The following is a 121,896-nucleotide window of genomic DNA, read 5'->3' on the forward strand; positions in this document are numbered from 1 at the left end:
GAGCTGACAATCTGAGGAAACAGCAATGCTGAATAACAGTCTACATTGCGTCACTAGATCCTTATACAGGGGTATAATGAGGCCTCACTGTACAGGAGAGACCGGAGCGAGGAGCAGGGGCCTGATCACAAGAGCTGACAATCTGAGGAAACAGCAATGCTGAATAACAGTCTACACTGCGTCACTAGATCCTTATACAGGGGTATAATGAGGCCTCACTGTACAGGAGAGACCGGAGCGAGGAGCAGGGGCCTGATCACAAGAGCTGACAATCTGAGGACACAGCAATGCTGAATAACAGTCTACACTGCGTCACTAGAGCCTTATACAGGGGTATAATGAGGCCTCACTGTACAGGAGAGACCGGAGCGAGGGGCAGGGGCCTGATCACAAGAGCTGACAATCTGAGGACACAGCAATGCTGAATAACAGTCTACACTGCGTCACTAGAGCCTTATACAGGGGTATAATGAGGCCTCACTGTACAGGAGAGACCGGAGCGAGGAGCAGGGGCCTGATCACAAGAGCTGACGATCTGAGGAAACAGCAATGCTGAATAACAGTCTACACTGCCTCACTAGATCCTTATACAGGGGTATAATGAGGCCTCACTGTACTGGAGAGACCAGAGCGAGGAGCAGGGGCCTGATCACAAGAGCTGACAATCTGAGGAGACAGCAATGCTGAATAACAGTCTACACTGCGTCACTAGATCCTTATACAGGGGTATAATGAGGCCTCACTGTACAGGAGAGACCAGAGCGAGGAGCAGGGGCCTGATCACAAGAGCTGACAATCTGAGTCTACACTGCGTCACTAGATCCTTATACAGGGGTATAATGAGGCCTCACTGTACAGGAGAGACCGGAGCGAGGAGCAGGGGCCTGATCACAAGAGCTGACAATCTGAGGAGACAGCAATGCTGAATAACAGTCTACACTGCGTCACTAGATCCTTATACAGGGGTATAATGAGGCCTCACTGTACAGGAGAGACCGGAGCGAGGAGCAGGGGCCTGATCACAAGAGCTGACAATCTGAGGAGACAGCAATGCTGAATAACAGTCTACACTGCGTCACTAGATCCTTATACAGGTGTAGAATGAGGCCTCACTGTACAGGAGAGACCGGAGCGAGGAGCCGGGGCCTGATCACAAGAGCTGACAATCTGAGGAAACAGCAATGCTGAATAACAGTCTACACTGCGTCACAAGATCCTTATACAGGGGTATAATGAGGCCTCACTGTACAGGAGAGACCGGAGCGAGGAGCAGGGGCCTGATCACAAGAGCTGACAATCTGAGGAGACAGCAATGCTGAATAACAGTCTACACTGCGTCACTAGATCCTCATACAGGTGGAGAATGAGGCCTCACTGTACAGGAGAGACCGGAGCGAAGAGTTCCGGCCTCCTCCACACCTGACTAGATTTAGGACACAAGGACGGGAGTCACGTGCTGACCCTACACATCGTGGTTACTATAGGTACCGTTCCAGCAGCTTGATTACAAAGGCAAACCTATACCACTTATACATACACCTCAAAACCAAGGATCTAGTCATATCCCTGATGAAAGCTCGAGAAGTAGAGCTGAAACGTTGGATTGTAACACCACCCATTTTTGGATTGTAACACCACCCTTTTTTTCACAATCAATAAAATCACAACAATTAAAGACTGTCGTTGAGAAGACTTTACTTTCATGTTATTAGTGTGCCGGGGTTACTCCTATACTTTGATCACAAGAGCTGACAATCTGAGGAGACAGCAATGCTGAATAACAGTCTACACTGTGTCACTAGATCCTTATACAGGTGTAGAATGAGGCCTCACTGTACAGGAGAGACCGGAGCGAGGAGCCGGGGCCTGATCACAAGAGCTGACAATCTGAGGAAACAGCAATGCTGAATAACAGTCTACACTGCGTCACTAGATCCTTATACAGGTGTAGAATGAGGCCTCACTGTACAGGAGAGACCGGAGCGAGGAGCCGGGGCCTGATCACAAGAGCTGACAATCTGAGGAGACAGCTATGCTGAATAACAGTCTACACTGCGTCACTAGATCCTTATACAGGGGTATAATGAGGCCTCACTGTACAGGAGAGACCGGAGCGAGGAGCAGGGGCCTGATCACAAGAGCTGACAATCTGAGGAGACAGCAATGCTGAATAACAGTCTACACTGCGTCACTAGATCCTTATACAGGGGTATAATGAGGCCTCACTGCACAGGAGAGACCGGAGCGAGGAGCAGAGGCCTGATCACAAGAGCTGACAATCTGAGGAGACAGCAATGCTGAATAACAGTTTACACTGCGTCACTAGATCCTTATACAGGGGTATAATGAGGCCTCACTGTACAGGAGAGACCGGAGCGAGGAGCGGGGGCCTGAGCACAAGAGCTGACAATCTGAGGACACAGCAATGCTGAATAACAGTTTACACTGCGTCACTAGATCCTTATACAGGGGTATAATGAGGCCTCAGTGTACAGGAGAGACCGGAGCGAGGAGCCGGGGCCTGATCACAAGAGCTGACAATCTGAGGAGACAGCAATGCTGAATAACAGTTTACACTGCGTCACTAGATCCTTATACAGGGGTATAATGAGGCCTCACTGTACAGGAGAGACCGGAGCGAGGAGCCGGGGCCTGATCACAAGAGCTGACAATCTGAGGAGACAGCAATGCTGAATAACAGTCTACACTGCGTCACTAGATCCTTATACAGGGGTATAATGAGGCCTCACTGTACAGGAGAGACCAGAGCGAGGAGCAGGGGCCTGATCACAAGAGCTGACAATCTGAGGAAACAGCAATGCTGAATAACAGTCTACACTGCGTCACTAGATCCTTATACAGGGGTATAATGAGGCCTCACTGCACAGGAGAGACCGGAGCGAGGAGCAGGGGCCTGATCACAAGAGCTGACAATCTGAGGAGACAGCAATGCTGAATAACAGTTTACACTGCGTCACTAGATCCTTATACAGGGGTATAATGAGGCCTCACTGTACAGGAGAGACCGGAGCGAGGAGCAGGGGCCTGATCACAAGAGCTGACAATCTGAGGAGACAGCAATGCTGAATAACAGTCTACACTGCGTCACTAGATCCTTATACAGGTGGAGAATGAGGCCTCACTGTACAGGAGAGACCGGAGCGAGGAGCCGGGGCCTGACCACAAGAGCTGACAATCTGAGGAAACAGCAATGCTGAATAACAGTCTACACTGCGTCACAAGATCCTTATACAGGGGTATAATGAGGCCTCACTGTACAGGAGAGACCGGAGCGAGGAGCAGGGGCCTGATCACAAGAGCTGACAATCTGAGGAGACAGCAATGCTGAATAACAGTCTACACTGCGTCACTAGATCCTCATACAGGTGGAGAATGAGGCCTCACTGTACAGGAGAGACCGGAGCGAGGAGCCGGGGCCTGACCACAAGAGCTGACAATCTGAGGAAACAGCAATGCTGAATAACAGTCTACACTGCGTCACAAGATCCTTATACAGGGGTATAATGAGGCCTCACTGTACAGGAGAGACCGGAGCGAGGAGCAGGGGCCTGATCACAAGAGCTGACAATCTGAGGAGACAGCAATGCTGAATAACAGTCTACACTGCGTCACTAGATCCTCATACAGGTGGAGAATGAGGCCTCACTGTACAGGAGAGACCGGAGCGAGGAGCAGGGGTCTGATCACAAGAGCTGACAATCTGAGGACACAGCAATGCTGAATAACAGTTTACACTGCGTCACTAGATCCTTATACAGGGGTATAATGAGGCCTCACTGTACAGGAGAGACCGGAGCGAGGAGCAGGGGCCTGATCACAAGAGCTGACAATCTGAGGAGACAGCAATGCTGAATAACAGTCTACACTGCGTCACTAGATCCTCATACAGGTGGAGAATGAGGCCTCACTGTACAGGAGAGACCGGAGCGAGGAGTTCCGGCCTCCTCCACACCTGACTAGATTTAGGACACAAGGACGGGAGTCACGTGCTGACCCTACACATCGTGGTTACTATAGGTACCGTTCCAGCAGCTGGATTACAAAGGCAAACCTATACCACTTATACATACACCTCAAAACCAAGGATCTAGTCATATCCCTGATGAAAGCTCGAGAAGTAGAGCTGAAACGTTGGATTGTAACACCACCCATTTTTGGATTGTAACACCACCCTTTTTTTCACAATCAATAAAATCACAACAATTAAAGACTGTCGTTGAGAAGACTTTACTTTCATGTTATTAGTGTGCCGGGGTTACTCCTATACTTTGATCACAAGAGCTGACAATCTGAGGAGACAGCAATGCTGAATAACAGTCTACACTGCGTCACTAGATCCTTATACAGGTGTAGAATGAGGCCTCACTGTACAGGAGAGACCGGAGCGAGGAGCCGGGGCCTGATCACAGGAGCTGACAATCTGAGGAAACAGCAATGCTGAATAACAGTCTACACTGCGTCACTAGATCCTTATACAGGTGTAGAATGAGGCCTCACTGTACAAGAGAGACCGGAGCGAGGAGCCGGGGCCTGATCACAAGAGCTGACAATCTGAGGAGACAGCTATGCTGAATAACAGTCTACACTGCGTCACTAGATCCTTATACAGGGGTATAATGAGGCCTCACTGTACAGGAGAGACCGGAGCGAGGAGCAGGGGCCTGATCACAAGAGCTGACAATCTGAGGAGACAGCAATGCTGAATAACAGTCTACACTGCGTCACTAGATCCTTATACAGGGGTATAATGAGGCCTCACTGCACAGGAGAGACCGGAGCGAGGAGCAGAGGCCTGATCACAAGAGCTGACAATCTGAGGAGACAGCAATGCTGAATAACAGTTTACACTGCGTCACTAGATCCTTATACAGGGGTATAATGAGGCCTCACTGTACAGGAGAGACCGGAGCGAGGAGCGGGGGCCTGAGCACAAGAGCTGACAATCTGAGGACACAGCAATGCTGAATAACAGTTTACACTGCGTCACTAGATCCTTATACAGGGGTATAATGAGTCCTCACTGTACAGGAGAGACCGGAGCGAGGAGCCGGGGCCTGATCACAAGAGCTGACAATCTGAGGAGACAGCAATGCTGAATAACAGTCTACACTGCGTCACTAGATCCTTATACAGGGGTATAATGAGACCTCACTGTACAGGAGAGACCTGAGCGAGGAGCAGGGGCCTGATCACAAGAGCTGACAATCTGAGGAGACAGCAATGCTGAATAACAGTCTACACTGCCTCACTAGATCCTTATACAGGGGTATAATGAGGCCTCACTGTACAGGAGAGACCGGAGCGAGGAGCAGGGGCCTGATCACAAGAGCTGACAATCTGAGGAAACAGCAATGCTGAATAACAGTTTACACTGCGTCACTAGATCCTTATACAGGGGTATAATGAGGCCTCACTGTACAGGAGAGACCGGAGCGAGGAGCAGGGGCCTGATCACAAGAGCTGACAATCTGAGGAGACAGCAATGCTGAATAACAGTTTACACTGCGTCACTAGATCCTTATACAGGGGTATAATGAGGCCTCACTGTACAGGAGAGACCGGAGCGAGGAGCAGGGGCCTGATCACAAGAGCTGACAATCTGAGGAAACAGCAATGCTGAATAACAGTTTACACTGCGTCACTAGATCCTTATACAGGTGGAGAATGAGGCCTCACTGTACAGGAGAGACCGGAGCGAGGAGCAGGGGCCTGATCACAAGAGCTGACAATCTGAGGAGACAGCAATGCTGAATAACAGTCTACACTGCGTCACTAGATCCTTATACAGGGGTATAATGAGGCCTCACTGTACAGGAGAGACCGGAGCGAGGAGCAGGGGCCTGATCACAAGAGCTGACAATCTGAGGACACAGCAATGCTGAATAACAGTCTACACTGCGTCACTAGATCCTTATACAGGGGTATAATGAGGCCTCACTGTACAGGAGAGACCGGAGCGAGGAGCAGGGGCCTGATCACAAGAGCTGACAATCTGAGGAAACAGCAATGCTGAATAACAGTCTACACTGCCTCACTAGATCCTTATACAGGGGTATAATGAGGCCTCACTGTACAGGAGAGACCGGAGCGAAGAGCAGAGGCCTGATCACAAGAGCTGACAATCTGAGGACACAGCAATGCTGAATAACAGTCTACACTGCGTCACTAGATCCTTATACAGGGGAATAATGAGGCCTCACTGTACAGGAGAGACCGGAGCGAGGAGCAGAGGCCTGATCACAAGAGCTGACAATCTGAGGACACAGCTATGCTGAATAACAGTCTACACTGCGTCACTAGATCCTTATACAGGGGTATAATGAGGCCTCACTGTACAGGAGAGACCGGAGCGAGGAGCAGGGGCCTGATCACAAGAGCTGACAATCTGAGGACACAGCAATGCTGAATAACAGTCTACACTGCGTCACTAGATCCTTATACAGGGGTATAATGAGGCCCTCACTGTACAGGAGAGACCGGAGCGAGGAGCAGAGGCCTGATCACAAGAGCTGACAATCTGAGGAGACAGCAATGCTATATAACAGTCTACACTGCGTCACTAGTTCCTTATACAGGGGTATAATGAGGCCTCACTGTACAGGAGAGACCGGAGCGAGGAGCAGGGGCCTGATCACAAGAGCTGACAATCTGAGGAAACAGCAATGCTGAATAACAGTCTACACTGCCTAACTAGATCCTTATACAGGGGTATAATGAGGCCTCACTGTACAGGAGAGACCGGAGCGAGGAGCAGAGGCCTGATCACAAGAGCTGACAATCTGAGGACACAGCAATGCTGAATAACAGTCTACACTGCGTCACTAGATCCTTATACAGGGGTATAATGAGGCCTCACTGTACAGGAGAGACCGGAGCGAGGAGCAGGGGCCTGATCACAAGAGCTGACAATCTGAGGACACAGCAATGCTGAATAACAGTCTACACTGCGTCACTAGATCCTTATACAGGGGTATAATGAGGCCTCACTGTACAGGAGAGACCGGAGCGAGGAGCAGGGGCCTGATCACAAGAGCTGACAATCTGAGGAAACAGCAATGCTGAATAACAGTCTACACTGCCTCACTAGATCCTTATACAGGGGTATAATGAGGCCTCACTGTACAGGAGAGACCGGAGCGAGGAGCAGAGGCCTGATCACAAGAGCTGACAATCTGAGGACACAGCAATGCTGAATAACAGTCTACACTGCGTCACTAGATCCTTATACAGGGGTATAATGAGGCCTCACTGTACAGGAGAGACCGGAGCGAGGAGCAGGGGCCTGATCACAAGAGCTGACAATCTGAGGAAACAGCAATGCTGAATAACAGTCTACACTGCCTCACTAGATCCTTATACAGGGGTATAATGAGGCCTCACTGTACAGGAGAGACCGGAGCGAGGAGCAGAGGCCTGATCACAAGAGCTGACAATCTGAGGACACAGCAATGCTGAATAACAGTCTACACTGCGTCACTAGATCCTTATACAGGGGTATAATGAGGCCTCACTGTACAGGAGAGACCGGAGCGAGGAGCAGGGGCCTGATCACAAGAGCTGACAATCTGAGGAAACAGCAATGCTGAATAACAGTCTACACTGCCTCACTAGATCCTTATACAGGGGTATAATGAGGCCTCACTGTACAGGAGAGACCGGAGCGAGGAGCAGGGGCCTGATCACAAGAGCTGACAATCTGAGGACACAGCAATGCTGAATAACAGTCTACACTGCGTCACTAGATCCTTATACAGGGGTATAATGAGGCCTCACTGTACAGGAGAGACCGGAGCGAGGAGCAGGGGCCTGATCACAAGAGCTGACAATCTGAGGAAGCAGCAATGCTGAATAACAGTCTACACTGCCTCACTAGATCCTTATACAGGGGTATAATGAGGCCTCACTGTACAGGAGAGACCGGAGCGAGGAGCAGAGGCCTGATCACAAGAGCTGACAATCTGAGGACACAGCAATGCTGAATAACAGTCTACACTGCGTCACTAGATCCTTATACAGGGGTATAATGAGGCCTCACTGTACAGGAGAGACCGGAGCGAGGAGCAGGGGCCTGATCACAAGAGCTGATAATCTGAGGAAACAGCAATGCTGAATAACAGTCTACACTGCCTCACTAGATCCTTATACAGGGGTATAATGAGGCCTCACTGTACAGGAGAGACCGGAGCGAGGAGCAGAGGCCTGATCACAAGAGCTGACAATCTGAGGACACAGCTATGCTGAATAACAGTCTACACTGCGTCACTAGATCCTTATACAGGGGTATAATGAGGCCTCACTGTACAGGAGAGACCGGAGCGAGGAGCAGGGGCCTGATCACAAGAGCTGACAATCTGAGGAGACAGCAATGCTGAATAACAGTCTACACTGCGTCACTAGATCCTTATACAGGGGTATAATGAGACCTCACTGTACAGGAGAGACCGGAGCGAGGAGCCGGGGCCTGATCACAAGAGCTGACAATCTGAGGAGACAGCAATGCTGAATAACAGTCTACACTGCGTCACTAGATCCTTATACAGGGGTATAATGAGGCCTCACTGTACAGGAGAGACCAGAGCGAGGAGCAGGGGCCTGATCACAAGAGCTGACAATCTGAGGAAACAGCAATGCTGAATAACAGTCTACACTGCGTCACTAGATCCTTATACAGGGGTATAATGAGGCCTCACTGCACAGGAGAGACCGGAGCGAGGAGCAGGGGCCTGATCACAAGAGCTGACAATCTGAGGAGACAGCAATGCTGAATAACAGTCTACACTGCGTCACTAGATCCTTATACAGGGGTATAATGAGGCCTCACTGTACAGGAGAGACCGGAGCGAGGAGCAGGGGCCTGATCACAAGAGCTGACAATCTGAGGAGACAGCAATGCTGAATAACAGTCTACACTGCGTCACTAGATCCTTATACAGGTGTAGAATGAGGCCTCACTGTACAGGAGAGACCGGAGCGAGGAGCCGGGGCCTGACCACAAGAGCTGACAATCTGAGGAGACAGCAATGCTGAATAACAGTCTACACTGCGTCACTAGATCCTTATACAGGGGTATAATGAGGCCTCACTGTACAGGAGAGACCGGAGCGAGGAGCCGGGGCCTGACCACAAGAGCTGACAATCTGAGGAAACAGCAATGCTGAATAACAGTCTACACTGCGTCACAAGATCCTTATACAGGGGTATAATGAGGCCTCACTGTACAGGAGAGACCGGAGCGAGGAGCAGGGGCCTGATCACAAGAGCTGACAATCTGAGGAGACAGCAATGCTGAATAACAGTCTACACTGCGTCACTAGATCCTCATACAGGTGGAGAATGAGGCCTCACTGTACAGGAGAGACCGGAGCGAGGAGCAGGGGTCTGATCACAAGAGCTGACAATCTGAGGACACAGCAATGCTGAATAACAGTTTACACTGCGTCACTAGATCCTTATACAGGGGTATAATGAGGCCTCACTGTACAGGAGAGACCGGAGCGAGGAGCAGGGGCCTGATCACAAGAGCTGACAATCTGAGGAGACAGCAATGCTGAATAACAGTCTACACTGCGTCACTAGATCCTCATACAGGTGGAGAATGAGGCCTCACTGTACAGGAGAGACCGGAGCGAGGAGTTCCGGCCTCCTCCACACCTGACTAGATTTAGGACACAAGGACGGGAGTCACGTGCTGACCCTACACATCGTGGTTACTATAGGTACCGTTCCAGCAGCTGGATTACAAAGGCAAACCTATACCACTAATACATACACCTCAAAACCAAGGATCTAGTCATATCCCTGATGAAAGCTCGAGAAGTAGAGCTGAAACGTTGGATTGTAACACCACCCTTCTTTTCACAATCAATAAAATCACAACAATTAAAGACTGTCGTTGAGAAGACTTTACTTTCATGTTATTAGTGTGCCGGGGTTACTCCTATACTTTGATCACAAGAGCTGACAATCTGAGGAGACAGCAATGCTGAATAACAGTCTACACTGCGTCACTAGATCCTTATACAGGTGTAGAATGAGGCCTCACTGTACAGGAGAGACCGGAGCGAGGAGCCGGGGCCTGATCACAGGAGCTGACAATCTGAGGAAACAGCAATGCTGAATAACAGTCTACACTGCGTCACTAGATCCTTATACAGGGGTATAATGAGGCCTCACTGTACAGGAGAGACCGGAGCAAGGAGCAGGGGCCTGATCACAAGAGCTGACAATCTGAGGAGACAGCAATGCTGAATAACAGTCTACACTGCGTCACTAGATCCTTATACAGGGGTATAATGAGGCCTCAAGCACAGGAGAGACCGGAGCGAGGAGCAGAGGCCTGATCACAAGAGCTGACAATCTGAGGAGACAGCAATGCTGAATAACAGTCTACACTGCCTCACTAGATCCTTATACAGGGGTATAATGAGGCCTCACTGTACAGGAGAGACCGGAGCGAGGAGCAGGGGCCTGATCACAAGAGCTGACAATCTGAGGAAACAGCAATGCTGAATAACAGTTTACACTGCGTCACTAGATCCTTATACAGGGGTATAATGAGGCCTCACTGTACAGGAGAGACCGGAGCGAGGAGCAGGGGCCTGATCACAAGAGCTGACAATCTGAGGAGACAGCAATGCTGAATAACAGTTTACACTGCGTCACTAGATCCTTATACAGGGGTATAATGAGGCCTCACTGTACAGGAGAGACCGGAGCGAGGAGCAGGGGCCTGATCACAAGAGCTGACAATCTGAGGAAACAGCAATGCTGAATAACAGTCTACACTGCGTCACTAGATCCTTATACAGGGGTATAATGAGGCCTCACTGTACAGGAGAGACCGGAGCGAGGAGCAGGGGCCTGATCACAAGAGCTGACAATCTGAGGAGACAGCAATGCTGAATAACAGTCTACACTGCGTCACTAGATCCTTATACAGGTGGAGAATGAGGCCTCACTGTACAGGAGAGACCGGAGCGAGGAGCAGGGGCCTGATCACAAGAGCTGACAATCTGAGGAGACAGCAATGCTGAATAACAGTCTACACTGCCTCAGTAGATCCTTATACAGGGGTATAATGAGGCCTCACTGTACAGGAGAGACCGGAGCGAGGAGCAGGGGCCTGATCACAAGAGCTGACAATCTGAGGAAACAGCAATGCTGAATAACAGTTTACACTGCGTCACTAGATCCTTATACAGGGGTATAATGAGGCCTCACTGTACAGGAGAGACCGGAGCGAGGAGCAGGGGCCTGATCACAAGAGCTGACAATCTGAGGAGACAGCAATGCTGAATAACAGTTTACACTGCGTCACTAGATCCTTATACAGGGGTATAATGAGGCCTCACTGTACAGGAGAGACCGGAGCGAGGAGCAGGGGCCTGATCACAAGAGCTGACAATCTGAGGAAACAGCAATGCTGAATAACAGTCTACACTGCGTCACTAGATCCTTATACAGGGGTATAATGAGGCCTCACTGTACAGAAGAGACCGGAGCGAGGAGCAGGGGCCTGATCACAAGAGCTGACAATCTGAGGAGACAGCAATGCTGAATAACAGTCTACACTGCGTCACTAGATCCTTATACAGGTGGAGAATGAGGCCTCACTGTACAGGAGAGACCGGAGCGAGGAGCAGGGGCCTGATCACAAGAGCTGACAATCTGAGGAGACAGCAATGCTGAATAACAGTTTACACTGCGTCACTAGATCCTTATACAGGGGTATAATGAGGCCTCACTGTACAGGAGAGACCGGAGCGAGGAGCAGGGGCCTGATCACAAGAGCTGACAATCTGAGGAAACAGCAATGCTGAATAACAGTCTACACTGCGTCACTAGATCCTTATACAGGGGTATAATGAGGCCTCACTGTACAGGAGAGACCGGAGCGAGGAGCAGGGGCCTGATCACAAGAGCTGACAATCTGAGGAGACAGCAATGCTGAATAACAGTCTACACTGCGTCACTAGATCCTTATACAGGTGGAGAATGAGGCCTCACTGTACAGGAGAGACCGGAGCGAGGAGCAGGGGCCTGATCACAAGAGCTGACAATCTGAGGAAACAGCAATGCTGAATAACAGTTTACACTGCGTCACTAGATCCTTATACAGGGGTATAATGAGGCCTCACTGTACAGGAGAGACCGGAGCGAGGAGCAGGGGCCTGATCACAAGAGCTGACAATCTGAGGAGACAGCAATGCTGAATAACAGTTTACACTGCGTCACTAGATCCTTATACAGGGGTATAATGAGGCCTCACTGTACAGGAGAGACCGGAGCGAGGAGCAGGGGCCTGATCACAAGAGCTGACAATCTGAGGAAACAGCAATGCTGAATAACAGTCTACACTGCGTCACTAGATCCTTATACAGGGGTATAATGAGGCCTCACTGTACAGGAGAGACCGGAGCGAGGAGCAGGGGCCTGATCACAAGAGCTGACAATCTGAGGAGACAGCAATGCTGAATAACAGTCTACACTGCGTCACTAGATCCTTATACAGGTGGAGAATGAGGCCTCACTGTACAGGAGAGACCGGAGCGAGGAGCAGGGGCCTGATCACAAGAGCTGACAATCTGAGGAGACAGCAATGCTGAATAACAGTTTACACTGCGTCACTAGATCCTTATACAGGGGTATAATGAGGCCTCACTGTACAGGAGAGACCGGAGCGAGGAGCAGGGGCCTGATCACAAGAGCTGACAATCTGAGGAAACAGCAATGCTGAATAACAGTCTACACTGCGTCACTAGATCCTTATACAGGGGTATAATGAGGCCTCACTGTACAGGAGAGACCGGAGTGAGGAGCCGGGGCCTGATCACAAGAGCTGACAATCTGAGGAGACAGCAATGCTGAATAACAGTCTACACTGCGTCACTAGATCCTTATACAGGTGGAGAATGAGGCCTCACTGTACAGGAGAGACCGGAGCGAGGAGCAGGGGCCTGATCACAAGAGCTGACAATCTGAGGAGACAGCAATGCTGAATAACAGTCTACACTGCGTCACTAGATCCTTATACAGGTGGAGAATGAGGCCTCACTGTACAGGAGAGACCGGAGCGAGGAGCAGGGGCCTGATCACAAGAGCTGACAATCTGAGGAGACAGCAATGCTGAATAACAGTTTACACTGCGTCACTAGATCCTTATACAGGGGTATAATGAGGCCTCACTGTACAGGAGAGACCGGAGCGAGGAGCAGGGGCCTGATCACAAGAGCTGACAATCTGAGGAGACAGCAATGCTGAATAACAGTTTACACTGCGTCACTAGATCCTTATACAGGGGTATAATGAGGCCTCACTGTACAGGAGAGACCGGAGCGAGGAGCAGGGGCCTGATCACAAGAGCTGACAATCTGAGGAAACAGCAATGCTGAATAACAGTCTACACTGCGTCACTAGATCCTTATACAGGGGTATAATGAGGCCTCACTGTACAGGAGAGACCGGAGTGAGGAGCCGGGGCCTGATCACAAGAGCTGACAATCTGAGGAGACAGCAATGCTGAATAACAGTCTACACTGCGTCACTAGATCCTTATACAGGTGGAGAATGAGGCCTCACTGTACAGGAGAGACCGGAGCGAGGAGCAGGGGCCTGATCACAAGAGCTGACAATCTGAGGAGACAGCAATGCTGAATAACAGTCTACACTGCGTCACTAGATCCTTATACAGGTGGAGAATGAGGCCTCACTGTACAGGAGAGACCGGAGCGAGGAGCAGGGGCCTGATCACAAGAGCTGACAATCTGAGGAGACAGCAATGCTGAATAACAGTCTACACTGCGTCACTAGATCCTTATACAGGGGTATAATGAGGCCTCACTGTACAGGAGAGACCGGAGCGAGGAGCAGGGGCCTGATCACAAGAGCTGACAATCTGAGGAGACAGCAATGCTGAATAACAGTCTACACTGCGTCACTAGATCCTTATACAGGTGGAGAATGAGGCCTCACTGTACAGGAGAGACCGGAGCGAGGAGCAGGGGCCTGATCACAAGAGCTGACAATCTGAGGAGACAGCAATGCTGAATAACAGTCTACACTGCGTCACTAGATCCTTATACAGGTGGAGAATGAGGCCTCACTGTACAGGAGAGACCGGAGCGAGGAGCAGGGGCCTGATCACAAGAGCTGACAATCTGAGGAGACAGCAATGCTGAATAACAGTCTACACTGCGTCACTAGATCCTTATACAGGGGTATAATGAGGCCTCACTGTATAGGAGAGACCGGAGCGAGGAGCGGGGGCCTGATCACAAGAGCTGACAATCTGAGGAAACAGCAATGCTGAATAACAGTCTACACTGCGTCACTAGATCCTTATACAGGGGTATAATGAGGCCTCACTGTACAGGAGAGACCGGAGAGAGGAGCAGGGGCCTGATCACAAGAGCTGACAATCTGAGGACACAGCAATGCTGAATAACAGTCTACACTGCGTCACTAGATCCTTATACAGGGGTATAATGAGGCCTCACTGTACAGGAGAGACCGGAGCGAGGAGCAGGGGCCTGATCACAAGAGCTGACAATCTGAGGAGACAGCAATGCTGAATAACAGTCTACACTGCGTCACTAGATCCTTATACAGGGGTATAATGAGGCCTCACTGTACAGGAGAGACCGGAGCGAGGAGCCGGGGCTTGATCACAAGAGCTGACAATCTGAGGAAACAGCAATGCTGAATAACAGTCTACACTGCGTCACTAGATCCTTATACAGGGGTATAATGAGGCCTCACTGTACAGGAGAGACCGGAGTGAGGAGCCGGGGCCTGATCACAAGAGCTGACAATCTGAGGAGACAGCAATGCTGAATAACAGTCTACACTGCGTCACTAGATCCTTATACAGGTGGAGAATGAGGCCTCACTGTACAGGAGAGACCGGAGCGAGGAGCAGGGGCCTGATCACAAGAGCTGACAATCTGAGGAGACAGCAATGCTGAATAACAGTCTACACTGCGTCACTAGATCCTTATACAGGTGGAGAATGAGGCCTCACTGTACAGGAGAGACCGGAGCGAGGAGCAGGGGCCTGATCACAAGAGCTGACAATCTGAGGAGACAGCAATGCTGAATAACAGTCTACACTGCGTCACTAGATCCTTATACAGGGGTATAATGAGGCCTCACTGTACAGGAGAGACCGGAGCGAGGAGCAGGGGCCTGATCACAAGAGCTGACAATCTGAGGAGACAGCAATGCTGAATAACAGTCTACACTGCGTCACTAGATCCTTATACAGGTGGAGAATGAGGCCTCACTGTACAGGAGAGACCGGAGCGAGGAGCAGGGGCCTGATCACAAGAGCTGACAATCTGAGGAGACAGCAATGCTGAATAACAGTCTACACTGCGTCACTAGATCCTTATACAGGTGGAGAATGAGGCCTCACTGTACAGGAGAGACCGGAGCGAGGAGCAGGGGCCTGATCACAAGAGCTGACAATCTGAGGAGACAGCAATGCTGAATAACAGTCTACACTGCGTCACTAGATCCTTATACAGGGGTATAATGAGGCCTCACTGTATAGGAGAGACCGGAGCGAGGAGCGGGGGCCTGATCACAAGAGCTGACAATCTGAGGAAACAGCAATGCTGAATAACAGTCTACACTGCGTCACTAGATCCTTATACAGGGGTATAATGAGGCCTCACTGTACAGGAGAGACCGGAGAGAGGAGCAGGGGCCTGATCACAAGAGCTGACAATCTGAGGACACAGCAATGCTTAATAACAGTCTACACTGCGTCACTAGATCCTTATACAGGGGTATAATGAGGCCTCACTGTACAGGAGAGACCGGAGCGAGGAGCAGGGGCCTGATCACAAGAGCTGACAATCTGAGGAGACAGCAATGCTGAATAACAGTCTACACTGCGTCACTAGATCCTTATACAGGGGTATAATGAGGCCTCACTGTACAGGAGAGACCGGAGCGAGGAGCCGGGGCTTGATCACAAGAGCTGACAATCTGAGGAGACAGCAATGCTGAATAACAGTCTACACTGCATCACTAGATCCTTATACAGGGGTATAATGAGGCCTCACTGTACAGGAGAGACCGGAGCGAGGAGCCGGGGCTTGATCACAAGAGCTGACAATCTGAGGAGACAGCAATGCTGAATAACAGTCTACACTGCGTCACTAGATCCTTATACAGGGGTATAATGAGGCCTCACTGTACAGGAGAGACCGGAGCGAGGAGCAGGGGCCTGATCACAAGAGCTGACAATCTGAGGAGACAGCAATGCTGAATAACAGTCTACACTGCGTCACTAGATCCTTATACAGGGGTATAATGAGGCCTCACTGTACAGGAGAGACCGGAGCGAGGAGCAGGGGCCTGATCACAAGAGCTGACAATCTGAGGACACAGCAATGCTGAATAACAGTCTACACTGCGTCACTAGATCCTTATACAGGGGTATAATGAGGCCTCACTGTACAGGCAAAGAACTGGAACAAGGACTGTGGAAAACGGATTAATATAAAAAAAAAGAGCCGTTAAAAGAGCTAAAAGAGCCGGCTCTTTATGGTGAGCGGAGCCGAATGAGCCGGATCGCCAAAAAGAGCCGAACTTCCCATCACTTGGCGCACACGGCCGATCAGCCGGCAACGCGCAGCTGCACGCTGATTGGTGGGACAGGCCGCTCAGGCGGCGAGACGCCAATGAGGTAATCGGTGGGAGGGGCTATTATGATGTGAGGCTGCTGCTGCTGGCGGAGGTCATTCAGTTCAATGGGGATGAGGCGACAGAGCGGTTGTGTAGTGAGGGGCCGCGCTCTGAGGGGACAGCACTGCAGTGTACACCTGTCCTGGACGTGTCATTTTTACCTCACGCCATGTGCTGGGCCCCCCTCACTGAGGCCCATAAGGGCAGCCCAGGAGTCAATTTTTGCATTTTTTTTTTTTTCACTTATTTTTTTGCCTAGTGTTATAAGAACAATATTTTTTTATTTTTTTGGTCAAGCTGGTCAAGCTTCTTTTGCCCCTTCTAAGATTACCATTTTTTCGTTTGTTGTTCACCATATGGGATAAATGTTGCCGTATTGTATTAATTTGGACACTTATACACGCAGTGATATCAAGTATGGGAAAGCCGGGCAATTTGAACATATATCCTTTTTAAAAAAATAAAAAAATTATTATTCCCTCTTGGTGATGTGAACCTAGTGGCGTAACTTGACCCCTTCACAACATCCACCATACATGTAAGGCCGGGGTCACACTCACATGAGTCTCTCGTCTCAATACCCGGCACTCGGGACCGGAACGTTCAGCTGCATAGAAATATATGGAGCCGCACACTCCGGTCCCGAGTGCCGGGTATTGAGACGAGAGACTCGTGAGTTTCTCGCAAGTGTGACCCCGGCCTTACATGTACGGTGGATGTTCTGAAGGGGTCAAGTTACGCCACTAGGTCGCAGGTTTACATCACCAAGGCACATGCCGGAAGCGGATGTATGGAGCAGTCACCTGCAGCGATCTCGCCCCATAGCCGGCAGATGCCCGTGGCCTTATTGCAGCTGGTTTGTGATGACAGCTATTATTACAGAGTTCCATTGTGACCCTTTGACTGGGCTTCAAAGAAGACTGTGATTTCTGCTCTATGTGGGTCGACCTCCCAGGGCTGTGGGGTACTCAGAGCCAGGCCCGGTGGAAGTTGTCACGGTAACTGTGACCCGATCCGTGGCCCTGGGCATCCATTGTAAAAGGGGAATGTTGAGTGTGTGGATGATGATTAAAGTTTATTAGTGAATGATTCGTGACGCCACCTGTGGTGTTCGGCAATGAAGATGTTAAGCCGACGCTGTAGACAGATCCTCTGGGACAGATGGTGTGGTGCAGCAATGATGTTGTGGCCCTCCACAGGTAGGGCTGTAGTCCCAGGGCAGTGTAGGTGCAGAGATAGGGAAGAGACATAGATGGTGCGGTGTCAGGCACAGCGATGTAGCAGTGCTGAGTGTGTTGGCGCAGGAATAAGTGGAGGACACCAGGGCATGTAGTTCCAAAGCTTTACTCACAGTCTGTGGTGCATACAGGTGCCCGCCTCAGTGCCGTGTCCTCCAGGTTAGGGGCCCAGCCAACCTCCAGGCAAGATGAATTACTCCGCCAACATAAGTGCCTTTTCTGAACGTCTCCCTTTTGTGCCTATAGTGAAGTACTCTCAGTACTGAGTTACACTGGAGGTTCCTCCTGTCAGATGTTCCTATGAACTCTACTTGTACGGCAGACAGCTGTAGCCTGCTTCGGGGACTCCTTGCTACTAAGTCCCGGCTCACTTTTGTTGCTGTTGTGCCCCCAAGTCTTGTGTGGGAATAAAGTGGTGACAACTTCTATTCCTCCGGTGTCTGTCGCAGGGCCATTAGTATCCATACAACCTCTGGGACCGGTCCCCGGCCATGCGCTGTGAACTTGGGAAGGGTTCTGCTCTAACCCTAATCCTTAGTCCTCCTCTCCTTACATTCCGTACTAATCCTTCTTTCTTATGGAGAGAGTCAGGCTTTCCTTCAATATCCCTTTCTTGTGCCAGCAGACCCAGGTCACTGAGGTCGGCTGCAGCACTTCCCTCATCCATCCCACTCGGGATCTTCACTCTCCCTCTGACTCTGTCAGACTGACTAAATCCTAAACTCTTCCCGCTCTTTTGTTGCCAACTAACTCCACCCACCTGCCAGCATGCTTCGTGTTCCAAGCAGGGAGCCACCAAAGGGTGCTTTGCTACACTACTATGTTGTGTGGGATGCAGGTGTTTGAGCATGGTCAGGAGTCTCCACCTTACCTGAATGGTGGGGTACCACACCTCAGGAGGAGGTGCAGTACCTCTGTGGCGACTGAACCCTCAGGGGTGCCACATACCCCCCCGTTAAACACAGCACGTCCGCGGGCTGCAAGTGAACAAAGTTAGACACACAAAGGAACATACAAAAATTTTTGAATGCTGATAAACAATTCTTATCCAAACTTCCCAATGTGGGAGGCACTCACTCTTGAACGTTGCAAAACAACTTAACAGACTATCTATAACTTAGCATATTACCTAATTTTAAAGTGCTATGAAAATAAACTCACTACCAGTTCAAGTACTATCATCAACACGTTTTTATTCTCTTTATCCTTCACATTTTCTTTTACTGTCTCTGTTAGACATGGGTGACAACCGCTGATGCCTGGTTCGTCACCTGCATTCAAATCTTTATTCAACATTATCAAATTCTGTAAAATATCCATTCCTAATCAAATACCTAAATACTACTATCAGTAAGCTCTCTATAAAATCTGTCAACATGACACATCACATTAAGACATCAATAAGTCTTGCACGTGCTGGACACCGCTCCCAACTGGGATTTCTTGTATTGTCCTTGGATTGGAGCTGTGCTCCATGATTGCTTGTCTTATTTCTAATAGGGGTTTATTTAATCCCTAAACTCATCGAAAAAACACAATACTGTTAGTTTTAATGTCTTGTCTTATTCCTTATGGGGTTAATTTAATCCCCAAACATATGGAAAAGACACAACACTGTTGTTAGTTTAGATATTATGTATCTCTACTTCTTAAAAATGTAACATTACTGTTATATTTCCCTTCCCTACCCTTTCCTTTTGTTTTGCCCTTTGTATGTCTTAATAAAGCAACTTAATCCTATTCCGAACCCTTTTATCCTCCCCTTCCCTTTGTCTTATATTTCAAAATTTCAAAAGAACGCCAAAATTATGTTTTTTTGGTTACCGCAGTTCCACAAAAGAGGCTGTGACAAGCGATCAAAAAGTCACATCTATCCCAAAATGGTACTAATAAAAACGTTGTCGCGCTCCGCAAAATATGTCATTATACAGCTCCATTGGTCAAAAAATAAAAATGTTTTGGGTCTAGGAAAATGGCGATACAACGCCAAATTTTTTTTTTTTTACTTTTTTTTTTGCTTTTAAAATAATAAAAGAAACTGCACCCGTTTGGTTATTGCCATAATCATATTGCTGAGGAGAATCATACCTCAAGGTCATTTTAACTGTGAAATGTACACGTAAAAACAGTTCCCAAAATGCAATGTAAAAGAAATGTGTTTTTTTTTTCACAATTTCACCTCACTTAGAATTTGTTTCCCATTTTCCAGTACACAATGTGATAAAATGAATGGTGTCATTCAAAAGTACAACTTGTCTTGCAAAAAAACATGCCATCGTATGTCTATGTGCACAGAAAAATATGAGTTATCGCTCTGGGAAGAAGGGGAGGAAAAATGGAATTGGCCTCGACATGAAGGGTTTAATTCATGGACCCTAATGCAAAAGGTCCAACAGGGTCCCCAATTATTGCAAGTCTTTAATAGCTTTGGACTTTTCATATAGGCCAAAGGCACTTTTTGGGCATTTGGCTCCAGGGCCCGGATGTAATTGCACCCATTGTAGTTATGTCCCTGCTGCCATCACTTGAAAAATACTCTGCAGTATTGTAATATTCCAGCTTAATTGTAAAGTTACCGTTCTCCTGTAGGTCCACCAACATGACAGAGGCGAGGGATAACTGTCTCCAACTTTTTAAATGCCGCTGTCAGAATTGTTGGCAGAATCTAAGGAGGTAAAACTGCTGTGATCGAAGTTAGGGCGGTTTCACACGTCCAGATAATTCCGGTACCGGAAAAACTGGTACCGGAGCTATCCGTGTCCGTGTGGATACGTAGGCCATCCGTGTGTGATCCGTGTGCTATCCGTCTGTCCATGTGTACCATTCATGTGTGATCCGTGTGCTGTCCGTGTGTCCGTGTATCGAAAAAACTGGTTTCAATGTTAACCCTATGACTTCTAAAAACGCACCCGGATGGCACACGGACGCCATCCGTGTGCGGTACATGTGCACGGTGGCTCAGTGGTTAGTGGTTCGAATCCCACCAAGGACAACATCTGCAAGGAGTTTGTATGTTCTCCCCGTGTTTGTGTGGGTTTCCTCCCACACTCCAAAGACATACAGATAGGGAATTTAGATTGTGAGCTCCATCGGGGACAGTGATGAAAATGTGTGCAAACTGTAAAGCGCTGCGGAATATGTAAGCGCTATATAAAAATAAAGATTATATTACACGGACCCATTGACTTGTATGGGTCCGTGTGATCCGCACAAAAACGGACATGTCAGCATATTTTGCACACAGACACACGGTGAAAAACTGTCACTACACGTACCGGAGACACTGACGTGTGAAACTGCCCTTAGATCCAGTCACAGCACTAGTTAGACTCGGGTGCTGGCCAGCAGCATCTGAGGGGTTAAATTGCAATCAGAGTAGTAGTTAAGACTGGGGAGCTAGCTAGCGGCATCTACACCGTACATTCAAAAATATGGGAGTGGGAGGGATTTATAAAGAGTTTTATGCTACTTTTATAGGTGAAAAAAGTAATTTATGGCAATTTGAAACCTAATGGATTATTAAAATTTTGGAGCGCAGATATTTTGAAAGATGCATGGAAGTCTATCACCTCCAAAATGGCAGTTATACTGCCTAAATATTTATATATTTATATTTATCCCATATTTAAATCATAGTTGGCTTATACAGTGTAACGTAATATTTTCTTAAAAATCAACTTTTATTTAATATGCAAATGAGGGCGCTTCAGCGCACCCTTGGAACAGGCTATTCCTTGGTGCACCGTTACGCCATCCTACATATATAATATAGCCAGTACCTTAAGCTATACTCGCATGGAGCGTTTTTGCAGCGTTTTTTCTTTTATGAAAATTGAAAGCTGCTTTTTACAGTACCAACAAAAGCTATGAGATTACAGAAATACCATAGACACTTTGATTTTTTTCTTAATTCCTGTCTAAATTTGATAACTGCAGCATTTATTAAATCTGCAGCATGTCAATTTTTTCAGCTTTTTTTTCACCCATAAAAAAACTATGCGAAAGGGAAAGAATGCTGCAAAAAAAATCCACAAACGTTTTCACTTTGTTTTCTTTGCAGCATTTTTGGTGAATGAAACTTACTTTATTAAACTTGTACTGTACACAACACATACACATAATCCATTGGTGTTTTGAACGTAGCGTTTTTACTGCCAAAAGAGCAGGTTTTATCTACACAACAAAGAAAAGCAAAACGCTGTGTGAAAATAGCCTTGTAGTGATTGTCTCTGAAGCTGAGCGCAAACCCCGTGTCATATCATTTCACATGGTATGCACTCACCGTGTCGATGTGGGCGCGCACAATGTGGTATCAGGTGCGCTCTGTTTCATGGCTCCTGCTTGTCTCTGGCCCCTGCTTGCTGTACTCGAAAGTATAGCGAGCGAGTAGCTTCAGTGAGGAGCAGCTTCTGACGTGCGGCTGCTGTCTGCTCACATCAACTGTCAGCTTGCATGCCCGCGTTGTTTTAGATAGAGTTAAAAGCCCCATCTTAGCTTTAAAGGGGTTATATATACATTTTTCATCCCTATCGGCCTGCAACAGCTTCATCAATATTGACAGAGCCACCGAACCCAGTGATTATGTAGTGTTGAGTTGTGGTGTTGTGCAACTGCCTCCAGTGCTACCCATGCAGTTATAATACAGACCCTGGCAAAAATTATGGAATCACCGGCCTTGGTGGATGTTCATTCAGTTGTTTAATTTTGTAGAAAAAAAGCAGATCACAGACATGGCACAAAACTAAAGTCATTTCAAATGGCAACTTTCTGGCTTTAAGAAACACTAAAAGAATCAAGAACAAAAAATGTGGTAGTCAGTAAAAGTTACTTTTTTAAACCAAGCATAGAGGAAAAATTATGCAGTCACTCAATTCTGAGGGAAAAAATTATGGAATCATGAAAAACAAACAAAAAATACTCCAACACATCACTAGTATTTTGTTGCACCACATCTGTCTTTTATAACAGCTTGAGGTCTCTGAGGCATGGACTTAATGAGTGTCATACAGTACTCTTCATCAATCTGGCTCCAACTTTCTCTGATTGCTGTTGCCAGATCAGCTTTGCAGGTTGGAGCCTTGTCATGGACCATTTTCTTCAGCTTCCACCAAAGATTTTCAATTGGACTATTTGCAGGCCATGACATTGACCTTATGTGTCTTTTTTCAAGGAATGTTTTCACAGTTTTTGCTCTAAGGCAGGAAGCATTATCATCTTGAAAAATGGTTTCATCATCCCCAAACATCCTTTCAATTGATGGGATAAGAAAAGTGTCCAAAATGTCAACATAAGCTTGTGCATTTATTGAAGATGTAATGACAGCCATCTCCCCAGTGCCTTTACTTGACATGCAGCCCCATATCATCAATGACTGTGGAAATTTGCATGTTCTCTTCAGGCAGTCATCTTTATAAATCTCATTGGAATGGCACCAAACAAAAGTTCCAGCATCATCACCTTGCCCAATGCAGATTCGCGATTCATCACTGAATATGACTTTCATCCAGTCATCCACAGTCCACAATTGCTTTTCCTTAGCCTATTGTAACCTTGTTTTTTCTGTTTAGGTGTTAATGATGGCTTTCCAGTCTTGACGCTTTGATGTCTTCCTTGGTCTACCAGTTTGCTTGCCTTTAACAACCTTCCCATGTTGTTTGTATTTGGCCCATATTTTAGACACCGCTGACTGTGAACAACCAACATCTTTTGCAGCATTCTCCAAAACAGGAAATCCACAACAAAACAAATGAGGAACGAATGGGAGGAAACTGGAGTCAACGTCTGTGACTGAACTTCAAGAAACCGCCTAAAGGAAATGGGATTTACATACAGAAAAGCTAAACGAAAGCCATCATTAACACCTAAACAGAAAAAACAAGGTTACAATGGGCTAAGGAAAAGCAATTGTGGACTGTGGATGACTGGATGAAGGTCATATTCAATGATGAATCGCGAATCTGCTTTTGTCAAGGTGATGATGCTGGAACTTTTGTTTGGTGCCATTCCAATGAGATTTATAAAGATGACTGCAAAAAGAGAACATGCAAATTTCCACAGTCATTGATGATATGGGGCTGCATGTCAGGTAAAGGCACTGGGGAGATGGCTGTCATTACATCTTCAATAAATACACACGTTTATGTTGACATTTTGGACACTTTTCTTATCCCATCAATTGAAAGGATGTTTGGGGATGATGAAACCATTTTTCAAGATGATAATGCTTCCTGCCTTAGAGCAAAAACTGTGAAAACATTCCTTGAAAAAAGACACATAAGGTCAATGTCATGGCCTGCAAGTAGTCCGGATCGCAATCCAATTGAAAATCTTTGGTGGAAGTTGAAGAAAATGGTCCATGACAAGGCTCCAACCTGCAAAGCTGATCTGGCAACAGCAAGCAGAGAAAGTTGGAGCCAGATTGATGAAGAGTACTCCTACACTCATTAAGTCCATGCCTCAGAGACTGCAAGTTGTTATAAAAGCCAGAGGTGGTGCAACAAAATACTAGTGATGTGTTGGAGTGTTTTTTTTGTTTGTTTTTCATGATTCCATAATTTTCTCCTCAGAATTGAGTGATTCCATAATTTTTCCCCTCTGCTTGGTTTTAAAAAGTAACCATTACTGACTATCATATTTTTTGATCTTGATTTCCTTTAGTGTTTCTTAAAGCCAGAAAGTTGCCATTTGAATTGACTTTAGTTTTGTGCCATGTCTGTGATCTGCTTTTTTTCTACAAAATTAAACAACTGAATGAACATCCTCCAAGGCCGGTGATTCCATAATTTTTGCCAGTGGTTTTAGCTCTACTACCTGCTTAGTTACTGCAGATTCTACCTTTCTGAATCAGATATTTTGTAGAATGGAAAAAATCATTTAAAATATAAGAATAGAAAGTGTTATTGTGCATAGAAAGTGTCAATCTCACCCATTTCATCCATGGAGGGTAACCATATTGGACAGATTCATCTGGATGTTTAGAAGTCGTTGTTTAAACCTTTCTTCCCTGTCGTACCCTCTGCAGGTGCTTCCGCCCTGACAAGGGCAGTACCCAACTATGGTTCTCAAATTAAAAACCCAAATGAAAATCCTCCCGACGTGGTTTTCACAGTCTTGAAATGTCATCAGGGGAGTGTACTTGCTGGGTGAGGGTGGTATCTGCACAATCAAGTCATGAGGTTATATAAGTATGACATGGAAGCGGCATAGGAACATGTCACTTTTTTTTGTCTCGTGGTATTCGCTCACATTACTTGTACTATATTTTTCAACATGGCATATGCGGCTCATGAAGTTCCCAAATTATAAAAAATGTTTTTGATTTTTGTCTAAATCCTTTTGTGACTTTTCAGAACAAAATGTTGCATGGTCCGCTAAAATTATTCAAAAGTTGCACTAATGTTTCTGGCATACATAAAATCACTTCAAAGGGTGGTGGTGGGGGCAACAGTACATTTGCTCCAAATTTTACAACTTTTCCAAAAGTGGCAAATTATGAATTGGGTGGAAAAATTGTGGATGCCCTAAACTGTGCCCACAGTGGAGAACTAAAAAGAAAACCATGAAGTCATGAAAGAGTGACTTTAAAAAGTAATGCAAAGATAGATATAGTGCAAGCAAAAAAAAGCGCAAAATACTGAAAACTTGGCAAAAACAGACACAAAATCAATAAAAAAAAACACACCCAATATTTCTGTGTAGAAAGCATAAGGCTATGTTCACACATTGTGCTTTCTTGCGGTTTTTTTAATGCAAATTAAAAGCTGATTTTTAACAGTACCAGCAAAAGCTATGAGATTTGAGGCTAAGTTCACACGTTGCATTCTTTTTTTGGCAGGCAAAATCTGCTAAAAGAAGCAGCTACAAAATGAAGGTTTTGCTGCGTTTTGTTGCTTTTTTTTTATAAAACAGCAGCATGTCACTTATTTCAGTTTTTTTGCAGTGTTTTTTCACTCATGGAAAGCAATGAGTAAGTGCAAAAAAGCAGCAAAAAATGTTTCCATCAGTTTTTCCTGCTTTTTTAGTGAAAGAACCATAGAATCATAGAATCGTAGAGTTGGAAGGGACCTCCTGGGCCATCTGGTCCAACCCCCTGCTCAAAGCAGGATTCGCTAAATCATCCCAGACAGATACAACAGGATGCGAAATCCATTTATTGCCTGAGCAATTCAGTGGCCGACCAATGTTTAAAAGTAAACCATGCCTGACCAATGTGAGATTGAACAATACTTACCAACTCATTAGCCCCGACCAATGTCTGACAGTAAACCGTGTCTGCCATAACAAACGCATTGCCAAAGGTAAACTATTCCAGACCAATTAAACTCCCCCGCTGTTGTTACATTTGTAATTATGCATTTTTTCACGAACCCATTCACTTTTTGGTTCAGAATAGTCACTATTATTGCAGATGTAAAAATACATCTCCAATAAATAATTTGATTAATTTGCCCTTTATTCAAAAAAAGTTTTATGGTTTCACATACTGTACGTCTTGCATCGGTGGCCTGACACCGTGCTTGAATGGTGGAAACAAAGCTGAACTTTTGGATCCTGAAACGCAACAAGAAAAGCAAAAAAGACAGCAAAACCTGCTTTTTGTCTACAGCTTTTTTTACTGCCAAGAGATCAAGATTTGGCTGCAGCAAAATAGCAACGTGTGAACGTAGCCTATGGCTTTCTACACTTGTAGAGGTGCTGTATTATTGACTTAAAACTCTCACCAGTAACAGAACTAGCCATCTGGCAACAAGCGCAGAATATATTTGGCTCATATATAATTGTTTGTCTCACAAGGAGCATTGCGATAATTATGCAGTATCTGACCCCGCATATCACAGAAGTGTGACATGGCTTCCCTCCCGCTGTTCTCTCTCTCTTGCTGGAATCGTTCCCAACCAGTGAATGTGATCCACTGTAAGTCTTCAATATTCAGATATACAAAAACTCAATAAAACCATTAATTTCAGGACTTCTGTAGGAAAAGATGTCGCTGGGACATGTAGTTCCTCAGCTGGAGCATCATTGCTCTGTTGCCTTCATTTCGACCTGCCTGAAGTGTACACATAGACAAGAGCAGACAAAGAAGACTAGTGGAAAATCACAGAGACTCCCCCTCCCTCCTAATATTTGTCTTTTGCTAACTTTGCAAACTGCAACTAAGTGGAGTGATTACATCAGAAAATGCCAGATCACAGTGACTCGCTGTATACGAGCGCCGCTCTGCTTCACATTGCAAAACACTTGTAGGTAGAACAGTTTTTTTTACTTACCGTGTAACTTGAAGTTGAATATTGTGTTAGATTGTGCCAGGCTTCAGACGGTTGTGTTGAAAAATGGGACAGTCGCAACTGGAAATTGCAGATGTTACTCACTCTGTCTACCCGTCTGCATTGCACACAAGTGCCAGCGCTGCCTTTCATTGCATGCATTATTCTGGTCCATGCTGGGGCTGTGATAGTTTCCCATACAGACCATTGGTCCATATGGAAATTCGGCTATGTACATTGGCACACTGGGAAAGGGAAGAAAACCCTATATATGTTTCCGGTATAGCCCGCAATTCACATCTATAAAAAATATTGTTCACAAGTTTCTACCCATTCTGCACCAGGATAATGAATTGGTTAAAATTTTATCATCAGGAATTAATGTGGTGTCAAGAAAAGCTCCGTCTTTAGGGAGTATATTATCCCCCAGCATGTTTTCACTAACACATCACAAGCCTAAAGAAAACTGGTTAACGGTGAAGGGCTTTTACAAATGTGGTGCTAACATTTGTAAAATATGCAAATATGCCCAAATCTCTCAGGAATTCACTAACAATGATCATACTTCATGTTTTAAAATAAAAAATTATATCAATTGCAATTCTAGCAACATAGTGTATAAAATTAATTGTGAACAATGTGATTTATCCTATGTTGGTTGCACCTCGAGGCAGCTAAAAATAAGAATAAGGGAACATTTAAATGATATTAGCAATACAAATAATTTTATACGGAATGTCTCAGCAGTTTCCAAACATTTTATTGATTGCCATGCCCGCAATACATCACACCTTAAAGTTCAGGGAATAGAAAAAGTAAACCTGTCATCCCGTGGGGGAGACATCAGGCGATGTCTCCTTACTCGGGAAGCATTTTGGATATACCATTTAAATACTAGACATCCAAACGGTCTCAATAAGAGACATGATCTATTGTTGCACTATTGTTGAATTTCCCCTTTTTTTTTTTTTTTTCAAAAGAGGAAAAAAAAACAAAAAAACTTTGGGTTTTTTTTTTTTTTCGCTATGTTGATTTTGTATTTAATTACATGTGTCCAATTGGATTGGCTCCTGTGATCATGTGATTTTTATATGATGTTTTATTCGTTAAGCTACACATATATGTCTAATCTAAGGCAAATTTCAAACATGGCTTTGACAAAGACCGTCTGGTCGAAACGCGTAGCCTGTCATCTCTGTTGTGGTGTGGTTACATGGAGAGTCTTCACCATTGTATGTTTTAATGGTTTTTCATTAAAGAAGATTTTAATAGCAGCTGGAGCAGAACTTTCCTTCTATGGTCTATGACGTTGGTCCGCACGGAGCTCCGAGTTTCTGCGCTTGATCTCTGGTGAGCTGGCTATTTCTTTCTATTTCTAATCTGGATATCGCAGTGAATACTGGGGCTGTGAATGCCGGATTTCTGAAACCGGTCTAACACTAAATTCACATCTGCACTGGTATTTCTGTTTTTTTATCCATCATAGAAACAAAAAGCCCGGAAATGGAAGCAATGGACCAGTTGAATAAGTCACACAGATTTCGTCATATTACTGAAAAAATAACCCTGCACGCTGCACTCTTATTCCATACCTCTTTTTTATGCAATTTAGATTTTGCCCACTTTACACAACTTAACCGTTTTAGTTCTTCTGTTCCTGGTCACGTTTCATGTGGTTCAGACCTATACCCCTGTTAGGTTAACACTCTCTCCACCTCATCACGTTACTGGGCAAAGTTCATAAGTTCCTGGAACTCATAACTGTAATCTGTTAATGGACTAATGAGTGTTCTCACAATGTCACCATAATCTGGTTGTCTAATCCTAAAGATTCCCTTATGTCTGACTTTGACATTTTTTCTCATATCTATTTTTCTGCTTCACAGCCACTATAGGGAAGCAAGTAAGAAAACGTGCTGTAACCTGTCTGTTATGTGCACAGGTTTATTTTAAGCAAAGCAGTGTTTGTAAGACCTTTCAATCTGGTCTCTACCAATCGTGAGAATGGGACAGTAGCAATGTGACCGCACACATCGATCAGAGTCCATTAAAATAATAGGGACTGATGGAAGCAATCAGTGGATAGGTGGGAAAGCATGCATGGCCTCTGTGCTGAAATGATTGGGAATTACAAAACTTTTCTTATACTCACCTCTTCATTCCCCTGCCACTACTTTTTGTATTTGTCTGCATAATTTCCAACCTATCATTGCAGCCTGTTGGCTCAGTATATGTTTGGCAATTACCCGTCTTATTTTTTCTCAAATTAAAACAAAACCCTAAAAAAATTAAAATCAAAGTAAGGATCATCCAGTAGATAATGGCTTAATGGTTTTTTACCAACTCCTTTATAACTATAAGTAGGCCCAATGTCTATCATATGTCCATACATTTCACTGATAGGAAAATAGGTCAAATAGTCAAGGCTTGTGGGAAATTTTGTGGGTATGGAGTATGTCCTGAGCTTTTCCACGTATTGACAGCATCCAGGGGAAGAGCGCCCTTCCCGAGGTAGCCAAGCTAAATGGTGAGCAGTGGGAGAGGTTGCCGTATAGCTGTGAAGTCAGGCCCCTGAAGGACACAACTCTGAGAAAAGACTACCAAGATTGCTCTGGCGACGACCCACCTGGAAGATAAAGGCCTTGAAGCTGCGGAGTCCAGGAATGCTGACAATACGTATTATTCCTTTAATTTCTGGATGAAAATCGGATAATTTTTTATTTGCCTGTCTGAACCAGGTCTTAGAATATGAAATATGTATAAGAGTTGATCCTGTTAAACCAGATTGTATGCAAACAGCAAGGTTCTTCACAGGGTAGTCACCACCACTAGCAGCTCACGTACCGAATATTGCGTTACCACACATACTGTATACACATTTGGATGTGTAACCAATATGCATGTTTATTTCTGCATTGTGTGCCATCTGTTATGGACTGTTTTTGTGATCTGTATTTACACTATACAGACAAGTATTAGGGCACACGTCTTAATAACTAAATTCAAGTATTTTATTCGGTTCCATTGCCCCCGGTGTATAACAACTGGCCCCTCGCCATGCTGCCTGCCTTTACTAACATTTATGATAGAATGACTCAACCTAAATTGCTCACTAAATTCCACCATTGTAAAAAGTCAGTTTAATGAAATTCCTTCCTATCTGCAAGTGATGTGATTGAAGCATTTAGGGAAAAACAAAAACACCACAAAGTGAAGATCACATAACGTTACAGAGTGGGGTCGCCAAGTGCTGAAGAGCAGAGGGTGAAAAAGTCACCAACGCTCTGCTGACTCCATAACTGCAGAGTCCTAAACTCCTCTGGTATTAATATTATCAAAAAAATAACTCTGCTCTGGAAGCTTTATAGATTGTGTTTCCAATGATGAGCAGTCTATGCAAGCACTGGAATTTCAGAACCTTCTTTGTAGAAGTTTGTAAACTTCACACCACCTTCAAGGGGCTTATCTCTAATAACGATGTAAAACACACCAAAGAAGCAATAGTTCGCACTGCGAGGAATCAAACTCTCAACACCGGTGTCATTCAATTGAGCCACATACGTGTGTTCAGCAGTTTATGCTCCATGAATCAGGTGCCTCTCCAAGAAAAAAGCCACAATAGATTCCAATATAGAGAAAAATACGGATGGCACTCACCGATAAAAAGTCACTTTTTATTCCAACAATTAAAACATAGGAGTCGGGAGAATGGAAGCTGGAGTGGAGGAAACAACAGCCGTTTCGTGCTGCGGTAGGGCTTCTACGGGTCACACGGTGTGCCATCTGTATTTTTCTCTATATTGGAATCTAATAACAATGTAGTAAACATCTTGCCCCCAACGGTTTTATTTTTACTTATTAGGTCCCCCATCTGTGTGTTTTGATTACTCCAGCAGTAAGCCATTGCTTGTACACATGGCTGGTTTTAGATAAAGTGGGCCACAAATGCTCACATATTGCACCCTCACACAAACATTTCGGTTGTATTTACAGCTGGGGTAGTGGGTGCCCTAGGCAGCTGCCTAGTCTGCCTGCCCCTAAAGCCTACCCTGCCTGTACCACGCTGTAATAGTAGTTGTGGTCACCAGCAATTTTCTGTATTCAGCACAGATGACTAGGCATGATACTGAACGCGAAATAGAAAGATGGTGTCCTGTCACTGCACAAACTGAGAGGGCAGATGGTGAAGATGGGAAAATCTTATACATTTTAATAAAAAGCTGCAAAAAATGGGTTGTCTCAGCTTTTTAAATGGTTAAAATTGCAATGTGCTTGTTAAGACAAGCAAATTTGCAATTTACCACTTATTAAAAATTCTCTTCTTTCTCAATAACAGAAGGATCTTTTCATTTTACAGTTTATTACTCAAGTTACTCAGCAATGCTGCAGTCTATCAGAAGTATCCAATTTATAGGCATGGAGCATGCACTTGCAGGCTATTTGTTATAGAGCTTGTAAGTGCTGCTCTGAAGCTGGCCGGATCAAGCTTGATTCGGCCAGCTTCAGTTACCTTGCGCGTATCCGAAGCTACAGATGCGGAGCTGGCTTTGCTTGCAACATGGGAGAAATCACAGGTCAGACCAGCAATGACTGTCAATCTGCAGGAGCACAGTGCCACCCTGGCAAGCAGGAAGCTGGGAGGCAGAGGAAGCGGTGTGCTCCAGAAGAAAGAAGATTAGAACAACTCTTTAGTGACGCCGCACAAACTGTCCATAAACCCGACTACCACTGCACAGGAAAAAAATAATTTCACATTCTTAAAAGTGTCTATTTATTGTTATATCAAAGAGCAAAAACTTACATAAAATATATTACCGTAATTCATCTATACAAAGGTTTAATAGGCTTCCTGTTCTGTAACATCTAATATATAATTACCAATAAACTCTGTCACACACTTCCGGCGCTTGTGTCGCTTCCACAATACACTGCGACCGGAAGTACGCCGACTGCCATATCGGAACACAGAAGATATGGGTATTCCGATATGGCGGCCGGGATTCATATCCCCCGCCAAGCAGCGCGTGCACCGCTCATTGGCTGAGCCGCCCGCCGGATGAGCCGATGAGCGGTGCCGTGCGGGATTCAAAGCCCCCACCATAGCTGCCGCATGCTTTTTGGCTGAGCCGCCCTCCGGCAGATGTTCATTTCACCGCACTCCCGATGCAATAGCATCGGGCTTATTTCTAGTTTATCTATTGTTGGGAACTGTAGCAATTTTAGGGTACATTCAGACATCACTGGAATAATGCATTTGCAAAAAAAGTAGCTACCCTGCGACTTTATTGTCATTTTTGCTAGATTTTTAAGACATTTTTCTAGAACTTCTTATATGGCCAAACAGCAATAATGTACATCATATAAACATTGCAAATGGATTCAATGGTAACACTGGGAAATCCTTTCGCCAGTAAAAATTTTCAGTTTTGTGGATAAATACTGACTTTACATGGCCACTGCACATAACTTTATTACACCTTTCGCCATTTATTTAGTGACAAGAAAGGGATCAGAGTCTGTCAATGTTTACTGAGACTATTCTTTCAAGGGCAACCTTAATACATGGACTCACCAAGTCCAACAGAGTGGATAATAACTCTTTACAGCAAAAATAATAACTCTTTAGCTAATAAAAATAATTCTATGTGTCATGCCCCACGTGACCGGGCAGAGAGCTGCAGCAGCATGATAGGTGATGGGCAAACATAGGAAAAGGAATTATGATCTTTTATTATTTTTTCATCCCTTTCTCTGTCATCTAAGAATATGCTTTATGTTGTGGAGAGACCAAAAATACACAAAAAAATATATTTTTCGGGGAAGATTCATTCTAACCTAGTAGAATCAAGTAGCGGATTAGATTAAATGTGCCAGAAACAAATTTAGGTAGATTCACTCATCTCTAAAAAATCAGAGACCCTTTTCTTAGAGATTCATAAGTCCTAAAAGGATGTATTAGTAAAGGTCCAAGTTCATGGGGGAACCTGTTATGTCGAACATGCAGTCTGACCTACATGCTATAGAGAAGGGGAAGATGCACAGATACAGTGGAGGGAATAAGTATTTGATCCCTTGCTGATTTTGTAAGTTTTCCCACTGACAGAGACATGAACAGTTTATAATTTTAACATTGAGAGATAGAATATCAAAAATAAAATCCAGAAAATCACATTATATAAATTATAACTAGTTGATCCCTCTGGTAAACAAGACTTAATACTTGGTGGCAAAACCCTTGTTGGCAGGCACAGCAGTCAGACATGTTTTGTAGTTGATGATGAGGTTTGTGCACATGTCAGGAGGAATTTTGCTCCACTCCTCTTTGCAGATCATCTCTAAATCATTAAGATTTTCAGGCTGTCGTTTGGCAACTTGGAGCTTCAACTCCCTCCATAAGTTTTCTATGGGATTGAGGTCTGGAGACTGGATAGGCCACGCCACGACATTAATGTGCTTCTTATTGAGCCACTCCTTGGTTGCATTAGCTGTAAGTTTTGGGTCATTGTCTTGCTGGAAGACCCAGCGACGATCCATTTTTAATGTCCTGGCGGAGAGAAGGATGTTATCACTCAGGATTTTACGGTACATGGCTCCATCCATTCTTCCATTGTTGCGGTGAAGTAGTCCTGTGCCCTAAGCAGAGAAATACCCCCAAAACATAATGTTTCCACCTCCATTTTTGACAGTGGGGACAGTGTTCTTTGGGTCATAGGAAGCATTTCTCTTCCTCCAAACATGGCAGCTGAGTTAATGCCAAAGACCTCAATTTTTGTCTCATCTGACCACAGCGCCTTCTCCCAATCACTTACAGAATCATCCAGGTGTTCATTGGCAAACTTTAGACGGGCCTGCACATGTGCCTTCTTGAGCAGGGGGACCTTTACGGAGTAATGTGTTACCAATGGCTTTCTTGGTGACTGTGGTCCCAGCTGCCTTGAGATCATTAGCAAGTTCCCCCTGTGTAGTTTTAGGCTGATCTCTCACCTTCCCCATGATCAGGGATACCCCACAGGTGAGATTTTGCATGGAGCCCCAGATCGATGTCGATTGACAGCCATTTTGTATTTCTTCCATTTTTTTTTACTATTGCACCAACAGTGATCTCCTTCTCACCTAGCATCTTACTTATGGTTTTGCAGCCCATTTCGGCTTTGTGTAGGTCTATGATCTTGTCCCTGACATCCCTATGTAGCTCTTTGGTCTTGCCCATGTTGTAGAGGTTGGAGTCTGACTGATTAATTGAGTCTGTGGACAGGAGTCTTTTATAAAGGTGACTATGTAAGACAGCTGTCTTTAATGCAGGTAGCGAGTTGATTAGGAGCGTCTAACTGGTCTGTAGGAGCCAGAACTCTTAATGGTAGGTAGGGGATCAAATACTTTTTTCTCACTGCAAAATGCAAATAACGTTATATGATTTATACAATGTGATTTTCTAGATTTTATTTTTGATATTCTATCTCTCAATGTTAATATTAACCTACCCTTAACATTATAGACTGTTCATGTCTTTGTCAGTGGGCAAACTTACAAAATCAGCAAGGGATCAAATACTTATTTTCCCCACTGTAAGGCGACTTTTTAATAAGAAATGTAAGAAAATTACTATGCCTAATTATCATGCTGTTTTTCAGTGAATGCTACTAGTGCTTAGCAATTGCAAATTAATAGCAATAACTGCGGATCAATAATACTGAATGTCAACCATAAAAGGAATGTGTCATCTGAATCACTATATTAAAAAAGCAGAAATTTTGCAATTTTGACACTGTGACACTGATCACTAAGCCTTATATTGGTCTCACACTTCATATTCTGAACAGAAGATTTTTCCGTAATATCATTATCACCACAGACAGGATTACAATGAACAGTAATTCCTCTACAGTACACAACACAGGATCCTTCATATCACAGCTCACCTCATCCTCTTCCTGTACAATGACTGATAACACCACTATGTAAAGGGTGTTATTCACAATAGGTGGTGTCACAGCTCACCTCCTTCTGTACAATAACTGATAACACCTCTATATACAGGAGATAACACAGGATCCACCATCCACAATAGGTGATATCACAGCTCACCTCCTCCTCCTGTACAGTAACTGATAACACCTCTATATACAGTAGATAACGCAGGATTGATAACACCTCTATACAGTATATAGGAGGTAACACAGGATCCACCATCCACAATAGGTGATGTCACAGCTCACCTCCTCCCTTTACAATGGCCCTTGCCCAGAAAAGAGCTTGCTCAGATCAGAAGCTCAGAAAGGGTCTATATAACGGACAGGACCTGAGTCAGTCTACTGCTGCTAATGTCCGTGTGCCAAACAGGCAGTAGGAATTTTAAATTAGTCACTGTGAAAATTGCAAGATTTTTTTTTATGTGAATTGTGATGTAAAACTGTAAATCAAAGCATTTAACATCATTTCTGATTACACATTTCCTTTAATTATACTTTAGGAAACGTATCTTTGACGAGTGGTCATATGTAAAGTCAAATATGTGCAAAACTGCATGTATTCCATAAGTCCAAAGTGCTGATCATGTGAGATAGCATCCTGCAGAGATAATGTTATTTTTTCTTTACCGGCGCCAGGTTATAAAATGAAATGAGTAACAGTCAGTGAAAAGAAGGCCTAGATTATAGAGACGTCGATTGGGGTGACGGTTCTTATTTTCATATATCCGGTAAGAATCTGTGTGACGTAAACAGTGATGATATCACCGTAATATGCGATAAAATTGGATATAACCACCAATGGAAACATTCATTGTTATCGTTCCAATCTTGGGCTTTCTCACGACATTGTAACCCAAAGGCACATGGTAAATGACCACATCTCTAAGGCACCATCTTCCCCAGTAAATGTTACTTAGGAGTCTTTGATAAATCGGTAGCACAGCAAGGATCTCCCAACAAATCTCCTGTTAGAGAGTTCTTTGCACCGTCCCTTTCGTCCAGCCGCTGATAACAGAAGAAGAAATTGGAGGCCGATTCCTTAAGCTTTGCTTTGATCTCTTGAGGCAATGCGTCCGGTGGAAGCGCTTTTTCCTCCTCACTACCGCAATGCAGGAAGATGGAGAACTCTTCTGGGTTAGAAGGCTTAAACTTGAGGGCACAGAGACGTGTGAGGTCAGCCACAGTCTGTGATGGCTTCAATAAGATAGTCTTTGTAGTGCAGCCATTAACTGGATCTTGATGAGCAACTCGTAAAAAGTTCTGGAAATATGAAATGAAGTTGAAAAGAAGATGACATAATTTTTTGGACTTTTTTTGTTTCAATTTGTAAAAAAAAAATCTTAAATTTACACTTTCTTAGATGTCACATAATATTAAACATGTAAGTAATATACCATACAAGACAAGAATATGTAGCAAGAAAGGATAGGAGCAGAAGCAAAGTAACACCCCAGAATATATCAAGAACACTTCTTACTTACAGACAAAGCTTCTACTAATGACAAGTTACTCCACATTTGTTTCTTAAATAATGTGAAAATTGTGCTGCTTTTTCTGTAGTGTTAACACAAAAGCATTAGAAATATGGTCATGCATAGTGGCCTACTGCTTCCATGAAAAACACCTGCCTGATAAACTAATTTTATTGGAATACCCTTTTAATATTTATCATATAGATTGTACCTGATGCTATAAATATACATATGGTGACAAAGTCACTGGTAAAGTGCTGGAGGGGAGATTTGATCACTACGCCTAATGGCGTCAGTGATATAAAACCCAGAGTTTTTCCTCCAGCACAGTAAGTATTGTGAGGGGTTAATCTAATTTGCATAATGAGCTGGCTTTTAGGTGGACATTCATTGAGTGACAATTCTACCTGCTTCCAACACATCTGCATCAAGAAATGATCAATGCACTGTATATATATATATATCTATCGAGAGACTATAGTATACTCCCTGTAGCATTAGTGAAATACCTGCAGGTCATTGAGAGATGGAAGACCTTGCCTTCTTCGATGCCACTCACTTAACGATAGTCCAGAATCCTGGGGGTGAGTGTGTAGTGAGGACAGGACAGAGAGAGCGGCAGAAACACTGGTAAGGTAGTATCCTCCTATTAAACACAGAAAGATAGTAGCGATTTATGAACAATTAAATGGTGAAGTTAGGCTTTTTGAAGGCAAGACTGGGCCCTGTCTATATGTTCCCCCCAAAATTTTGAGGTCCCAAAGTCATTACTTTAGCTCTTAGTTTAGAAAATGTAAAGATATTCCTCTGTCTTCACTGATTGTGGACGATGCTTTCCAGACTGATAGGAGGTCTCCTAACCTGCATATATGAAGCTCTGGAGTTCAGGTCAGTAGATCCACAGTCAGTTCTGAAATCGTGGTCAGTACTTGGATGTTGATTTATTGACGTGTCTGAATTTGGCCTGGTTGTGACGTAGTGACAAGGGTTCCTACCTTCTCCTATGAGAGCTTCATGAGGCAGAAGTTCTGTGGTGTAGTGTATGTCTACCAGAAGGTAAGGCACGTCACATAGAGCCAAGACATAGCACAGGGCAGGGAGGAACTCATCGGCACCGCATGCATCATCTGCAGAAGACAAAAATACATTCCACCATTTTTTCAAGGATTTTCAGCGGTCAATGAAGAATAAACTCATGACGGGTTAACATTTTTTTGTCACGTATCTCTCACTTTCAGATCTGACATTGGGTGTGAAAAGATCCTTACAATGCTAGCCACAAGAAGTTTTTTTTTCACCCTGACCATATACAGTATATATGTATATATATATATATATATATATATATATATATATATATATATATATATCTCTTACCTTGCTGTGTGTCCAGGCTTCTATAAACGCCCCGACATGCCTGTAGCAACAGACAAACTTTATCAACTGGTGAATATTTTTCCTGCATTCTACGCAATTTTTGACGAATTTTCTCCAGATCTTGAACCACAGGAGCTTTCAGCTTCACTCCGAGCAGAGTTGGTCCATCCCTCTTGATTGCTTGCATATTCTTCCCAAGTTTTTCCAGCTCTTCACTCTCCTCCATTCCTCTCTGAATTTCAGACACTAGAGAAGTCCTCAGAGGCTTTAAGATAAGACGATGCAGTGATTTTTCTAAGACACGTTCTGAAATATAACGTAGAATTGAGATTGTTTTGTAACATTGTGTGACTTACTGTAGATACTCGAAATAAAACATTTTAAATGTCTCCTCTGCATCCTCTACATGTATCGGCATTGTTCCATTTCTAGGTTGATCATAATCCAAAATGCATACAAGCCAACCTTCCTGATTATGCCTGGAACAGTCTCTGCAAACTTTTGTGGTGTTCTTGGCCGGGAAGGGGCAGAGAATAAACTCAACTCATAAATTGGATGGTTCCAGGCATGATTGGGGCAGTCCCTACATTGGCATCTTTCTATAAGAAAGGAAGAAGTTCAGTAAAGGGCAGTTGCATCTCAGTGGGAGTTCTAATACAGCAAAATTTAAAATGGAGCCATAATCCTGTTGTGTGCACAAGCCCTTAATCGCCATAATGAAACCCCGTCTCTGCTAAGCAATGTCATATCTAACCCTTTGTCACCGGCAGTCCATTTTTGGTGCTTTGCAATAAGGCGCTACAGGTTGTGCTGAAAATGTATCTGTCAGGGCGGGAAGAGGCTAAAGACCCGTAACCATTTCATGGGACAACTATACTGTAATGCAGAACATTTGATAAGGGGACATTTGGTTTACAGCACTTAACATGAGCACAGTTGTACGGATGTGGACTGTCTTACCCTGTTCCAGCCCCTGAAGACAACAATCGCGCTGTGTGTATAGAGTCATGCAGTTTTACATGTAATAGTGATGTGTGTTTTATATAATGTGTTACGGTAATGTACAGTCATATAAAGTGTTAATGCAGTAGTGTATAATGCAAGGTAAGCATATGACTAGCTTTTGGATATCATAAGTACGGTTTTTATAGTAAGTGGTTTAGCAATATTATAGGACATAGGATAAGAACAATAGGTTTAGTCTATACAATAGGAAATGGTTAATGATAGAACTAGCCCAGTATGTGGGAACTAGTGTATGGTTAGAGAAGTGCAATGTCAAATTTAGGCTCAGGAGCAGTGGGCTGCTAGGGGCAGCATGGGCCCATCTTTAGAGGAAGTGGGAGACTGTACTGAGATCCCTGATGTACATTCCTGTAACGTCTGGAGTCTAGGGATGGGGCAAGGTACCATGGAGTGGGCCTGGTCTTCTGACATATCATAGTCGATAGATGTGGAATTAGGTGGGGGCAGGTGGCCAGTCCCGGATGCTTAAGAGGACAGGAAATCCCTGTGGCTGATGGAGTCAGTGGGCCTAGGGGTAGTCCAGGACAAACAAGTGGCGGGGCTGAAGAGGTACTGTACTAAGGAAGGAAGAAACATGTAACATGTGCCCTATCTGTTACACCCGGTCCCCATCCTGGCGCTGCGCCCAGGTCTGCCACAGTTACACCTGGCCCCCGTCCTGGCGCTGCATCCAGGCCTGCCGCTGCTCTCCGTTCTGGGCACTCACCTCGAGCCTCTCATGCTTCTGCTCAACGTTCTCTCCTCCCTCCTGGCGTCCTGTGAGGAAATCTGTAGCTAAGGCAAATAGGGCCCGCCCGCCCTCTTGCCTTTTTAAAGGGGCGGCGTGCATTATTCAAAAAGTGCAATTAACCAATGGCAGTGCACTGGCTGCTATTTCTGGCCTCTCCTCCATAGGGAGAGCGCCGGAGCAATGAATATCTATCATTGCTACATCCGGTTCTCATGCTAACCTGTCTGCGCTGCATCTGCAGTCTCTGTGCATTGTCTAATGCTCTCTGTTTCCACAGCATATCAGTATCCTGTGTTACCTGGTTATATCAGCAACTATCTGGGCCTAAGCCATTCCGTTCTGCCTACAGCCATCCGAGTCCAAGGACTGTGTGAAGGTCACTGGAACCGACTCCTTACCAACTACCCATATCCAGGACCCAGCGCATTACGGACTCTGCTGTAACTTTTGTTATCCCTTTTGGTCCCGCTGGGACAGTTGCCACGTGTTCGGGGTCTAACTGGAGGTAGCACCTGTGTCCTCCGGGTATTCCATTCTGGCCCTGCCTGAGGGGCTTTACTACAGGTGCCCGGGGCTTACTAGTCATGCCCCCTTCGGAGCCCCCAGACCATGGTCCCGAGGTTCCACTAAAAAAATAAAAACGAATGCGAACTTCACCATCTCTGCCTCCGCTTCCATTCGTTACACTATACATGTCACCATCTGATGAACTTGAACTGACTAGTAAACTTTGCCTGATGTAAAGAACTTGGTGTCCCCTGAATTGTGTGTGGCGGCTCCTGAGGACGAAAGCTTGGAGGCAGCGGAGGCCTGTGGCGTACAAGTGAGTGTGATGCACCCCACACTTGACAGCATATTGGGACTGGGACATCGTTTGTCTGGAAAGTGACAGAGTGTAACCGGATAGCAACTCAGTCATAACTACTGCTCTCTCGCACTTTACAAAATCATTACAGCAGTTAGACGTTTACATCGATATGTCAATGACATTCTTTCTGTTGTCTTAGAATCAACTAAACTAAAAAGAATCTATGGCCAAGCAGTGGTGGCTTTACATCAGTCTTGGCCAGTTCCACCAACTTTTCGACCAGGAGAAGGTATGGCCGAGCGCAGTCAACAGTCATCATAATTTGCAGCAAAAAAAGTTGTGTAAAGTAAAAAATTTTACAGGAGAGTGAAACTCTGGAATGAGATGTGAAAAGAGCTTAAAGGTGGAAGTACATTTGCAGATGCGTAAACAGTGGTAACCAAACATGGATTAGCGTAACTAGAAACCACAGCGAGTACAATCGTAGTATATACAGAAAATGGTTAGCACTCGACTAGGAAGTTGAATGTACGGTGCTAGTGAAAAGGAGCCTGTGGTCCCGTAAATATGAGGTCAATATAGAATCACTGCACACGTGAATTATGCTTTAGTGATACGCTTTTATGATATGATTTCACTAAAGCATAATTCACGTGTGCAGTGATTCTATATTGACCTCATACAATCGTAGTATGACAATTAATAAGTAATCCATATATGGTCACTGAGGCTTGGTCACAAAAGTGTAATAGCATCGTATTAGATAGGTCCACCTCCATAGCTGTTTTTGACTGTTCTCACCTTGTTCATCAGATGTAAATGTTTCCAGGTGGGTTTCTGCACTTTCCCTCAGCATATTCTTCATTTTATCCATGAAAGCTCTGACTTCCCTTAATATGCTCTGGTAATGTTTTCCTTCCTGTTGTTTTTTATCTTTACAGGGATTGATATCCACTTTTTGAAGAAAACCCTGCAGTTCCTTCCCAAATTCAGTGGTAACATCTTTGCCCATTTCTTCGATGAATATAATCATCTTGCGTTCTGGAGATAAAAGGGACAGGAAGGCTCCACTGACTGCTCGAAAGGAGGAACGTCCACTTTTCTTTTTTTTCCTTCTTGTAAGTTGAGGAGAAAACTTTCCTCCATCCTCCGATGTCCCATCTTCTGCGCTGCTAATGGAACCACTATCCTGATCTTCTACACAATTCCCTCCATTTATGTGGTTCTCTTTTTCATCCTTGATTTCTTGTATCTTTACAGATGAAGTAGGAACGTTGTAGTCTCCTATGTTTTTGGAACGCATCGGTGACAGTTTAAGTCCAAGGTCACGGCTGCCTTTGCTCAGACTCTTCCTCAGGCGGTGTCTAAGAGATGAGCGAGGTTTTCTATATTCTTGGTCTTCTGATACCTCGTGACCTTGCACTTCCCCGTTGACCTCTGAGGCTTTGACTGATGTCTCTTCCTCTTCCTCTTTCACAGACTCTTCATACGGTACAGGTGGTGGTGGATTTAGAGGAGGAGAGAGAGAACCAGAATTTTCAGTAGATACTCTGACTTTAATGCTTTTCTGGAAGTGAGAACGCTTGAGTGCCCCGGAGTCTTTGGATTTGAATAGGGGGTTTACAAAGAAGAGTGCCCCCTCTTTTCCTTCTAAGGAAACTTCTTTGGGGCTACGAGTTTTCAGTGATGGGATAATAGTTGGACTAATTGTGTCTGGTAGGTCTGGTGATAGAAGATTCAGAGACAGTGCAGCAGAGTAAGTAGCTGTTGGGGCCGAAGAATAATCTCGAGCATTAAGGGAGGAATTCCAAAATTCTAAGCAACAGAAAAAAAAGTTAAAATATACAGAAATATTAATAATAATACAATATATTAATAACAATTATGCATTTTTCTCTATAACAAAATAACATATTTACCATGTCCTAAATGGGAAATGGCCTCTAACTGTTTTCGTGAAGTTACTTTTTCTATAGCTGCGGGAAGTCTAAGCATATAAGGTAGGACATCCCTGAAAAAAAGACAAGCAATACATATTTTTAAATATAAAAAACAGTAAAGATGTTAGGTGGTTGTTTTTCCACAGTTTTAAGACTATCCTAAAACCATGTGTTTTTAGACAGATCTATCACATCACCTCATTATTCTAACCTTTCTCACTTATACTTTCCTACATGTTTTTTTTATCAGAATCTAGCCCTTTCTATCATCTGTTCCTACACCCTCCATGCACTCAGTAGCACTTAGAGTATATCTGTCATTTTAGGAGAACTTGCAGTAGAATGTTCTTTGTCTGCCTTTAGCTCCTCCCCTCTCCATGAAATTTCATGAACACCAACTGTCATCTCCTAGCTCAGCAATTTGAAAACTGTCTTTCACTGAATACAGATTTTACCCACAAATTGAGAATGATCCTCACTCCCCAAGTGTTACTCTGTAATGTCTGATATTGTTTATACGTCTAAGGGGAAGATACGCTAAGTATATAATGGTTAGAAAGAAGGACAACAAAAATCACCTTTCAGTGCTGTAATACGACACAAGCTTTACAAGATCCGGAAAGGTAAGTGGAGAATTTTCCAGACAAAGACCTGTATAGAGACAAAAAGCAAAGGAATTTTTAGGTTCTAGAAAAAAGAATGTTTTAGGTTCTGTTCTCAGTTTTTTGGTAGATGCGTTTGTGTGCTATAATATGTAACTTGGTTGGTGTCTAACAGTTTTACATCTTTTATTCTCTACTGAAAATCATATTCTGCTATTTTAAATAGCTTTTTGGGGGGATTGAGTATTTTTATTTCAAATAATTTCATTTTTTTTTTACACCCTATAGAAGAGTTTTCTACCTAGATCATGCTATGTTTTGAAAATAAAAAAAGACCCAAAAAATACACCAAAGGTAAAAGCACTACAAAAAAACAGCTTGTACAGCATTTTATATATCTCCTGTGACTGAGGCCCTATCTGTTTTTAAAAATATGTAAAAAAAAAATTCTTACTTGGTGTAAATTCCGCTTTTCTCCGGAATTCAGACAAAATAATTACCTTATATATTTGTGCCCAATGTGATGTCCTCTCTAAAGAAAGCGCCATCAGGAAAAATGTAACAAAAAATGCAGCGTTTTCTAAAATTTTTGGAGGGGCTACCTTACAGGCTTTTTGTGCCCATTTTTTGCTTCCGATTTTGAAAAATTTGACATCTGAAAAACTAACGCCAGTTTATCAGAATGTAAGGAAAATTGAAAGCCTATGTTCTCCACGGCATTCGTACTCCGATCTGTGTGGCGCTCAGGCAGGAGCTGTGTGTTCCTCTCTTCTGAGCTGCGCACTTCTCGGGATATTTTACGAGTCATATGGGGATTTCAGTACCCGGACCCCCACTAATTCTGCTTTCAGATAAACTTTCAAACTTTTAGTTCCTTATTTTTTAAATGCATCTGGCTACATATGTGGCAGGACGGAAGAGGTAGTAGAGATGCGGCAGGACGGAAGAGGTAGTAGAGATGCGGCAGGACGGAAGAGGTAGTAGAGATGCGGCAGGATGGAAGAGGAAGTAGAGATGCGGCAGGACGGAAGAGGTAGTAGAGATGCGGCAGGACGGAAGAGGTAGTAGAGATGCGGCAGGACGGAAGAGGTAGTAGAGATGCGGCAGGACGGAAGAGGTAGTAGAGATGCGGCAGGACGGAAGAGGTAGTAGAGATGCGGCAGGACGGAAGAGGTAGTAGAGATGCGGCAGGACGGAAGAGGTAGTAGAGATGCGGCAGGACGGAAGAGGTAGTAGAGATGCGGCAGGACGGAAGAGGAAGTAGAGATGCGGCAGGACGGAAGAGGTAGTAGAGATGCGGCAGGACGGAAGAGGTAGTAGAGATGCGGCAGGACGGAAGAGGTAGCAGAGATGCGGCAGGACGGAAGAGGTAGCAGAGATGTGTCAGGACGGAAGAGGTAGTAGAGATGCGGCAGGACGGAAGAGGTAGTAGAGATGCGGCAGGACGGAAGAGGTAGTAGAGATGCGGCAGGACGGAAGAGGTAGTAGAGATGCGGCAGGACGGAAGAGGTAGTAGAGATGTGCCAGGACGGAAGAGGTAGTAGAGATGCGGCAGGACGGAAGAGGTAGTAGAGATGCGGCAGGACGGAAGAGGTAGTAGAGGTAGAGAGGAGACGTATAGCCCTACTATATTGAAAAAACATGGAGTGAACAGTCTCAGGTACATTATTATGTTCCTACCTGATTATTCAAGGATCTAAAAATGTCAAGAGTTGAAGACGACATTGAACTTTAACCACCAGTGTCAGCACAAGCCGCAGATGTATATAGGATATAGTTCCTTTCTTAGATAAGTAGTAGGGTTAGTACAGTCACGGTGTGCAGTCACTGATAGGGAGGGATATAATAGCACTAAACTCAAATGACCTATTGAATTTTTCCTGTATATTACTCTTTAATTCCCCTACTTTGGGTAATAAATGGGGGGCCAAGGCAGAGGATCCTGTCTATGAGACCCATATGTTTTTAAGGGGTTTGTCCGGGACTTACATATTGATCACCTGCCTGTTCAATAGGTCACCAATATCAGATTGTTGGTGTTCCAATACTTGGCTCCCCCACCAATCAGCTGTTATCTGCTGTGGCAGGTGGCTGATATAAGCAATGCATGGGGCAGAACACAGCAGATCCCGACTTTATTTAGTGCAGGGGTGGGGAACCTCAGGCCCCAGGGCCATTTACGGCCCTCGATGACCTTTTATACGACCCCCGGGCAGATTCTCAGGGACCATAGTGCTTTGGCAGGGAGCTGTATTTTGATTGCAACCAGCTCATTAATTTCTACTTGCTCTGTGAGCACACACATGAAGTATTCACTACTGAACACTGAAGGTCATGCAATGAAAGATTACGTCCTGAAACCAGTGACAGAGTCAGGATCTACATTGTGGGCGGAGTTTGTACGGCCCCCAAAGGATGGTATAAATATCTAAATGGCCCTTGGCAGAAAAAAGATTCCCCACCCCTGATTTAGTGGATGCTGCCCATTATTTCCTACTCCGGTGAATAGCACATACTGTACGGCATGCACAGTTCACTGCATAAGTAAAGTTGTATGAGGAGCCAGCGCCATGTTTCTGGAGCCAAACATGTCTCCACACATGAAGGTGGTCCTTGGTTCAAGTGCGGCGCACTCCCCAAAGGACCGCACAGGTAACCATCCATCCACCTATCATAGGTTTATATGGATGTTGTCCTCATGTTTCATGTATATGCACCTATTCCACTGCACAATATTGGAAGTGCCTAGCTCTACTTCAGAGCTGCCTTCCTAACAGGCGCCTATACCTTCCTGGCATTATACTGGTGTGCATCTTGAACCCCTTTAGTCTAACAGACACCTCTATTTGCCTATTGACATCTACTTCTATTTCATGTATTTGTTTCTGCGAGACAAAATAACTCTTTACGTACTGCACTAATTATATATCTCAATGGCATCTTTCTATCTACAGTTGTGGCCAAAAGTATTGCCACCCCTGCAATTCTGTCAGATAATACTCAGTTTCTTCCTGAAAATGATTGCAAACACAAATTCTTTGGTATTATTATCTTCATTTAATTTGTCTTAAATGAAAAAACACAAAAAAGAATGAAGCAAAAACATGGATTTTTGTGAGTACTCACCGTAAAATCCTTTTCTCCGAGACGCTCATTGGGGGACACAGAGACTGTGGGTGTGTGCTTCTGCCGTCTGGAGGCTGACACTAAGTATACAAAAAAAGAGTTAGCTCCTCCTCCGCCGCATACACCCTCGCCCCCAGACCGGGCGTAACTCAGTTTAGTGCATAAGCAGTAGGAGAACGCGCCTTAAAGTCAGGCAAGAAATTATACGTCTGAAAAAGGGACCACCCTGATCCTTACATAAGGATTTGTATAATTCAAAATAAACAGATGCCAACTGGCTAATAGGGTGGGTGCTGTGTCCCCCAATGAGCGTCTCGGAGAAAAGGATTTTACGGTGAGTACTCACAAAAATCCATGTTTCTCCTTTGTCTCATTGGGGGACACAGAGACTGTGGGACGTTCTAAAGCAGTCCCTGGGCGGGATCTTAGCTCACCCAATCCATGCTATTTTGCGCCCCTGATTAGAGGTGCGCAACTGCTGCCTGGAGAATCTTTCTTCCCAGGCTTGCATCCGAGGATGCCTGGGTATGTACGTTATAATGTTTGACAAACGTATGCAAACTGGACCAGGTAGCTGCTTTGCACACCTGTTCCGCTGAAGCCTGGTGTCGCAGTGCCCATGAGGCACCCACTGCTCGAGCTGAGTGTGCCTTGATCCCTGCCGGAACCGGCGTGCCACTGATTTGATATGATTCTTGGACTGTCAGACGAACCCATCTGGCCAAAGTCGCTCTGGACGCAGCGAGTCCCTTCCGCTGCCCTTCTGGAATCACGAATAGAGAGTCTGTCTGGCGGAATGGCGCTGTCCTTGTCACATACCTCCTAAGGGCTCTTACCAGATCCAGGGTGTGCAATGCCTTTTCTACCCTATGCACCGGTGCCGGGCAAAACGAGGGTAAGACAATGTCTTCGTTGATATGGAATGCAGAGACAACCTTCGGCAAGAAGGGGGGAGCTGGCCTTAAAACTACTTTATCCTTATAAAAAGTCAGGAACGGCGGTTTACAAGATAAAGCCGCCAGTTCCGAAACCCGCCTAATAGATGTTATCGCTACCAGAAAAACGATCTTCCTGGACAGGTAAGGTAAGGAGACTTCTTGTAACGGTTCGAAGGGAGGCTCCTGAAGGGCCCTGAGCACTAAGTTCAGGTCCCATGATTCCATCGGTGCCTTATAGGGGGGTACTAAATGTGCGACCCCTTGCATAAACGTCCTAACCTGCCAGACCGAAGCGACCTTTCGTTGGAAAAGCACCGACAGGGCCGAGACTTGCGTTCTGAGCGAACTCGGAGCCAATCCCGCGTCCAGCCCTGCCTGCAGAAAAGCCAGTACGTTGGGGATCGAAAAAACCAGAGGAGCCACTCCGCGATCCCTACACCAACGGAAAAACACTTCCCAAGTCCGATGATATACCTTCGCCGAGGAAGGCTTTCGGGCACTCACCATCGTGGCCACCACATCGCGCCTGAATCCTGCCTGTGTTAACAGCCAAGATTCAATGGCCACGCCGTCAAACACAGGGCCCCTAAGTTCGGATGGCAGATCGGCCCCTGGGACAGTAAGTCCGGCCGATCTGGGAGACGCCAGGGTACGTCCACCACTAGTTGAACCAGATCTGCATACCAGGCCCGCCGAGGCCAGTCTGGGGCCAGCAGAATTGCTGGAACCTTCTCTCTCCTTATCTTTCTGATGACTCTTGGAAGCAGAGGTAGCGGGGGGAACAAGTACGGGAGCCGAAACTGGCTCCACGGAAGCACCAGAGCGTCTGCTGCGATTGCCTGCGGGTCGAGGGATCGAGCGACGAACCTTTGAATCTTGGCGTTCTCTCTGGATGCCATAAGGTCCACGTCTGGTGTCCCCCACCGTTGGCCGATCTGTTGAAAAACCTCGGGGTGCAGGGACCACTCCCCTGCCGCGACCCCCTGTCGGCTGAGAAAATCCGCCGCCCAGTTTTCGATTCCCGGAATGTGCACCGCTGAAATTACCACGTGGTTTTTCTCGGCCCAACGCAGTACCAGCCCGACCTCGCGCATGGCTGCCTGGCTGCGCGTGCCCCCCTGATGGTTCACATACGCTACCGCTGTAGCATTGTCCGACTGAACGCGCACCGGCCGGTTTGTCAGCCAACGCTGAAAATGTTGCAGGGCCAATCGTATTGCCCGTATCTCCAGAATGTTGATCGGGAGAATTACCTCCCGAAAGGACCACCGCCCCTGGGCTGTGTGACTCTGGAAAACTGCTCCCCAACCCTGCAGGCTTGCATCGGTCGTCACCACCAACCACTGTTCCGGGGGAAAGGGTTTCCCCTGAACCAGAGACGAGTCGCGAGTCCACCACTGGAGTGACCGTCGGACCGGTGGAGACAAACTGCACCGATGATTGAGGGAAAGCAGCCTTCGGTCCCATGCTGACAAGAGCGCATGTTGAAGCGGACGGAGATGGAACTGGGCAAACGGGATTGCCTCCATCGCCGCCACCATTCTGCCCAACACACTCATGCCGTACCGGATGGATCTGGAGCCCGGCTGAAGAAGGTTCCGTACCCCCTGTTTGATCCTTTGCGCCTTGTCCTGAGGGAGGATCACCAGCCCCTGGGAGGTGTCGAAAACCATGCCTAGAAATACGATTCTCTGAGCCGGAACCAAGGACGACTTGTTCCGATTGATCAGCCAACCTAGGCGGGCCAGGGTATCCAGAGTGATACCGACATTCTCCTGGCACGCCTGAAACGACGGCCCCTTTACCAAAAGGTCGTCCAGGTAGGGTAGTACCGTTATGCCCCGAGCATGCAGGATGGCCATAACCACCGCCATTATCTTTGTAAAGACTCTGGGGGCAGTGGCCAGACCGAAGGGCAGAGCAACAAATTGGAAATGTCGCCCTCCGATCGCAAAACGTAGGAACCTCTGGTGTGGAGGAAAAATCGGGATGTGTAGATATGCATCCTGCACATCGATCGAGGCCAGGAATTCCCCTGGATCCATGGCTGAAATGACCGAACGGAGGGATTCCATCCGGAATCGCCTGACCCTGATAAACTTGTTCAGGATCTTTAAATCCAGTACTGGCCTTACTGTCCCGTCCTTTTTGGGGACTGAAAACAGGTTGGAGTAAAAACCTTGCGTCTCTTCGCTTTTCGGCACTGGGACAATGACCCCGTTGCGCTGTAGCGTCATTATAGCCTGCAACAGACCTTCCGCCTGCGATTCTGTTCCGGAGAGCCGGGAACGGAAGAAACGCCGTGGCGGGAGTCCGACAAACTCTATCTTGTACCCGGACGATATCAGTTCTGCCACCAAAGCGTCGCGTGCCACTGCGACCCAAACGTGGCTGAACCTTAGTAGGCGTCCGCCCACTCTGTCGTCCGTAGGTACGAAGTGCCTCGAGTCATTTTGCTGGAGGCTTTTGTGATCTGGCCCCCCTCGCTCTGGGCAAACGGCCTCGGCCTCTACCCAGCGGATTGGCCCTGTAAGAAACTTGCCTTTCTCTAATCTGACCATCATTTGCGGAGGTGGATGCCCTGGCCGAAGTCCACCTCCAGGAGCTACGAAAGGGCCGAAAACGCCTCTGCGTCTGCCTGAATGCCGGCCAACTTTTCTGCTGCGGTAGAAAACTACTCTTCCCCCCTGTGGCTTCTGAGATAAGCTTATCAAGCTTTTCACCGAACAACCGATTGCCTTGAAAAGGCAATGAGGTCAAGGATTTTTTAGAGATAGAATCCGCTTTCCATAATCTCAGCCATAATGCTCGCCTTACGGCGATCGCATTTGCTGCTGCCACAGCAGAACACTCGGCCGCATCCAGAGCGGCGCCGACGAGATAATCACTCGCTCCTGATATCTGATTTGTCACCTCCAAGATTTCCGCGGGCAGATCCCTGTCTTGGAGGGCCCTATGCAGAGTGTCTGCCCATGAAACCATGGCCTTAGCCACCCAGGTAGCCGCAAAGGAGGGGGCCAGAGCCGACCCTGCTGCCTCATACACTGAGCGGGCAAGCCCCTCTATGAGGCGATCAGTTGGGTCCTTAATAGAAGAACCGCTGGGTATCGACAATAGCGATCTTGATGCTAAACGTGACACCGGTGGGTCCACTACTGGCGACTCCACCCACCCTTTATGGAGTTCAGGAGGAAACGGATACTTTGCTTGCAGCGCCTTTTGCATTGCAAAGCGCTTATCCGGGTGTTCCCTATGTTTCTGGACTAGCTCCTCAAACTCCGGATGTGTGGCAAACCTTCTATGCGGACGCCTGGTTTTCTTGAAGGAGACCTTGTGACCTGAGGCCGTGGACACATCATCCTCGATCTCTAAAGTCTGGTTGACCGCCTCAATGAGGCTGTCCACCGAGTCCTGGTATCCCAGGCTTTCTGGATTCCAGGCTTCCTCCTCCTCCTCCTCGCCCTCGTCCTGATCGCTTCCTGAGCTTGGCGACAGGGAACGAGATGCCCTAAAAATCGCCGCCGACTCCCCAGAGGGCCCGGCCGACGGAGAACGAGCTCTCTTACCATGAGCCTGTCTGGTGCTGGAGCGGCCCCTAACGGACGAAGGGTCCTGAGACGTGGACGAGCTGTCTTCCGCTGGCAGACCACCATCCTTGACCCTGCCCGGGCCTCGAAGGGACTCAATTGCCTTCGTAAGGGACATCATAGAATGCGATAAAGACACTGCCCATTCTGGGGGGTCCTGACCCCTGGGCTCTGCAACAATGGGGGGCTCCTGGGCTCGCTCCGACTCACAGGCTTCGCAAAATTTACCCGGCTGCGCCTTAGGCAGCCTGACCCCACAGGAAACGCAAACAGCGTATAGGAAAGAGTGAGCTTTCCCTTTGCCAGACATATTGCAGGGTAGGGTAGGAGGAGGAGGGTAACCCCTTCCTTGACAACCAGTGCGGCACTCGAAACGGGGTTGCACTCACCCACCGGTAACGTCCCACCTCTTCCACGGGGTGCTCTGGCCGCAGCGAAAACCCTGAGACGTGGACGAGCTGCTTCACGTGCCGTTACTCGCCGGGGGCACTGCGGTGCACTTTGGAGAGAGGCGGCGGGGCTTCCGACCGCACTCCGGCGAGGAAATGAGAGGAGGGGGAGGGGGGCGGGAGCCTCCGGTAACTGTGCGCGCCCGCCGCGCTCCCCGGGCCGCCGGAAGTCAGTGGGCGGGGCTTCCGGCCCCCACCGGAAGCGGCGGGCGGGCCTCGCGCGGAACTCGCGGCCCTCCCCATACAGCGGGGACCGCGGCCGCCGGCGGAGCTTCAGCCGTACTCCGGCGGGGACCTGCGAGGAGGGGGAGGAGGGCGCGCGCTCCCCGGTCACTGCGCGCCCGCCGTGCCCCCCGGGCTGCCGGAAGTCAGTGGGCGGGGCTTCCGGCTACCACCGGAAGGGGCGGGCAGGCCTCATGCGGCCTTGCGGATCTCCCCATACCGCGGGGACCGCGGCCGCCGGCGGGACTTCTGCCGCACTCCGCATGTGGCACTACTCGCACCGGGTTCCACCGGGGAGAGAGTCGGGCCCCGTGAGAAAAAGTAACCCCGTCGGGCGGGGGAACAGACAGCCCCGCGGCGCATTCTGGAGGGTCCCGTTCCGGGGGGTGACCCTACAAACAAAGGTGAGCCTGGCCGCCGGGGGGGCTCTCTTGGGGTGCTCTCAACCCCATCCCTGGGCGGGGAGGGGGAGGCTACTGGGGGTGGATGCTTCGATCCCCTGGCTCACCTGCGCCTCCAACTGCACCCCTGGTGTCACTACCTAGGGGTGGAAGGGGCCAACCTGAAATCCCGCGTTGCAGGAGAGGAACAAAACGTGGAGTCCGTTGGGGATCGCCCATCGCTCACACGTGCTCGCCCGTTGTAGTTCATGGGGAAATCGAATCCTCTCATCAGGATGCGTTGCCCCTCTTTACAAAATAAAAAAGAAAAATGGTTGTCTGGGGAAAAGTCCCAGATGTGTCCCTCGGTGCGGGAGAGAAAACACGTGGAGGACTACTCACACGTGGTCGCCCGTTGATGATTTGGGGAGATCGGACCCTCTCTATAGGATCCGTCGCCCCTGTCTTATCTTCAAAGAAAGGAAAAAAAAAAAAAAAAAACCTAGTCTGGAGCTCCAGACTGCGTGTGCCTCCATCAGACACTAAGCAAAAACTGAGTTACGCCCGGTCTGGGGGCGAGGGTGTATGCGGCGGAGGAGGAGCTAACTCTTTTTTTGTATACTTAGTGTCAGCCTCCAGACGGCAGAAGTACACACCCACAGTCTCTGTGTCCCCCAATGAGACGAAGGAGAAAGCAAAACATTGATCATTTCACACAAAACTCCAAAAATGGGCCAGACAAAAGTATTGGCACCCTCAGCCTAATACTTGGTTGCACATGCTTTAGCCAAAATAACTGCGACCAACCGCTTCCGGTAACCATCAATGAGTTTCTTACAATGCTCTGCTGGAATTTTAGACCATTCTTCTTTGGCAAACTGCTCAAGGTCCCTGATATTTGAAGGGTGCCTTCTCCAAACTGCCATTTTTAGATCTCTCCACAGGTGTTCTATGGGATTCAGGTCTGGACTCATTGCTGGCCACCTTAGAAGTCTCCAGTGCTTTCTCTCAAACCATTTTCTAGTGCTTTTTGAAGTGTGTTTTGGGTTATTGTACTGAAGACCCATGACCTCAGAGGGAGACCCAACTTTCTCACACTGGGCCCTACATTATGCTGCAAAATTTGTTGGTAGTCTTCAGACTTCATAATGCCATGCACACGGTCAAGCAGTCCAGTGCCAGAGGCAGCAAAGCAACCCCAAAACATCAGGGAACCTCCGCCATGTTTGACTGCAGGGACGGTGTTTTTTTCTTTGAATGCCTCTTTTTTTCTCCTGTAAACTCTATGTTGATGCCTTTGCCCAAAAAGCTCTACTTTTGTCTCATCTGACCAGAGAACATTCTTCCAAATCGTTTTAGGCTTTTTCAGGTACCGTATTTTCCGCTTTGTAAGACGCACTTTTTTTCCCCCAAAATTGAGGGGAAAAAGGGGGTGTGTCTTACAAAGAGGATATACATTTGCGCTGCCACTGAGGGTACTTGCCGCGGCACTCTGTGCCCTGATGCTGCCGCTGCGCTGTCCGCCACCGCCGCGCTCCTGTCCCCCGGTGGTTTCTTCCGCCCCACCGCCGCCGCCGCGCTCTGTCCCGTTCAGCGTGGGGGGGTCTCTGTCGCTCCATGCCTGCTTTCTTCCTGGAAAATGGCCGCCGCGCATGCGCAGACGGACATCTCGGCACTGAAATCTCGGGAGATTCAGACGCCGACGGATAGTACGGGTTGATACTGTCTTACCCTCGGACTGCAGGGCAGCTTGAACTTGTTTGGATGTTAGTCGAGGTTCTTTATCCAACATCCGCACAATCTTGCGTTGAAATCTCTTGTCAATTTTTCTTTTCCGTCCACATCTAGGGAGGTTAGCCACAGTGCCATGGGCTTTAAACTTCTTGATGACACTGCGCACGGTAGACACAGGAACATTCAGGTCTTTGGAGATGGACTTGTAGCCTTGAGATTGCTCATGCTTCCTCACAATTTGGTTTCTCAAGTCCTCAGACAGTTCTTTGGTCTTCTTTCTTTTCTCCATGCTCAATGTGGTACACACAAGGACACAGGACAGAGGTTGAGTCAACTTTAATCCATGTCAACTGGCTGCAAGTGTGATTTAGTTATTGCCAACACCTGTTAGGTGCCACAGGTAAGTTACAGGTGCTGGACAGTCTGGCACTGGACTGCTTGACCGTGTGCATGGCAATATGAAGTCTGAAGACTACCAACAAATTTTGCAGCATAATGTAGGGCCCAGTGTGAGAAAGCTGGGTCTCCCTCAGAGGTCATGGGTCTTCAGGACAATGACCCAAAACACACTTCAAAAAGCACTAGAAAATGGTTTGAGAGAAAGCACTGGAGACTTCTAAGGTGGCCAGCAATGAGTCCAGACCTGAATCCCATAGAACACCTGTGCAGAGATCTAAAAATGGCATTTTGGAGAAGGCACCCTTCAAATATCAGGGACCTGGAGCAGTTTGCCAAAGAAGAATGGTCTAAAATTCCAGCAGAGCATTGTAAGAAACTCATTGATGGTTACCGGAAGCGGTTGGTCGCAGTTATTTTGGCTAAAGGTTGTGCAACCAAGTATTAGGCTGAGGGTGCCAATACTTTTGTGTGAAATGATCAATGTTTTGCTTTTTGCTTCATTCTCTTTTGTGTTTTTTCATTTAAGACAAATTAAATGAAGATAATAATACCAAAGAATTTGTGTTTGCAATCATTTTCAGGAAGAAACTGAGTATTATCTGACAGAATTGCAGGGGTGTCAATACTTTTGGCCACAACTGTATCTATCTATCTATCCTGACGGCTCACGCTGTGAATTTACTGTACTCGGTTGATGAAATGTTGGGTTTCCTATGAGATGAATGCATAAAAATCGCATGGTCCGTGCGTCGTACGATTTTTTCTCTCGCACCCATTGACTTGCATTGGCGAGTTCTTGTCCGATATATACAGCCACCCACAGCATGCTGCGATTTTATTGCATGTCCGATCCGAGCTGAGAAAAAAAATCGCAGATAAACACAGAATCATTGACTAACATTGAGTGCAATCCGATTTTTATTATTGGATTGCACTCACCCGTTTTAAACGCAGATGAGTACGAACCCTTAAAGGGGTTCTCTGGAGAAAACAAGGATAGGTGTTATTACATTGATTGGTAGGGGTCCGACCTCTGGAACCTGCACCGATCAGCAGAACAGGGCTCTTTTATCCTCTATTATTATTTTTATTATTATTATTATTATAGCTATTATTACTTTTTCACTTTACTATATTTTGCAAAATGCTATTTTTTCAAGCTGTCATTATTGCCGTGACATAAAATAATTGTTTCATGAAAGAAGGAAAAATAACAGTGTTTGAGTATATACTGGAAAAATACTCTCGAATTTGAGTATATACTGTACATATATATACACACACATATATATATATATATATCTTTTTTCTTATATTGTGAAAAATGCTGTTTTCTCTGGCTGTGATTACTGCTATGACACGTGATAGCTGTGCAACAAAAGAAAGGACTAGGACTGGGAATGTCTAAGAGCTCCACCTTGTGGCCTGCCAATGTATATGCGTAAATAATAGCACCACCTTGTGGCCTGCCAATGTACAGATGTGTAAATAATAGCACCACCTTGTGGCCTGCCAATGTATAGATGCATAAATAATAGCACCACCTTGTGGCCTGCCAATGTATGGACGCATAAATAATAGCACCACCTTGTGGCCTGCCAATGTATGGACGCATAAATAATAGCACCACCTTGTGGCCTGCCAATGTATATGCGTAAATAATAGCACCACCTTGTGGCCTGCCAATGTATATGCGTAAATAATAGCACCACCTTGTGGCCTACCAATGTACAGGTGTGTAAATAATAGCACCACCTTGTGGCCTGCCAATGTATAGATGCATAAATAATAGCACCACCTTGTGGCCTGCCAATGTATAGACGCATAAATAATAGCACCACCTTGTGGCCTGCCAATGTATATGCGTAAATAATAGCACCACCTTGTGGCCTGCCAATGTACAGATGTGTAAATAATAGCACCACCTTGTGGCCTGCCAATGTATAGATGCATAAATAAAAGCACCACCTTGTGGCCTGCCAATGTATGGACGCATAAATAATAGCACCACCTTGTGGCCTGCCAATGTATGGACGCATAAATAATAGCACCACCTTGTGGCCTGCCAATGTATATGCGTAAATAATAGCACCACCTTGTGGCCTGCCAATGTATATGCGTAAATAATAGCACCACCTTGTGGCCTGCCAATGTATAGATGCATAAATAATAGCACCACCTTGTGGCCTGCCAATGTATAGACGCATAAATAATAGCACCACCTTGTGGCCTGCCAATGTATATGCGTAAATAATAGCACCACCTTGTGGCCTGCCAATGTATATGCGTAAATAATAGCACCACCTTGTGGCCTGCCAATGTATATGCATAAATAATAGCACCACCTTGTGGCCTGCCAATGTATAGATGCATAAATAATAGCACCACCTTGTTGCCTGCCAAGGTCGGAGTGCTTTTTTTTTTTCATACTACGATTTTTAGTGCTCAGTGTCATTGATTAAGATACAGGGGTTGGACAAAATAATGCAAACACCTAACATTTTGGCATAATAATCTTCGAACGTTATAAACATGCAAACCGTGACATATGGTAATGTTTTGTAGTTGATTATTTGTGTTGTGATATGTGTATGTAAATTAACTGTTTGTTTTCCAGAACTGTAAGAACATTGATGTGAACCTGATACCAATGGCAGAACTCTCGGATTTTCAAAGAGGCCAAATTGTTGGTGCTCGTATGGCAGGCGCTAGTGTAACAGAAAGTGCCCGAATGCTTAGCGTGTCAAGAGGTACTGTCTCCTAAGTAATGACTGCGCTTGAAAGAGAAGGAAAAACGTCCGCAGCAAAGCACAGGTCCGGCCGAAAGTCGAAGTTGACAGAGAGAACGTCGGACTCTAAAGCGTATTGTGAGAGAGGATCGCAAGACCACGGCTCCGAAAATCACTGCTGAGCTCAATGAACACCTACAGAACCCAGTTTCCATGAAAACTGTTCGTCGGGAGCTGCAGAAATCTGGATTCCACGGAAGAGCTGCAATTCGAAAACCGCTGCTCTCAATGACAAATGTTTCCAGGCGTTTAGAGTGGTGTAGAGACCTCCAGAATTGGTCCCTCGAGCAGTGGAAACCTGTGATATTCTCAGACGAATCATCGTTTACCCTATTTCCGACCTCCGGCCGAGTGTACGTTTGGAGACAGCCGAAAGAAGCATTCCATCCAGACTGCCTTCTCCCAACCGTAAAACATGGAGGTTCTGTGATGATCTGGGGTGCTATTTCGTGGAGATCCGCCGGGCCAATGATATCCCTTCATGGAAGAATTAACAGCCGCGATTATTTAGGCATTTTGGGCGACCAAGTGCATCCTATGGTTCAAGCACTGTTCCCGGAGGGGAACGCCATCTTTCAGGATGATAATGCACCAATTCATACAGCTAGAATCGTTCATGGCACGAGGAACATTGTAATGAAGTTGAGTATCTCATCTGGCCCCCACAATCCCCAGACCTCAACATTATTGAGCATTTATGGCCGATTTTAGAGATTCAAGTTAGACGTCGATTTCCGCTGCCATCGTCGCTCAAAGAACTGGAGGGTGTTTTACCTGAAGAATGGGCTACAATTCCTTTGGAAACAATTCACACCTTGTATGAATCCATACCTTAGAGAACTGAGGCTGTAATCGCCGCAAAAGGTGGACCTACACCATATTAAACTAACTTTTGTTGATGTTTCCAGGTGTTTCCATTATTTTGTCCAACCCCTGTATGTGTTGTATGTAAAGCTTGCTGTGGGCCCGTACTGTACTCTTATTTTTTATACCTCTCCATAGATTACCTTATTATGTAAGAATTGTTGAGAAAGAAAAATCATATTATGAAATATGGAGTGGGTTGTGTTTCTTTTTTTTGCACGCACAGGGAGATATATAATAGATGCTTTTGCACCAAAATTTTTGAGTAAATTGCAACATTTCATTGTCATAAATGACAAAGTCAAATTTATAACTGTTTTACTCTATGTATGACACCAGTCTTTAAGAAGTAAAACTTAATAATGGTGAGAAAAGGGAGTATGGTTTACGTTTTGGCGTGAAGTACGACATATGATTACATTTCTACAAAACAGTTGCATATTCTACGAGGCGTGGAACAAATACCTTCATCTGCTCATTCATCGAGTAATGGGATTATTTATGGTGGAGCAAAAATTATTGTTCTCAGCAGCACATCCCCCGGTGTAGGCATGAGATGTGCCGCTGACAACATGATACTGTAAGGGGACAGAGTGATTGTTCTGTCCTCATCATTGTTCCTCAGCCAGTGGAAAGAGGCCAGGAAACAAGCGTGAAATGTCCATCAGAAATGTCCAGCTAAGATTTTAGGGCGCACCCCGATATTTTTTAAATCTGTTTGTTAGCTTACCCGAGGGTCCTTCATGTATATACGACTGATGAATAAAACTTGGCCCACGATCGTCTGATAACCGCACACACAGGACCAGCTGCTGACGAGTGTTTGATCTTCTTACAAGAAACGTCTGTAAGTTTAAAATTTTTGGTCAGTTCCTTTATACATGAATACTGCAAACAAAGAAACACTGATAATCAGAAATTATGTAAAAAGAAAATCACTTAGGTTCTAGTCTGTTACTTAAAGGGAATCGGTAACTTTGGAAAACGCTATTTACCTGCAGGTATTGGTTTAATCTGCAGAGCAATGGTGTTACAATACTGCCTAGCGCCTAAGAGTGCTGCTACCGGGAGAAAATAAACTTATTACCTCCCAGATGCTGCTTGCTTTCAGTCAAGGGGGCGCACACGGAGCGCTTACAGTCACTGCATACAGCACCGCTCATTTTATTGTAAGCAACAGCTGTAAGCACGCCCCTGCACTTTGATTGGTGCAGCGCATCTGTGCAGAACCGGCTGTCAATCAAAGTGGTGGGGCGTACTTGGATCACCCCCAAGGCAAGTGGGGTACTAACTCGGTACTCGGTGGCAGTGACCCGGTCCGTGGCCCTGGGTGTCCATGTAAAATAGGTGGAATGAATAAAGTTTATGTATGGATAAGTTTGTGACGCCACCTGTGGTGTCTGGTCATAAGGGGATCAGCGCTGCAGTGCAGATCCTCTGGGACAGATGGTGTAATGCAGCAGAGGTGTACTAGCTCTCCACAGGCAGAGCTGTAGTCCCAGGGCTGCTGAGAATAGATGTTGAGGTAGATGGTGTAGTGTTAGGAACAGAGATGTAGCAGTGTTGAGTAGGTGACGCAGGAAGAAGGCAGAGACACCGCTGAATGCAGTTCCAATGCTTTACTCACGTTTCTGGCATAGACAGGTGCCCTCTTCAGTGCTGTGTCCTCCTTGTCAGAGGCTCAGCCAACTCCCAGGCAGATAGAATACACCCTTCCAGGACTCCCTTCCGTATGTGCCTTTTCTGAACTTCTCCTTTCTAGCGTTAATCTGAAGTACTTGTAGTTATGAATTACACTCAAGTTCCTCTTTCTTGCTGTTACTTAGAACTCCACTCGCATGACAGGCATCTCACACACGTTACTGCTGTGACGTCGAGTCTTCGGTGGGAATAAAGTGGTCACAACTTCTATTCCTCCGGTTTCTGCTGTAGGATCATTAGTATCACACACACAGCCTCGGATACCGGCCTTTGGCGCATTAAACTTAGGGAAGGGCTCTGCTCTAGCCATAGTTCCCAGCTCTCTCCTCCTCATGTTCCGTCCTTTTCTATCTTTCTTCTGAAGAGCTGATCTTTCTCTTTCTTTCTTTGCCAGCAACTCCAGCTCACAGGAGGCTGCTGCATAAATGTCCTCCCTCTGCTTCCCCTGTGAGGAACTACCCTAACTTCCTGTCAGCTTTCCCCTCTCTAATGCAATCTAAGCTCCACCCACCTCCCAGCACCCTTCATGAACCAAGCAGGGGCCATAGAGGGTGCTCTGCTGTTCTAAGGTTTCCGTGCTGGGTGCAAGTGCTGGAGTCTGGTCAGGTGTCCCCATCTTACCTGGGAAGAGGGATACTACCCCTCAGGAGGAGATGCAGTGCCTCTGTGGCGACTGAACCCTCAGGGGCGCCACATACTTACAGCAGCCATTCACAGTATAGTGAGCATGGTTCTGTATGCAGTGACTATGCATGCCCCCATGACTGGAAGCTGACGGCTTCCGGGAAGAAATAAGTTCATTTTCTTCCAGTAGCCGAACTATTACTATATAACACTATTGACATCCAAATGAGCATCTGCAGGCAAATGGTGCCTAACATACTGTATTAACTATATTTGGGTCCATTAGGCTTCTGAATCTACGAGTCATATAACTTTAGGCTGGTGGTAATTATTCCACAACAGACACCATAATTCCCCCTCTACATGTACGTTGGGGGGTCATACACATGGGCTTGAACATGACTTCTAAAGTACAGAACAGTACAGTATAGCCTTCGTGCACCAACATAAAACTTCCCTCGGACTCCATATCTACAAAAATATTCTCAGTTTTTTATTCTGTCGGAGTCATATGAATCTTTTTGCTTCCATATGAATTAAGGGAGTGCAGAGGGCACAGTATTGGGCTCCAGTACATCTATGACAGCCCTCTTGTGGCTCCATACAAAACAAAGCTGTAATATATTATGTGCATGAGCGCTTAGGCTTACAAGTGATGGATGCTAAGGCCTGTGGAAGTAAGAGTGGTTCCTGCTTGCTCGACACATCTACCATCATCGATGGAGTGAAATGGTTAAGTTATCACAGATGTTGGATTCTTCAGAAATTTTGAAAAATTCTAACAGTTTTAGTAAATTTTAGCATTTTTGAGGGGGACATCTATGGAGATAAGTGCCCCATTCCAGGTTGGTTGGACCTTAGGAGAGGGATGGTATCAAGCAGTACCTGAACTTTTCTTTGTCATGGACATTATGTTTAGCAATCACAAGAGGCGCCCCAGATGCTGGCTATCGAGTACTGGCCGAGGACATTTGCACTGCCCTGGTTCAGATACAAGTGCCAATGTGGATGCCAGAGCAGGGTCTATCCAAAACGTTTTGCTCAACTATAGTTCCTGACTTAGATATTACCCCTTGTCATGTTTGAAAGCTCATTAAAGGGTCAAACATTGATTTATAGTAGGGTGGCTACCTCCGCTAGGTGACACTTACGAGACAGAATTTAGGATAGAGGTTGCACACTTTTTTCCATGGATATTTGCCAATAACACTTCATACTGAGCACCTAAGAATTCCTATAGCCAAGCCATCAGATACAGTCGTATATGCTCCAACCCCATGGATAGAGACAAACACCTTGGTCGCTTCAAAAAGACCTTTTTGAATCAGGGCTACCATCCAAGAACAATTGAAAACCAAATTACAAGAGCTACCAGAATGTCAAGGAATCACCTGCTACATTACAAAGCTAAAGAAGAAAATAACCGAGTGCCTCTAGTCACCTACAACCCAAATCTGGAGGTGCTAAGGGGAGCTGCACGGAAATTACAACCTTTACTACAAAAATATGCCCGATTACAATCCATTTTTCCAGACCCCCCACTACTGTGCTTTAGGCAGCCCCCAAATCTAAGAAGCATCATTGTCAGAAGCCCCCTGTCCTCTCTAACAGCTGCAGGAACCTTTCCTTGCAACCAGAAAAAATGTAAAACCTGTCCATTTATAATGACCACGGACAAGATAAAGATCCCCAACTCACATCAGGACTACAAGATCCCAGATACTTTCAGCTGCATTACATCTAATGTGGTGTACTTAATTATTTGTACTAAATGTCCAACTGGGGGTCTGTATGTGGGGGAGACAGGGCAAAAGCTTAGAACAAAGATGAATGCTCATCGTCACACAATAAGAGAAAAAAGAATGGATCTACCTGTGGCAAAAAAACATTTTTGTATGCCTGGTCACAGCAACACCATGGATATGAAATTACTGGTATTGAAAAGTAACTTCACATCTCAGAGAGACAGGAGGGTCTGGGAGTATAAACTTATGACGACCTTTGACACTCTCAGTGCTGGAATGAATGTGTCACATGGATTTATGTCTTTTTACATCGATTAAGGAATTTGCTCCTAAGACCTTGTGGGGGCATCACAACACATTAGGAGACCCCAATCAGAGGACAATAAAACATCCAGACTCCTTATCTATGAACTAGTTCAATATTTATGTTTCTCCCTATCCCATAATGATAATTCTGCTTCACGTCACTTGTCATATCTATTGCATTATTTCTTTCTGTGTTCTGTATAAATATATGATTCTTCAGATGTTGTATTAGTCAACGCCTGATGAAGAGACCTGAGTAGTCTCGAAAGCTTGCAATGTGTTACCATCTTTTCAGTTAGCCATTAAAAGGTATCAACCACTGAGGACTCTCAATTCTGAATATTTTTCTATCTACTGGCTAACACGGTACAATGATATCTTTCCTGTATGAAGAAGAGCCATTCGTCCTTCCCTCCTTGTGCATTATTGTGATTTGAATCTTTTATAAGCAGTAAATCCAAGAGGCAGGTACTGTACTTACCCCAGGGGGCTCCCTCTGCAGAATGTGCAATGCGGTGGCCGAATTTACACTGAGATGAAGCCAGACGCTCTGTGTGAGAAGAAGCCTCTCGGAGACACTCAGAGATGTCGGGGAGCCTCGGGGAGATGGGGAACGGGAGGTTTTTTGGTGTGGATAATCATATACAGGTTCACATATACTGCAAAGAGAGATGAGTTGCAAGTCAGCAAATATTACTAAGTATGGTGACAGAAGGTCCCGCATTTTACCTTGCAGCTTGAGGTTCCTACCATAAATTCTACTGATCTACAATATGTGCATGGACTTTATTTCTTTCTTGTACACTGCTCAAAAGAATAAAGGGAACACTTAAACAACAGAATATAACTCCAAGTAAATCAAACTTCTGTGAAATCAAACTGTCCACTTAGGAAGCAACACTGATTGACAATCAATTTCACATGCTGTTGTGCAAATGGAATAGACAACAGATGGAAATTATTGGCAATTATTAAGGCACCTTCAATAAAGGAGTGGTTCTGCAGGTGGGGACCACAGACCACATCTCAGTACCAATGCTTTCTGGCTGATGTTTTGGTCACTTTTGAATGTTGGTTGTGCTTTCACACTCGTGGTAGCATGAGACGGACTCTACAACCCACACAAGTGGCTCAGATAGTGCAGCTCATCCAGGATGGCACATCAATGCGAGCTGTGGTAAGGTTTGCTGTGTCTGTCAGCGTAGTGTCCAGAGGTTGGAGGTGCTACCAGGAGAAAGGCCATTACACCAGCAGACATGGAGGGGGCCGTAGGAGGGCAACAACCCTTCAGCAGGACCGCTACCTCAACGTTTGTGCAAGGAGGAACAGGAGGAGCACTGCCAGAGCCCTTCAAAATGACATCCAGCAGGCCACAAATGTACATGTGTCTGCACATACGGCTAGAAACCAACTCCATGAGGATGGTCTGAGGGCCTGACGTCCACAGATGAGGGTTGTGCTCACAGCCTAACACCGTGCGGCCCTCCAAAGAAATGCCACCTCACACCATTACTGACCCACTGCCAAACCGGTCATGCTGAAGGATGTTGCAGGCAGCAGATCGCTCTCCATGGCGTCTCCAGACTCTGTCACGTCTGTCACCTGTGCTCAGAGTGAGCCTGCTTTCATCTGTGAAGAGCTCAGGGCGCCAGTGGTGAATTTACCAATCCTGGTGTTCTGTGGCAAATGCCTTGCATCCGCACGGTGTTGGACTGTAAGCACAACCCCCATCTGTGGATGTCGGGCACGCAGGTCATCCTCATGGAGTATATTAAGCCGCTTTCATATGGGGCTGAGAACTGGATATCTAGATATTTTGAGCCAGGAATGAGAAACCTTTTTCCCAGAACATTTTCCCATAAATAAAAATACCAGTAAATACGTCCATAATTCTTCTGTCAAGTTAGTAAAAATGTTATTTAACAGTTTCCTCATTGGACCTCGTTTGGGAAGTTATAAATATAAAGTCATGGCCGAAAGTGTCGGAAGCGATTGATTACAACAACCAAATATTAAGCTGAGGGTGCCAACAATTTTGTCCGGCCCATTTTGGGGGTTTTGTGTGAAATGATGTCCAATTTGCCTTTTTTTCTGCTTTTTTTGTGTTGTTCCAATACACAAAGGAAATAAACCTGTGTATAACAAAACGTGTGTAATGGTAATAATATTCTGGGAGAAATACATCATTTTCTGGAACAATTTCAAGGGTGCCAACTATATTGGCCATGACTGTATGTAATAAAGAGGAAAATTATGAACAAAAAGGTATTCATATCTGGTGGGCAGATCCACGTTTGTGATTTTCAATCCTTGTAGCATCCTGCCCTGAAGAGGAAGAAGAGACTAAACAATCTTTCAAGTATGCAATTTTTAAAAAGTTGTAATTGTTGTTTTTTTCTATTAATACATTTTTTTAATTTATTTATTTTTTGTATTTTTGAAGGTTTAAGCTTTTATAAGTTGAAGATGGTAACCCTATAAAGGAGGTGTTTAATGAGACCAACACCTGTCCTCACACCTTAGCGTGAGATTTTGACTTCATTCGCAACTTTAGTGGAAGACTTTTATTTTGAGAAAGCAAAAAATATAATACTTTCATAGGTTGTACTTAAATTATGTGTACGTGATACAATTTATACAGCCCATTTGGGAAAACAGTGGTTTCTCAGAAAACACAGACTTCACCAAACTGATTTTTTATGTACAGATGACATCAAATCAGTCTGATCATTCCTTAAGAGGTTTAACCCCTTTACCCCCATGGGTGGTTTGCACGTTCATGACCGGGCCAATTTTTACAATTTTGACCACTGTCCCTTTATGAGGTCATAACTCTGGAACGCTTCCATGGATCCCGGTGATTCTGACATCGTTTTCTCGTGACATATTGTACTTCATGTTAGTGGTAAAATTTCTTTGATATAACTTGCGTTTATTTGTGAAAAAGCGGAAATTTGGCGAAAATTTTGAAAATTTCACAATTTTCCAAATTTGAATTTTTATGCCCTTAAATCACAGAGATACGGCACACAAAAAAACTTAATAAATAACATTTCACATATGTTTACTGTACATCAGCACAATTTTGGAACCAAAATTTTTTTTTGTTAGGAAGTTATAAGGGTTAAAATCTGAGCAGTGATTTCTCATTTTTACAACACCATTTTATTTTTACGGACCACATCACATTTGAAGTCACTTTTAGGGGTCTATATGATAGAAAATACCTAAAAGTGACACCATTCTAAAAACTGCACCCCTCAAGGTGCTCAAAATCACATTCAAGAAGTTTATTAACCCTTCAGGTGCTTCACAGGAATTTTTTGAATGTTTAAAAAAAAAATGAACATTTAACTTTTTTTCACAAAAAAAATAATTCAGGTCCAATTTTTTTATTTTACCAAGGGTAACAGGAGAAATTGGACTTCAAAAGTTATTGTGCAATTTGTCCTGAGTACGCTGATACCTGATATGTGGGGGGAACCACTGTTACGGCGCATGGCAGAGCTCAGAAGGGAAGGAGCGCCGTTTGACTTTTTCAATGCAAAATGGAAAGGCTGTAATTCAGATCGGACGCCATGTCGCGTTTGGAGAGTCCCTGATGTACCTAAACAGTGGAAACCCCCTACAAGTGACCCCATTTTGGAATCTAGACCACCCAAGGAACTTATCTAGAGAGGTGATGAGAACTTTAAACCCACAAGGGCTTCACAGAAGTTTATAACGTACAGCCGTACAATTAAAAAATCATATTTTTTCCACATAAATGTACTTCTCACCCACAATTTTTACTTTCCCAAGGGTAACAGGACCCCAAAAGTTCTTGTGCAATTTGTCCTGAGTACGCTGATACCCCACATGTGGGGTTAAACGACTATTTGGGCGCATGGCAGAGCTCGGAAGGGAAGCAGCGCCATTTGACTTTTTTGGCTGGAATTGAGATCGGACGCCATGTTGCGTTTGGAGACCCCGCGATGTGCAAAAACAGTGGAACCCCCCAATTCTAACTCCAACCCTAACCCCAACACACCCCTAACACTAATCTCAGCCCTAACCCTAAGCCCTAGCCCTAGCCCTAACGGGAAAATGGAAATAAATACATTTTTTTTATTTTATTATTTTTCCCTAACTAAGGGGGTGATAACGGGGGGTTTGATTTACTATTTATGGCGGTTTTTATATTTGGCAGCTGTCGCACGCTAAAAGACGCTTTTTATTGTAAAAATAATTTTTGCATCACCACATTTTGAGAGCTATAATTTTTCCATATTTTGACCCACAGAGTCAAGTGAGGTCTTTTTGCGCGACGAGTTGATGTTTTTATTGGTACCATTTTTGGGCACGTGACATTTTTTTTAATCGCTTTTTATTCCGATTTTTGGGACGCAGAATGAACAAAAACCAGCATTTCATGAATTTCTTTAGGGTACTGCATTTACACCGTTCCGCGTGCGATAAAATTGATAAGGCGGTTTTATTCTTCTGGTCAGTAGGATTACAGCGATACCTCATTTATGTCTTTTTTTTATGTTTTGGCACTTTTATGCAATGAAAACAATTTTACATAAAAAATAATTAATTTTGCATCGCTTTATTCTGCGAGCTATAACTTCTTTATTTTTTCTCTGATGACGCTGTATGGTGGCTCGTTTTTTGCGGGACAAGATGACGTTTTCGGCGGTACCATGGATATTTATATCTGTCTTTTTGATCGCGCGTTATTGCACTTTTTGTTCGGTGGTATGATAATAAAGCATTATTTTTGCTTTGTTTTTTATTTTTATTTTTTAAGGGGTTTGCTAAAGGGGTTAACTAATGGGACAGTTTTATAGGACAGTTTTATAGGACGGGTCGTTACGGACGCGGCGATACCAAATAGGTGTACTATTATTGTTTTGTTTTTTTTTCCAAAAATGAATGTATTAGGTATATTATTTTTTTTTTTTTAAATTTATTTAGCAATTTTTTATCAATTATTTTTACACTTTTTTTTTTTAACTTTATTACACTGTCCCAGGGGGGACATCACTGTCATGTGTCATGTGTGAGAACGCTGGTCTGACACATCACAGATCAGCGATCTGACACAGGCACTGCACAGGCTTCCTCATGCCTGCGCTCTGCGAGTGAGGAAGCCGGCTCCCTGCAGGCCCCCGCCGCCATATTGGATCCGGGGACCTGCAGGGAAGGAGGCCCCCGCAGCAGAGCTGCACATTGCGCTGCTGCGGGGGTCACAGGGAAGCACAGATGGAGCCCCCTCCCTGCCGATGCTTCCCTAAACCCCGGTACACTGCGATCGTGTTTGATCTCAGTGTGCCAGGGGTTAACGTGCCGGGGGCGGTCCATGACCGCCCCTGACACATAGTGCCGGGTGTCAGCTGTGATAATCAGCTGACACCCGGCTGCGATCAGCGGCGCTCCCCCCGTGAGCGCCACTGATCGCTATGACGTACTATTCCGTCCTTGGGAATTAAGTCCCAGGGCACATGGATGGGATAGTACGCCATATGTCAGAAAGGGGTTAAAGATTAGTTTATTTTAGGCCTTTTTTGTGTTTTCATTAATGCATTACAAGACATAGTGTGGACATCGTTAATAAGGACCTGTATTTTGTGGGACCAGTTGTTGCTTTATGAGAGCCATTTTGGGGTACATATAATTTCTTGATTGACTTTTGTTACATTTTGTGAGTGGATTGAATTAATGCAATGCTGTCACTGTTTAATTGTTTTGTTTTTAATTATTATGTCAGGCGTCATATTGCATAAATAGTATTTTGCCTTTATTGTATGTGTGGATATTATAACAATACCATTTATGAACTTTCTTTTCCATTTTAGCACTTTTGCTGCATGTTACAAAAAGTTGCATGTACATACGTGGTCAAAATTGTCGGTACCCCTCGTTTAATGGCAGAAAAACCCACAATGGTCACAGAAATAACTTGAATCTGACAAAAGTAATAATAAATAAAAAATCTATGAAAATGAACAAATGAGAGTCAGACATTGCTTTTCAGCCATGCTTCAACAGAATTTAAAAAAAAAATAAAACTCATGAGATAGGCCTGGACAGAAATGATGGTTCCTTAACTTAATATTTTGTTGCACAACCTTATGAGACAATCACTGCAATCAAACGATTCCTGTAATTGTCAATGACACTTCTGCGCCTCTCGACAGGTATTTTGTCCCACTCCTCAAGAGACTGCTCCAGTTGTCTCGTGTTTGAAGGTTCCCTTTTCCAGACGTCATGTTTCAACTCTTTCCAAAGATGCTCACTAGGATTTAGGTCAGGGCTCATAGAAGGCCACTTCAGAATTTTCCAATGTTTTCCTCTTAGCCATTCTTAGGTGTTTTTAGCTGTGTGTTTTGGGTCATTATCCTGTTGCAAAACCCATGACCTGCGACTGAGACCAAGCTTTCTGACACAGGGCAGCACATTTCTCTCTAGAATGCCTTGATAGTCTTGAGATTTCATTGTACCCTGCACAGATTTTTGCCACCCTGTGCCAGATGCAGCAAAGCAGCCCCAGAATATAACAGAGCCTCCTCCATGTTTCACAGTAGGGACAGTGTTCTTTTCTTGATGTGCTTAATTTTTACGTCTATGAACATAGAGCTGATGTGCCTTGCCAAAAAGTTCCATTTTTATCTCATCTGTCCATAGGACATTCTCCAAGAAGCTTTGTGGCTTGTCAACATGTAGTTTGGCAAATTCCAGTCTGGCTTTTTTATGATTTTTTTTTCAACAACGGTGTCCTCCTTGGCCATCTCCCATGAAGTCCACTTTGGCTCATACAAAGACTGATGATGCAATCTGACACTGATGATCCTTGAGCTTGAAGTTCACCTTTAATCTGTTTAGAAGTTTTTCTGGGCTCTTTTGTTACCATTCGTATTATCCGTCTCTTGATTTTTCATCAATTTTCCTCCTGCGGCCACGTCCAGGGAGGTTGGCTACAGTCCCATGGAGCTTAAATTTCTGCATAATATGTGCAACTGTAGTCACAGGATCATCAAGCTGCTTGGAGATGGTCTTATAACATTTACCTTTAACATGTTTGTCTATAATTTTCTTTCTAATCTCCGGAGACACCTCTTTCCTTCGCTTCCTCTGGTTCCCCACATCTCCCAGAATGAAAAGCCGAACCAATGAAAGGTGGCGCCCTATCATGGCCCAAACAGCACATAAACCAGAGGTCAAATACTCTGCATAATACTGGATAATATTGTCAAATTACTGCTTACTCAGACCAAGCTAACTTTGACAAAATTATGTACCCACCACATTACTCCTACTCCCGTTTTTCTGGAAAGAATTTCTATGAGATTTTGGAGTGAGTATGTAGGGATTTTTATACATTTATCCAGAAGACCATTTGTGACGTCAGACTCTGATGTTGGAGAGAGGCCGGCATCACAATCTTCACTCTAGTTCATACCAAAGGTTTGGGGTTAAGGTCCGGGCTTTGTGCTGCCGGTCATGTACTTCACTGAACTCCACCAACCATGGCATTTATGGACCTGTTACACTGGGCACAGCTATGGGGAACAGAAAAGGGCCTTCCCCAAACTGTTCTCATAATAGTGGAAGATTAATTTTCCACATTGTCTTGTGCTGGGGTATTAAGATTTCCCTTCAAAGGAACTAAGGGGCCGAGGCCAACCCTTGAAAATCAAGCCCATAGCATTATTCTCCACCAAACTGTACAGCGGGCACAATGCAGTAAGGAGAGAAACGTTCTCCTGCAATCACCAAACCCAGACTCGTTCATTAGTTGTTAGATAGAGAAGGGTGATCCGTCACTGCACAGAACACATTTCCTCCAGAGTCCAGTTTTGGCTTTACAACTTAACACCACTCCATCTGACTATTGGTAATGTGCTTGGTGATGTAAGGCTGCATGCAGCTTCTTGGCCGTGTACCACAAACTTTGAGCATGCACAAGAGATCACCAATATACTGCAATTCAGAGAATCACCTTTGCTGACAGTATAAGAGAAAGGAAACTCTACCGAGTGATTGAGTATTTTATATGGTTCTACATTCTGCATCTCATTTATAAATTATAGATTGGCTCTACCGGTTCCCGACAGAAACTCAGGGCAGCTATTTAATGAACGGAAATATAGTAAAGAATTGCTGTGTATAGAATTAGCCTGAAAATAGGCAGCGATCTCCAAAACAAAGTAGATTAATATCTTTATAATGAAAATTGCGATGGAATTCTAGTTGTCACCCCCACTATGCCGCAGCTGTGACTTGAGCGTGGATGATCGTACAACCCAACTAAGAGCACATTAATATGATACCATACCTTGTAGCACTGGGTTCGGATGTGCGGTCCATGCCGGTAATTCCAGTCTGACCCTCCTATGTACACGATGCTTGTTCTGAATTTAGAGACAGGATTAGAGAGTCACGTTACAATGAAAGCAGAAAGATTAATTCTTCCAAGTTGAACTTTGGTAAAACCTTAGGAATAATGTGCGGTGACTAAACTCCTTATTACTCAGCAGTGGATTATAGGAATTGCGAGATAATCATTACGTGTGTACATTGTTAGGAGGTAACGACTCTTACGTTACCGTCTGGTCACTATAGAGGACAGCACATTATAGAAGTAACAAACAACAACGGAATATGTCCCACTTACCGTCTGCCTTCCTTCGGGACACAGAGTCTTGAATCTTTCTCGCCCCTTTTTTCCCACCCCTATGGGAGTTCCCAGAGTGACTAACCCTCAGGGTGTTGCAAGGTGTATGCGCAGCTCCTCCACTCAATCTTTCCACTTCTCCTCCCCTCCTTTCGCAGTATCTCAGGCTGCCACTTCTCTCCACATGCCTGCTCTGCAGAGACTTGTGAAACAAGTCAAGCTTTTGGGATTCCTGGAACAAACGTTTCGGTAGTTATGACAGATCCCTTCACATTGGGCTCTGCATCACAAACCACTAGCGGACCATAGGTTGTGCATTATTTACCCACAATAAGGTTTTCCCTATAGAAAGCAAAGTAAAGGGCACAGATACATTTCAGCCCATTATATACAGATTAGATTCCCCCATCTGTCACGCTAAATACTCCACATTGAGAAAGTGGGCAGAAAAACACAAGGAAATAGGGAATAAATAAAAAAATTGACAGTTTTATTAATTCAAAAATAAACATTCAATAATAACAAGATTAAAATGAATTCCTCAAATGTGAGGAACATTATTGGCTGGGAACACTAAACACTTTAAAGATCGTACATAAACCAATTAGCTATGTTTAATAAATCAGTGCAGCTCAAATAACAACAATTGCCATATAGTGCCTCAATTGTTAGAGAAATTATTTCAAGTTCAGTGCTTATATACGGGGTCTATGATGGTGATGGAGTATCATGAGCGTGCAGATATACGCAGGCTCCCAACACTAGATGTCTGGGGACTCATCTATATGCTATCATGTCACGTCACCACTGCAGACTCGTTTAGGCAAAGTGTCAACGTGCTATATCATTCAAACAAAGGGACAATTGCTAATGGCCATTACCTTCTGAAAGTGTGTGGTGTCCGCACCAGCGTTGATCGACCCCGACGCGCGTTTTGTCCTCAATTCATCAGGCAGAAATGATACTGTGTTGAATAAGGGTATCATACTGTGTTGGGGCACTGTGGGACATCAACACAATATAATTTCACCCTGTATGTCTCCAACACAGTATGAAGGGCACTATAGGGGCATTATACAGTTATGGGAGTACTGTGGGACATCATACCGTACTGGGGATGTGGAGTGGGCATTATACTATGCTGGGGACACAGTAAGAGCTTCATACTATGTTGGAGGGCGGCCCTTTATGGGCATCATATTGTGTTGGGGGCATCATACTGTATTGGGAACATACAGGAAGAAATAATACTGTGTTGATTAAGGGCATCATACTGTACTGGGGACATGGAGGGGGCATTATACTGTTTTGGGGCATTACACTATGCTGGGGACTTAGTAAGGGCTTCATACTATGTTGGAGGGTGGCACTTCATGGGCATCATACTGTATTGGGAACATACAGAAAGAAATGATACTGTGCTGGGGACATGGAGGAGGCATTATACTGTGTTGGGGCATTACACTATGCTGGGGACATAGGGATTTATACTGTGTTGAAGTGCACTTTAAAGGCATCGTACTGTGTTGTGGGCATTAGAGTTTATTATGCTGTATTGAGGACACTGATGCATTATAAAGTACTGGGGATATAGTGGGGGCTTTCTACTGTGTTGGAGTCATTGTAGAGGCAAATCATTTTTGGGGGTATCCTACTGTATGGAGGCCATTAAAGGGTTATCATATGAGTGAAAACACCGAGGAGCTTCAGTGAGTCACTATTTCTATGTGCATGTCCCTCTCACAGTGTTTGTACCTATGTCTTGAGACCCTCACCACATTATTTATATATTTTTATAGGGGGTCAAGTTGGACTTTAGATATATGCCAATTAAAGAGCCCCGAGTGTTCAGTCAGGTTGCAGTAAAGTTTATAAATCAGCCTTCTGTTCCTTAAATTCACGAAGCCTCAGGTTGAGATCTAGTTTGGATCTTCGGTGGAATGGCGTACCTGCTGAACGTCAAACTCTGTGGGAAATCCTGGCGGCGTCTGAGCTTCATTTTGGTGTATAAAATATCAGTTCTGTAAAATCTGTAGATTACTCTCCCTGCCTGTACTCCTCAGCCTTATAGTGTGTCACATTCCTTTCTTATAGTGACTGAATAAACAACCCCATTGACGTTCACATGTGAGTCACGCACCATCACACGCCCAGACATCAAATTTAGCCTGAAGGGTAACAAAAAGGATTTTATTGTGGTCAGCATTTTATTTAAGATTTACAGTACAGATTTGTAATACACAGTATAGCGGTGCTCCGAGTGCTGCAATTTACCACTTTCCATTTGTATAAAAGCTACGTTCCCATGAGGAGTATTATTTTACTTGCATTTTTTATTGCGTTTTTTTTACGCTGTGTTTTTTGTCTCTTTGTTATATCATGTTTTAAATAAAGCTTTTTTTTTTTTTTTTATACTTCCTGAGTTTTGGTTGCGACAAAACATTGACAGTCATATTCGGATTACATGCATTTTTTACCTGCTGATTTTCCACATCTAAAGCAAGTCTATGGGATAATCCTGCACTTAAAATGCAGACTGACAAAGAGGATGGTACATTATATAAAATTATCTAATCATTTCTGAGGTTTCCAACACATTACATAGCAGGTTTTTAAAGGAGTAATTATTTTAAAAGGGTTATTCAGCCATGAAAACAAAAAAAAACACAACATAAAAGACTGCGCTTATTTTGGTTTGGACAAGCATGGCAGTGCTGCAGCCAATCACTGCTTGAGGGATCACCTTTGATCACAGCTACAGTTAATGATTGGCTGCAGTGGTCATATCCGCTGAGATGCTGCAGAAAGGACGAAGACCTGCCAGGATCCTACAGCATTGGAGCAGGATCAGTGGAGCTCAATAAGGTGACTAATTTCTAGATTTTTTTTTATTCAACAGCATTATGGATGTTTTTTTTGTTTTTTTAAAAAGGTAGATCTCATTAGATTTCACAATAGAAACTGCATACATTGGTAAATAGGTCTATTAGACCCAATGAGGCTGGTGTACTTACTTTAAAATATATGTAAATATGATAAATATCTGTATACTCCTTTGTGACAGTTTCCCTGCCTAATATTATAATAAGCATATTATGAGTCCAGCCCTGTCTGCTTATTTTAGGATTGCATGACTATATCTGACATGGGGTTTCTAAGTAACTACACCAGCCTCATCACGTTCAACAATGCATGTAGTAGGTATTGTGAAATTTGGTGGCAGATCCACTTTACAGATATTTCAGAGCAAGACAAACCCTTTATATGTAAACCACCTTGGAAGCGTCAAGTATGAGTGATTGCGTACACAGTTGTCTGAGTATATATAGATTAAAAAAAAAAAAAAAAATTGTTTTTTTTTCAAGGGGTTAGCATTAGTAGTGGTTAAAATTCTAAAAACAATTAACTTTCTTGATAAAAATAAATCCTCTCCATTCTCAAGGACAGCGGGCATTTTTTGTATGCTCTTTATCTAGGGTATTGGCCACTTCTGCAGTCTAGCAGCGGTAGCCGAGCACATGCAGTGCTTACAAGCACTGTTCTAAAGCTGGCCAGTCTATGGAGCACACAATTCGGCCATCTTCAGTCCCTCTGCACTCCTCCAATGCTGCAGAGCCAAAGCTACCATTGTTTGGAGCATGGAAAAGTGCAGCGTCAGAGCCAGCGGTCTGAACTGTCAATCTTCAGTAAGATTTAATAGAAGCCTTGAAGCAAAACAAAAAGAGAAAAACACTTACTTCATGCCTAGAGCAGACCATAACTCGTTTTTCTTAAATGCTCTTCGATTCTCTCCGCCATCCGCTGGCCCCTCAGGCTCTACAGCAGGTATTCTTATCAGAAAGTTCTATACAGCCGATACCCAAAGTGTATATAATGTTCAGCATTTCAAAGAGGAAAAGAGCACAAACGTGTGCAATCCTGCTGTAATTGCAGTTCATCAGTTGTGAAAAAATGTGATGTTTATTAATGCTGTATAATGGATTGGGGGGGCAGCACGGTGGTCTTGCAGCACTTTAATTCAAATCCCACGAAGGACAACATCTGCAAGGAGTTTGTGTGAGTTTCCGCCGGGTTCTAATTTCCTACCACTCCAAAGACAAACTGATAGGGAATATAGATTGTGAGCCCCAATGGGGACAGCAATATTAAATTTGTATATTACTTGGGTCTGTGACTGATCAAACTGATTGCAGCTTAATTGAACCACTTCTCAAGGAGAAAGGCAACAGTATCTTCAGGTCAGGGAATCTCAGGAGCGGTAACAGTACTTTACCACCCCCTGAGCTTCCCATACCGTTACCTCCCCTGAGATTCCCTGGCCTGCAGATACCGTTACCTCCCCTGAACTTCCTTGGCCTGCAGATACCGTTACTTCCCCTGAGCTTCCATGGCCTGCAGACACCGTTACCTCCCCTGAGCTTCCCTAGCCTGCAGATACCGTTACCTCCCCTGAGCTTCCCTGGCCTGCAGATACCGTTACTTCCCCTGAGCTTCCATGGCCTGCAGATACCGTTACCTCCCCTGAGCTTCCCTAGCCTGCAGATACCGTTACCTCCCCTGAGATTCCCTGGCCTGCAGATACCGTTACCTCCCCTGAACTTCCTTGGCCTGCAGATACCGTTACTTCCCCTGAGCTTCCATGGCCTGCAGACACCGTTACCTCCCCTGAGCTTCCCTAGCCTGCAGATACCGTTACCTCCCCTGAGCTTCCCTGGCCTGCAGATACCGTTACTTCCCCTGAGCTTCCCTGGCCTGCAGATACCGTTACCTCCCCTGAGCTTCCCTAGCCTGCAGATACCGTTACCTCCCCTGAGATTCCCTGGCCTGCAGATACCGTTACCTCCCCTGAGCTTCCCTGGCCTGCAGATACCGTTACTTCCCCTGAGCTTCCATGGCCTGCAGACACCGTTACCTCCCCTGAGCTTCCCTAGCCTGCAGATACCGTTACCTCCCCTGAGCTTCCCTAGCCTGCAGATACCGTTACCTCCCCTGAGCTTCCATGGCCTGCAGACACCGTTACCTCCCCTGAGCTTCCCTGGCTTGCAGATACCGTTACCTCCCCTGAGCTTCCCTGGCCTGCAGATACCGTTACCTCCCCTGAGCTTCCCTGGCTTGCAGATACCGTTACCTCCCCTGAGCTTCCTTGGCCTGCAGATACCGATACCTCCCCTGAGCTTCCCTGGCCTGTAGATACCATTACCTCCCCTGAGCATCCCTGGCCACCAAACGTAGGGAACAACGCAGTGTGAAAGGACCCCCAACAGGCATGTCAATATTTGTATTAAAAGGAAGGTGGGATAACCGTGTGATCAGAGTAGAGAACGTCATGCAAGTTTGAGATAGATACCATGGGGAGATCGTACACGAGCCACTGAATGCAACATGAAAGCACCCTTAGGCTACGTTCCCACAATGAGCATTTTTTGTTGCAAATTTACTGCACCCATTAAGATGGGTTACTTGAAAGTAAAGGACTTCCGTATATAAGCTCCCTTCCTACCCTCCATATTGAGACTACCAGAGGGCTTACAGCACTCATTTTCTATCACTAGACAAAAAAAAACAAAAAAAAAACTTTCGATCCAACATGTCTCAGTGATTTTTTTGTGCTGACCACTTGTTTCCGCAAACCTACAAGGAGATGTGAATAGCTACATAGACTCCAATAGGCAGGAAATCCATACACTGGATTCATGAAAAACTCTGAACAACTTTTGGGATATAGTGTCATCAATATTCCTTTTTCAACCCCCTTTCCTACATCACCAAGGTAAGAAAAAAGGTGCTCACCTAAATGTGTAAAGCACAGATATCGACAAACAGCTGTGGAATCATTTCACATGAAAAAAAAAAGAAAAAAAAAAAGTGTCCAAAACGGGTCATCTCTCAAAACAACTTTATTGTCTACTAAATTAATGGATATAAAAAAATACATTTATTCTGTGCAAAAAAAAAAGTAAATATAGGAAAATATTTATATACACCATATCTTAAAAACTGATCTCATTCACCACTGTCCAGCCGCACCGAGTATCCTGGTTAAAGCTCTATAAGTTCCATTAGCAGACAATTCACACACCATTCACTCCACACATGCACTGCAAGAACAATGCTAAATCAATTCCCAACGTGAACACAGCGCTCTAACGCTGCACATTACACTCTATGGTGATCGCCATGTTGTAGAGGATTGCCTGTCAACCGTGCCGCAGTCCGGGTGAGGCCACGCTCACTTCCCTGCCCTTCTCACCGAGTATTTGCCTTTCTGCAGTTGTGAAACGTAGATCTTGGTTTTGCTGCTGTCTCCTCGCCTCAGCCAGACTTCTCCTGTGCTTACTGCTGTGATCACCGCCCTGCAGACAAGAGACATTGGCATCAAAAAGAGAAATGCAACACATTCTATATCACAGTATAAAAAGTTTTTTGGCTTGTTTTTTACTTTAGGGTGTTACCTTTCAATTTAATACATACTGATAATGAGACTGCTGAAAAATCTTCTGTACAAAACAGAAGTGTTTGTTATATATATATAAAAAAAAAAAAAAAAAAACACCACAACAACTACAACATATATATATTTTTTTTTAAAACAGAAAAATATTTGTTTAAAAAAAAAAGAATATTTAACAAAAGTGTTGAAGTCAATATTCGAGGCATTTACAACAAGATATTACATGCAAGGAAATTTATACATGTCCTTAATAGATATTGGACCCATCACTGGGTTCAAATAGCATTAAATAAATCCGAGAAAAAACACATACAGTCATATGTAAAAGTTTGGGCACCCCTATTAATGTTAACCTTTTTTCTTTATAACAATTTTGGTTTTTGCAACAGCTATTTCAGTTTCATATATCTAATAACTGATGGACTCAGTTATATTTCTGGATTCAAATGAGGTTTATTGTACTAACAGAAAATGTGCAATCTGCATTTTAATAAAATTTGACCGGTGCAAAAGTATGGGCACCTCAACATAAAAGTGACAATATTTCGTAGATCCTCCTTTTGCAAAAATAACAGCCTCTAGTCACTTCCTGTAGCTATTAAAGAGTTCCTGGATGAAGGTATTAGTGACCATTCCTGTTTACAAAACAATTCCAGTTCAGTTAAGTTTGATGGTCACCGAGCATGGACAGCCCGCTTCAAATCATCCCACAGATGTTCAATGATATTCAGGTCTGGGGACTGGGATGGCCATTCCAGAACATTGTAATTGTTCCTCTGCATGAATGCCTGAGTAGATTTGGAGCGGTGTTTTGGATCATTGTCTTGCTGAAATATCCATCCCCTGCGTAACTTCAACTTCGTCACTGATTCTTGCACATTATTGTCAAGAATCTGCTGATACTGAGTTGAATCCATGCGACCCTAAACTTTAACAAGATTCCCGGCGCCGGCATTGGCCACACAGCCCCAAAGCATGATGGAACCTCCACCAAATTTTACTGTGGGTAGCAAGTGTTTTTCTTGGAATGCTGTGTTTTTTAGCTTCCATGCATAACGCCTTTTTGTATGACCAAACAACTCAATCTTTGTTTCATCAGTCCACAGGACCTTCTTCCAAAATGTAACTGGCTTGTCCAAATGTGCTTTTGCACACCTCAGGCGACTCTGGTTGTGGCGTGCTTGCAGAAACGGCTTCTTTCGCATCACTCTCCCATACAGCTTCTCCTTGTGCAAAGTGCGCTGTATTGTTGACCGATGCACAGTGATACCATCTGCAGCAAGATGATGCTGCAGGTCTTTGGAGGTGGTCTGTGGATTGTCCTTGACTGTTCTCACCATTCTTCTTCTCTGCCTTTCTGATTTTTTTCTTGGCCTGCCACTTCTGGGCTTAATAAGAACTGTACCTGCGTTCTTCCATTTCCTTACTATGTTCCTCACAGTGGAAACTGACAGGTTAAATCTCTGAGACAACTTTTTGTATCCTTCCCCTGAAAAGTTATGTTGAATAATCTTTGTTTTCAGATCATTTGAGAGTTGTTTTGAGGAGCCCATGATGCCACTCTTCATAGGAGAACTACTTGCAAGTGGCCACCTTAAATACCTTTTCTCATGATTTGATACACCTGGCTATGAAGTTCAAAGCTCAATGAGGTTACAAAACCAATTTAGTGCTTCAGGAAGTCAGTAAAAAGTAGTTAGGAGTGTTCAAATCAAGAAAATGATAAGGGTGCCCATTCTTTTGCATCGGTCAAAATTTTGTTTAAATGCAGATTGCACATTTTCTGTTAGTACAATAAACCTCATTTGATTCCAGAAATATAACTGAGTCCATCAGTTATTAGATATATGAAACTGAAATAGCTGTTGCAAAAACCAAAATTGTTATAAAGAATAAAGGTTAACATTAATAGGGGTGCCCAAACTTTTACATATGACTGTATGAACCCAAAATTACAAAAATATAAATCTTTATTAAATGACAAAAAACAATGCACAACATACAAGGTTAAAAAGAGTGGGAAATCCAAAACAAGGCACCACAATCCACATTTACAACAGTAAGAGGCCGCACAAAAAAAAAAAAAAAAAAAAAAAAAAAAAAATATAGAACTACACTTACTGGTAGTTGGGTTTCTAAGACCCTCCACGACAGCACACAGGAGGTTGCCTCCCCATCCTAATTAGGGACAGGAAACGAGACGTTAAATAGCCCTCCCCTTCCTCTAATCCCCAGTGTTTTCCAAGGACCACTGAGTGAAATGCTTGAAATTTTATTTATTCATATAAGTCACATGAACAAAATTTGTTAGGGGGGAAATTACCTGTGCTGTCGTGGAGGGTCTTAGAAACCAAACTACCGGTAAGTGTAGTTCTATTTTCTCTAATCCACTCCACGACAGCACACAGGAGGTATACCAAAGAATAATGGTTTAGGGAGGAACCACGGCTTGCAGGACATTCCTGCCAAAGGCTAGATCTCGTACTGACGTAAGATCTAATCTATAATGCCTAGTGAAGGTATGGACTGAAGACCAGGTCGCAGCCTTGCAGATCTGCTCGATGGATGCATTAGCCTTTTCTGCCCAGGAGACAGACAGCTCTAGTGGAGTGGGCTTTCAGGAATATCAGAGGAGGTAGATCCTGATTTTTATAAGCAGCCGTGATTGCTTTCTTGATCCAGTTAGCCAGGGAGCTTTTGGATGCTTTGTTCCCTTTGTTCGGTCCGCCATACTGAACAAAAAGATTCTGATCTTTCCTCCAGAGTTTTGTCTCTTCCAAATAGACCAGGACTGCTCGTCGGACGTCCAGAGAATAGAATCCCACTTCCCTCTCATCCTTTGGGTTATCACAGAAAGAGGGCAGTTTTATTTCCTGGGACCTGTGGAAATCCAAAGACACTTTTGGCACAAAGGAAGGGTTTAGCCGGAAAATTAGTCTATCGTATCTTAGATAAGGCTCTCTGATGGATAGAGCCTGAATTTCGTCCACTCTCCTTGCCGTTGTAAGGGCTACGAGTAGTGCTGTTTTCCAGGATAGTTTATCCATCTGGGTCTGGTCGATAGGTTCAAATAGAGGGCTCGTTAGACCCTTTAGTACTACATTCAAGTCCCAAGCTGGGACCACGCTGGACTTATTTGGACGGATTCTGGAAGCTGCTGACATACAGATAGGTCCATATATATTTGGACAGAGACAACATTTTTCTAGTTTTGGTTCTAGACATTACCACAATAAATTTTAAACAAAACAATTCAGATGCAGTTGAAGTTCAGACTCAGTTTTCATTTGAGGGTATCCACATTAAAATTGGATGAAGGGTTTAGGAGTTTCAGCTCCTTAACATGTGCCACCCTGTTTTTAAAGGGACCAAAAGTAAATTGGACAATTGACTCCAAGGCTATATCATGGACAGGTGTGGGCAATCCCTTGGTTATGTCATTCTCAATTAAGCAGATAAAAGGCCTGAAGTTGATTTGAGGTGTGGTGCTTGCATTTGGAAGGTTTTGCGGTGAAGAAAACATGCGGTCAAAGGAGCTCTCCATGCAGGTGAAACAAGCCATCCTTAAGCTGCAAAAACAGAAAAAAACCATCCGAGAAATTGCTACAACATTAGGAGTGGCAAAATCTACAGTTTGTTACATCCCGAGAAAGAAAGCACTGGTGAACTCATCAATGCAAAAAGACCTGGGCGCCCACGGAAGACAACAGTGGTGGAGGATCGCAGAATAGTCTCCATGGTGAAGAGAAACACCTTCACAACAGCCAACCAAGTGAACAACACTCTCCAGGAGGTAAGCGTATCAATATCCAAATCTACCATAAAGAGAAGACTGCATGAAAGTAAATACAGAGGGTTCACTGCACGGTGCAAGCCACTCATAAGCATCAAGAATAAAGGCTAGACTGGACTTTGCTAAAAAACATCTAAAGCACAGTTCTGGAAGAACATTCTTTGAACAGATGAAACCAAGATCAACCTCTACCAGAATGATGGAAAGAGAAAAGTATGGCGAAGGCGTGGTACAGCTCATGATCCAAAGCATACCACATCATCTGTAAAACACGGCAGAGGCAGTGTGATGGCTTGGGCATGCATGGCTGCCAATGGCACTGGGTCACTAGTGTTTATTGATGATGTGACACAGGACAGAAGCAGCCAAATGAATTCTGAGGTATTCAGAGCCATACTGTGTGCTCAGATCCAGCCAAATGCAGCCAAACTGATTGGTTGTCGTTTCATACTACAGATGGACAATGACCCAAAACAAAGCCAATGCAACCCATGAGTTTATTAAAGCAAAGAAGTGGAATATTCTTGAATGGCCAAGTCAGTCACCTGATCTCAACCCAATTGAGCATGCATTTCACTTGTGAAAGACTAAACTTCAGACAGAAAGGCCCACAAACAAACAGCAACTGAAAACCACCGCAGTGAAGGCCTGGCAGAGCATCAAAAAGGAGGAAGCACAGCATCTGGTGATGTCCATGAGTTCAAGACTTCAGGCAGTCATTGCCAACAAAGGGTTTTCAACCAAGTACTAGAAATGAACATTTTATTTACAATTATTTAATCTGTCAAATTACTTTTGGTCCCTTTAAAAAACAGGGTGGCACATGTTAAGGAGCTGAAACTCCTAAACCCTTCATCCAAATCTAATGTGGATACCCTCAAATGAAAGCTGAAAGTCTGAACTTCAACTGCATCTGAATTGTTTTGTTTAAAATTCATTGTGGTAATGTCTAGAACCAAAATTAGAAAAATGTTGCCTGTCCAAATATATATGGACCTAACTGTAAATCTCTTGATCCATCGATGCTCTGCTAGGTTTTGGTCGAAGAACTCCGGGCTTATATTTGGACCCTCATGGTACTTGGTCTTAGACCCTTGGATAAGCTGTTTTGTAGGAAATCTAGGACCTTTGTTAAGTCTGGGTGGAAGGGATTTATGGGAGAGGATCCGTACCATGCTGAGAAAGTCTACCATATTTTGGCATATATGGCATTTGTGATTGGTTTCCTACTCTTTTGTAAGGTGGATATCACCTCATCTGAGGCCTCTGGGGTTCAGGATTGTGGTTTCAGAAGCCAGGCTACCAAGCTTAAGCTGTGGGGAGCCGGGTGAAGGATGGGACCTTGATGTAGAAGGTCGCAGTCTAATAGGTAGGATCAGGGGACCCTCTGAGTTCATTAGTTTTAGGGCTCCAAACCAGCTCCTTTTTGGCCAGAGAGGGGCAATCAGGATAGTTTTGACTCCGTCTGTCCTAACCTTTTGCAGAGTTCTTGGTATGAGGGGAATTGGTGGAAAGGCGTATGCCAGTCCAAAGTTCCACGGGTGAGCGAAGGCATCCACCCCTGAATGTTTCTCGTTTGGACCTATGGAGAAGTACTGCTTTGTTTTGGCGTTCTCCCAGTTGGCAAATAGGTCTACCTCTGGGAGACCCCATTTTTTGGTTATGGCATGGAATACTCTCATATTGAGGCTCCATCCTCCTGGATCTAAGTCTGTCCTGCATAGGAAGTCTGCCTCGATGTTATCAGCTCTCCACCTGAAAGGATCTGACAGGGACTGGAGATGGCGTTCTGCCCAGCCAAATATTCGTGCTCACACGTTTTGCAGGCTTTTGTATTTTGTGCTGCCCTGATGACATAGATGGGCCACGGTAGTCATATTGTCGGAGTAAATCCGGACATGGGTTCCCTGGACTGATGTTTCTGCTGCCTTTAGGGCTTCTTCTATCGCTCTCAGTTCTCTGTAATTGGAAGACTGTTTTTCCATGTCTTTGGGCCAGAGTCCCTGGAAGACTCCCTGAGGCGATATTGCTCCCCAAACCCTGACAGATGCACTGGCAGGATGCAGCAGAACCCCATTGATAAAGGTTGGGGCAGCACAGGTGCATTCCACTGATAAGGACAGCCATTAACCAATGGGGTTCTGCTGCATCCTGCCAGTGCATCAGTCAGGGTTTGGTGAGTTACCTTTCAAATGATTTTTTTTGGATTTTTCTTATTAGTGTTTGTTTATATTTAGTGTTAGGGACTCACAATATCTGGGGACCCTTGACGTTGGGTTGTGAGCTTATCTGCTTTGGCCAAAATAGTAACCGATACCCCATATCTATTTATCTTTTTGCACTTTTTAGCAGGATGCAGCTAGAACCCTTTATGTTGGCTTGGTTCTTTGTGTGATGCATGTATATATAGTGCAGAGCAGCCCGCCTGCTAATACTATGGGCGTGATCAATAGGCTGCTCAGACACTTTTGCATCACATTTATCAGTGTGACTTATGCAAGCCTCATCTGTGTGCATTTTTTCCACTGGGCAGCCAGACCACAATTGGTTACTGGCTGTCCTTATCAGTGGAATGCACCTGTGCTGCCCCAACCTTTATCAATGGGGTTCTGCTGCATCCTGCCAGTGCATCAGTCAGGGTTTGGAGAGTTACCTTTCAAATGATTTTTTTGGATTTTTTCCTTAGTGTTTGTTGATATTGCTCCCCAACCGCGTTTACTGACGTCTGTTGTGATTGACGTCATGGGATATTGTATCCAGGGTGTCCTTTTTGCTAGGTTTTCCTGGTTGAGCCACAAGTTGAGAGACAGTTTTACATGCTGGGGTAGGGAGATTCTCGTATTGAGGGTCTCCAGGTCTTTGTTCCAGCGGGATAGGATATATCTCTGGAGTATCCTTGAGTGGGCCTGGGCCCAGGGGACCGCTTGGATGCAAGTAGTCATTGACCCTAATGTTAACATGGCAAACCTTATGGTCACTGTTTCCTGACTTTTTAGAGTCCACACTTTTGATCTCGCGCCTACCTGCTTGGTGGACGGAAGAAAGGCTATTTGGTTTTGGGAATCTAGGAGGATCCCTAGAAAAGACCTTCCTGGTTGAGGGATTCAGGTCTGATTTTTCCCAATTTACTATCCAGCCCAGGGATGCCAGGGTCTGCAGGTGTTGTCTTAGAGTGGTGTTGGAGGGAGCATGACCAGAAGGTCGTCCAGGTAAGGGATGACATGTCCTTTCCTCTGAAGAATGCCACCACTTCTGCCATTATTTTTGTAAATGTTCGGGGTGCCGAAGATATGCCGAAGGGCAGAACTCTGAACTGGAAGTGGTGCACTTTTTTGTCTCGAGTGACTGCGAACCTTAGATATCGCCAATGAGATGGATGGATGGGTATGTGGTAATAGGCCTCTTGGAGATCTATGGTGGCCATGGCAAAGTCTTCTCCGATCAATGGTATCATGGTCTTTATCAATTCCATCTGAAGCGTTGGCACCGGACAAGTTGGTTCAGCTTCTTTAAGTTGATGATGACCCGGTATTTCCCACTTAGCTTTTTTACTATGAACAGCCGGGAGTAGCGGCCTTGACCCTGCTCCGGTTCTGGAACTGGTGAGATTACCGCCAATGATAGCATCTTTTGGAGTTCCCAATGCAGAACTTTTTGATGTCCTGGCGAAAGAAGATGTGTAACTTCCAGGTTTTGAGGGGGCTGGAGGAGAATTCTATTTTTAGTCTCCCATCTGACCGAGTCTAGGATTCTTTGATCCGTGGTTATCTTCTGCCAGCTCGGGAAGTAGGTTGCGATTCTGACACCTGCTTGGCATCATTTCTTATCTCTGTCTGAGCGGGAGTCGTGAAAAATATTCCTGCCTCTTCCGCCTTTTGGGTAGCTCCATCACCCTGTTTTTCCTTTACCCCTGTATTGAGGGGTTTGAGCCTGGGGTGGGTGATAGGGCTTTTTCTTCGGCGGTTTCGGCTCGGGGAGATTTTTCTTCTTGTCGGTCACCTTCTCTAATAGTTCGTCCAGTGCTGGACCAAATACATATTCGCCCTTGTATGGAATAGAGCATAATTTTGACTTCGACAGGATATCTCCGCTCCACATTTTCAGCCATAAGACCCTTCGGGTGGTGTTGGAAAGTACGGATGTTCTTGCTGCAAGACGGACCGATTCTGTCGAGGAGTCCGCTAAAAAGGCCGCTGCCTTCTGTAGAAGCGGTAGAGAGGTTAGGAGATCTTCCCTCGGAGTTCCTCTTTTTATATGGTCCTCTAGCTGCTGAAGCCAGAGGTATAGGGTTCTAGTTATACAGGCCGATGCAACATTTGTTTTTAAGGAAGTTGCTGAGGCTTCCCAGGACTTCCTCAGTAGACTATCCATCTTTCGGTCAAGCGGGTCCTTGAGCTGCGAGGAGTCCTCGAAGGGTAGCGTAGGGTTTTTTTGTTTTTTTTTTTTAGCTACTCTGGCTACCTGGATATCTACTTTAGGAATCTCAGTCTAAGGTTTTACGGCCTCTTCATCCAGAGGAAACCGATCCTTCATTTCGCCTGGGATACTTATCTTCTTTTCCAGGAATTCCCATTCTTCCAAGATTAGATTCTGGATATTATCATGGATAGGGAAAAACCATTTTCTTTTATAGGACTGGTAGTCACTATGCTACAGATGTATTATGCCTTAGTGGCACTCTCTCATAGCTATTTAGCGTTTGAAGAGCAATTATTTATTTATTTTTTTTATATGTGCGACCTCTTACTGTTGTAAATGTGGGTTGTGGTGCCTTGTTTTGGGTTTCCCCACTTTTTAACCTTGTATGTTGTGCATTGTTTTTTTGTCATTTAATAAAGATTTATATTTTTGTAATTTTGGGTTCATATGCGTTTTAAAAAAAAGAATATGTAATTCTCTGATGAGAGATTCCCTTTAACTGCCCTTTGCTGTTTCGACAGGCTGTTTCGAGCTTTGAAAAGGCATTGTGGCTATGGAGCCTTTAGTTTCTCACCAACTGTTTAGAACGTCTAGATTTCAACATAAAAAACAAACAGGCAAAAAAAAACAAAAACAAAAGAAAGACTACTGCATCAAGAAAACAAAACAGCTTCCTTACTGTGAAGGTGGTTCATCTTTCATGTCAAGAATAATGGCTTCTCCCTTGGTAAAGCTCTCTCCTTCATAATAAAGGCAGCCGTCTTCACAACGAGCACTAAAATGTTGTTTTTCAACTTTTCCTCCTAAAATGACCACGTTAAAAAAAAAAAAAAATCTTTTAATAGAAGCAACACATAAAAAGTAACAATTGTTTAAAAGCAGTAAAGAGATATCACCTTATATTCTAAAATGTTGGAATTCTCTGGCCCCATCACAACAGTGAAGGCGGAATTTATATATTGTCCCCGCTGTGTGTCATTGTACTGCAGCTTCAGATTGTCAAGTTCTAACAGTAAAACATTGGCTTTCTGTGCCACAAGCACAGGGCATTTGCTAAGGCTTCCTCTAGCACAGGTCCTGCCCATATCCGCCCCCCACAGAGACAATCAGTTTTTTCCCCAAACTCTTGGTACTCTCAGGATTAATTCACACTGTGCACATTTGTTGCAGAAAGTTCTTGCAATTGTCCTTTCATCAAAAACCTCCCCATTTAGATAAAAGGAAGCAGACGTAGAAATTTCTGCAACCCAAAAACTTCGGAGATCATCTTTAGATTTGCACCTTGTTTGTCCTTAAATTTTATATTGTTTACACTTTTGTAACTCCTTTGTCAAGCGAGATTTAGGCTGCTTTCCTACAAAGTTTTTGACACCACATATTTTAAAAAAAAAAATGCAAGTAACCCATCTGACTTAATGGGCAAGTTATGACTTATCCCAAAGATACCAATTTGTTAATTGGTGTGGCTTCAACCACTGGGACCAGCAGCAAAACTAAGTGGTGTGGTGCCAGAGCAGAGTGTCGGTTCTCTAGAACAGGGGTCCCCAACCGCCGGTCCGCGGCCCAGCACCGGGCCGCTGCAGTGCCCTTGCCGGTCCGCGGACACAAGGGGAGCCAGGGGCGGTCAGTGGCGTAGCGGGGGCTGGGGCGGCGTGTGTAGCGGCGGCAGGGAGCGATCCAAGCAGCTCCGCTGCCTGCAAGAGGGAATAGCAGGAGCGGAGCTGCAAAGACCCGTCCAGCTTCCTGCCCGCCGCCCGCGCTTCCTGTCTCTGACACAGAGAGGAGCGCGGCCGCTGCTGTGTCAGAGCGAGGAAGCGCGGGCGGCGGGCAGGTGAGAGGAGAGGTGGTGTCTGTACGTATAGTATGTATGTATGTATGTGTGTGTGTTGGTCTGTGTTTGTGTAGCCTGGCCCTGGAGGAGATGGGGACATGAGGAGAAGGCCATGAGGGAAGTGATGGAGAGACAGCAGTGATGGGGTGAAGGCAATGATGGGGAGAGGGGAGTGATGGGGTGAAGGCAATGAAGGGGAGAGGGGAGTGATGGGGTAAAGGCAATGATGGGGAGAAGGGAGTGATGGGGTGAAGGCAATGATGGGGTGAAGGCAATGATGGGGAGAGGGGAGTGATGGGGTGAAGGCAATGATGGGGAGAAGGGGGTGATGGAGCACTTATTCAAAACCTATGGTGAGTTGAGTCACATTATAAATGTTATTTAATTCTAAGTATGCACTGCTACACTACAACCGTGTCCATAGCCCCGCCCCCTTATGACCAAAGCCCCACCCCTGCCACACCTCCATCCCCGCCCTGCCGGGCCATGGAAGAATGGTCTTGCTTGAAACCGGTCCCTGGTGCAAAAAAGGTTGGGGACCACTGCTCTAGAAGGTCCCCCTGTTGCTGCCATTTTTGCAGACTCTCGTTGCTGGCCTTCATAAGAGTGATATTTTTTTGCCATATATTGCAATACGTTAGTGTATGTGTATAATATACACAGCGGACACAGTGGTTACTATATATATATATATATATATATATATATATATACACCGGGTGAGTCATAAAGGACGGACGTTTTTAAACTAATCATAAAATCGTTAAATATTTATTAAATATAAATGTATTCACAGATTTGGTTACGTATACTAATAGCATTTGACAAATTCAAGTGTGGAAAACAACATCTGCCATGTGGTGGCCATTATCAGTGATGCATTTCCAAAGGCGTTCTTGGAAGTTGGCATCAACACGTTCCAACACAACTCTGTCGATTTGGGCAACTTCCACTCGAATAGCTTCCTTCAGTTCTTGTAATGATCGAGGCTTAAGCTTGTATACACGTGATTTGAGGTGACCCCATAAGTAATAATCGCACATGGACAGGTCTGGGGACCTAGGAGGCCAATTAATATCGCCAAACCTGGAAATGATGCGACCAGGGAAGAGAGGGCGAAGAACGTTCATTGTTGCTCCGGCTGTGTGGGCCGTTGCCCCATCTTGTTGAAACCACACACTAGAGATGGGGATATGTTGCCGTCGTAACTCAGGAACAAAGAAGTTATTTATCATGGCGATATAACGTTGTGAGTTCACGGTAACAGTATTGCCATTATCGCCTTCGAAAAAGTACGGACCGATCACGCCATATTTGCCCATAGCGCACCACACCGTTACCTTAGGGCTGTGCAGCGGTCGTTCATGTAATTCTTTCGGATTTTCATAGGCCCAATAACGGCAGTTCTGCTGATTAACCATGCCATTGACATGGAAATGAGCTTCATCACTCATGAATAAAATAAGGTTGTCGTTTTGCTCAATAATTGCTTCCATCTCATGTGCGAACTTCAGTCGCGCTGCGTAATCCCCGCGCTCCAACTGTTGCACAATGGCCAATTTATAGGGGTGGAAATGCAGGTCTAAATGCAAAATACGCCTTACTGTACGATTACTGAGGGCAAGTTCTAAAGAATGTTTCCGAGCAGATCGACTCGGACTACGCAGCATGGCTTGCCTGACGCGTTCCACATTTTCAGGGGTACGTGCCGTTCGTGGAGCCCCCGGTGGTCGTTTGTTCATTAGTGTACCTCGTGTACGGAGTGCTTCAACCCAACGTAGGATAGTGTTACGAGCGGGAACAGCTTGATTTCTGTGAATATTGAAATGACGCCGAAACTCACGCTGAATGGCTGTGATACACTCATTATTCTTGACAAAACTGTCGTACGCAAAAACGCGATGTTCTATCGTCCACGGCACCATAGCTTAAACTGAAACTAAAATAAAAACAATGCTTTCACCTCACAAACATAACCCCGCCTCCCGCACATCTCTACCTCCACCTGGTGGTGAGTTATAGCCACTTCAAATACATCCGTCCTTTATGACTCACCCGGTATATATATATATATATATATATATATATATATATATATATATATATATATATATATATATATTTATTAGTAACCACTGTGTCCGCTGGAGGGCGCTGTGTGGATGTCCCAGGACGAGAGTATAAGCATTTCCAGTGTCCTGATAGGTGTAGGATACTGAATGACCGTTATGTATCCCAAGGTGGGTGGCCTTGAGATGGAGATATATGTGTGTGGATCAGCAGTGATACCGCTGAGGTGCTGTTTCAATGTGTCAGGGATCAGTTACCTACAAATCCACCCAGGTGTGTGGTTGAGAACGCTATTGTAAAATGTGTATGAGTGGTTCAAGGACCTGTGATGAGGGCTGGGCTGCAGTTTTGGTAAAAAACAAAAAAAAAAAAAAAAAAATCAAACATTTTTCCATTTTTCTCTGCTGCGGCTCTAGCAGAACTCTTGAATGCTTAACTCTGTATAACCCAGCCTACACCACCGATTGGCAGCCTATGCACAGTGTACACAGAAAGCTGCCAGCTCACATCCAGTCCTCTAGTGATAAATTCACTGTTTTAATCAGCAGATTATCTAGACTGCAGCAAGCAGCCCAGTAAATGACAAATTGCTGGAAATAGGGTCTCTCTCTTCTCCTGCATCAGATGGGGGAGCAAAAGCCTGCTGACAGATTCCCCTTAACAGATTTGTGACATTTCATCTATCAGTAGGACACTGCTTGATGTTTAGAAACAAAGACTGGTTGTGTCATGTCACAAGTTTCCTTACCATCAGATTTTCGCTTTTGGGGAGAAACGGATGCTTTGGCCTAAGAAGAAAGCAAAAAACAGACAGAAGTTGAATCTAAACGAACCTGTACATACATAGTAAGTGAAGAAACATGGAGGCGTTAATGAAGTCTATGACCCCTCAGCCTGTCATAGCCACAGTGATCAACTTACATGTACAAAGAATACGGGGGTCTTATTTATACATTGTCGAACTAAGTGACAGACTGTGTTCAGGTACTGTATATAGGTTTAGTGTGCGACATAACGATTTTCCTACAAATCATATGGAGCTCCAACACCACAAGTATCAGGACCACCTGTCAGTCACGTCCATAGCAGCCAATAAGCATTTAGCCTTTTCACATGGGCTATAAGGATTTTTTTCTTAAATTTACACCACTTCCCATTCTTTCAGGAAGCATTTTAAGCAGATGCCTTATCATCAGAGACAGGGTTACAATGACAGGTAACACCTTTATACACAGTATTCACCAATCACAATAGGCGATGTCACAGCTGACCTCTTCCCCCTCCCTTCACAATGACCTTTGCACATGCTCATTAAAAAAAAAGGATAGGGTTGGGGCTCACTGTGGCTATGTGCATGTGTTATTTCCTGAAACATCAGGAATTTATCTATTTCTACATATTCAACACAAAAACCCACATTTAAAACAATAGATCATTCTCTGATGGCCACCCATTTAAAGGATAGGAGGTAAGAAGTGAAAGCTGCTCTGTGAATGGTTGCTATAACAAAAACTGGTTCTTTTGGATAGTTTAATAAATCTTCCTCATTAATAGGGCAGAGATTTCTCCAACTTTCTAAGCCAAGTAGATCCTATTAGACAGGATCTTGGCACAGGGTCTCCTGACTCCACAGCTTCTCTCCTGTCCATGTCAGACTTGATGTTAAAAATGTAAAATCGCTGAAGGGTACGACATTCTGTCATAAGAAACATGCCGGGCCATTAGAAGTCCTAAATCTCTCGATAACCCCTTCCCGTGGCAGTTTTTTTTCCCCCCCATTGTTCACCTTTTTAGGGGGGGGCATCAATTGAATAACACCCCTTTTGTAATTTCCCTCCTTTAACAGCATTTCCAATATAGGTTAAATGGCCTCCAGAGGACACCATGGCCTCCCCAAGGCTACGCACAGGGTCACTCTGGAGAGGGGTGAGGGCATGGTAGCCTATGCGTCGCCTCAGTCCAACTTAGACCTGCCTCTGCCACTGGGGTTTCTTGAGCCACCAGCAAACAAGCAAGGGGATAGATTGGTAAAGGGGAGATGGCCGTCAGGGTCCACCATGCCTCCGGCACAAACTGAGTAAATGTAGTGGCTGCTGAGGCGGAAAGTGTTTTGGTGCATGTCCTACCACAACTGACATGTGTGCCGTATTGCGCTGCCTTGAGTACTCCACGAACACGTCAGGCGCTGATGATGCCATCAGCGTTAATATCCCACTTCTATTCTTCCTTGAAAAGAAGCTTCAAGTAATTATGGATGAGGTGGTGGCACACGAGGAAGAATCAGATGAAAAGAGACCACTCACACCATTATCAACATCCTGCACCACCATCTGATACGATCCGTATTAGCAGGAGGCTGCATTTCAACATCATGGTGTTAGGGGTGTGATCACAGCCTGGCACATCCACCTGTTCACAGCCAACGTGGACAAGCACACATTCATTAAAATTAACCAGGATCACACAGGACTTGTCGTACCTTTGGCCGAATAAAGAGTATACCAGCCAGTGTTAGAACAAAAACTGCAGTGGAGTTTATTTGCCATTCCCAATAAGGGACTCCTCAAATTAAACAAAAAAAAAAAAGCCTCTCCCACCCACCTACACTGCCATGTCCACCTCAATGTCCTCCTCCACTTGGACCTCCTCCCAGGGCTGTGGAGTCGGTTAGACAAACCTCTTAATCCTCAATTTCCATGACACAGACTCCACTAAAATGCGTCCAACTTCACAACTGACTCCTCCGCTCTGCTTCCTCGTTTTAGTACAAGGTTTTTTTTGCTTTTTGTTTTTTTTTTTTATATAATTCCATGTGGGTACCATGGGGTTTTCCCATGAAAAAAGATCACTTTAATAAATACATCTTGGAATAATAATATTCACAACTGGAGATGTTTAAAAATAAAAAAATAATAAAATAAAACAGGGATTTGTGTGTGTACTCACCGTAAAATCCTTTTCTCCGAGCCAATCATTGCGGGACACAGGACCGTGGGTGTTATGCTGCTTGCCACTAGAAGGATACTAAGTGAACACAGAAAAAGTTAACTCCTCCTCTGCAGTATACACCCTCTCGCTGGCTGAGATTTCCCCAGTTCGGTGAAAAAGCAGTAGGAGCATTAAACAAAGAACAATAACTGTCAACCTAAGAACAATGCAATAAGCCAATAGGCTAAACAGGGTGGGGGTGCTGTGTCCCCCCAATGACTGGCTCGGAGAAAAGGATTTTACGGTGAGAACACAAAAAAACCCTATTTCTCCTCCTACGCCTCATTGGGGGGGGGGGGGGGGGGGGCACAGGACCATGGGACGTCCTAAAGCAGTCCCTGAATGGGGAGCATACAACTGCTAATACCCCACGTACCATTGGCTCAGCGCCGTGGTACTGCCGATATCAGAATGCATCTGCCAAGAGCTGCATCCGCAGAGGCGCGAGAGTGAATTTGGTAATGTTTTGTAAAGGTATGCAGACTGGACCAAGTCGCAGCCTTGCAGACCTGTTGTGCCAACACCTGGTGCCGAATGGCCCAAGAGGCGCCCACTGATCGGGTAGAATGCACCTTGATCCCTGCTGGGATAGTTGTGCCCCTGACACGGTAGGATTCCTGAATAGCCAAGCGAATCCACTTGGCTAGCGTGCCTGTTGAGGCGGCTAGACCCTTCCTATGTCCCTCTGGGAGCACGAACAGGGCATCGGACTTGCGGAAGGGAACCGTCTAAGAGCCCTAACCACATCCAGGGTGTGGATGGCCTTCTCAATACGATGAACTGGTGCCGGACAGAATGAGGGCAAGAAAATTTCCTCATTGAGATGAAAGGAAGACACGACTTTGGGCAGAAAGGATGGGGACGTCCTCACAACTGCCTTGTCCTCATGAAAATTCAGGAACGGAGGACAGCAGGACAGGGCCGCCAGCTCCGAAACTCATCTGACTGATAATTGCCACTAGAAAGACCACCTTCCAAGAGAGAAAAATTAGTGGCACATCCTGCAGTGGTTCGAAAGGGGCTTCTTGTAAAGCCTCGAGAGCCAAGTTAAGGTCCCATGATTCCAATGGCCTTTTATAGGGAGGCGCCACATGGGAAACTCCCTGAAAGAACGTCCTCACCTGCAATTTGGTGGCAATTTTGTGTTGGAATAGAACTGACAAAGCTGAAATCTGACTCTTGAGCGAGCTAAGTGCGAGACCCGACTTTAATCCGGATTGTAAGAATTCCAATACGGAAGGGATGGCGAACAGAGGGGGAACGACCATGCGAAAAGATCTTCCAAGTGCGGTGATAAATGCACATGGACACGGGCTTCCTAGCACTAATCATGGTGGAGATCACCTCGTGAGAAAAACCAGCGTGTTCTTGAATCCAGGATTCAACGGCCACGCCGTGAAAGACAGGGCCCCAGAGTTCTGGTGGTAAATCGGGCCCTGTGAGAGAAGATCCATTTGATCTGGAAGTCGCCAGGGAACATCAGCAACAAGTTGGACTAGTCCGGCGTACCATGCCCGGCGTGACTAGGATCACTGGTACCCCCTATGCTCTGATTTTCTTGATGACCCTTGGAAGCAAGAGGAGAGGGGGAAAAATGTACGAGAGTCAAAACTGGTGCCATGGGAGAACTAGGGCGTCTGCTCCGAAGGCGCAATCGGGCAATGAACCGGGGAACCTTGTTTAATCTTGAGGCTATGAGATCCACATCCGGAGTCCCCCTGCGATGGCAAATCTGCTGAAAAACTTCCGGATGAAGGGACCACTCTCCTGAGGAGAGGCTCTGGCGACTGAGAAAATCCACCGCCCAATTTTCTACCCCCAGTATGTGGATCGCCGAGATGGGCGAACGGTTGGTCTCAGCCCAACGGAGGAAGTGACTCACTTCGTGCATGGCCATCCTGCTGCGGGTACCCCCCTGCCGGTTGATCTACGCCACAGCCATGACGTTGAGGGATTGTATCCTGATGGGGTGACTTGCGAGGAGATGGTGGAAACTCAGTAGGGCTAGTTTGATCGCTCGTATCTCCAAGATGTTGATGGGGAGGAGAGACTCTCGAATGGACCAACGACCCTGTGCCGTGTGGTGGCGAAAAACCGCACCCCAGTCAAGACGACTTGCGTCGGTGGTCACCACCAACTAACGTACTGGGAGAAAAGACTTCCCTTGATTCAGGAAGGACTTCAGTGTCCACTACCTGAGGGTCTGTCCAAGGAGAACGGGTCCTTGTCCCAAGTCAACAGCAGCGCATGTTGCAAAGTGCGGAGATGAAACTGTGCAAATGGGACCGCTTCTATCGCAGCTGCCATCTTTCCGAGAACTCTCATGCCGAAACGTATGGAGTGAGAAACTGGTCGGGAAAGCGTCCACGCTCCCTGTTGTAAGGCTCGGGACTTTGCTGGGAGCGAGAATGACCATCCCGTAGGAAGTGTCCAAGATCATTCCCAAAAAGGAAACCTGCTGAGCTGGTGCTGGAGAAGACTTTTCTAAGTTTATCTTCCAACCCAGGCGAGAAAGTGTATTTAATGTGATATTTACAGATTCCTCGCAGGCTGGAAGGGACGGACCCTTGATTAGTAGGACGTCCAGATACGCAAGTACCACCACTCTCCAGACGTGAAGAATGGCCATGACAGCCACCATGACCTTGGTAAAGACTCTGGGGGTGGTGGCGAGCCCAAAGGGCAAGGCAACGAACTGAAAGTGTTCCTCGCGAATTGGGAAGCACAGGAACTGCTGGTGGGATGGACAAATTAGGATGTGAAGGCAAGCATCCTTGATATTGAGGGATGCTAGGAACTCTCCTTTCCATGGATGCGACGACTGAACAGAGATTCCATTCTGAATCGCCGTACCTTGACAAACTGATTTAACAGCTTGAGGTCCAGTATGGGCCGCATCGTTCCGTCCTTCTTTGGGACCACAAAAAGGTTTGAATAAAAACCCTTGAACCTTTTGTGCCGAGGGACCGGAATGATGACTCAGTCCCTTTGCAGCGCATGAACGGCCCGAAGGAAGTCTTTGCCTTGGGAGTGGAGGATCGGAAAAAACAAACAAACAAACAAAAAAAAAAAACACACAACACGTGTCGGGGGGGGGGGGGAGAATTCTATTTTGTATCCGGAGGACACCAGCTCTCTGACCCACTCGTCGTGGACAACCGCGAGCCAGGTCTGCCTGAATGAAAGTAGACGACAGTCTTTGTCGGCGTCCGCAGGATACCGCAATGAGTCATTGTGTCAAGGATCTAAGATACCTGACTCCCCTAAATCCAGATGCCAATCGGCCTGGGTTTCCAAGAATGGTTATGGCCTGTATGAGACCTGGGAACCTGTGTCGCCACGTGGAGACCGACTGATCCAGAAGAGAAGGTTGTGGAGGACCAACTGGAACTGTTGCGAAAAGGCCGAAAATGAGTTGGCTGTTGATTCCGAGACGTCCGGACAGCCCTTTGTTGGGGGATTTAATTTACTCTCCCCCCCCCCCCTCCCCGGTAGTGTCAGAAATGAGCTGATCCAGTTTCTCTCCAAAAAAACGACCAGTTTGATAAGGCAGAAAAGTCAACGATCTTTTGGAGGTGGAATCCGTCCGCTAGTCGCAGAGCCATAGGGCCCTTCTAATGGAGACTGCATTTGCGGCTGCCTGTGCAGCGCAATTGGCAGCATCTAAAGAAGAGTCCACTACAAAGTCTCCTGCGTGAACTGACTAGCGACGCTGACTGCCTCCGGAAGATTGCTATTCTGGATGGCAGTTAACTAACACATCTGCCCAAGTGGCCATAGCCTTAGCCACCCAAGTCGCTGCGAAAGATGGAAAAAGTGCCGCCTCTGAAGCTTCAAAAACTCAGTGAGCAATGTAGTCAATCTGACAATCAGAGGGGTTTTTTTTATTGAAGAGTCTTCAGAAACAGATAGGAGCGTTTTGAAAGCAAGACGCGATATAGGAAGGTCCACAGAAGGGGACTGTAACCAATCCTTCATTAGGTCTGGAGCAAAAGGGCATTTAGCCTCAATAGGCTTTTGACCCGAGAACCGTTTATGTGGCCGGTCCCCATGTCTCTGGACACTGCCCTTAAACTCTGGATGGCTGACAAATACCCTGCGCACACGTTTAGCCTTTTTAAAAGAAACAATGTGTTCCGGAGCGGGAGTCTTCTCGTCCAACTTCAGAATCTTGTTGACTGACTAAGAGAATCAAGCGATTCTTGGTCATTTGGGGGATTCTGGGGTACTGACATGTCAGACTCATTATTCAGAGTCATGTTCGCTGCAAACATTGGGAGAGAGAGAGTGAGACACAGAGCTCGCAGATGCTGAAGCCCAAGCGTGACTGTGGGACGAGTCATGGGTCCACTTTCTAGAGACCTGATCATCCTTTGAACGAGTATGGCTCCTGCTGGTGGACGGTTCCCGGCCGTCGCCAGAGCCCTCCTCGGTCGGTGAGGGCACGTTTTAACTTATAGAGGAGTCCCGGAGGGAGTCTATAGCCTTGGTCAGTGACTCCTCAGACCGTGACAGGGACACAGCCCACGCAGGGGCACTAAATACAGGGGGCCCGGTGGCAGCGGCGGCGAATGGAGTTTGCGCAAAAGCCGGGTAACAATCCGTGCATAACAGATTAGTTTGGGCACTGGGCAAGGCAGTCTTGCACGTGGCAAAAAATGCAGTGTGCTTCTTAGTAGCCCTTTTGGCTTCCTTAGATTGAGACATGGTGCCCCTGAAAGGGTTACAGGCAGAGCCTGGGCTGCAGATGATGTGAATGTGCAGAGAAGGAGTTAAGCTTTCTTCTGTGGGCAGATGCAGCTTACCCACGGTCCTGATGCTGTGTCCCCAGGAGGAATAGCGGTGGCCATGCAGCGTCACCAGGAGCTGTCAATGCGCGCAACCCCGCAGCTGTCAGAGCAGGCTGAGATAAAAGACATGGCCTCCGGAAATTAGGAGGGCGCTTCTCGTTCAGAGCGAGAAGCGCCAAGGACGTGGGTGGCGGCACCAACGGTGGGCGGCGCTACGTAAATTGCAGCCTAGTCCAGCTGAAAAGCCGGGGACTAAATTTCTGGGCCTTCAAGCGCTAAGGAAGGAAAAAAACGGGGGGCCGCGACGGGGCGCTGACATACCGCTGCAGACACGAGGTCAGCGCTTCTCCCAGGGACCAGGACCCGACCCCATACCTCCAATCCGGTGCTCACACAGGCCAGGCTGTCCGGGACTGCTGATCTCATCCTCCCGGGTGATGCAGCAGAGCTGGAGGAGTTCTTAAAAGGGGTATACCTCAATCGATCCTCCCTATAAGCAGGGGGATGGAGAGGCCGTGGGGCTAATTTAGGGCATCAGAAGCGCTCCTCAGTCTCTGTGCACTCCATGCGCTTTCCCCTGTTATCCGTGCGGGGAGATCGGGACCGTGAAGGAACCGTCGCCCTGAAGAATCAGGTATGCCCCAGTCATCGCTGGAGAGGGTACGAGGAGATATACTCCGCGTTCTCGCCTGTTGGTTCAGGGGAGAGCGGGCCCCTGAAAGGGACCGTCACCCCCTTCACTCCGTTAATTAAATAAAAAATTTACAGAAAAACTCAAATAAAAACGGTGGGGTCTGAAGCCAGACCCAAGTGCCTCCTACAGACACTAAGCAAGAACTGGGGAATTCCCAGCCAGCAAGAGGGTGCATACTGCAGGGGAGGCGTTAACTTTTTTCTGTGTTCACTTAGTGTCCTCCTAGTGGCCAGCAGCATAACACCCACTGTCTGTGTCCCCCATTGAGGTGTAGGAGAAAAAAAAAAAAAAAAAAAAAAAAAAAAGTTCCTGTGCTGAGGATCTGCTGTGTACTGTGTAATGGTCGTATTTCACCATGCAGGAACATGGTCTGATCATACCACAGCTCCTGGGCAGGGATGTGAGGAAGATTATACAGACTTTACAGCACAGGATGATTTTCTCCAAGGTAAAGTTTTTTTTTGTTTGTTTTTTTTTTAAAGGCAAGGAAATGCTTTACCTTGTAAAAAGTATCAGCTGTGATCCCACACTGTCCTGTCTGTATCCTCTGCTTTTGTCCTCCCCTGCCCAGGATGTGTGGTACGATCAGACCATGTCCCTGTACGGTCAGGCACGGCCATTACACAGTACACAGCAGGGGCACAGTTATAAGATTATCTCAGGACAGGAACATTTTATTTAAAACACATCCAATTGTGGAAATTATTATTATTCCAAGATCTATTGATTAAAATGAACCTAAAAATTTCCTTTGTACATGGGAAAACTCCTTTTAAAAAGTTATTTCCCCTATCCACATTTGTTTGCAGGGCAATTGTCCTGCTCTTATCCCCATTGTGGTTGCTTTTGCAGCCCCCTAAGCTCTTACTATGACCATTTGACAGCCGTTTTAAAGCACCGAAGTTTGGGATAAGGTCCAGGGTCAAGTTCTGGTACCCGAACTGAACTTTGTACTCAAATTCAGTCTAACCCGACCTTCCATGGTTCTACTTATCCCTAGATCCCAGCAAAAAAAAAAAAAAAAAAAAAGGGAGCACGGATGAGCATTCTGTGCAGCAACATTCCCTGAACCTATATAGATTACAGAGCCGATCAGTTACCTTCTTGATCGCCGTCCAGTCCTCCAGGATATCCAAATCCCGCAGCATGTATACAATATAAGGACCTAGTGTAATAGTCAAGGAGAACTACATCTTTACATGGAGATCAGAAATAACAGTGATGTTAGCAGACCTTTTACACAAGTCATAATGAACCAGAAACAGAAATATCTTACTTTAACCGCTGCAGCCAATCACTGGAACCAGGAGTCTTACCAACTGTACTGGCTTCACTGCTGAAAGCAGTGATGGTCTGTCGACATGGATACAAAGGTTTCCTTCCTCAACACAACATATCTTGTACTATAGACCTAGCAGTTCAGTAACTTTTTGTTTAGTTCCTCCCCCTTTGGTGATTGACAGCTCTGGCTTTACAGGGGGCAGGGGAGGATAAAGATAGGTGAAAAACAAGTAGGTGGATATGCGCAATCAACAGTTTGGCCACGTCAAGGGTGCACCGAGCACCTGTGTTTGGTTTGAACAGAAGACAAAATTATGTAGATGGGTCAGGAGTCCGCAATCACACACAATTACTGTTCCAGCAAAACTAAAATTTCCAACGGCAGATTACATAAAGGATACCAGAAACCAATGGGACCCTCCTCTTCTTCGACCGAAACGGATCCCATTTTCTGCGGCTTCGTTTTGACCTCAACTCTTCATCCCACCATTCTAATGAACGAAAAAAGGAGATTTTTGTGTACTCACAGTAAAATCTCTTAGCCTCTAATTGGGGGACACAGAACCATGGGTGTTATGCTGCTGTCCACTAGGAGGCGAAACTATGCATAATCTGAAAAAGATTAACTATGGCTCCTCCTCTGCAGTATACACCCCTGGACGGCATCAGCCTTCTCCAGTTTCGTGCAAAAGCATTAGGAAGAACATAACAAACATAACCATGCCTGTAAGAAGGCCACTCTGTACGAGCTCAAAGAACAAATATGAGAACTGAACCGTAACAACGGCCCATAAGGGCAACAGGGTGGGAGCTGTGTCCCCCAATTAGAGGCTAAGAGAAAGAGATTTTACGGTGAGTACACAAAAATCTCCTTTACTCTGTCGCCTCATTGGGGGACACAGAACCATGGGACGTCCCAAAGCAGTCCCTGGGTGGGAAGCAATGGACGAATATTGTGCTAGCAGGTCCCTAAACTTGGGGCACTGCCGCCTGCAGAACCCGTCCACCCAGGCTCGCATCTGCTGAGGACTGGGTATGAACACTGCAGTGTTTCGTAAATGTGTGTAGGCTAGTCTAAGTGGCAGCCTTACACACTTGTTGTGCCGAATGGCCCAGGAGGCCCCTACTGCCTGCGTAGTGCGCGCCGTGATACCGGCCCGTAAGAGGAGAGTTGTTAAGGCGGTAAGCCTCTTGTATGGTGGACTTGATCCACCTGGCAAGGGTAGCTTTGGAAGCCGGCAGACCCTTGCGAACGCCTTCCGGAAGAAGGAAAAGGGAATCAGACTTCCGGAAGGGTGCAGTCCTAGACACGTATATACACAATGCCCTGACGAGGTCAAGCGTATGCAGAGCCTTCTCCACTATGAACCGGAACAAGGGACGGCAGTGAAATTTCCTCATTAAGGTGGAAGTTGGACACAAGCTTCGGAAGGAAGGATGGTACTGTACGGAGAACCACCTTGTCCTGGTGAAAAGCTAGGAAGGGCCGTCTGCAGGAGAGTGCTGACAATTCAGACACCCTGCGTAGCGAGGTGATTGCCACCAGAAAAACCACCTTCTGTGGCAATGCGGAGTGGGACTTCCTTAAGGGGTTCGAAAGGTGGTGCCTGCAATGCTGTCAGGACCAGGTTGAGATCCCACGTTTCCTGTGGACATCTGTAGGGGGGAGCTAATCAAGAAACTCCCTGGAGAAAAGTCCTTACTTGTGGCTTGTTAGCAATACGCCTTTGGAAAAGCACTGAAAGCGCTGACACCTGGCTCTTAAGCAAGCCTAGGGATAGCCTGGCGTCAAGGCCCGATTGAAGGAAACCAAGTACCTTTGGGATGGAATAAGGGAGTGGGACCTGTCCGTGAGATTCGCACCAGGTAAAGAAAGCTCTCCAGGTACGGTAATAGATCTTGGCGGAGGCTGGCTTCCCTGCCCTGATCATGGTCGTAATGACGTCCGGTGAGAGCCCTGCCTGGGTTAGAACCCAGGTCTCAAGGGCCACGCCGTCAAACTGAGATCCCCCGAGTTCTGATGGAAGAACGGACCTTGTGACAGAAGGTCGTGACGGTCGGGGAGACGCCAGGGGGCGTCTGCTGTAAGTTGTACGATGTCGGCGTACCATGTACGTCTGGGCCAGTCCGGCGCGATCAGGATGGTTGGAACTCCCTCTTGTTTGATCTTCCTCATGACCCTGGAGATCAGGGGGAGGGGTGGAAAAATGTACAGGAGCTGGAACTGGGTCCAGTCATGAACCAGGGCATCCGCTCCGAGTGACCGCGGGTCGCGTGTCCTGGCCATGAAATTGGAGACCTTGGCATTGAGATGGGATGCCATTAGGTCCACATCCGGGGTCCCCCAGCGATGGCAGATCTGGTGAAAAATTTCAGGATGGAGAGATCATTAGGTCTAGTATGGGCCGGACGTTGCCTCCTTTCTTGGGGACTACGAATAGATTGGAGTAGAACCCTCGGAAGCGTTCGGTCGCGGGAACCAGCACTACGACTCCTGCTTGAAGGAGAGAGGAGACCGCTTGGTGGAAGGCACGAGCCTTGTCTGGCTGTTTTGGTGGACTGGAAGTGAACAGTATCTTGTATCCAGAAGACACTATTTCCCTGACCCACCCGTCTTCTGTAATAGGCAGCCAGACTTGCTGAAAGAGTAAGTCGTCCGCCTACTGGTGGGGTTTCTTCCGGAGTTCGTGAGTCATGATGAGGCAAAATTCTGAGGTTTTCCTCCTTTGGGCTTCGCCTGGCCTGCTTTCGACTGCCAGGTCCTGTCCGGCCTCTGCGCCGCCCGTGGGTTGTCCCTGCGTGGAGAGCGGTTACGATTTTGTGATGGGCGCAAGACGGACCAGCCCAAAGAATTCCAAAAGGATCGGAATCGTGTTTGGTTACGCCGTTTAAACGCGCGTTTAGGTTTTAGTTGGAGGGAGAGAGGTACTCTTTCCCCCAGTGGCATTGGATATCATTGTGTCCAACTTTTCACCGAAAAGCAGTCCACTGAGGTACGGGAGATGCGTGAGGGACTTCTTTGAGGCCGCATCTGCTTTCCATTCCCGCAGCCAGAGGATACGCCGAGTTGTTATGGCGTTTGCTGCTATCCCCTGTTATGAATGGGTCACTGAGGAGGAAAAACCTAAACATGCTAAGCCCAGAAAAACCAGAGAGGTTGGTAACTATGCAGATTGCAGATCCCCGATCCTAACCACACAACTAGCAGCAGCCGTGGAGCATACCTACGATGAACCCAGATGCCTCGTCACGGCTAGAGGACTAAATAAGCCAAAAGCAAGAAAAGGGGAAAACCCTAACTGCCCCAGAGCAGACCCCAAAAGGAATAGACAGCCCCCACACATGTATTGACAGTGAAACAAGATGAAAACACAAACATAGGCAGGAAAATAGGCTGAGCAAACGATGGGGCCCAAACTAACTAGAAAGGAGAGGAAAGGAAAGACACTGTCTGCAATCTGCCCAAAACCCTACAAAATAAAATGTCCAAACACTTCTGATAACAAAACTAACCCTGAAGTCACTAGACTTCTCCCACTATATCAGCACTCTGAAATATTCTGAGACAGTGCAAAAAGAGGCCAATCTAATAAGGGACAAAAAGCAAATTGGCAAATACAGATAAATAAGAGTGGAAATTCAGCACAGCCCCAGCCGGGGCTGGCTGACCACACAAAAAACTGAATAGAACAACAAAATCAAGTGTGAACATTAGCAGAGAAACTTAGCTTGAGCTGACTGGAACAGAGCTGAGAACCAAGACCTGACAAGCAGAAGGAATCACCAGCACCAGAGTAGGGCGTCGGCTGTCTTGAATCCAATCTGAGATTCCTGAGGTCCAATCGTCATCCTCATTATCAGGTTGCAGATCTCTGCTGACTAAATCAGCCTCACTACCTCCTGTTACCACCAGAGGGAGCCTGGAAGGAGAACTCACAACTGGTAGACCAGAAAATGAACTCACAACAATCCCCGCTACACCTCTTGCGGAATCCAGGGCTGCATGAAGCATGTAATCTGCTACCACTGCTATTTGAACCGCTTGATCTGTCTCTGGTAGGGGATGGTCTAGGTGACCTGGAACTACGGTGTCTCTCCCTAGAGGGGGATGACCGTGTGCTATGGGATGACGCAGAGGAACGCGACGTGTTGGTCCGCTTACATCTGGGAGAGCCAGAAATGGCCTGTCCCTGAGTGGAGCTGTCCTTTTGCTGGGTAACGCTCATAGCCGAGACATGACCCTGCAGAGCCTGGAGTAATGTGGAGGTTAGGTTATCTATGGACTGCGTCATAGACTGCATAGAATGCATAAAAGCAGTCCTGCCTGGTTCTCTTGTACCTTGAGCCCGGCATAGTGCGCAGAAGGGCAGGCTATGGGAGAGCCCTACAGGGGTGGATATGCAGGGGAAACTTATGAGAGAGAACCTTACAGGAAATCCGGATTCACAGCCAAGCAAAAAAAAAAATAAAACCCGAGCTGTGATCTTACCCCACCAGTGTGCCCCTAGGTCCATCGCCGCAGATCCACAGTCCTGTGCCCCCCGGAGACTGGCTGTCGTGGTACTCTGATGCCTGCGTCAGAAAAGGCCGCCGAGAGGATGAGGAGGGAGAAGAAGGGACGGAGAGCTGAGAAAGAGCGCGCAGAGATGTGTAAAAACGCGCCCTTTCTGTCTCGATCCGCCCTTTCTATGACACTGTAGAGTCATATTTGTCACCCGGGGGGGGGGGGGGGCGGAGAGGAGGCGGCGACCTAAGCTAGGCCGAAGCCACGGCCTGAATTAGATATCGATGCCCAGAAAGGGCTCCAGGCCGGGGCGGAAGTCTGGGGGGGGGGGGTCAGATCTTAACCGGACCCCCCCGGATTGGAAGGCAGGCTAGCGGTGGGGCCACAATCGGAAGCAGGGCCCTGTGATGGGTCCCCCTGAGGCGCTATGGAGCTGTTGCTGCCGCAGAGACAGGGGCGCAGGGAGCCCTGTCTCTGTATGTGCCATGCCTACCCGCACTCCCCCCCCCAGCCTCGACAGGAGTCCGCAGCTGGGCTGGGGTCCCTGGATACAGTGAGCTGCAGATTACCGAAGTACAGGCCCTACCTGAGGCGTCTCAACCTAATACCCCCAGAGGGGTATTAGGGAGGGTGCTGCTGTCACCATCAGGGGGCGTCTTCCTCGCCTCGACCTCAACCCAAGACCAAAAGGAATTGGGGAAGGAGGGGGGGGGGGGGGTCTCAACTTCGAGCCAGCACCCGCAGGACTGGGGAAGGAGCGACATGGGGAACGGCCATCTCTACTTCAACCGGGCACCCCATAATAGGGGGCCGAGGAAGGAGCCATGCCGGGAGTCTCACAGGAGACCCGCTTTTCTTCATCTGTCATCCAGGAAAGAAACGGAGTGAAAAAAAAAAAAATAAAATAATTCTTTAGGTGAGCCTCCTTGCGACACTAAGCAAAAACTGGAGAAGGCTGACGCCGTCCAGGGGTGTATACTGCAGAGGAGGAGCCATAGTTAATCTTTTTCAGATTATGCATAGTGTCACCTCCTAGTGGACAGCAGCATAACATCCATGGTTTTGTGTCCCCCAATGAGGCGACAGTAACATGCTAGGCAGGCTGCTGTTTATTCAGGGTAAAAGGCTATGGGACCCGTGTGCTGCTCCATAGGGTGTGAAAACACTTTACTTACTGTTTAGCTATTGAAACGCTAACAGTTAGCATCCATCAATCTGCTGGTGCAGGCAGGCATTCTCCACGCAAAATAGCATTATACCTAGTGATGAGCGAACGTCCGGGATAAGGTGTTATCTGAACACTCGTGTACTAACTGAGTGTCTTTGGCGCGCTCAAAAAAACATGTACGAGTCCCCGCGCCTGCATGTCCTGTGGCTGTTCGACAACCGCAACAGATGCAGTGATCACCTAACAAACAGCATGTGTTGCCGCTGTCGAGCAGCCGGGAGACATGCAGCTGCGGGGACTCAAACATATTTTTCGAGCACGCCGAAAACACTCGGTTTGCACCCGAGCATGCTCAGATAACACCTTATACGTTTGCTCATCACTAGTTATAACAAATCCCCTTCCCAATTCCTGGGAACTGTATAAGTAAACACAAGTGTATCTAAAAGTCAGTGTACAATATAAGGCGGTATTCACACAATATAAAGAATCATAGAATCGTAGAGTTGGAATGGACCTCCTGGGCCATCTGGTCCAACCCCCTGCTTTGATGACGTTTCATACCGGATGAAATGTCGATGCTCTGCCGATCTTCCTCCAGCCTCTGGATCCGCTCTAGAAGCTCGCACTGCATGTTATCGAACAGGAGAATCTTCTCACTCTGCAAACACAACATAATACTTGTGTAAATGAACGATTAACAAGAGTGAATATGATATTCTAGTAATAAAGGTTTCAATATCTAATCAATCGCAATATTCTAGCAGGTCCTGGAAGGGTTTCACAAGTCATCTTCTGGCCAGCGTTAGTGATCCTCTGCATTCATAGCTTAGCAGTTGCTTTACGATGAATGCAGTTAGCCGATTCATACCGCTCAACTACTGGCTGCATAAATCAAACTGGCTCCGTTATTGCAGCCATGCTGGATTCAGAGAAAATATACACTTGTAAACGGAGGTGTGGACGAGGTGATTAGGATGAATTGTCCAAGAGGAAGTTGCTTCTCCCCAGACTCACCCCATGTATGTCTAAAGAAACACATCAATTCAGGGGACAAGGTTGGAGAGAAGTCATATTGTTCATCTGCACGTATCCAATAACAGAGCAGTTGTTCAGGCAGCAAGAATCATCGGTCAGGTTCCCTTTAAAGTGAATCTGTCAATAGGATGAACCCTCCTAAGCTGTCTAAATGACAATGTTGTTCATAGGAAGCTGAATATTATAATACCTTGATATCTGCAATCCGATGTCTTATTCCAGAGAAATCCACATTTTTCTTATATGCAAATGAGCTGTTAAGATCTCTGGGCCGGACATAGATCTCCCCGAGAATCTGCCTGCAGAGCTTATTATAAAATGAGTAAAGCCCCCGTTACACACTGCGATATCGCTAGCAATATCGCTGTAAAGTCACCGATTTTGTGACGTTGCAGCGATATTGCTAGCGATATCGCTGTGTCTGATACTTACCTCCGACCGGCTCCCCCGCTGGTTATGGCTGATCGCGCGAGAAGCTCCTGGACCATTCCTCGTTGGCCGCTTCCTGTGGCGCTGACGAGCGACGCGTTGACGCGGGCGGGAGGACGCAGGATCGCTGCGTCTGACAGGTAAGTAGCGATCCCCATCCCCAGCGATGTCGCTAGTGAGATCTGCCTGTGTGGCAGCTCACTAGCAACCACCTAGCGATGTACCAGCAATCCTGACCGCGTCATATCGCTGGTCGGGATCACTGGTGCATCGCTAGGTGTAACGGTACCCTTACCAATGTGAGAAAGACTGAAGCAGAACAGAAGAACTGATCTCTGTCTCATAACACATTAGCAGTCACAGCTCTGCTGTATTGTATCCCTGTCTGCCTGTGAGCTGGAAGCACCGAGAGGAACCTGCAGATGTGTCAGTTATATCGCACACAGCTCTGCAGTGAGATCAGGAGAGTGGCCATTACAGGTCTCACACTGCCCCTTTTATTTACAATAATCTCTGGAGGCAGATTCTCTGAGAGATCTATGCCCGGACCATAGATCTTAGTTCATTTACAAATAATAAAATCATGGAGTTCTCTTGAAGACGACATCAGATTGCACATCTCAAGGGATCATTCTGCTTTCTATGATCTACATGCCCATATAGTCAACTTAAGAGGTTTGATCCCTTCAGGAAAAAGACCACTGTTGATTTCCTGAAGAGTCTTCGCTTTGAGAAACTCAGTGGGTCTGCCAGCATCTTAAAGACTTTGGGTGTGGTTCAAGGATTCTTGCTACATGTCTAAGAAAAAAAATGAAAAGTTGCAATTTTTTTTTTTTGCGCAGCGCAAAGTTTTGCAAACTAATGCAACTTCTGGCACTTCCAAGCCATTGTCCCCTTCTCCCAGCTCAGTCTCCGGGTGACACCAGCTCATTGGGTTTTTGCAAAGTTTCCTGTTGAACGGAAAAAAAAAAAAAAAAAAAAAAAAAAAAGAGGAGATAGTATTACAGAAGACTGTTTTTACCTCTAGATGTTGCTTTGCACCCTGCAATTCACATTCATATCGATTTTTGATGACATCCAGACAAAATCCCTTATAGATGCCTAAAATGAGAGAGATAGACGTGACTCCTGGGAGATCTGTCCTGTGGTGGCAGCTACCGCACCAGATCAGCTCCCCGGTATCGGAAATAAGATGCTACCTGCCACTTCAATGCGGATTTTCATGTTATTCTGCAAGTCTGCCAGAGGACTGAGGTACTCCAAGGCTTTACCGCACGTCACCTCTTCCAATTTGGCTTTTAGCTGGCTTAATCGTTCCTTAAATAACCTGGAGACAATATTTCAGCATAATACATCCATATCCCAGTCATTATAATACTATGCAGGGTTAATAAACTAATGAAGAGCAATGATATTCAGGCTCTGGGAATAATCAAACCTGATCGGATGCTGTATAGATTCTGTATGGACAAACAGTCTACGATCAGCTTAAGGCCATGTTCACACATTCAGTATTTTACATCAGTATTTGTAAGCCAGAATCAGGAGAGGAACAATAATAGAAACCCGTCACCACTTCTGTATGAATCACCCACTCCTGGATTTGGCTTACAAATACTGATGTAAAATACAGAATGTGGGAATGTGGGCAGAGGCAGGAGCCGGCCATACAGCAGAGGCGAGGGTTACTCACTTTTCCTTCAGTTCCGAGAACTGCTTTTCCAGATGGCACATCTCATCAAGACACTCATTTCTGCGACGTTCACAATCCAAGTCATCCATATCTATCAAGAGGAAAGACTGTTTCATACAATACACCCGATTTCATTTAAGTGATCACGTTTTGTAACGGTTATAAGTTTGGGTAATTTTTTTTTTTTTGCAATTTAGAAAACGTTTGTAGTCCGTATACCATGGGGAAAATAAGTATTTGATACATTGCCGATTTTGCATGTTTTCCCACCTAAAAGAATGGAAAGATCTTTAATTTTTGTCGTAGGTACACTTCACCTGTGAGAGACAGAATCTAAAAAAAAAAAAAAAAATAAAAAAAACAGAAAAATCACATTGTATGATTTTTACATAATTAATTTGCATTTTGTTGCATGAAATTATTTGATACAATAGAGATTTTAATATTTGGTGCAGAAACCTTTGTTTGCAGTTAGAGGTCAGACGTTTCCTGTAGTTCTTGACCAGGTTTGCACACACTGCAGCAGGGATTTTGGCCCACTCCTCTGGATAGATCTTCTCCAGATCTTTCAGGTGTTGGGGCCATCACTGGACAACTTTGGAGTTTCAGCTCCTTTCAAGTATTTTCTATTGAGTTCAGGTCTGCAGACTGGCTATGCCACTCCAGGACCTTGAAATGCTTCTTACGGAGCCATTCCTGTTGTGAACTCATTTTCTGGTTTACCTCTGGCTTCTGGTGAGGGTGGTGGAGCTGGCTGTGTTGACAGAGGAGTCGTGAGTTCTCCATTCAGGCACCCTCTAGTGGTGACAGTAGGTAATGAAGATGAACTAAATGGCAGAGACCTGCCACCTGAGGAGGAGGACTGTGAGTGGACATCAGGAGTCTCTGACTGGATTTAAGACAGCCGACTCCCCAATTTTGTGCTGGTGATTTTCCTGCCCTGAGGTTCTGGTTTCCAGTTCTGTTCCTGCCTTCTCAAGCTAAGTGAGCTCTGCTATTTTTTCACATGAGATTTGGTCTGGTTCACTCAGTTTTTGTGGTCAGCCAGCCCCTGCTGGGGCTGTGCTGAATTTCCATTCTTATGTCTGTCTATGCCAGTTTGCTTTTTGTCCCTGATCAGATTGGTCTCTTTTTGCTCTGTCTTTAGAATATACCAGAGTGCTGATATAGGGAATTGAAGTCTAGCGACTTCAGGGTTTTTGCTATCAGAAAGTGTTGGACATTTTTTGGCAGGGTTTTGTGCGTGATTGCAGACTGCATCTTGCCTTTCCTTTCTAGTTAGTGTGGGCCCCATCGTTTGCTCAGCCTATTTTTCTATCTGTGTTTGTGTTTTCATCTTGTCTCACTGACAATACATGTTTGGGGGCTATCTATTGCTTTGGGGGGGTCTGCTCTGGGGCAGTTTAGATTTCCCCCTTTCTTGCTTTAGGCTTATTTAGTCCTCCGGCTGTGACGAGCCATCTAGGATTCATCATAGGTACGCTCCACGGATACTGCTAGTTGTGTGGATAGGGTCAGGGGTCTGCAATCCGCTTAGTTACCAACCTCTCTGGTTTTCTGTGGCTTAGCTTGTTTTTTCCTCCTCGGTGACTCATTCATAACACATTCCTTAGTTGCCCTTGCTGTGTGTTTGGGTCATTGTCACGCTGAAGACCCAGCCATGACCCATCTTCAATGCTCTTACTGAGGGAAGGAGGTTGTTGGCCTAAATCTTGAGATACATGATCCCATCCATCCTCCCTTCAATACAGTGCAGTTGCCATGTCCACTTTGCAGAAAAGCACCCCTAAAAGAATGATGTTTCCCCCACCATGCTTCACAGTTGGGACGGTGTTCTTGGGTTCTACCCATCCTCCTTTTTCCAAACACGGCGAGTGGAGTTGATATCAAAAAGTTCTATTTTGGTCTCATCTGACCACATGACCTTCTCTCATGCCTCCTCTGGTTCATCCAGATGCTCATTGGTTAACTTCAAATGGGTCTGGACACGTTCTGGTGTGAGCAGAGGGACCTTGCATGCCCTGCAGGATCTTAATCCATGACGGCGTAGTGTGTTACTAACAGTAATGTTTGAGTCGGTGGTCTTAGCTCACTTCGGGTCATTGACCAAGTCCTCCCGTGTAGTTCTGGGCAGACTCCTGACCTTTCTCAGACTTATCCTTACCCCACAAGGCGAGATCCTGCATGGAGCCCAATTTATTTATATAACAAAAAAAAAAAAAAAAAAAAAAAAAAAAGCATGCAATGTGATTTTCAGTTTTTTTATTGATAGAGTCTGTCGATCACAGGTGAAGTGTACCTACGATAAAAATTAGACCTCTCTATTCTTCGTGGGTGGGAAAACTTGCAAGATCAGCAGAGTATCAAATACGTATTTTCCCCACTGTATCTGAAAAGGCATTCTCCATCCCTGGAAACAACAATTTTTCTTACTAAAATGTAAGTTTTTGGGGATAAAAATCTATTTTTTCGATTCAGTTTCATTCACAATGTTACAGTTTGGCTTTTATAAGCCCTTTGTTTCCCTGCACATTCAACTTTGATGTGGTCTGCGGTTATGAATGTGAAAGGAAAAAAACAAAAATAAATAAAAATACCAAACACTCCCAACGGATCATCGAAATGTAGTTAACTGACGGATTTTCAATCAACTCATTCAGTAGCCAGATATAGACAGCGTATCAGAGGATACACAAGGCAAAATGTGCAAAAAAAAAAAAAAAAGTCTGAAACCCTATAGTAAAAATTTTTTTTTTTTTTTTTTTTTTTTTTTTTTTTTTAACATATTCAAATTTCAGCAACAAAAAAACAAAACAAAAACGCCAAATGTCAAGATGTCTAAGGCCGGTTTCACATTAGCGCTTTTTAAGCGCACGCACGGCCGGGGGTAGCTCCGCCCCCGAGCCGGCTCTCTGCCCGGCGTGCCCGCCCCTTGCTTATAGCGCCGCCTCCTAGCGGACAGCGGCGCCTGCGATCGGCGCACCCTATCTTTAGCATAGGGTGCGCAGATCGTGCGCAGGCCGTGCGCTAGTTGCGCTTTGACCTGCGCTGCGCATTTCTGACGGTGCGCCGTGCGCGCCAAAATCCGAAAAGTTCGATTTTGGCGCGCACGGCGCACCGTCAAAAGTGCGCAGCGCAGGTCAAAGCGCAACTAGCGCACGGCCTGCGCACGATCTGCGCACCCTATGCTAAAGATAGGGTGCGCCGATCGCAGGCGCCGCTGTCCGCTAGGAGGCGGCGCTATAAGCAAGGGGCGGGCACGCCGGGCAGAGAGCCGGCTCGGGGGCGGAGCTACCCCCGGCCGTGCGTGCGCTTAAAAAGCGCTAATGTGAAACCGGCCTAATAAGGGTATGTGCACACTGTCTTTCTCCAAAGTTTTTGGTGCAAACCCTCCATGTTTTTTTTTTTTTTTAAGGTTGGATTTGGAAAGATTTTGCTCCAAAACCTCAAGTGACAGAACCAAAGGTCAATTCAAGAATACATGTCCTTAAGGCTGTGTGCACACGATGCAGATTTGCAGCGGTTCCGCAGCGGATTTTACCGCGCAGAAATGTTGCATTTCTGCATTGTGATGTACAGTAGCCATCAAATTAAAAAAAAAAAAAACACAAAAAACGCTGTGCAGACGCTGCGGATTTTTCCGCGGTACAAAATCCGCAGCATGTTACGTTCTTGGCGGGTGACGTCATTGGCGCGTGCGCCCAAATACTCCGGCACTGATTGATGACACTATATAAGCATCAAGGATATGGCATTTATATGTACCCCTTTTGAGAAAGCATTCAACGCGAAACGCGCGTCAGGGGGTCACAGAGGTGCACTTTGGCATACTGGCGATCATGAGTAAGTGACATTATTTAAATACTGAGGGGCATTTGACTTGTTTAAATGCTCTGGACAATATTAATTATAATCTGCATGGGTTTCCGCCCGGGATTTATTATACTATATTGCCGCTTTACACATCTTATAACTCTTGGTCACAGGACCACCATGTGTACCTTTGTTTTTGGCCTTTGTATCCCTCCTTTTCCTTTTTATTATTAAGTCATTATTGATATGTATACTCTTGTATTGTTATTTACTTGAATCAATAAATTGTTTTTTGTTGGATGTTGTTCTCTGCTCCGTTTTTCTCTGTGTGTACTCTCATTGGGAGCATTTCCTCTTCTGATTACCTTTAGGCTTTGGCCTTATTTTTTTGGATTGAAGTTATTTTCTTCAGTATTATAATTTATATATGCTTATTTTTGACTATTTCTTGTTTTCATATGTGATTTCTGTGTATTCACAGCTACTAGTCATAAGCAAATGGATTACCGTGCTCGAGACCAAACGTGGTTGTCTCAACTTCAGGAGGTTTTTAAGGAGGATACTGTTGGTATTTTTAATACGAATGGTGGTGGTGCAAAGGAACAAATTTCTAAACTTAGGACGCTGTTGCACAGACGGACGAGATTGTGGTGGAACAAGGCTTCTTTGGGGCAATATCTCACCCGCTCTTTAATTCCAAGAGGTTTACAGGTGCAAATTTTTCCTGCATTTTCTGTTGCGGACATTACATTTAAAAAAGAATGGGAGGAGACTGCTAATAAGTGCTCTCAGGGCTTTATGGAATTGTTAGTTAGGTTGGATGAAAGAAAACTGGGAGAACTGGAAAAAGAGATTGATGCGATTCAAATCTCTCTAAAAGAGACTTTAAAGGTACTGTCACACTTAGCGATGTACCAGCGATCCCGACCAGCGATATGACGCGGTCAGGATCGCTGGTACATCGCTAAGTGGTCGCTAGTGAGCTGCCACATAGGCAGATCTCACTAGCGACATCGCTGGGGACGGGGATCGCTACTTACCTGTCACACCAGGCGATCCTGCGTCCTCCCGCCCGGCTCCACGCGTCGCTCGTCCTCACAGCAGGAAGCGCCACAGGAAGCTGACGACGAGAAACAGTCCTGGACGTTCTCGCGCGATCAGCGATAACCAGCGGGGGAGCGGTCGCTGGTAAGTATCAGACACAGAGATATCGCTAGCAATATCGCTATAACGTCACTAGTTATAGCGATATTGCTAGCGATATCTCTTAGTGTGACATGCCCTTAACTGTTGACGCTTTGGACAAACTAAATGGAGACCTTGAGAAGGACCTGACAAAATGGGAACAGGAAATATGTGCTGTCAAGTCCAAAAAATTACAGAGAGATTATGCAGACTCTATGGAAAACAAAGTATATAGATGGAAGAATAGGATAACCAGGGCGAAATCTGTTCCTCAATCACGCTCTGGTTCATTATCATCTTTTACTTCCGCTGATGAAGCTAGTGTCAAATCTGATCAGACAAAGACTTTTGGGACTGATAATCCTAGGACAACAATATCGACCAGAGTTACCAGAGGGCGTCATGCCAATAAACGGAGGCAATACATATCGCCCACTCACGAACGTAGGGTTAAAAACTCTAGATTACAGGTAATAAATTTATCTTCACATATCCTTTCTGAGACACAGTTGGAGGTGTTACAATTGGGCTTGAATTTTGTCCCTAATAATGGCTTTGACTTTTTTACAGTCTTGAAAGACTTACACTTATTCTGTCGCAAATTGATCCTACGAAAATTACACCACCGTGTGGAAGGTGATATTAATGCAGTGGAACAACAAGCAGTTGCTGATTTGGAGGATCTTTTGAAAGAACAACAATCTGGCAGTGTAGGTATTGATATTGTACCACGTTCAATTATGCCACGTTCACTCGCGTTCCCTCCCTTGTCATTATGCCCACAGGTGGATATCTTTTGTAAATTGGTCACTGAGGACCTGCGAAGGATATCAGGGAGTGTATGTGGGGATAATCTTACAGCGTTGCAGAGACAAGCTCTGAGAGAGCTGCAATCCCTTGATTCTGTGGTCATAAAACCTGCTGACAAGGGAGGGAACGTGGTGATATGGCCGACAGAAAAGTATGAAAGGGAGGCATTTCGCCAACTTAGGGACAAACAAACCTATCGCATTCTGCCTGGCAACCCCACTGTACTTTTCTCTTTGGAATTGAGGGCCATCTTAGATCATGCTGATGAGTCAGGCATTGTACCGAGGAGGATTTTGGATGCCCTTGTGCCCAAATATCCAAAGGTACCTACCTTTTACTTACTTCCAAAGGTGCACAAGGATATCCGAAATCCTCCCGGAAGACCCATCGTCTCTGGCATAGGGGGGGTTGAGCGAAAACATCTGTAAATTTATTGACCACCATCTGAAACCTTTGGTTGAGACGCTCCCCTCCTACGTCAGAGATACCACTGATGTCTTAACCAAAGTCGATGGGTTGTTCTTAGAGGTAGATATGCTCTTAGTAACTATTGACATAGAGTCACTTTATACCTCTATTAGACATAGCGATGGCATTCGGGCGGTCCGCTTCTTTCTTGAGACTGCCAACTGGGATGGCCATTTTTCTGATTTTATTCTGGATTTATTGGAGTTTGCTTTGACCAAAAATTTTTTTGTTTTCAAAGACAAATTTTATTTACAGTTACAGGGGACTGCAATGGGCGCGGCGTGTGCCCTGGCCTATGCAAACCTGTTTCTTGGTTTTTGGGAGAGGCAGGTTTTCTATGGGGACGGGGCACACGCCGCGGACCAGGTGGTGGGCTGGTTTCGTTACATCGATGATGTATTGATGATATGGAGGGGTGACGAGACCAGCCTATCCAAATTTATGCAGTCCCTTAGTGTGAATTCATTCAACCTTAGATTTACATTTAATTATCATGCGAAATGTATTGATTTTTTGGATATTAAATTGTGCGTGGCAGACAATGGGTCTATTGAGACCGATTTACATCGTAAGGAAACGGCGGTGAATTCTCTTTTACATGCCACTTCGGCACACAATTTTTCTGTGATTAAAGCCATCCCAGTTGGACAATTTCTAAGAAACAGGCGGACCTGCTCGACTATGGCCCGCTTTGAACAGCAATCTGCTTGCCTCACTGAACGGTTTCGTGATAGAGGTTACAGTAATCGCTGCATTAGAGAGGGTTACAGACGTGCTAAGCGTACTAAAAGGGAAGAACTTCTTGTATCTTCACCTAGGAAGCCCTTGACTGATTCTAAGGAGGTGAGATTTATTTCAACTTCTAACTGTCGTTGGGATCAGATTCGTGATGTATTAACTAAACACTGGTCAGTCCTACATACGGACAAGACCTTGGCTGGAATTTACCACAGCGTCCTTTGATGGTACAGCGTAGGGGGAGGAACCTGAAAGACCATTTGGTCAAAAGTCACTACACAACTAAGTCGCAATTCATTTTCAATATGAGTAATCCTAGGGTCGGATGTTACCCTTGCGGTACGTGTGTCGCGTGCCCCAATATCCTTAGAAGTGGGACCTTCAGTACATCTGATGGGAGCAGGGAGTACAGAATACGTGAATATATCTCATGTAACACAACTCACGTAATATACTATGCAACATGCCCCTGCCCCCTGATTTATGTAGGTCTCACTTCGAGGGAGTTAAAAGTACGGACGCGCGAGCATGTCCGTGACATCGCTGCCGCAAGGGACGCTGTGGATCCCACTTTACTCAAGACTCTACCGAGACATTTTTTGTTATGCCATGGTTCTGATCCCAGTGGCCTTAGGGTGAGGGGCATTGATAGGGTTCACGGCGGGGTCAGGGGTGGCAATTTGGTCCGCCTTCTGGCACAACGTGAGTGTAGGTGGATAGTGACTCTTGACACTATTACACCTAAGGGACTTAATGAAAAACTTACCTTCGTCCCTTTTCTTTAGAAATAAACTCTCCCCCCCCCCCCTTTTTTTGCCTTTCTACCCATCTTTGTCTTAGTCTCTGCGGCAGCGTCCGTTCATGTATCTATGCCTATACATATATACATGTGTGTGCGCATTTGTATGCATGTAATGTATGCCCTTAAAAATGAATTTGCACCACCATCCCACGTTTTAATATTGCATTTTAATTTTGTCATGTCTTTTTGTCTTTTAGTTTTTTCCTTTATAGTTATTGCCTTGCCGGATTTTAATCTTTGGAACCTATGTTGGTTATGATGCCCCATTATCCCATTTTGGGTTAATTCCTGGATGTGGGACACTATCGAATACAAACCAAGGGATTCCGTCTAATTGGATGAGAAGATTTTTTTGTTTCTTGTTATTTTAGTTTTTTGCCTATATACACACATATTGTTTATTTTCTATGTATATATAAATTGTATGTGTATTTTTTGTGTTTGTATCATCCTTATTTTTTTGTCACTATTTTTTGTATATATTAGTATCATAATATTTTATGATGTAAATATAGATTTGCACTTTGTCATTCTGAAGATGCACATTTGCACTTTATATTATATTATTCTCTTGAATACCACTAATGTTGCGCCGATACGTGCACTACCCCCTTGCGGCCTATTTCAGCATTGGATTATTCTAATTTTCTATCTTTTTTTCTGTGTATTTGGGCTGATTCTCACCCTCTCCAATATGGCCGCCGCCCTGGTCTTCAGCAAAATGGCGGCTATGGTGCGCACGCGCGCTTTGCCTCACGCCCCTCCCACCTTCCCCCGTGGCTATCTGTATTAGCTTGGCGCGCATGTGTATGACGTCAGCAGGTGGAGTTCCACCTACATGCGCGCCGTCTAGTGACGGCCACGGGGGTGGGAGGTAACGTTCTTGGCGGGTGACATCATTGGCGCGTGCGCCCAAATACTCCGGCACTGATTGATGACACTATATAAGCATCAAGGATATGGCATTTATATGTACCCCTTTTGAGAAAGCATTCAACGCGAAACGCGCGTCAGGGGGTCACAGAGGTGCACTTTGGCATACTGGCGATCATGAGTAAGTGACATTATTTAAATACTGAGGGGCATTTGACTTGTTTAAATGCTCTGGACAATATTAATTATACTCTGCATGGGTTTCCGCCCGGGATTTATTATACTATATTGCCGCTTTACACATCTTATAACTCTTGGTCACAGGACCACCATGTGTACCTTTGTTTTTGGCCTTTGTATCCCTCCTTTTCCTTTTTATTATTAAGTCATTATTGATATGTATACTCTTGTATTGTTATTTACTTGAATCAATAAATTATTGTTTTTTATTGGATGTTGTTCTCTGCTCCGTTTTTCTCTGTGTGTACTCTCAATGGGAGCATTTCCTCTTCTGATTACCTTTAGGCTTTGGCCTTATTTTTTTGGATTGAAGTTATTTTCTTCAGTATTTATTATAATTTATATATACTTATTTTTGACTATTTCTTGTTTTCACATGTTACTTCTTTTGTGCGGGTTTCCATCTCCCGTCACCAAATCCGCAGGGGGAAAACCGCGATGGAAAACCGCACAAAAACCGCAAGAAAAATGGAAGAAATCCGCAGGAAAAATGCAGATCATTTGACCTGCGGATTTCTTCCATTCTGCACGGAAAAATCCGCAGGGCCCTGCTCCTGCTCTGTCTAACTGCCATGTTATAACTGCCAGTAGTACTTTGATTACATGTGCATAAATGCCACCCCTGCATAAATGCTCCCCCTAGCTAGGTCTGAATATATAGGAGGTTAAGGTTAAGATTTTTTTTTTTTGCTCTCTCTCTTCTCGTTAATCAATCACACTAAATTGAGACACCAGGACCCAATAAAGTGTTGTGGTCAAATAAACACATGTCCAGCACTACATGGATCATAAAGCACTTTGAAAAGTTTCTTGACCTCACAACATAAGGGGACAAGCAGAGTAAGTTGAAAAAAAACAACTATATACCAGATATAAGCTTGCATAGTTGAAAACACATAGATAGCATTCAGGATTAACTGCTTGCTGACATTGAATGGAGACACAGGAGTGGATTCAGAGCAGAGATTGGAAAAGCTGGTTACCTGTATGTACATCAGTGTACCTGTACTGGTACACTGATGACAATACTACTGGAAGCAGACGTTTCCAGATGGATATACAGAAGTACAATGTAATAAAGAATACGGCAAACACAAACCAGAGCTCTCCTCCTCGGAGTCCGACTGACTGACACTGTCCTCCCGGTCACTGTCCACTTCTTCTTGCCCGTTCATTTCAGTAGGTGAATCTGCTTCAGGTTCCATTGTGGGTGGATAAATGCTGTTCTCTGCTGCTGTGGAGTATAAAGTAAGAAAAAAGGCTTATTACAAATATTTCTCATTTTTTATGTGACCTTTAACAAGGGACTAATAAATGTGCCATCACAAACATGCCCTAATCTACAACTACCGGCCTCGGCGGGCACAGCATCAACACCTCCGTATTGTGTTAGATATAGGAACGTGAAGCAGGCTGGCCAACTCCTTTTTCCCCCTTTTAATAACCAAGCCAACCCCCCCCCCCCCCATTTTCTGTGCATTCGTTGTGAAGGAAGGGGGCTGGTTTCATTAGTGAAATGAGCTAGTCCGGTCACCCCCCCTTAAAGCACAGCACTGATGCAATGATGACACAGGAGAGTCCTGTGTTGATCATAGCCCAGAAGTGGAGCGGCGCCCCCGTGGTATTTGAGATGAGCATCACTTCCTCAGATGTCACTTCCATCCTTAAACTAATGTCCTTATGCTCCCCATGGGGAGAACCAGACATCTATGGCACTCCAGGTGGTGTCCAAAGGACCACATGAATCCCCTTCCTCCACACTGTGTAATCAGACGGGGAGAGCAGGTGCTGGGACATATTGGATGTTTTTTTTATGGTGGTTGTTAATCTACTGAGCAGTACCAATTAGTACAGCCCCATTGGGATCGGGGTGTTTAAAGGGAATCTGTCACCAGGCTTTTTTGCTCCCCCATCTGGGAGCAGTTTAATGTAGGGGCAGAGACCCTGATTCCAGTGATGTGTGGTTTACTAAGCTGCTTGCTGTAGTTATGCGAAAGTCTGTTTTATATCCCCACCCACACCCCGATTGGCAGATTTCTGAGTATGATGTGCATAGGCAGAAAGCTGCCATCAGAGGTGTGGTGGGGATATACATAGCTCATGAATATGGAGGGATACATGGCAGCAGGATTACTAGTCCTTACTGATTATCTCCTGCTGATACAACAGATTTTATGAAAAAAATGCAGCAAGTGGCCCAGTAAGTGACAGATCGCTGGAATCAGGGTCTCTGTCCCTACATCATGTGGCTCTCAGATGGGGTGACAAACACCTGGTGACAGATTCCTCTTACATCATTGGTCTTTGGGACTTTTAAGACCTAGATGTGACCTCAGATCCTTCACCCACGGTATCTCTACCTAGTAGTAACACATGGGAAGGCGCAGACATTATTTTAGGGTGACATCTGGAGCAGTTCCCATTGCACTCAGTGCCATACACCCTCCAGGCCCCGAAGCTGCCCCAGGAACCTGCAGTCCTGCCTGGGAAACCCTACACGACCCCTTTTATATAGCACCCCCCTCCTGAGTGACCCCATGTCCCCCTCCTCTGGTGGCCAGCCCGATACCGCCTGATGTCTCCACACCGGGGCAAGAAGTCAGCATGGACCGATGCAGCACAACCAACCATTGACTGCTGCTCACCACCACCCCCCCCCCCCCCACACACACACACACACACACTGACCCCTGACTGCTGCTCACCACACACACACACACACACACACACACACTGACCCCTGACTGATGCTCGCCACCCACACTGACCCCTGACTGCTGCTCGCCCCCCCCACACACTGACCCCTGACTGCTACTCGCCCCCCCCCCCACACACTAACCCCTGACTGCTGCTCGCCTCCCCCCCACACACTAACCCCTGACTGCTGCTCGCCTCCCCCCACACACTAACCCCTGACTGCTGCTGCTCGCCCCCCCCCACACACTGACCCCTGACTGCTGCTGCTCGCCCCCCCCCACACACTGACCCCTGACTGCTGCTGCTCGCCCCCCCCCACACACTGACCCCTGACTGCTGCTGCTCGCCCCCCCCCCCACACACTGACCCCTGACTGCTGCTGCTCGCCCCCCCCCCACACACACACTGACCCCTGACTGCTGCTGCTCGCCCCCCCCCCCACACACACACTGACCCCTGACTGCTGCTGCTCGCCCCCCCCCCACACACACACTGACCCCTGACTGCTGCTCGCCTCCCCCCCCACACACTAACCCCTGACTGCTGCTCGCCTCCCCCCACACACTGACCCCTGACTGCTGCTGCTCGCCCCCCCCCCACACACACACTAACCCCTGACTGCTGCTCGCCTCCCCCCACACACTAACCCCTGACTGCTGCTCGCCTCCCCCCACACACTGACCCCTGACTGCTGCTGCTCGCCCCCCCCCCACACACTGACCCCTGACTGCTGCTGCTCCCCCCCCCCACACACTGACCCCTGACTGCTGCTGCTCGCCCCCCCCCCCACACACTGACCCCTGACTGCTGCTGCTCGCCCCCCCCCCCACACACTGACCCCTGACTGCTGCTGCTCGCCCCCCCCCCCACACACTGACCCCTGACTGCTGCTGCTCGCCCCCCCCCCCACACACACACTGACCCCTGACTGCTGCTCGCCCCCCACACACACACTGACCCCTGACTGCTGCTCGCCCCCCACACACACACACACTGACCCCTGACTGCTGCTGCTCGCCCCCCCCACACACACACTGACCCCTGACTGCTGCTGCTCGCCCCCCCCCACTGACCCGACTGCTGCTCGCCCCCCCCCCACACACTGACCCCTGACTGCTGCTCGCCCCCCACACACACACTGACCCCTGACTGCTGCTCGCCCCCCACACACACACACTGACCCCTGACTGCTGCTCGCCCCCCACACACACACTGACCCCTGACTGCTGCTCGCCCCCCACACACACACTGACCCCTGACTGCTGCTCGCCCCCCCCACACACTAACCCCTGACTGCTGCTCGCCTCCCCCCACACACTGACCCCTGACTGCTGCTCGCCTCCCCCCACACACTGACCCCTGACTGCTGCTCGCCCCCCACACACACACTGACCCCTGACTGCTGCTCGCCCCCCACACACACACTGACCCCTGACTGCTGCTCGCCCCCCCCCACACACTAACCCCTGACTGCTGCTCGCCTCCCCCCACACACTGACCCCTGACTGCTGCTCGCCTCCCCCCACACACTGACCCCTGACTGCTGCTCGCCCCCCACACACACACAGACTCCTGACTGCTGCTCTCCCCACACACACACACTGACCCCTGACTGCTGCTCTCCCCACACACACACACACACACACACACACTGACCCCTGACTGCTGCTCTCCCCACACACACACACACTGACCCCTGACTGCTGCTCTCCCCACACACACACTAACCCCTGACTGCTGCTCGCCCCCCCCACACACTAACCCCTGACTGCTGCTCGCCTCCCCCCACACACTGACCCCTGACTGCTGCTCGCCCCCCACACACACAGACTCCTGACTGCTGCTCTCCCCACACACACACACTGACCCCTGACTGCTGCTCTCCCCACACACACACACACACACTGACCCCTGACTGCTGCTCTCCCCACACACACACACACACACACCCACACACACACACACACTGACCCCTGACTGCTGCTCTCCCCACACACACACTGACCCCTGACTGCTGCTCGCCCCCCACACACACACTGACCCCTGACTGCTGCTCGCCCCCCACACACACACTGACCCCTGACTGCTGCTCTCCACCGCTTCCTCCCGGTTTCATTCACTTTTGTCGCTTCCTTTAGTTTGGCGGTGACGTCATCGCAGCTGCCTTCCGAGTCCACATCGCTTATGTCCCTGAAAGACGTGACACTGACCCAATCAGAGAAAGTCATTCTGAGCAAGCAGCCAATCATGTACATAGGGGGCGGGACAATTGCAACACCCCGCCTCTACTGTAAAATAACCACTACGTCCAATAGGACTAAAGGAAATCATAGAGTTCTGTACGCGGCTAGAACGACCACAGAGCGATGCATTGTGGGATACGGAATCATGCTTTAAGTCTTCCCGTGCGATGTTTGTCCCTGGCTGTGCAGACCGCGGTGACACTGAGCACGTGT

General features: G+C 45.8%; 2 protein-coding genes across 4 annotated transcripts; both read right to left on the reverse strand.

Moving 5' to 3' along the window:
- Positions 1-31,964: 31,964 nt before the first annotated feature.
- RIN1 (Ras and Rab interactor 1) lies at positions 31,965-70,787 on the reverse strand. The gene is made up of 11 exons (XM_073563282.1): positions 70,666-70,787; positions 70,327-70,402; positions 62,488-62,665; positions 58,361-58,475; positions 43,119-43,191; positions 42,520-42,611; positions 41,402-42,415; positions 38,037-38,342; positions 37,655-37,786; positions 37,169-37,305; positions 31,965-36,447 (listed from the first exon to the last, which is right to left on the reverse strand). Exons 2-11 carry the CDS (start codon positions 70,356-70,358, stop codon positions 36,097-36,099), a joined length of 2,430 nt encoding a protein of 809 aa, XP_073419383.1. The 5' UTR covers positions 70,359-70,402; positions 70,666-70,787; the 3' UTR covers positions 31,965-36,096.
- Positions 70,788-76,544: 5,757 nt separating this feature from the next.
- Positions 76,545-121,686, reverse strand: BRMS1 (BRMS1 transcriptional repressor and anoikis regulator). 3 transcript variants are annotated; one of them, XM_073563250.1, is made up of 11 exons: positions 121,518-121,686; positions 117,843-117,977; positions 107,815-107,905; positions 107,321-107,448; positions 107,143-107,222; positions 105,219-105,315; positions 99,384-99,473; positions 98,802-98,866; positions 89,978-90,017; positions 86,008-86,131; positions 76,545-77,018 (listed from the first exon to the last, which is right to left on the reverse strand). In XM_073563250.1, exons 1-11 carry the CDS (start codon positions 121,666-121,668, stop codon positions 76,895-76,897), a joined length of 1,125 nt encoding a protein of 374 aa, XP_073419351.1. In that variant the 5' UTR covers positions 121,669-121,686; the 3' UTR covers positions 76,545-76,894. The 3 variants fall into 3 exon arrangements, with proteins under 3 accessions (XP_073419351.1, XP_073419352.1, XP_073419353.1); XM_073563251.1 differs by lacking the exon at positions 121,518-121,686 and adding an exon at positions 121,047-121,061; XM_073563252.1 differs by lacking the exon at positions 121,518-121,686 and adding an exon at positions 119,432-119,440.
- Between the last annotated feature and the right edge of the window lie 210 nt (positions 121,687-121,896).

The sequence above is a fragment of the Dendrobates tinctorius genome, unplaced genomic scaffold (assembly GCF_039654945.1).
Source record: "Dendrobates tinctorius isolate UK_male_01 unplaced genomic scaffold, ASM3965494v1 ptg000384l, whole genome shotgun sequence".
NCBI classification, from domain to species: Eukaryota; Metazoa; Chordata; class Amphibia; order Anura; family Dendrobatidae; genus Dendrobates; species Dendrobates tinctorius.

Excerpts from the sequence above, each read along its gene's own strand:
- BRMS1 (XM_073563250.1), bottom strand. The coding sequence starts at position 121,668 with ATGACTTTCTCTGATTGGGTCAGTGTCACGTCTTTCAGGGACATAAGC. Across the intron at positions 99,474-105,218 it reads GAGCATCGACATTTCATCCG|AATGGTGGGATGAAGAGTTG; the intron begins GTATGAAACGTC and ends TTCGTTCATTAG. Across the intron at positions 98,867-99,383 it reads GAGGGTCCCATTGGTTTCTG|GTCCTTATATTGTATACATG; the intron begins GTATCCTTTATG and ends CTATTACACTAG.
- RIN1 (XM_073563282.1), bottom strand. The coding sequence starts at position 70,358 with ATGGACCGCACATCCGAACCCAGTGCTACAAG. Across the intron at positions 42,612-43,118 it reads TCGTATTACAGCACTGAAAG|GGATGTCCTACCTTATATGC; the intron begins GTGATTTTTGTT and ends TCTTTTTTTCAG. Across the intron at positions 37,306-37,654 it reads TGAAGCTCTCATAGGAGAAG|GAGGATACTACCTTACCAGT; the intron begins GTAGGAACCCTT and ends TGTGTTTAATAG.